This window comes from Artemia franciscana, chromosome 11 (genome assembly GCF_032884065.1).
Source record: "Artemia franciscana chromosome 11, ASM3288406v1, whole genome shotgun sequence".
Classification (NCBI taxonomy): Eukaryota; Metazoa; Arthropoda; class Branchiopoda; order Anostraca; family Artemiidae; genus Artemia; species Artemia franciscana.
The window spans coordinates 39,428,062-39,572,240 of NC_088873.1; the positions used below are offsets into that span (position 1 = coordinate 39,428,062).

General features: G+C 35.7%; 5 protein-coding genes across 5 annotated transcripts in view; 2 read left to right on the forward strand and 3 right to left on the reverse strand.

The window, feature by feature from the left end:
* Nucleotides 1-14,716: 14,716 nt before the first annotated feature.
* On the reverse strand, nt 14,717-15,550 carry LOC136032618 (piggyBac transposable element-derived protein 3-like). Its single transcript, XM_065712891.1, has one exon. It carries the CDS (start codon nt 15,548-15,550, stop codon nt 14,717-14,719), a length of 834 nt encoding a protein of 277 aa, XP_065568963.1.
* Nucleotides 15,551-15,738: 188 nt separating this feature from the next.
* On the reverse strand, nt 15,739-23,257 carry LOC136032619 (piggyBac transposable element-derived protein 1-like). The gene is made up of 3 exons (XM_065712892.1): nt 23,243-23,257; nt 16,449-16,610; nt 15,739-16,386 (listed from the first exon to the last, which is right to left on the reverse strand). Exons 1-3 carry the CDS (start codon nt 23,255-23,257, stop codon nt 15,739-15,741), a joined length of 825 nt encoding a protein of 274 aa, XP_065568964.1.
* A 175-nt stretch (nt 23,258-23,432) lies between these two features.
* LOC136033389 (neuropeptide-like protein 29) lies at nt 23,433-24,973 on the forward strand. Its single transcript, XM_065714171.1, has 2 exons — nt 23,433-23,520; nt 24,689-24,973. Exons 1-2 carry the CDS (start codon nt 23,506-23,508, stop codon nt 24,914-24,916), a joined length of 243 nt encoding a protein of 80 aa, XP_065570243.1. The 5' UTR covers nt 23,433-23,505; the 3' UTR covers nt 24,917-24,973.
* Nucleotides 24,974-39,761: 14,788 nt separating this feature from the next.
* LOC136033214 (fatty acid amide hydrolase 1-like) lies at nt 39,762-102,312 on the reverse strand. Its single transcript, XM_065713922.1, has 10 exons — nt 102,153-102,312; nt 87,087-87,278; nt 81,102-81,385; nt 76,234-76,481; nt 72,987-73,114; nt 70,941-71,080; nt 66,926-67,134; nt 63,109-63,282; nt 53,957-54,096; nt 39,762-40,194 (listed from the first exon to the last, which is right to left on the reverse strand). The coding sequence occupies exons 1-10, from the start codon at nt 102,237-102,239 to the stop codon at nt 40,072-40,074; spliced, it is 1,725 nt and encodes a 574-aa protein (XP_065569994.1). The 5' UTR covers nt 102,240-102,312; the 3' UTR covers nt 39,762-40,071.
* Nucleotides 102,313-131,640: 29,328 nt separating this feature from the next.
* LOC136032620 (proto-oncogene serine/threonine-protein kinase mos-like) overlaps nt 131,641-144,179 on the forward strand; it is a 99,778-nt gene continuing 87,239 nt past the window's right edge. Inside the window, exon 1 of the mRNA XM_065712893.1 lies at nt 131,641-131,778. Coding sequence (XP_065568965.1) covers nt 131,684-131,778 — 95 coding nt within the window. The 5' untranslated portion in view covers nt 131,641-131,683. The remainder of the gene's footprint in view (nt 131,779-144,179) is intronic.

The following is a 144,179-nucleotide window of genomic DNA, read 5'->3' on the forward strand; positions in this document are numbered from 1 at the left end:
GGTAAAATCACTAAAAAGTTTCTATCCTGATTTATATGCCCTTGGATCCAAAAGTTAGCTTGCTGCTACCCCGAATTCGCACCCCAAAAAGCATTGGCTCTGCACTGAAGACTCAATTTTAGTAAGAGCTGGGTTCGGCTATTAGATATTCCTAGGTCTATTTTCTGTTTTACGTTGCGAAAAAGACAGTGCCACATCATAATTCTCAACACAAAATCATTTTGGTTTAGAAATAACCAAATTGAAGTCACGGAAAGCTCATGAACAGCCAATCAATAAGAAATATAGAGGCCATAACGTCTGCTAAAGGTCAGGTCGTTATCAGCCCACCTTTAGATCTAAAGCCAGATCTGTCCTTTTATTCTCAATAAGACAATTGCTGACAAAATAAAACACTTGCCATTGTCAACTTATAAATACCACCATTTATGTGATTTATTTCCCACTTAAAATTTATCTGTTTGAGATATTTTCTAATAATATTTACTTGGAAAGCCTACAGGTTTATTTTATTTACTATGCTTCCCACTGCAATAAGACTATGAAAAATTGAGAGACAAACAATGAAAGCAAAATATAATGAATCTGTGAATGCAAAAATGGTTAAATAATTTATTTATTGTAAAAAATGTGGTAAAATCTATATCATTTCTAATCAATCTCTCTTTTTTAGGTTATCCTTGCCCTTTTTGCAATTGCTTTCTGCGCACCAACTGAAGAGAAAAAAGAGGCAACAGACATTGAAGGGAGTGAATCATTCCTTCCAAGCTATGGTTTTGGCTATGGCACCGGACTTGGCTTTGGTTACGGTGGACTCTACGGAGCCTACGGGGCTGTTGTGTTGTGTTGTCCAGGAATGGAATGGCAGTTGTGTTGTCCAGGAATATATATATATATATATATATATATATATATATATAATATATATATATATATATATATATATATATATATATATATATATATATATATATATATATATATATATATATATATATATATATATATATATATATATATATATACAAACACACACACACTTGTATATATATATATATATATATATATATATATATATATATATATATATATATATATATATATATATATATATATATATATATTCCTGGACAACACAACTGCAATGATTTCTTTGATGTAATATTCAGTTAATACGTATATTGACCCAAGCACCTGTAACAAAAGCATAATAAGGTAACTGCATGCAAGCACACAAGCATTAGCATTAATATATAAGCAAAAGCAAACAATTTATTTATTTATTTGAAAACCCGTCAATCATACGAAATGAAAAAGACGGAGCACGAACATATAAATATAAGAAAATATATAAGAACATATCAGAAGAGACATAACTAGAAAGAGACTCAACTAATAAAAGGGCAAACAAAATAGCACTAAAATGAATAAAACGAAAACAGATCTATTGTAAAAGGAGATTATATCAATCGTGATCTACTATTTTAATATTGTGTCTTTTGATTAAATTTTCAACTGCAACATGAGGGTCGGATATGTGATACTTTTTAATGAGGATTGAGTTTCTGTACCAGGGAGGAAAACGTAGGAGGTATTTAGCAAAACGGAAGAAAAGCGCACGGATTTTAGACAGTTCAGCCTTCGAGAATAGTTTCCAAAATGGTGCCATGTACAGAATATGAGGTAAAACAGTAGCGTTGTATAGGCTGGCAAGGAGGGGGCGGCTAAAACGGAATTTAGCAGAAACTATGGAAGCATACGAGCCGGAGATTCGTCGATTGAGGTGTTTGATCAGTAGAAGACGTGTATGCCTTAGAGACGATCCAATAGGGACTCCGAGGTAATTTATGTGGTCAGCAGTATTCACGAGATTTTCACCAAAAAGCAGTGAAGGTACGTGTGGTGTTTTTTGCCAATTGAAGAGAACTATCTCGGTTTCTCAGTGTTAAAACTGAGGCTAAGTTTTAGATGTTCGGTTTTAAGCGTTTCAAAAATATCAGAAGCTTTTTGCAATGTTCTACTTAAGTTCAAGACGTCGTCGGCGTAGCATACTAAGGAGGTGTCTATAGAGGAAAGAATGCATGAGGTTGGGCATTTATTTTGTGCTTGAAGAACATAATTATTGAACAAATGAGGGGAGGAGATAGCTCCCTGGCGGGCACCTTTCAAAACGGGGATCAATTTTTCATGAGGCCGGGGAGGCAAATTTTTGTCGGGAGGAAGCTTTAGGCGAATGGACAGCCTCGAGTACATATCACGTAGGGATCGAACTATGCAGGGATTCAGACCTCGTTGTGAAGCTTTTAATAACATTGCAGCGTGTATGAGTGAATCGAATGCACGGCTGATGTCATGACTAGCTAAGGCTATGCTCTCTCCAGAAAAATCCCCATCGAGTAGCACACTCACTACAGCCGTCAAGGCATCGGCACAACCAGTGCGGCGCTTAAATCCGAATTGACGTGGCGGGGTGTAGCATTTAGTTTCCAGTTCATTAATGAATAGATGCTCGAATAGTTTACATAAAGATGTGGCGACTGTAATGGGGCGGAAAGACGAGCATTTGATGTCATTTTTCCCTTTCTTCGGAATGGGGTTAAGATCCCCTACGCAGAAGGAGGAGGGAACAACACCTTGCGTGAAGACCATCTGCATAAAAAGCGAAAGATGCATAGCGAGAACCGAACCACCATGTTTAATATGGATAGCGCTAACCAGGTCAATTCCGCAAGAAGACTTATTTTTCAACCGACGAATTGCTTGAATAACCGACTCTAAACTGACAACAAAATCACCTTGCGGAAGCTTATCAAGGAACTCATCCAATTCTCTCTCGTACATGTCTTCAAGTTGGGGGTTAGGAGCAGCAAATTCACTCGCATAATAAGAATACCAGTCCTCGACAGGGATTTCAGGCGGCGACAACAGAGGGGTAGGCTTTGCCAAAGATACAGACTTGAAAAGAAAATTTCGATCCTGTTTTGCACGGGCGGAATAGCTATCAACGAGAGATTTGCGGTGGAGGGAGAGCTTCTTCGAGAATCTACGCTTCGTAGTCAGTCTGATGCTATTAATGATACCAGATCTTGGGCGCCCACAGTCTTTCCATACCGAAAACCAGAATTTTGCTCGATGACAAGCGGCTACCAGCAAATGATTTTCGGGCCATTTTTGCACCATCCCTTTACGAACTTTTACTTTAGGTACCGCTAACCTCTCAGCATGAAGGAGAGCGTGACAAATTTCAGTACAATAAATATTGAGACAAATTCGGACTTCGGTTTTTGGAGGAGATTAAAGGGAATACGGATTTTATTAAGAATTTCTTCTGTCGCCAGAGCAAATAGTTGCTTATCAGCCTTAAGCCAATCAAGACGAAATTTAGGCTGTTGAGTTTCCTGGCGGGTTTGGTGACAATTCGAAGAGACAATATGTACATTTTAGTTGACACAACAAGTTCATTTCATCTTCCTTCTTTTCTTCATGGGATTCAACAATGGTTTTTTGTATATGCTCAACTTCAACTTCGCCGGGGGTTTCACCTGACGACCAGAACGACTTGCCGTGTTTTTTTTTTTTTTTTTTTTTTTTTTTTTTTTTTTTTTTTTTTTTTTTTTATTATTATAATAATCTTCCCTTTTTTTCATTACAATAACTTCATTTCATCATCCTTTTTAGTTAAGTTTTTTTTTTTAGTTGTATCGCTTGAACTCTCTTCTCCCTTATCATGTCTCAAATTAGGTATTTTTCCCTCATTTACTTGTATCTTACTTTTTTTCCCCTTGCAACTGGGACTAATACTGCTACTACTCTTACTACTGCGACAGTGAGTGTGACTGCTACTTCTTCTACTGCGACTACTGTTACTGCTACTGCTCCAACCTCTGCTACTACAACTAATATTATTTAAATAAAAGTTGTCGTCATTTTTGCTATGACGGTGACGTCATTAAAGATATTTAATCATGAAGTTAGTTGTCGTCATTTTTGCTATGACGGTGACGTCATTAAAGATATTTAAGACATATATGTTCACGTAGAAATCTATTAATGTTTTTAAGTTTAAAATGACTGATGAACTTACAATGGCAAAAGCCGATGAAGATGCTCAAAGAGTCTATGCCAAAAAACTTGCTGCTGATAGAGAAAGTCAGAAAAGAAAGCGTGCCGAGGAATCAAAAGAACAGCAAGGAAACAGGCTTGAGGCTGATAGAGAAAGAAAGAACAGAAAGCGTGCCGAGGAATCAAAAGAACAGCAAGGAAACAGGCTTGAGGCTGATAGAGAAAGAAAGAACAGAAAGCGTGCCGAGGAACTACCAGAGCAACGCGAAAGCAGACTTGCTGCTAAAAGAGAAAGTGAAAAAAGAAGGAGTGCCGAGGAATCACAAGAACAGCAAGAAATCAGGCTTGCTGCTGATAGAGAAAGTAAGAAAAGAAAGCGTGCCGAGGAATCACAAGAACAGCAAGAAATCAGGCTTGCTGCTGATAGAGAAAGTAAGAAAAGAAAGCGTGCCGAGGAATCAGAGCAACCTGAATGTTATCGCCTGGCATTCAGGTACAGCCCAGTCGATGATTATAGCTTGAGTAGACGTGTTCAAATCGGGACAATGTCTAAAATTTGTCCCTATTGCAAGGCCTTGAAATTCAATGGTGAAACAATGGGAATGTGTTGCGCCTCAGGAAAAGTTAAACTTCCTCTATTGGCTGCACCACCAGAGCCATTGAAGACTTTCCTTACTGGAACTACGTCAGAATCTAAGCGTTTTTTGTCAAAAATCCGAAAATCCAGATCAATTTATGTCTACTTTCAAAGTAAAAGGGCAAATTTATCATAGAGCAGGGTCCCTTCTACCATTCTCAGGCGAGAATCATAAATTTTTACAATTGTACTTCATCAGTGATAGAAATTCTGAATTGAATGCACGTTGCGAAATTTCTCCCAACGTTGAAAGGACAATCGTTTCCCAATTGCAACATCTTTTCCACGAAAATAATAATTTAGTGCGTCTGTTCAAAACATCCATCGATTTGATGCCTACTGATACGCATAAAATTGTTATTTTCGCTGACAAAACGCCTCCTGGCCAACATGTGCGTAGATACAATGCTCCAACTATCGACGAAGTGGCAATCGTTATGGTCGGTGATCAGTTTTTACCTCGAGATTTTATTCTTCATAAGCGAAACGCTCAGTTGTTAAGAATTGCTGAAACTCATCGATGCTACGATGCCCTACAATATCCTATCATTTTTTGGGATGGAGCCGACGGCTATCACTTTAATATTAAATTGATGAATCCAGCCACTAACAAAGAAATGAATAAGAAATGCAGTGCAATGCATTATTATTCCTATAGACTAATGATTCGGCAGGATGAAGAAAATTATATTTTAAAATGCCGTGAATTGTTTCACCAATTTGTCGTTGATATGTATGCTAAAATTGAATCAGAACGTTTGCTATATATCCGCCTGAATCAGACCAAGCTCCGCTCTGAACATTACATTCATTTGCGAGATGCAGTTATAAATGACGGTAATACCACAAACGTTGGAAGATTAACAATTTTACCTTCGTCATATGCTGGCAGTCCCCGTCATATGCATGAATATGCTCAAGATGCTATTGCGTATGTTCGTCTCTATGGTCGTCCAGATTTATTTATTACATTTACATGTAATCAATCTTGGGACGAGATACTGCAGCTTTTACTTCAAGGACAATCGGCGGTTCATAGGCATGACATTACGGCCCGTGTCTTCCGGCAAAAGTTGAAATCACTGATAAACTACATAGTAAAACTTGAAGTGTTTGGGTCAGTGCGATGCTGGATGTACTCAGTTGAATGGCAAAAACGAGGTTTGCCACACGCACATATACTAATCTGGCTACATAAAAAAATTACTTCGAACGAAATTGATGATGTGATTTCCGCTGAAATACCTGATAAAAATGTCGATAAGGGGTTACATGATATTATTATAAAAAATATGATACATGGACCTTGAGGTGCACTGAACGAAAATTCACCATGCATGGCCAAAGGAAGGTGCACAAAGCAATATCCTCGACTTTTAGTATCAAACACAATTACTGGCAATGATGGTTACCCACAATATAGAAGAACATCTACTGAAGATGGCGGTAAAACAGCAATAATAAAGAATCGTAACGGTACCACCATCGAAGTAGATAACCAGTGGGTTGTTCCATATTCCCCATTATTATCAAAAACATTTAATGCACACATAAACGTTGAATACTGTAACTTCGTAAAGGCAATCAAATACATATGTAAATACGTCAACAAAGGCAGTGACATGGCAGTTTTTGGCTTGCAGCCCGAAATCAAAGATTTCGACGAAATCGTACAATATCAGGCTGGAAGATACATAAGCAGTAATGAAGCTGTTTGGCGAATTCTTTCATTTCCGATACATGAACGTAGTCCAGCTGTTGTTCACTTAGCGTACATTTACAGAATGGTCAACGTGTTTATTTCACGGAAACCAACGTGCAACAAAGAGCCCTGAATCCACCGGATACAACATTAACAGCTTTTTTTTCGCTTTGCAAAAATGATTCTTTTGCAAAAAAACTGCTGTATACTGAAGTGCCTTCGTATTACACGTGGAATACTAAAAATAAAGTATTTGAACGTCGAAAACAGGGTAAGTCAGTCGACGGCCAACCTACCATCTTCAAAGATACCACGATAGGAAGACTCTACACCGTTCACCCCAATCAACATGAATGCTTCTTTCTACGCCTGCTTTTGGTGAATGTACCCGGTCCGACATCCTTTGAGTATTTGAGAACTGTAAACGGTACTATACATGACACTTACCGTAGTGCATGCCAAGCTCTGAATTTATTGGAGAATGATCAACACTGGGATAACTGCATCAATGACGCGTGCGAAACGTCAACCCCAAGTCAAATTCGTGCATTGTTTGGCATCATTTTAACAACTTGCTCTCCATCAGCTCCTACAGAGTTATGGGAAAAATATAAGTCAAAAATGTCCGAAGATATACTCCATCGAAAACAGTTAGAGACGTCAGATATGACTTTTGATTTTACATCAGAAATTTATAACTACACTTTAGTTATGATAGAAGATTTGTGCGTACGTATGGCAAACAAACCTCTTCAGGATTTGGGAATGCCTTCACCTAACCGTATCGCTGCTGTTTCGACATGTGTAGAATTGGATCGTGAACAAAGTTACAGTACGAGTGATCTATTGTCGTATGTACAAAATAACATTTCCAAGTTAACGTCGGAACAAAAAGACATTTATGATACGATAATGCATTGTGTCGATAACAACGTTGGAGAAATTTTCTTTTTGGATGCGCCAGGAGGTACTGGTAAAACGTTTGTGATAAAACTGATTCTGGCATCAATTCGATCAAAAAATGATATAGCGTTGGCAATTGCGTCGTCTGGAATAGCCGCAACATTGCTGCCTGGTGGAAGAACTGCTCATTCCGCTTTGAAATTGCCTCTGAATTTGTATTCTACAGAAACTCCCACGTGCAATATTTCCAAATCATCTGGGATGGGTAAAGTATTGCAGCAATGCAAACTTATTATTTGGGATGAGTGCACAATGGCAGACAAAAAATCGCTCGAGGCTCTGGATCAATGCTTGAAAGATTTGAGAGGGAAGTCGAAACCCTTTGGCAGCACATTAATATTGCTTGCGGGAGATTTCAGGCAAACATTACCTATAATACCTAGATCAACTCCTGCAGACGAAATGAATGCTTGCCTGAAAAATTCTAATTTATGGGCACACGTAAAAATATTAAAATTAACTACAAATATGCGTGTCCGATTGCAAAACGATGACTCTGGTCAAACATTTTCAGATCAATTGCTGGCAATTGGAAACGGAAAGCTCCCAGTAGACTCAATTTCAGGACGTATACAACTACCTGCTGATTTCTGTAATTTAGTGACGTCCAAAAATGAATTGATTGAAAAAGTATTTCCGAATATTCTAAAAAATTATAAAAATAATAAATGGCTAAGTGAAAGAGCGATTCTCGCACCCAAAAATATAGACGTCCACGAAATCAACAATATTGTTTTGACCAAGATTCGAGACCAGGCAGTCCTTTACAAGTCAGTCGACACAGTTTTGGAACCAAATGAAGCGGTTAATTATCCATCTGAATTTTTAAATTCCATAGATCTTTCAGGGTTTCCACCACACGTGCTACAACTAAAAATAGGTGTACCAATAATACTTTTAAGAAATATCAACCCACCAAAGCTTTGCAATGGCACGCGACTTGCCGTAAAAAAAAACAATGGAAAACCTAATAGAGGCCACAATCTTGACAGGGCCTTTTGAGGGTGAGGCTGTTCTTATTCCTCGTATTCCCATGATTCCAACGGATCTGCCTTTTCAATTTAAAAGATTGCAATTCCCAATTCGATTAGCATTTGCAATCACCATTAACAAAGCTCAAGGTCAATCATTAGAAAAATGTGGTATAGATCTTAATACTGATTGTTTTTCCCATGGACAATTGTACGTTGCATGTTCGAGGGTCGGTAAACCTGACAATCTATTTATATGCAGCGACAATTGGACAGCGAAGAATGTTGTATATTCGCAAGTTTTACGCAGTTAATTTCTATTGTATCTATCTATCTATCTATCTATATAAAAACGAGTTGTGTGTATGCATGTTTGTTTGTTTGTAAAAAGAGCGTTTGCATATGACGTCATTATTAGTACATACGGCTTTGTATATGCACAGACAATGGGAAAGCCAAGAATGTTGTATATTCGCAATTTTTACGTAGTTTGAAACACATATATAAATCTATCTATATTCACAGGTGGGACACAGGGACACAACTACAATGGCGCGTAACTAATATGGCGCGTTACGACTTACGCGTGCGGGGGGGCTTGGGGGGGCGCGAAGCGTCCCACCAAACGTCATTTACACTTTCCTAAAGCAAATTTTCTGAAAGGTCACTTGCACCATAGCTGAAAACAAGATATAAGTTAAGGGTTTTCCCTTTTATAACCTTAATGACTACAAAATTGCTGATACTTTCAGGAATTGCTAAGTGTTAAACTGTAAATCTGCATTAAATATTTTCAGTTTATTAATTGCATGAATATTTTCTTTCGGTTTTTTGTTGTTGATGTTGAGCCCTTAACCAGAGTGAACTTTTTTCTGGATGTTTTTAGATCAATCATAAACTTTAAACATATGTTTACTTTAAACCTCAGCCAATTCGCAAAGTATAAAATTTATCTTCAATTCTCTCCCAATTTCAAACCTACACCAATTTTAAATATATATTAAGCTAAATCTTGCGACATGACAACAAGCAGCTCTTGGTGTTTATTAAGTAGAGTTTTTTAAGTAATTAATTTGTATTGTTCTTTACGTAGATTCTATTCCTTTGTTTCAAGTTTGAGAAGGGGGTTGGGGATAAACCTATCCTTCAATGTGTTTGTTTCTTATAGCTGTGTTGTTCCCAAGCAACTAACCCTGCGTCTATTCTTCGATCTTATAATTATTAAATACTAGCTGTTGGGATGGCGCTTCGCGCCACCCAAACACCTAGTTGGTGGGAGCACTTTGCGCCCCCACCAAAGCCCCCCCTCGCGCGTAAGTCTTTAAGCGCCATATTAGTTACGCACCATTGTAGTTGTGTCCCTGTGTCCCACCTATGAATATAGATAGATATGTTTTTAACTACGTAAAACTTGCGAACATTCAACATTCTTCGCTGTCCCATTGTCTGTGCATATAAATAGATTGTTAGGTTTACCGACTCTTGAGCATGCAACATATAATTGTCCATGGGAAAAACAATCCGTATTCAGATCTATACCTCATTATTCTAATGATTGCCCTTGAGCTTTGTTGATGGTGATTGCTAATCGAACATTCCCTGTGTCCCGGTCGTCATTTATATATCCCCCCTGTGCCCCCCGGCGTCCCCGTTGTAGTTGTGTCCCTGTGTCCCGGTCGTCATTTATATTCCCTGTGTCCCGGTCGATATTTGTGTCCCGGTGTCCCAGTCTGTAATTTCTCTTTGAGTGTCCCGGTCGTCATTTGTGTCCCGGTCTGTAATTTCGTCAGTCGACAAACATGACGTCAGTCGACAAACAACTTCATGACGGAATAATGCTCAATCCTTATAATGACGTCAGTCGACAAACATGACGTCAGTCGACACACAAACATGACGTCAGTCAACAGACAAACAACTTATTTTTATATATATACTAGCTGTTGGGGTGGTGCTTCGCGCCACCCCAACACCTAGTTGGTGGGGGCGCTTCGCCCCCCCCCAAGCCCCCCCGCGCGCGTAAGTCGTTACGCGCCATAATAGTTACGCGCCATTGTAGTTGTGTCCCTATGTCCCACCTGTGAATATAGATATATATATATATATATATATATATATATATATATATATATATATATATATATATATATATATATATATATATATATATATATATATATATATATGGTTTTAACTACGTAAAACTTGCGAATATACAACATTCTTTGCTGTCCCATTGTCTTTGCATATAAATAGATTGTCAGGTTTACCGACTCTTGAACATGCAACATATAATGGTCCATGGGAAAACAATCTGTATTCAGATCTATACCTCATGATTCTAATGATTGCCCTTGAGCTTTGTTGATGGTGATTGCTAATCGACCATTCCCTGTCCCGGTGTCCCAGTCGTCATTTATATCCCCCTGTTTCCCCCGGTGTCCCCGTTGTAGTTGTGTCCCTGTGTCCCGGTCGTCATTTATATTCCCTGTGTCCCGGTCGTCATTTGTGTCCCGGTCTGTATATACATTCGTTTTTTAGTTTTGTTTTTCTCCTTTATTTTTTTCCTTTTTTTTTCTTTTTTAGTTTATTTAGATTTTTAGATTTTTTAGTTTTTTTATTAGTTTTTATTTTTTTTTCTTTTTAGTTTTTTTGTAGTTTTTACCTTCTTTTTAGTTTTGTTAGTTTTTTTTTTACTTATGTCCTGGTCGTCATTTATACTCCCTGTGTCCCGGTGCTTTGTTGATTGCTAATCGAACATTCCTTTTGTCCTGGTCGCTTTCTCTTTGAGTGTCGTCATTTATTTTTTTCTTTTTTAGTTCTTTTAGTTTTTACCTTTTTTAGTTTTTTTTAGTTTTTTAGATGAAAATTTTTTTTAGTTTTTTCCTTTTTTTCTTTTTAGTTTTTTATTAGTTTTTACCTTTATTTTAGCTTATTTTTCAGTTTTTTCCTTTTTTTTAGTTTTTTTTTATTTTTTATTTTTTTTAGTTTTTTACCTTTTTTTAGTTTTTTTTAGTTTTTTAGCTTTTTTACTTTTTTTATTAGTTTTTAGTTTTTTTTGTAGTTTTTGCCTTTTTTTAGTTTTTTCAGTTTTTTTTTTAGTTTTTTATTGGTTTTTACCTTTATTTTAGCTTATTTTTCAGTTTTTTCCTTTTTTTAGTTTTTTTTAGTTTTTAGTTTTTTTAGTTTTTTACCTTTTTTTAGTTTTTTTAGTTTTTTTAGTTTTTTAGCTTTTTTATTTTTTTTATTAGTTTTTAGTTTTTTTTGTAGTTTTTGCCTTTTTTTTAGTTTTTTTTAGTTTTTTAGCTTTTTTATTTTTTTTATTAGTTTTTAGTTTTTTTTGTAGTTTTTGCCTTTTTTTAGTTTTTTCAGTTTTGACGTCACCTGATCCAGTTTTTTCAGGTGACGTCACCTGATCCACGATCCACAGATCCACAGACAACTTATTTTTATATATATAGATATATATATATATATATATATATATATATATATATATATATATATATATATATATATATATATAGAAAAGAACAAGTTTTTTTAACTGAAAGTAAGGAAAAAACGAAAAGAAATTACTCCGTATATGAAAAGGGCTTTTCCTCCTCAACGCCCCGCTCTTTACGCTAAAGTTTGACTCTTTCTCTTAACTCCACTTTTTAAAACAGTAAAAAAAAAAATTAGCATAAAGAGCGGGGCGTTGAGGAGGAAAAGCCCCTTTCATTTATGGAGTAATTTCTGTTCGTTTTAAGTTTTAATGTCGCTCCTTACTTTCAGTTGAAAAAACTTGTTTTTTTATTTAATTTCTAGACGTTTTTGAATTAATGCATGTTTTGATCTTGGCTCTCCGCACATAAATAATTAAAACGAAACTTGCATATTAATTTTTTTTTGGATAAATGGCTTTCTGAAAGTTTTAATCGGAAGATTTTGAGAAAAAAGGAACGAGGGAGGAGGCATAGTTGCCCTCCAGTTTTTTGATTACTTAAAAAGGCAACTAGAACTTTTAATTTTTTTAAGAACGTTTTCATTAGTAAAAAAATATACGTAACTTACCAATTAACTTACGTAACGAACTTCTATATTCGTATGTTTTTATTGCGTATATGATGGGGTTCATGCCTCGTCGATACCTCGCTCTTTGCACTAAAGCTTAAATTTTGTCCCAATTCCTTAATAATGACCCCTGAATCACGAAGACCATAGAATTTCCGTTCGTTTTAAGTTTTAATGCTGCTCCTTAGTTTGAGTAGAGAAAACTTTTCATATTTATTTTTTCATTGTTTTTTTTTAAATAATGCTAGAAAATCCTGCACCCCCTTCATTGAAATTCTCTTCCCCCATGAGAAATTCCTCCAAGGAAAGATCTTCTTACATAACCCCCCCCCTCAACTCCCCCACAAACCAAAAAAATCCCCCTGAAAACGCCTGTACACTTCCCAGTAACCATTACTATATTAAACACAGGTCAAAGTTTGTAACTTGCAGCCCCTCCCACGGGGACTGTGGGGGAGTAAGTCGTCCCCAAAGACATAGTTATTAGGTTTTTCGATTAAGGTGAATAAAATGGCTATCTCAGAATTTTGATCCGGTGAATTTGGGGGAAAATGAGTGTGGGAGGGGGCCTAGGTGCCCTCCAATTTTTGGTCCCTTAAAAGGGAACTAGAACTTTTAATTTCCGTTAGAATGAGCCCTCTCGCGACATTCTAGGACCACTGAGTCGATACGATCACCCCTTGGAAAAAAAAAAAACAAATAAACACGCATCCGTGATCTGTCTTCTGGCAACAAATGCGAAATTCCACATTTTTGTATATAGGAGCTTGAACTTCTACAATAAGATTCTCTGATACGCTGAATCTGATGATGTGAATTTTGTTAAGATTGTATGAACTTTAGGATTTGTTTCTCCCTATTTTCTAAAAATGAGGCAAATTTTCTCAGGCTCGTAACTTTGAATGGGTATATTTAATTTTGATGAAATATATATATTTAAAATCAGCGTTAAAATGCAGTCCTTTTGATGTAACTATTGGTATCAAAACTCCATTTTTTAGAGTTTTGGTTACTATTGAGCCGGGTCGCTCCATACTACAGATCGTTACCACGAACTGTTTGATACTTGTTAATATTCAAACCAGTTTCTGGATGGCTATAAATTTATTTTAAAGATAAAAATTACAAAATAAGTTCACCAGTAGCCAAGTCCACGGCCATAGCCATAACCGCCGTAAAAGGGGTTATAAATGCCTCTGTACAATCCAGCCCCGTAAGCTCCATAGAGTCCACCGTAACCAAAGCCAAGTCCGGTGCCATAGCCAAAACCATAGCTTGGAAGGAATGATTCACTTCCTTGAATGTCTGTGGCCTCTTTTTTCTCTTCAGCTGGTGCGCAGAAAGCAATTGCAAAAAGGGCAAGGATAACCTAAAAAAGAGAGATTGATTAGCATTAATATAGATTTTGCCAGATTTTTTACAATAAATAAATAAATTCATCATTTTTGCATACACACACATTCATTATATTTTGTTTTCATTCTGTGTCCCTCAATTTTTCATTGTCTTATTGTAGTGGGCAGCATAGCAAATAAAACAAACCTGTTCGTTTCCCGAGTAAATACTGTTAGAAAATATCTCATACAACGAAATGGTGAAGTGGGAAACAACTCACATAAATTGTGGTGTTTATAAGTTGACAATTGCAAGCGTTTTATTTTGGTAGCAATTGTCTTAATGTGAATAAAAAGGTAGATCAGGCTTTAAATCTAAAGGTGTGCTAATGGCGTCCTGACCTTTAGCAGACGTTATGGTCTCTACATTTCTTTTTGATTGGCTACTCCTCAGTTTTCCCTGATGTCAATTTGGTTATTTCTAAGCCAAAGTGATTTTTGTGTTGAGAATTTTGATGTGACACTGTCTCTTTCGCAACGTAAAAAAGGATTTAGAACTAAGAATATCTAATAGTAGTACCCAGATCTTACTAAAATTCGGTCTTCAGCGCAGAGCCAGTGATGTTTGGGTTGCGAGATCAGGGTAGCAGCTAGCTAATTTTGGGACCCAAAGGAATATAAATCAGCATAGCAACTCGGTAGTTATGTTACCGTTTGGAATCCAGTAAGTTTGATTTGAGTCCTGACATTTTTTAAATTGAGCTCTAAGCCGTGGGACAAAATGTTCTCCAGCACTTTCCTTCGTTTAACCCTTGACAGGCCACTATAAGAACGAATACCAGGAAAAATCTCCAACGTTTCCCATGTGATGTCTAGGTCAGACTATTGACAAAAAAGCTTTTGTTTGCATGATTTATTCAAAATTGTCAATTTTAGACCATGTTGTAAAAATACAACAGTAGCCTCTCAAATATATAAAAAAGGGGCTCTTTCACTTGGTGTGAAAGGCTTTAAAACAATTGCTTTTGGCAGTAAGGCACAGTGGAAGGTCACATTTTTCGCATTCAAAGGTGGTATATCCTGATTTGCACTCTTTGCAGCGGCTCTGCTTGTCAGTCTTTTTTGGCCAGTGATCAAGTCCATCAGCTTGAGCAGATATTGCCGGTCGGATTCGGTTACGACTTCGAATGGGGCTGGGACTTGCTTCGACATCTGCGGATGGTCTACCACGTTTTAGTTGGGGCATCACACGCGCCAAGGCATACAACCCTGCAGCAACTTCAGACCTGAAGGTTCTCAAGTTCATCGGTTCGTCTCTCCTTAATGTCAGCGCTTTGACGTCTGACCTGAAAAGAAGCCAGCTATTGCAGACTGCTGTGTCAATAAGCCACCAGAAGATTCTCATATACCATTTTCGTGTCCGAAGATGAGTTCGGCACATCTCCACCAGCATGTCCGCTAAATCTACGCCACCCATATGACGGTTGTACTCATAAACAATGGCTGGCCTTGAAAATTCAACCCTGGATTTATCCTTGACGCTCCAGCGTCTGCACGTATCCTGTGGTGTTATTCCTGCATACGTCGAAGCCAAGTAAACCATGTTGTTATCTAACCATTTCACTACAATAACGCCGGAATGAATGTCAGTCCTGTAATCTGAAGTTCCTCTCTCTTGTTTCTTCATTTCACCATCTGTGAGGGGCGGGCAGCCCTTCAGTCGTGCTTTGTTCAACATACAAATACAAGGAAATCCTTTGATTTTGAGCAAACTCATTAGTTTCAAGCTTGAAAACCAGTTGTCAAAATAAATCTTGTAGTTCATTTTCTCTGGCAAGGTACTTATCAGACGTAAAACTATGTTGCCTCCAACTCCAAGATCTGGCTCTATGTCATCTTCACCAAGAGTGCCCTTCCCTTGATAAACTTCAAAATCATGTACAAAATCTGACACACCAGCTCTTGTGAAAACTTTTATTCCCCACTTCGTCGGCTTTTTCGGCAGATATTGTCTCAAGCTGCTTCGCCCCTTGAGAGAATCATTTGCTCGTCAATTGAATGGTTTTCTTCGGGAGTGACTTCAAGAAACTTGGAACGGATATGACCCAGGACAGGTCGAATCTTGTATAGCTTGTCAAATCCTTGTTCTCCAGATTTCTTAGCTTTACTGTTGTCGTTGAAGTGAAGAAAACGTTTGATTTTAGCAAATCTTTGTCGGCCCATCTTGTCGGAAATTTTTGGGTATCTGGTAGCTGCTTCCCAGTGCATTCGATAATAGGGAACTTTTATCACCCCCAATAATAGAATAATGCTCATGAAAACTTTTAGCTCTTCGACAGTGAGGCAGAGGTTGCATCCCTCAGTTTGAAGTGCAAAGAGGTTACTTTGTTCAACTATCAGCTCAAGAAGTTCATCGTCAAAGAATTTTTGGAAGTATTTCAGTGGAGTCTCCAAGATGCCTGGAACTTGGCGAGGCTCTCCTTTCCAAGACAGATCGACTTTTTTTATTTCTACTTTTCTCCAGCCGAATTTTTCTTGGACTTTCAATTTCTTCTTTGATTTTCCAGTACTTGCTGTTGGTTCTGGTTGCTGCTGGTGACTGGAGGGTGGAGTTTCCACCGAGTAATCGTCGCTGGGTTCAGTGTTAGCGTCCACGTCATCCTGTTCCAAAAAGAAGTGGGGATTGTCCAGTAGAGGCAATAAGTCTTCATCAGAATCATCGCAAGATCTTCTGGAGACAGGAAATCTGGATCATTGTCATCATCATCGTCGGACAAGTCCGACAACATGTCTTCTGGAATGTCAAAAATATACTTGGCGGCCTCTTCTGCATCACTTCGGCGATTTTGAGCTCGTTTTTTCAGTCTGTCGTAAGATTCCGCCATCTAGAAAGAAAACAAAAATTATTTAACTTCTAAAATATAACATAGATTATTCCTATGGATTCGCTGGTCTATAATAGTAACAACCACAAGCCTAAGAAAAACAATATGTTTTGTTTATTATCGCATAAGCATTTTTGGTACGCGTTATTCGTTTCACAATTTTGAGCTACGATCGTCCGATGTTGTAGTTTTACAACATGAGGAAATGTATCTTGCTACTCATCCAAATTCTTGCACACTTTGTGAATTTCAACTACAGTAATTTTAAATTGTATATATTTTATACACATATGACATACAAGGAATTTCCCACCTTTTCATTTTATTTCCAGTTTCTGGCTTTAAAAATTGCTCACCTTTTCATTCGTTTTTCTTATCCTTTGGTTTAGTGACTAACTGCGTAGGCCAGGCGTCACACAGCAGCTCCCCGAAGGCATCAATCGACTGCCATCTTTCAGCAAAATCGAAAGATGTTCCTAAAAACAATATTTTTTTACGGCAAGATGTCAGTCTAAGCTCAAAGAGTATAGTTTTGTTTTTCTACAACAATTGTCTCTATAGGGTTAAAGAAACCATAGGTAAATTTTATTTTTATGATCTTATATTTTGGGTTCTTGGATTTAATGGTATGATGGAGCTTCATTAACGTTGGTGTTCCCAGTTTTATTTCATCATTTTAAACATGCTACTCGATTCCTAGCATGTTTGTTTTAGCATATAATGATCTCATTTGTGAATATACTGTAATATTACCAATATCACTTTATCGATTTTTTATTGATTTTCCCGAAGACTGTAATGATAAAAATTTTATTGGGATTACCCTTATTTCTCGGGACGATACCTTCCTTTTAATATATATTATAAGTTTTCTTAATTTCTTAACCTATCGCGGAGAAAAATATTGTCACCGTTTGAATCAGAGAATGAAGCGTTTTAATAATAAGATTTAGGACGGGAATCAAATCCTTTGTCTTTATTTCAGGACTGACTTGGTTTGCTGTCTATATCCTCAGCCTTAATCAGTTGTGCAATGTAAAAAGCTTTCAGTCCTCTGAGTAAGAATTCATCAAGAAAGACATAAATTCCTATAGACATAACTCATCATTATATAAAATTTCTATCGACTTAAATTCATCAAGAAAGACATAAGATAGAACCAAGAAGGTATATAGATAGGAGACATATAGACACGTAATAGAGGAGATGTTATCAGGGGCAGTGGCGTCGATTGAGGCAGGGGCCCAGGGTATATACCCTCAGTAATTTATTCTCTCCCTCGGGCTATTGAAAATCTCTCTTTGTTTGTAGTTTTGTAAAAAAAAAAAACCTTTTCATGGTATCTCACTGAAAAAATATAGAATACGCCACCCCTTTAGTTTTGGAAGAATACTTACCACTCCTAAATTCTCTTAAATTGACTTTATTAGTCAAGGGTACCAATTCCCGGAAAGGAGGCAGGGCAGGGGCAAAGATTTGTTTCGTTTTTTAATGAAAATAAAAAAAAATCGTATTTGTAAATAGAACTTGAGAAGAAGACAAAATAAAAGCAATTTTATCACTCAGGAATTCATATTCAATGTTTTATTCGTCGAGACCTTGAAGTGCACTCAGATTTTGCATCTAATGGTCAAAGGACTTGAAACACAAAATGTTTTTATCGTGTCCAATAGTTTCATTAAAAATGTAGAAAATGTTCTTCCGGATTGCTCAATATGCCTATTGTATTCATTAACAATTCTGGATTGTCTCGGGATTCAAGACGAAACGATTGACAGTTAGTTAATTTGAAAGAGGATGATGTTCATTCGGAATATTTGAAAAAAAGGAACAACTTAAGGGAAATTAACTAGTAACTTCAATTATCGAACAAGCTTCCCTCCCCTCGCCCTCTAATTTAAGAATGTCGGCAAAGATTCTGTCCAATGAAACCAAACATAAATGGTGACCATGTAAGTACAGGCAGAAGACTCGAGGCTTGATCACTTTAACAGTAATGTCAATTAATGGTGGGAAAAATTTTTGTCCATCCCCTAGATTTTGAAAAATACCTTTTTATTTTGGTATATTCACTTAAAAATGGCTTTGCCTGCTCTTTTCATAGAATATTTTGTACTTTCTCTGTGGCTGCTCAATTCTGAATGTAGGAGAATTTTCCGTGGGATGAGTTTTTCGGGTGGAATTTATTCGGGGGGAATATTTTCGAGGGGGGATTTCTCGGAAGAATTTTCTGAGGGGAACGCTGGCTCCCAGATTGATGTGCGAAAGCTTGTCGACGGCAATGTTTTCATCGTTTCCTTGTTTCCGCCGGTTGTTTATTAATAAATAACACTTAAGGCTCTTGGCTTTTAGGAAGTTGATATTTTAATCATTGGCTTTTAATCATTGGCCAATTTAATCATTGGCCAGTACTTTGACAAATTTATTTTGCCTTAATTCTACCATATCTTTGTTCTGTGTGTTCACATGCAGATCACATAATTTTGATTGCTCAAATCTATTTTGGTCTTATACTGTGAATATTGTGTGTCTTACCATTGATATATATTTGTATTTGTTTGTGTTCCTATCACCTTCATGTATGCTATTTTCTATCACACTTTTATCATGTCAGCACACTTACAGCTCACATAAATTTTACTGGTCCCATATTGTAAATTTAGCCTATTCTTCAAATATTATGAGCCATCTTACTAATGTCTCTTTATATTTGTTTGAGATCCTATTGCCTTTATGTAGCCTAATTTCTGTCATTGTTTGTCATGCCTTAACACTCACAGCTCATCTTTTCCTGATTGGTGCCACATTATTTGACCCCTTTCTTTGGTTAATATCTGCCATCCCACTGATATTTCTTTTTCTTTGTTTATGATTCCATTACCTTCAAGTGTACTATGGATAGTGTGTCATTTGTGAAGGTTTTATATGTCTGAGATAAATATGGGTGATTTCTCTTTCCTTATGAATTCTTCTATTCTTAATTCAGTTATATTTGATCAACCAAGTAGTGCTGGTAAACAAGAGGCACACATTTTTGACCCTCTCCTTGAATCTATGGTTAGTTCTAGCTGTAATTATCACACCACCATTGATTATTGTGATAATATTATGCCCTCACTCTCTTCAAACAGTTGCTTTAATGTTTTTTGTTTGAATGTGCGTGGGATAAGAGATAAGTGGGACACTCTTAAATCGTATCTGTGGTCTGATAATTCTTGCCCTTTTGATGTCATAGGCTTGACGGAAACATGGTTATCTGACAGTGATAATTTTACAGCTTATGACATGCATGGTTATATTGCTATTCATGTCCCTAGAATGGTAACAAAGTGTTCTGGGGGTATTTCTTTGTTCATAAAATCTAGTATTGAATTTTGTAGAAGATCTGATCTTGAATCCTTGTTTACATCGGTGGTGTCTAATAGTAGGACAGTTTATTCTCTTGTTATTGATCTGAAAAGCCAGGTTGCATGTGATACTGTTTGTTTGTTTTATAAGCCCCCTCCTTTTCCAACACATCTGTTCTGTGATTTGCTTGATCAGCTTTCTGGTGTGGGGACTTTCTCTAAAAAACGGATTTGTGTTTTGGGAGACTTTAATTGTAATATGTTAAATGTTGGATCAAATGATGAATGTGACCATCTTTTTGATGTATTTTCTTCTTCTGGGCTACTTCCTTCAATTTTTTTTCCTTCACGCGTTGACCCTTCAAGAAATTCTGCCACTTTAATAGATAATATTTTCACTTCTCTTTCTCCTAATTTGAAGTTCTCGTCTGGTCTTGTTTTCACTGATCTTTCTGATCACTTCCCTATTTATCTATCACTATCTGTGCCTAAAACAGAGATTACTGTGGATGAGAAAGGCAAGTCTTCTTTTAGAACTTTTACAGATAGAGAAATTTCTAATTTAATACATAGTCTTCAGAGTAATGATTGGTCTAGTGTTCTTGAAGCTAATGATGCTGATTGTGCAACTAGATTATTTTTGTGTCGTATGGGCACTCTGTTGGATAAGCATTTTCCTCTTAGAAAGAGGCCAAGGAATTTTACACCTAAATGCCCATGGATGTCTAGAGGTCTGATCAATGCAACCCATATGAAGGCGTCTTTGTTCAAGGCTGCATGTAAAAGTAAGACACAGGAAGATCTTCTGAAGTATAAACATTACAAAAATGTGCTCACTTCTTCAGTTCGCTTAGCAAAAAAGCTGTATTTTTCACGTCGAATTAATGAGTGTAAAGGGAATTTGCGCAAGGTTTGGACTGTAATTAATGAAGCTCTCTCCCGTAAGAAACTCAAACAATCTTCCCCATCTCTTTATAGGAAAGCTGATGGATCTGTTGTGGATAAAAAATCCTTAGCAAGTGCCTTCAATTCGTATTTCACCACACTTCCCTCAGTTCTCATTCCACCCCTGAGTAGAGTAAGTTGTTTTCCTATGACAGAGAAGTCTTTTTTCCTTTCCCCATGTAGTACTACTGAGATTTCTATTATTATTTCTCAACTTCCAAGTAGTTGTTCAGTTGATAGTTTTGGTTTGAGTAATAATGTCCTTAAAAAAATCAGTCAGTTTGTTTCTCATCCCATCTCACATATAACTAACCTCTCTCTTTCTTCTGGTATTTTTCCTCATTTATTTAAAGTTGCTACCGTTGTACCCTTGCATAAAAAAGGTGATTCTTCTCTAATTTCAAATTACAGACCTATTTCTCTTCTTCCCGTCATCTCAAAGGTTGTTGAAAAAGTAGTGTATCGTCGACTCTCTTCATTTGTATTTAGTACTAATTCGACTGCTGGAAATCCTCTCATCACTAACCATCAGTATGGTTTTTGTCCCTCATTCTCTACCTTGCACGCACTTTCTGATGCAACTGAGTTTGTGCGTGTTAATCTGGACAAGGGCTTGTGTGTTTTGGGTCTATTTCTCGACTTTTCTAAGGCCTTTGATATGGTTGACCACAATGTTCTTCTGTCTAAACTATCTTTATTTGGAGTGCATGGAGTCCCACTAGAATGGTTTAGGTCCTACCTCTCAGAGAGATCTCAGTATGTTTTGGTTAACTGTACTTCTTCCTCTACTTTGCCTGTATTGAAAGGTGTCCCACAAGGCTCTGTGCTTGGTCCACTTTTATTTCTAATTTACATCAATGATCTTGTTGATGGTCTTCATCCCCATGTTCACCCTGTTCTTTTTGCTGATGACAGTAACTTTTTCATTGCTGCGGTGGACCTGCCATCTGCCACTTCTATGGCTCAAGGTCTTCTTGATAAAATAAAGGATTGGTGCTGGTCAAATGGTATGGCTCTTAACAGCCGAAAGAGTGCCATTGTCAACTTCAGGACCCCTTACCGTATGCGAGACGTACAGGAGCCAATCACCCTGACTTTTGGGAATGATATTATACCACAAGCTACTGTGGTGAAATTTCTTGGTGTGTATCTTGACTGTTTTCTTTCTTTCAAACCGCATATAACTCACACCCGTTCCTTAATCCTCCGCCAGTCTTCAATGTTGCACCGGATTAACTCATTTCTTCCTCCTGATATTATGGTTTCTCTTTATTATGCTTTTATTTATCCTTACCTTTCTTATTGCTGCTCTGTCTGGGGTAATAATAATAAATCTCTTCTCTGCTCACTTCAAAGAGCCCAAAATAGGGCAGTGAAGGCTACTTTTCTTCTCCCTCGGCTTTACCCTTCCTCTGATCTTTATAATGATACTGGAATAGCTCCGCTGGATCATATTATAGGTAAAAGTACCCTTTATTTTGCGCATTCTGCTTTTCTAGGTACTCTCCCACCGCCCCTACAGCAGTTTTTCTCACGGACAGGCTCAGGTAGGTACTTTTCTTCTTTACGTAATTCTCCTCGACGATTTATTTTACCAAAACGATCTTCTACAGCAAGCCAGAGGTCTCCAGTATATCAATCAATTCTATTATGGAACTCCATCCCTTCGGATGTCCCTCTTTTTCTTTCTGCAAAGGCATTATTTCGTCGGGTATTTCCAATTCAATAATTTTTCTCTCTTTATTAATCCTTTCCTAATTTGTATGTCTATTCTCTTCTTTTAAAATCATTTTCAGCTATATGTTAATCTCCTTCTAAATCTTCTATCTGTTAAATATCCTATCTATTCAATGTCCTTGTCTTGTTCCAGTATTTTTTTTTTCTTGTTTTTTTTTTTGTTTTTTTTTTGTTTTTTTTTGTATATATTTTATAGTAGTGTTTTATTCTTGTTCTCTGTGGTCCATTACAAGCAAAGCTTCTTGGGCCTAGTAACCACTTTACTTTTGTAATAGTTTTTTCTTTTAGTATCAATAAATTGATTGATTGATTGAACTGCCAATTCAAAATATAATTGCCTAAAAGTCTTTAAAAGCCAATGCGGCAAAGTCAATACTAGAATGTACGTTAAATTTATTGCTATTGGTTTATAGGCTAAGACATTAATTAACATTAAATTAGTTTCTAAATTGTTTTGTCTACATGGACAAGTAAGGACTCGAACTAGATTCTAAAACAAGGAAGACCCTGAAAAGCCAATTCTTTTTGTTCCGTATAATCATTCGGTATTTCATCATTACTAATCTCACGGTTAATTAATTAACTGTTCTTATATTTAATTACCAAGACAATCCACATTTTTATTTAAAACAAAAGACTGATTAAGCAATCCTGAAGATTTTCCAAATCCTGAAAATACAATTGAATGCAATAATGGACATTTTTTTCTCAAGTTCTTTAACCCTTTTGGTAAACAAATTAACGTTGCGTATGCCTCAAGGTCTCAAAGAATTAGCATTTTTGAATATAAGCACCTGCGAAATACTATTTCTTCATCAAAACTAAATAAGTTTACTAAGAAGCTCGGTCATCTAAAACAGCCCAAAATGATGAAAATTTTTGTAAGTCTTTCTTTTTTCGATCCTACTGCGAATGCAATTTTGAATTCCTGACTTTGAAAGTTGCTTCAGTTTCCTTTTTCTTCTCTGAATATATCAAATTCATACGTTGAATGTTTTCCTTTCCAAAATTTTTCACAGAAGGACTAAGTGCTTTTCAAATTGCTGCTTTGATTAAACCAAAGGATGTAGACAACGGGCAAAGGCAATTGATGAAAAAGCTACATTTCATTGCCATCTGTCGTCTTACAGCTAACATTGTTCATGCTCCGGTTCAAACTATCAAAAGGTATATACTCAAACAATGGTTGATGCAACGAAACTTGAATGACTCTACTGAAGCTGAGAAATTTTTTCTAAAATTGGGGCAACGGCAACGAAACCCATTTCCCGAAATTTAATATACCTAATTTAGATTAAACGCAAACGAATGCAACTATCCTTAGAAACATAATAATTGGGATTGGGGCTTTGTAGGGCAGGGATGACTATATTTAGCTTATGGTGACAAGAAGCGGTAGAAGGGTAATAATACCAGAAATTCCGAGTTTTAGTGTCCCCTTAAAATGATGAAGGAGTGCCACCTTAGAATGATCTGAATTTTTTTCTCAAAAACGATCAAATGACATTGGAAAAACCTCCAAGATTGTCAATCACTAAAAAAGTTTAAATAAAATGTCGTACTTAAAGTGTTACTGATATCACTTTGTACACTTCTGTCTGGTTTTTGTTTGAAGCTGCTCTTCATTATGAATTAGAAAATTTAGACAGCTATTTAAAAATTTGCAAAAAAATTTATTCCTCAGAAATCTTCCATTGCTTCGACTGATGAAATTGGAAGTTCAAACGTGTTCTACTGAACTAGATGAGATAATCGCTACCAAATGAAGCCCTTTTTATATCAATCTACAGTAGCACATGTGGACTATTTCCCACATAACCATGTATTTTTACGTGATTAATTTAATTAATATTTATTTAGAAAACATAAAACTTTCTTTTGTCTAGGGGTTATTTTCGAATTTTTTTTTTAGAAACAATGGAACAAACAGTAGGACTGTTTCCAGTTAAACGGTGTTAATTTATACATGAAAAGATAATTATGTTAGTAATTTATTGCAAAAAAACTTGTAATATTTAAGTCTTTATTAATTTATTTTTGTTTTTTTAGGTTTTCCTTGCCCTTTTAGCAGTTGCTTTCTGCGCACAAGCAGAAGAAAAAAAGGAGGCCACAGACATCCAAGGAAGTGAATCATTCCTTCCAAGCTATGGTTTTGGCTATGGCGCTGGACTTGGCTTTGGTGGACTCTATGGATCTTACGGGGTTGGATTATATAGAGGCATTTATAGTCCATTTTACGGTGGCTACGGCTATGGCCGTGGACTTGGCTACTGGTGAACTTTTTAAAGCACTTTGTAATTTTTATCTTTAAAATAAATATCGATATCCGAAGTATCTGAATTCTAGTTGATAGGGAACGAGACAGATATAAAAACCATACCTTGAAAGCAACTCTACCCCCCTAACCTTCTCAAAAAGGAACAGAAGCATTATGAAACACAAGTTGCATCCTATTAAAGAGTGAGCCCCAGCCCATAGTAACAAAAAGTTAAAAGTTACGATTTATCTTAAAAGCAAAAGTTTATTACGAAAAGAAATGTATGTTAATTTTAAAAAAGCCTGAAACTTCTTAAAAATTGCGTCAGATTGAAACAAAAACTGCACCATTACAATCAAAATTGTTGATAACCTTTAATAGGGAAATTGCAGTCTTTTACCATGGACAACAAGGAATATCACTTGTTTGCATCGGTAGCGCTGAGGTGTCTCTTTTATTTAGGGCTAGCAGGTTACCAAAACATCATATAGAGATGTTTAACAACTTATTTCAAGGCTATTTCCCATATCTACGGGTTAACTTTATAAATTCCACTATCTGCAAGTTCCATATGGCACTTAACATGGCAATTTTAGCGCCATGTCTTAAGTGGAAAAGCTAGCGGTAGTGACCTACCAAGACTTCTTAGAAAGATGTTCAGTGGCTTATTTGAAAGCTATCCCATTAATCTAGGAGCTTTTTGTCAATTCTACCTTTCTTGAGTGCAATAGAGCCCCAAAAACAACATTTTTGGTGCCATTTCCTAACTAGAAAAGCTTAGAAGTATAAAACAGTACCATTGTAATAATAATGGTCCAAAACCCTTTACTGGAGGATACTGTACCAGCAGGCTACAGCAACATTAGCAGGACTAGCAGGCTACCAGAACATCAAAGAGAGATGTCTAATGGCTCATTCGAGTGGAAATTAAAATTGCTAGTGCCCTTTTTAAGTGACCAAAAAGATCGTAAGGCAGCTAGCCCCCCTCTCTCTGTGTCCCCTCCTCCGAAGTCGTTCAAACAAAATTTTGAGACGGCCCGATTGCTCGAGATAGTTCAAAAGTCAATAAATATGCTTTTAGTGATGAGATGACCCTCCATAGCTCCTGGAGAAAGACCTGTATGAGGTATCGAGCGCATCGGTGTTGGTCGTATCGGTATCGTGCGTGTCGGTATCGGGCATATTTGGTATCGCTGGTATCGGTATCAAGTGTTGTATTTTTTCAATCATGAATTTGTACCTTCTTTGTAATTTTTGTTCAAAACCGGCAAAGATTTATTTAAAAAAAAAGATTTTCCTTAGGGAAGTACGTAGCAAAGTTGAAACTTAAAACGAAAAAAATTACTTCCCAGCTTATCTAACATATATCGATAAAACTGGTGCAAATAAACCAACTATATACGAAATAATTTGAAATTATTTCTGTTTTTTATTAGTTTTTCATGTTACTCCTTACTTTCAGTTGAATTTTTTTTAATTTAATTTCTGATCGTTTTTTAAATAATATCAGTAAATCCCTCTTTTTGAAAAATTCCCTCCCGTCACGAGAAACTCCTCCGTAGAAAGTTACTCCCACGCAAGAAACCTCTCCTTCCCTATAGAATCCCTTTCTGACAATTCCATCGTCGCAAAAATTTTATACTTAAACAATGAGTAAATTTTTTGGCGTACAACTCTTTCCCCAGGGCCTGTGAGGGTCAAATGTTTCCCAAAGAGACGGCTGCTGAATTTTTAAACTATGCTGAGCGAAATGGCCACCCCAAAATTTTGACCAGTCGTCTTTGAACAAAAAAGGGACGTAGGAGCTGCCATGAGGCTACCTGCCCTCCAGTTTCTTGGTCACTTAATAAGTACACAAGAAAGTTTGATTTCTGATCAAATGATGCCTCTCCTGATCTTCTAGGAGTTGATTTGATATGATTATCAATGGGGAAAAACAAACGAAAAAAAGACAATAGACACGCATCCGGGATCTTTCTTCGGGTAAAAAATGCAAAATTCCTCGTATTTGTATATAGGAGCTTGAAACATTTACAGTAGAATTCTCTGATAAGCTGATCTGATGGTGTAATTTTCATGAAGGAATTCTTGAGCTTTAGAGGATGATTCTCCCCTTTCTCGAAAATCAGGCAATTTTTTTTAGGCTCGTAGCTTTTGATGGGTAACACTAAACTTGATGAATCTAATATATTTGAAATCAGCATAATAAGTTGATTCTTTCGTTTTGTCTATTGACATCAAAATAGTGCTTTTTTTTAGTTTCAGCTACTTCTGAGTCGCGTCACTCCTTACTTACAGCTCAGTACGACGGACTGTTTGAAACGAGTTATATTACAAATAATCGCTTTTGCATTTATCACAACATTGAAAATAAATGAAAATTAAAGCAAAATAAATTCTTGAAGTGGTGAGGTTTCAGCAACAAATATCTTAATACATCAAATATTCAGTTTAATTTTATTAGTTCTTTCCAAGGCAGTTCAAAACACATATAATTTTCATTAAAGCGCCAATGACGCAGTAGGCCTTAGAGTTTCAAACAGTTCGTGGTAACGAACTGTAGTAAGGAGCGACCCGGCTCAATAGTAACCAAAACTCTAAAAAATAGAATTTCGGTACCAATGGCTACATCAAAAGAATCGCATTTTAATGCTGATTTTAAATATATAGTTTCATCACGTTTAGTCTTACCCATCAAAAGTTAAGAGCCTGAGAAAATTTGCGTTATTTTAGAAAATAGGGTCCCTGTATTTTGTATACATAATACATAATTTTGTATAATAATTGTAGTAGTGTCCCTGTGAATATATATATATATATATATATATATATATATATATATATATATATATATATATATATATATATATATATATATATATATATATATATATATATATCACAGGTGGGACACAGGGACACTACTACAATTGCGCGTAACTAATATGGCGCGTAATGACTTACGCGCGCGGGAAACACCCCCTACAAGTCATAGAATCTTAACGAAAATCACACCATCAGATTCAGCGTATCAGAGAACCCTACTGTAGAAGTTTCAAGATCCTATCTACAAAAATGTGGAATTTTATATTTTTTGCCAGAAGGCAGATCACGGATGCGTGTTTATTTGTTTGTTTGTTTTTTTTTGTTGTTTTTTTTCCCCAGGGGTGATCGTATCGACCCAGTTGTCCTAGAATGTTGCAAGAGGGCTCATTCTAACGGAATGAAAAGTTCTACTTCCCTTTTTAAGTGACCGAAAAATTGGAGGGCACCTAGGCCCCCTCCCACGCTAATTATTTTCCCAAAGTCAACGGATCAATTCTGAATTCAAAGTCAAAGTGAACGGATTCAAAGTCAAATTCTGAGATAGCCATTTTATTCAGCGTAATCGAAAAACCTTATAACTATGTCTTTGGGGACGACTTACTCCCCCACAGTCCCCGTGAGATGGGTTACAAGTTCAAAACTTTGACCAGTGCTTACATATAGTAATGGTTATTGGGAAGTGTACAGGCGTTTTCAGGAGGGTTTTTTGGTTGGAGGCAGGGTTGAGAAGAGGGGAATATGCTGGGAGAACTTTCCATCGAGGAATTTGTCATGGGGGAAGAAGATTTCCATGAAGAGAGCGCAGGATTTACTAGCATTACTTAAAAAAAAATCAATGAAAAAATAAATATGAAAAAGCTTTTTTTCAGCTGGAAGTAAGCAGCAGCATTAAAACTTAAAGCGAACAGAAATTATTATCCATATAAGAGGCTCACCTCCTCCTAATACCTCGCTCTTTACGCTAAAGTATTTTTAGTAATTTCAACTATTTATTCTGCAGCTTTTGTGATTCAGGGGTCATTCTTAATGAATTGGGACAAAATTTAAGCTTTAGTGTAAAGAGTGAGGTACTGACGAGGGGGCGAACCCCCTCATATATGTAATAAAAACATGAGAATACAAAAGTTCTTTACGTAAGCTAATTTATAAGTTACGTATATCTTTTGCTTATAAAAAGATTCGTAAAAATTAAAAGTTCTAGTTGCCTTTTTAATTAACCGAAAATCGGAGGGCAACTAGGCTTCCTCCCCCGCTCTTTTTTTCTCAAAATCATTCGAGCAAAGTTATGAGAAAGCCATATAGCCAAAAAAAATAAATATACAAATTTCGTTTTAATTATTCCTCTGCGGATAGCCAAAATCAAAACATGCATTGATTCAAAAACGTTCAGAAATTAAATAAAAAAAAACAAGTTTTTTAAATGAAAGTAAGGAGCGACATTAAAACTTAAAACGAACAGAAATTACTCCGTATATGAAAGGGGCTTTTCCTTCTCAACGCCCCGCTCTTTACGCTAAAGTATTTTACTGTTTTAAAATGTAGAGTTAAGAGAAAGAGTCAAACTTTAGCGTAAAGAGCGGGGCGTTGAGAAGGAAAAGCCCCTTTCATATACGGAGTAATTTCTGTTCGTTTTAATGTCGCTCCTTACTTTCATTTAATAAACTTGTTTTTTTTTATTTAACTACAGTTAGGGAAGGGGGCAGTAGTCAAACTCTTGTCTGCAATGATTTTTGTTTGTCTTCATCTTGAGTTGCATATTTAATTCAAGTTTTACTCGTTTTAAGATTTATTTATTCATTTATATTAGTATCCGTTCTATGTTTGTTTGCTATAATTGCTTATTTAATTTCTGTTCGTTCTGGGTTTCATTTGTTTTTTAATAGTAATTTCTGGTCCTATCGAGTTGTAACTGTTACAGGAATTTCCTCTGCTGTTCTTAATTCTAATGTGACCTTTGCTTTTCTTTGCAAATTTCTTTTTCGGAAAATTAATTTCTGTTCGATTTGATTGCAAAAGTTTCAAGTTTTTCAAAATACCCCATTTTAAAATCAATTTTATTTTCGACATCGAAGTTTCATCAAAGTATCAAAACTAGTATCAAAGTAACAATATCGAAGTAACAAGGTATCAAAATAAAGAAAGTATCAACGTAAACAAAGCATCAAAGTAAAGGAAGTATCAAAGTATTAATAAGCAGCTTGCATAACTTACAGACCTTGCCCCGTAAATCAACGCGTTGCAAGTCAGTAAATCAAATTATCAAAGTAGAGACAGTATCAAAGTAACAGTAAGTTCACACAGTTCTCTTTTGGTATTTGACCAGTGAACAACTAATTGAATTTAAGCCGGATTAACTCTGTACCTGTTCGGAATAAATAACGAGTGAAATACTTTTGAACTTGTAATTGAAACTTGTTAGACAAATTTATAAACCTATATGTGATTATTGCTTAAGGATTATTTATGGATTGTGGCTCTGAGTTAGTATTCAGCACTACTGTCATCTGAGTCGTGCATTGAAATACTTGGATTACTTGCAAATTACTGGATTACTTGCCCCACACAAAGATAAGTTATTATTTCTTCCCATTTTATTCATTCAGCCAGTGCGGATCATTTCATAATTGTGTTTATCGAGAACTTCTCTGTGGATATACCTTTTTTTCTTAGTTGTTTTTGGACTGATGCCCAGTCGTGAGTGAAATTTGCTTATCATGGACAATTGGAATACCAGTACTGTTTATTATTGCCCAGTTTTGAACTTTGTTCAGCACAATCTCGATGAGGGGCTAGACCATCAGTTGATTGTGAAATACGCTAGTGATTTTTTCCCTTATGATGACGTTCTTGGCGCTAAGAAACTTTTATATAGCAATTGCTTCCCAAATGAGCCTATACCTCGTCGTTCGGGACCCAGTGCTAAGAATAGTTCATTCGGACGTTGTCGCCACTCTTTCTCGCTGTTCTGCAGAAAATATCGGTATTCCAAAGTTCGTGATTAAATATCCCTATGAAGTCCCCAGTATTCCGGCGTCAGTTTATTCTATCCTTACCGACAAAGTCAGCCAGTGCCTTGATCAGCTAAAATCCCTTGCTCACCTCAATAGTCTAGCAACGTCTATAAATAGTTCTTTGGTCTCAGATAGTAAGGCTACCAATCGCAAACCCTCGTGCGCCATCCTTCTTAAACATCCGTCTCCAGAACTAAGAGACCCCGTTTCTCACAAGGAAAAGCTTGATTCTGTCGCCGGTCATGACGGAATTATGTCGGTAAAGTCCGATACGATAAGGAAAAAATGGGTTGTTGTCATGCGGGATAAAGCTTCCGCCAATTCTCTTGCCACATCTGCTGTTGCGAGCAGACAAATATTCTTGCTAAAGTGATCGATCGTAAACCTCTTGGAGTAATTAGAGGAATTCCCGATAGTGTTTCCAGCAGTATACTCATCTCCGCTATTCATGGTCTTGTTGAAGCCACGCAGGTCGGCTCTTCTCATACATTCCGTTTAGAGTTCCTTGATTCCGCTGGACTAAAACCTGCCATCGCTACAAGTCTGCGCATTGGTTACGAGTCATTTAAAATATCGGAATACAAAGAACTGCCCAGACGGTGTCTTAGATGCCAAAGTATCCATCATTCGTTAGCTCACTGCCCATGTGCCCCAAATGAGATGAAGTGCTCTAAATGTTCTGGATGCCATTCCAATACTAAAAACAATCCTTGCCTAGAGGCTCCGAAATGTGCCAACTGCGGCGAAGCTCATGTTTCCTAGAGTATGAATTGCCTAGTGATCAAACGCGCTCTGAACTCTGCTCCAAAATGCCACTATTTTAAGTTTTCCTTCCCTCAACATTAACGGCACAAAAGACAAAGACTTGTTAATTCATGAATTATTAGTCCATGACATAGTGTTCCTGCAAGAACATCTTTTGCCTAAAGCGATCTTCTGTCCACCATTTTGTTTTGCAAGAGGCCAAGAAAACTAGAGGCCGCCCTTCCGGTGGTCTAGCAATTTTCTTCCGTTCCCAATCAAAGCCCTCTGTGATTCATTGTAATCATAACATCTTAGCGATTCAATGTGACAGTACTGCCTTTATAAACGCTTACTTACCTTGCGATCGACGTTCTATATCATCGTTCACATCTTTCGCTAAATGTTGCTCCAGCTTAAAGTCTCTATTTAAAAGTCTACGTTTAAAGAAAACCTAAATTGGGTTTTAGCTGGCGACCTTAACTGTGACATTCTTGGTACCTCCGACAGGTCAACCATCTTGCTAGAGTCACTTCCAAGCAGATTTCACATTGCAGATAAGAGCCTCCCATTCACGTATATTCATAACAGAGGCTGTTAAAAATCGAATCGGGATCACTTCCAGTTCCAACTTATTACCATCGACTGTCAGAGCGGACGAAGAGTAGATTGATGACGATCACCTTATTCTTAGCTGTAATTTGTCCTGGGAGCTATCTGGCAAAACACTTTCGGCTCAGCCGAAGGGGCATACGAAATTGAACTGGAATCGTGCTAATGTTCCCCTATACCTTGCTACGCTAACTGCTTTACTGTCGACCATAAAAGTGCCATATCACCTGCTGCAAACTTCGGTTTCCTCGCCTTCAAGTGGAGTTGACCTAAATTGCTATTATTATCAAATTGTCCATCGCCTTAAATCAGCTTCCAAAGCTGCAGTGCCTGTGGATAAAGTTCGGATTGGTACTAGGAAGCCTAATTGGAACGTTGATCCTGAAGTAAAACGTGCTAAGCAAAAAGCCAAATTTTGGCTACGTATGTAGATATCATGTGACCGACCATCGTCCGGAGCTGTGTTCTCTGTAAAAATAAAAGTGTAAACTTGAATATAAGGCCAGTCTGAAGAGAGCACGCTTAAATGTATGGCCCGGCCCCACCGATAAGGGCTCCTGGAATAAGGTTATTAATAGTGAGAAATATTCCCCCTCTGCCTTATCTTGTCTCCAGCTAGCTAATTTTGTTGATCATTATAAGCGTGTCTTTTTAATATAAGTATCATTCTTTTTAGAATAGAATCATTCTTTTAAAACTTTGACCTCGTGACTACCAAACGAAGCAACAACACGGTCTAAGTTAGAAGTTGAGGAAAGCGGCTCAATGTATGAAAAGTTGTCAATCTTAGGCCCTTCATTGCTAACAATTATAAGCTGATTGATAAAATTCTGTTTGATCCATCCCAAAAATCTCAACTAAATTTAAAAAAGCAAATATTAAAGATTGTTTGCTAAAATTTTGATTATTCGCCATTGATGATGGAAATTTAGATTATTTGATCTTCTTATTTGTGTGTTTTGTTTTCGTGTCCCTGTGTCTGGGATGGCCTCCCACGCCCCTTCTGCCCGATATTTATTTATTTACCTATCCTTGTTACTTCTCTTTTATGAGTTTTTTCTATTTTGTTTGTCTTTTGCCGTGTTAAATTTTCGAATCATTATTACGATGAGATGTTGATGTTTTTGCACTGTCCCAGCCTTACGAGCTCTGCTCTCTGTTGGGGCATAATATTGTTTTTGTCTTTTTAAATTGAATAAAGAAAAGTTGAAGTTGAAGGTCATACACAATAGTCGGGAGGAACGCAGCTCCAAAAGATTTGTGGTCAGGGAGACACTGTGTTAATTATATCTACATTAAAATCTCCACTGATGATAACAGGTTTAGGGACAAACTTTTTGAGAAAACTGCCTAGATGCTTGCAAGTGGACGCAAACCGTGAATCAGACTGTTCGTTGCTATAATTTGTAGGCAGATAAACATTTCTTACTACATGATGTTCAAGCTTAGCGACAATAAAGTAATCAGTCTCTGTTAACACCTTGCAGCGGAATCGGGATAGCTTGGCGAGACCACCAGATGGTCTTTCCCTCTCGGTCTCACAATTGCACTCCGAAAGAGAAGATAAAAATAGTGGTAACCGGTCTTGGCAGTCTTCTGAAAAGAAATGCTCCTTAATCAGAACTTGCTCATGGGACTGCCAGAACTGCGAAACAATTTGGATTCGATCGAACTTTTCCATTAGTGTTCCACGACAAAATTCGGCATCTGAATCTCATTTTGAATTAGATTTACCTTTCAGCAGAGCCTGTGCAATACGGCATTTGTAACTGTAACATGGAAGGCTGTCTGATTTGCAAAGAGCAGATTTTGGCGGTTTCTGGCAGGGGGCTTTTTTAGAGCTTCCGTGACCTTTTTCTCCAAAGACGGAACAACAAATTTCGTTTATGTATGTACTTGAAATATGTCCGTAAGATTGGCCATTATAGCATCGAAGGGGTAGAAACGAAAACTGTTGAATGGGGAATCGTTCGACACCGATCACTAATAAGAACTCCATTGCTCGTAATAAATATCCTTTCGTTTCAAATTTCAGCCTCAAAGATCTGGTTGAGACACTTTACTTTGCTTCACTATAATTTGGCACAAGAAACTCGGCGTCATCAGAAGCCATATCATTTGAAACACGTTTAATTATTCCAAAGTGAGACGGACTTTTAACCTTAGCGCTAATGGAGCTGTTAGAGCTACGAAGCGCATTCTCTAGTGCGTGAGCATCATATTTGGATGCAGTGAAAACTTTCCAGTCACCTCGGGTGCAATTTAGCTCAACAATTTTTGAGCTAAAACGAAGTGGTTCAAACAGTATTGTGTATTTTTTTTTCTATAAATACTGAATGGTGTTTAAACTGAAGGACTTCAACAATCTTTCTGAGAAGCAGACACCGTGTTAAAGATTAGAATTAGTATAATATCAAGATTACTAAAACGTATTGGTTGAAACAGTATTAATGTATTTTTTCTAGAAAGACTAAACGGTGTTTAAATTATATGGCTTCTATAATCTTTCTGAGAAGCAGCCATGGTCCTAAAAAGAGTAAAATCAACATAATATCAAGTTTATTCAAACCATTAAATGCTGAAAATTTTCTACGATTTTTTCGAGAATTAGCCACTACTAGTGGATCCAGGGAAGGGGGGCCCCGGGCCCTAAGATTTTTCAGGCGCCGTTCTTTTTCTGTGTTTTCACTTTTTTATATACTTGTCAATTTCGTCAATTATTGGCGCCCTTGTCATATTCCCCCCCCCGCAAGATTTTGCTTTAGATCCGCCCTTGGCAGTTATGGTCTTAAAAAAAAATTAGCATTATATCAAGTTTAGTAAAACATCTTGGTTGGAACAGCATTTATGCTAACTTTCTATAAGGATGAGCTTTGTATATGTAATCAAGAGTTGGATAGAGACTGTTTACCTTTTGTTAACAATGAAGGTATAGGGGATGGGTGGGAGTTTATATGTGAATTTCTGGGCTCAAGAAAAAGGCCTGAGCTATTGAAAATGTGAGAATTTTATCTGCTATAGTATACAACCGAAAAATTTAATCACAGAGAAGGGGCAGGAGAATATAGATTGCAGTTTACAGCTTCAATACACATAGCCACGGCAATAACCTATTATATTTATAACTATTGGTACTGTACTGCTTAAGATAAAAACTGAAAAAGAGAGCGAGGGAGGATAGGAAGAAATCTAGCCCTTGGTCCAATCTTGGCTCTCATTAGCCCTGCATATGCCCAAGGTAACTACCGTGTAAATCGATTTGCCACCCCCTGTAATGCTGGCAGCCAAGGAAGAAATTAAGTTAATAAACCGTTTTTTTTTTTTTTTTTTTTTACTAAACATAGGGTTCTGGTCTCAAAATCATCCATTCGTGGGGAAGCAATTTTGCATCACATGACAACAAAAGTATCAATTCTATTTGATCAGTACAATTATTGTGTATGACATTGAAATATATACGGTAATGTACGAACACATTTATAAAACATTTAATTTTGTATTATTCAATTTCAATATAGCCTACATAACAATTAACGGAATGCGAATATTCAAAAACAAAGCTGCACTGGAAAAAGCTCAAACTGGCAATACTTTAAAATTGCATAAAGAACTAGACAATTTCCTTTCCTTTTTGACCCAAAAATATCAATAAGTAAAATAGTAGAATCAATCTGTATAATGTATTCACGTCGAAATGCTTGGCTACTGAGCAAACACCTACCAAAATTAACCATGAATAAAATTAATCAAATAATGGTTATTGGAAGACTTCTTGACAATTTTTCTTCTAATAAAGCAGGGCAAAATAACTTAACGGTTAAAAGTGGAAAACAGGGGAATGTGAATGTTTTCATAAAGTAAATTGTCTAAAAATGTGCATATGTCAAACTTTTTTTTTGAATCTAAACAAAGTAGACTCTAGGAATATACTATTGCCAAGGGGGGTTACGGAGTTTGAACCTCCACTTGAAATTTAGATGACTCGTAAAAATGTAATAAATGCATAAAAACAATTTTCTGATTTTTTTTGGAACCCCCTCCCCCCAGAACAAAAATCCTGGATACACCCTTGACTATTAGTTAGAGAAAAGATCTAAAAACAGTAAACGTTCTATAAAAAAAGCAAATTCAAACTTGCCGTTTCTTAAACAATTGAGAAACTCCTTACTCTGTTCGCAAAGTAGGCACGAGCGGATTGATAAATGACTAAACTTGTAAATGGCTGAATTTCCTGAATTGAAAGCCATACATTCGATATATCAACACAAAAGGAATATTTATTTTCAGTTGCACCTATTTGCATCTTCCGTTCCAAATTTTAATTAAACCTAGGTTATATATGATTATTTCCTAACAAAAGGAAAGTGTGCACATATGCACATAACAGACAAAATCTTTCCATGAAAAAAAAAATGTTTAAAAAAAACATTCAGCAATAAAATCCCTTACTATTAATCAGCCAGTAGATAACAATTGAAATCTATAAAGGTGTTTACAACCGACATATTTTTCAATTATTATTTCTAATCTAAGAAATTTCAAAAGAAGAAATTTCAAAAGAATAAATACAGCTGAAAGAATGAACTATTATGTCTGCAATGTTAGTGAGATAAATCAATAGGTATATTACTTGAAAAATCTCGAAAGATCAGAAAACTAAGTAATGACGGTGCACAACTAATTGTTCTCAAGACTTCTGTTAATATCAATAATTCCTTTGATTTTCATCAAATATTTAAAAGCGTAAATAGAGTAGGGATGATAGTATACAATCAATTCTTACTCTAAGGTAAATACCAAAGGCGACAATCCCTAGATTTTGAATAACGCCCTTTTTTAGTTTTTTCCTTTTAAGAATAAAAAAAGAAGAGAAAATCGCTCAGCAAACATTTCCTTGGATTGGCACCCCAAGTAAATAGCCGCCAAGTTAAATGCTAAGCTTAACGAGTAGTTTTTACTTTACGATTCCTGACCCCCCACCCCCACCGGATTATGAAAAAGAAAAGTGTGTATCTTCATTAAAAAGTTGAAATCCCCCCCACATTTTCCTGGGTCGGTGACCCCTGGTAAATAGCTGCCCAATTAGTAAATGAGCAAAAATTGTTACACAGCATATATAGCATAGGCACTTTAAACCGCCAAAAAATATAAGGGATGTGTTTGAAAAATAACAATTTTAACTAAGAGTTTTCACTTCAGGATTCCTAACCAAAAATGGAAAAAATCATAAATATCCCCCTCCCCCATCAGATTCTGAAAAACAATCATTGTTTATCTTCATTAAAAACTGAATATTCCCACACCATTTCCTTAAATTGGCACCCAGGATAAATAGCTGTCCAATAAGCAAATACACTAGAAACATTGCACAGCGTATATAAGACAGGCACTTTAAAACAACACAAAAAAAATTAAAGAATGTGCTTGAAAGATACTAATATTTTTCATTTTAGGATTCCTATACAAAAATGGAAAAAAAAATAATAAATATCCCCTCCCTCCATCAGATTCTGAAAAACAAAATTTTTTTATCTTCATTAAAAACTGAATATTCCCACACCATTTTCTTAGATTGGCACCCCTGATAAATAGCTGTCCAATAAGCAAATACACAAGGAACATTGCACAGCCTATATAAGACAGACACCTTAACACAACCAAAAAAATTCAAAGAATGTGCTCGAAAAATGCTAATATTTTTCATTTCAGGATTCCTGAAGAAAAAATGAAAAGGTCAATCTGAATAATTTTTATAAATGCAACCATCACTTCTGTCATATTTGCAGTCAACCCCCCCCCACCCCCCTAAGTCCAGAGATCACCCTATGCTAAATAAAAACGTTTAGTGATATGTTATCTAAGACTGCACATAAATCAGAATCAATTACTGAACTCAATGTGAAAACAGTATTGAATTTTACGACATAAAAAAGGAAACGTCAGTGACATCAGTATTGCAAATTTATTATAATTCAAAAGAAAAAGGCTTCTGTTAACCCTTTCTGTTTCTCTAGAGTAAGTTATTTTTCGCAACACCATCAAAGCATCATTGCCCTTTTCTTCTCCTTTCTATTCTCCTATGAAATCTGAAAAGCCACATATTTCCTCTTCTTTTAGATATCTGAATTTTTAACAGCAAACTACATTTTCAAATAAAAAATCTGCTATTCCAAGATGATACCGTTGAAAACACAAATTTTCACTACTCCTTTCCTTTTTTAGATTAGAAAATTTATTTGGCAGAAACTAAAATGCTTCATGGACAATGTTAAAAATCCAAATATGATTTTAACTATTAAACCGAGAAAGTATAAACAAAAGAATTTCAAAATAATCTCAAAATAGCATTTAATGACGTTCATCTCACAAAAATTGCTAACAAATAAGATTATTTTATCAGCACATCTTTTTTTTTTACCGAAAAATATCTTTCAATTACCATTAAAAATATTAAAAAGCGACACATTTGCTTCTCCTTTGGATTTATATATACATTTTACCCCTCCCCCATACAATTATGTGAGTTGACGCCACTGACGAACTGAAAAAGAATGAAAAAACTGTATTGCAAAAAATAAAGAATGAATAGAAATTCGGATCAAAATAATCCATTCAAATATTTAACTGAAAGAATACTTTTCCATCAATTGCGTTGCGGATGGAAAGGAGTAGCTCAATCACATATTTGGATTGCCATCATTGTTGCTGTTATTTTTAGATTTCCCTTCTTTTTATTATTCTTATTAGATTAAGGAAGTCTTGAGCTATGTACCAGCAACATACGCATTTTCTCTCAACTTAACCAGTCTAAATTCCCATTTTCCAGGTATATTTTTTATTTTGTCATGTTCGGCACAAGACCTTGAAATAAACCTGAAAGCTTACTCACAGTTCTTAGCTTGACGGATGTTTCATACAGATTAATAAATTTCAAGGTATTTAATAAATACTTTCAACAAAGGAATTCAGCAAAAAACGTCTTTTTAATCCTTGACGACATACTTGCATCCACTGGGACTCCTCCTTCCCTCCTTTCCCCTAAATCCTTCTGGAGTATCTACAGAAGATTAAAAAACGTAGATATAAAGCTTATTTGATTTCGTACTTTAACACCCCTACCAAAAACAATTCTTTAACCCAACATTTACGCACCTATGTGTTATACGTTGCATTTTCGTGCATCACCGAGCACTTTCGTATATCTGATGCATCCGACACCCAGCCATGATTAAATTGAGTCAACATCAAAATTTTGATTTTTAGCTAACCAGAGCAACAGGATTGAATTTATTGTTATGTCAAGGAAGGTAGTCTGTACTGTAATATATAAAGGTGCTCGGTCTTATTTCTCAATGCTATCTGGAAGTAAAAACAGCGTTTGTCGCGTTTAAACAGAAAATCAAAATTATTTTAAGTGATCCCGGAGCAATAGGTATCGATACACTTTTTTTCCCAGTTATGAGCGGTCTTCCCTACATCCTGCGGATGCAAATGTGACTATTTGCTAAAAACTGAAAAAAAAAATCCTCAATAAAGTGAACCGAAACAAGCCTATACATAAAAGTACCAACATAGCATTTACTAATTCACTAAAGCTAATAGTCTTATTTAAACGTACACTTGTTGTTACTCTGTCAGGCCCAGCACAACAGTACAAAATTTCAAAATTTTCTTAAAAAAATAAATATCCCACTGAACGTATGTCTTTTCTGTCACTTCGTAAACTCCTCACAAATACCTTTTCATTCCAACCAAGATGAGATGTGGCCACTAATATGCAAAATTGCAATCAGCAGATAAAGCCTCATTCATAATCCGGAATCAAGTGCAAAAGCTTATTTCCCCCAAAAGTGAAACCGAACAATTTCATGCATAACTACATGAACGTAGCATTAATCAGTACAATATAGACAATAACCCTATCATTAATATGAACCAATACAAATAAGCCCTTTATCATATAACTCTCATTCCAGTGACTTTCATTAAGACTGTAGATTTTTAACTCGATTTTCTATCTCTTTCATTCCTCTGAGGACTAGCTCCTCTTGCCAAGGCAGTCCGACTACTTGAACGCACAGGGGAAGTCCAATTGCACCCTCCGTTGTCTACAATTAAAAAGTAGGGTTACTGTTGCAATTCAATATAAATAAAACAGGAGACGAACTGGCTTTTAGATTGTTTGCTCAACTAATATTAGTGGTAATTTCTTTTCGTTTCGAAATTCATTTGTTTATCTACAGCATAGTATTTTATCTTTTTGTTTGGTGTAATAATTATTTTGATTTTGATTTCAGAGAAAAATTGAAAATTCAGTTCAAAATTTTCGATCAGTAGTAGTTTATTTGGATAATTTTTTAATTTACAGTTTCACTATAGAATTTTGGGTTGAGACACAGGGGAATTATCATTAATTTAAATTGAAAATTCGCGTTTTTTCTCGTCTTCTATACGGCTTGACCCATTCTGACTACCAGCCCCTAGTTACCCTTAAACATACGTATATGTTAATTCACCATTTTATTAAAAGAATGTTTTCATTTTATTTTATTATAGCTCTTTCTTTGTTTAAATAAACGCGGGTCAAGGTCATTTATTTAAAAAAGGTCATATTTTGCTGTCCAGGAAAAAAATAAGGTTACAAATTGATACAACCAAATTTCTTTAATTTTTTGTCTTACTTGAGGTTTTCTTGCTACTAGAATTTTGATCGATGTGTTTACATCACTTGAAATGTTAAAGCAGATCAGCGTAAACTAATTTTTTTTATCCTAAGAATCAATATAATTACATTAATTGTTAAAAACTATAAAGAAAAAGGAAGCATGTCTGGAAATGCTAATTTTATAATAGGACAAAGAAACATTATGACCAAAAATCTCATTAAAACATAAATAGAACACCATTCTGGACCCTATAACATTAGTGCTGTTCACCTATTCCCGTCTCTAAACAGAGCATAGCGCCAAAGATGTTGAGGTGGGTGATTACTAAAAATGTCTCAGAAATGCTTTATCTACGCATCAAAAATATATCGAATTTTTCAATGAAAATGCTAAAAAAAGACATTTTTCAATGAGAATACCCCAAAAACGTTATGATAAATATAAACTCGATTCCAGTCATAGCTGACATAGGAACAAGGTGAACAAACTAATCGATTCTAACTTTTTATAGTTTATCCAAATTTAATAATAAATTCACTCGCGAATGCACCAAACATCCCAACTCCCCTCCTGATGGTTCTTATAATGTATTCCTCCATTACTTCAATCTAGTCCTACGTTATGGCTCCCATATTAAACCGGTTATATTCTTAGTCTGGAATTTAAATCCTTGAGGGATTGAGTGAGCAATCTATCAAAATATTATTGGAAATGATTTCAGAAAATGGATAATAATGAAGAAAAAAACTTGATAAAATGATTAATAGAAACATCCCGCATATAATAAAAATAAGAAACTCTTTTTTTCGGGTTTTCTTTTAGTTCGTATATATCCTATGGGCTATATACGGGACCATTAGGGGGGGGGGGAGTCCAATTGTGTGATCATTATATTTGGAAATGGCATTAAAAAGGAAATGAATAGTGTGCTCATCTTGTCCCTATGTCAGTTATGGAATTTCATAGATATCTAACAAAAGGCTTTTTTTTAATCTGGTGGGAAGAGGAAAATGGCGCATTTAATCAGCACTATATAAAGGCAGTGCAGCTTCACACTTGCGCAGATTGTGCTGAAGTTGTGATAACTTCAAAATTGAAGTTATAATTAAAACAACCACAATTTTCCGCGACTACTTGATAGACCATGAAAAAATTTTATGACAAAATGCTGAAATTTCCGCAACTGCTTGATAATATTTGTACCATGATTCTTTAGCCCTTGGCTATATTTCGTTATCTTTTGGAGTTTTCTAGACTAATTATGGAAAGACAGTTTGGTCTTAGAAGTGATTTATGACTGTAAGTAAGAACTTTCTTGAAGGCCGACACTAGCTAAACAGGCAATAATTTAGTTAAAACACTTAGCTAAACCTGATTACTGATTTACCAAAACATAACTACTGCAACACATCAAATATTTTTATGCTACAAGACGAAGAAGAAGATAATTTTTATGTGTCTCTGAAGAGCCCATTTCTACAAGAAGAGTAAAGTATAAATGAGAATACAACAAATAAAAATGAAAAATGCGACGCATACAAAATTGAAAATTTGGACATTTTGTATAGATACAAAATATTTAGCTTTAGTTTTCCTATAGATACACACTAAAACATAATTTTTTCATAAATTAATTGTCGTAAATGTCACACTGATGTCATCAAAGCAATGAATGGTTTCAATCACTGAATGAACAAACCCTGGAAGATTATGTGGTTTACAAGGGAATCTATAAGGTTTTTAAATGCAAATTTCATCAATAAAAATATCATATACTACTACTACTACTGACAACTCACTACCGAACCAAACCGCCTGAGGCCAACACAGCTACACAAACTACTCCTCCATCCCAATTTATTTAAAGCCTTCCTCTTTATACCTCCCCAGGAATTTCCCATCTCCCTTAAATCAATCCTTGCAACATTTTCCCGTCCCATTCAGGACTGACTAACGGTTGGAGCTGTGACATGGTTTGGGGTCTCCGCTCTGTCATACGTTCATACATCCGTCCCCATCCCCGACAGGGAAATTCTGCTTGCGTGGTCTCATAGTGGCATCAGGATGGACCATTCATGAGTTTTCCTAACCAAAACTGTAACTGCTAACAGTGCTAAGTCGCTAAGACTAAGTCGCTAAGATCGGAAATAAGTGAAGGTGAAAAAGTGGCCCATGGCCCATGGTATTTTTTCAAGGTCAAAAAAGTTTGAAAGATTAGGAAGATAAGTCTATGCACCAAGTAAGAATATGCTGCAGGATGACCTTGAGGAGTAGCGGCTCTAGAGGAAATTATAGCCTAGTAAATAAAATTATTTCTAAGAAAACTAAGTCGCTAAGATCGGAAATAAGTGAAGGTGAAAAAGTGGCCCATGGCCCATGGTATTTTTCCACGGTCAAAAAAGTTTGAAAGATTAGGAAGATAAGTCTATGCACCAAGTAAGTATATGCTGCAGGATGACCTTGAGGAGTAGCGGCTCTAGAGGAAATTTTAGCCTAGTAAAGTTACGATAAATTTGAAAATTATTTCTAAGAAAACTAAGTCGCTAAGATCGGAAATAAGTGAAGGTGAAAAAGTGGCCCATGGCCCATGGTATTTTTTCAAGGTCAAAAAAGTTTGAAAGATTAGGAAGATAAGTCTATGCACCAAGTAAGTATATGCTGCAGGATGACCTTGAGGAGTAGCGGCTCTAGAGGAAATTATAGCCTAGTAAAGTTACGATAAATTTGAAAATTATTTCTAAGAAAACTAAGTCGCTAAGATCGGAAATAAGTGAAGGTGAAAAAGTGGCCCATGGCCCATGGTATTTTTTCAAGGTCAACAAAGTTTGAAAGATTAGGAAGATAAGTCTATGCACCAAGTAAGTATATGCTGCAGGGTGACCTTGAGGAGTAGCGGCTCTAGAGGAAATTATAGCCTAGTAAAGTTATGATAACTTTGAAAATTATTTCTAAGAAGACTAAGTCGCTAAGATCGGAAATAAGTGAAGGTGAAAAAGTGGCCCATGGCCCATGGTATTTTTTCACGGTCAAAAAAGTTTGAAAGATTAGGAAGATAAGTCTTTGCACCAAGTAAGTATATGCTGCAGGATGACCTTGAGGAGTAGCGGCTCTAGAGGAAATTGTAGCCTAGTAAAGTTACGATAAGTATGAAAATTATTTTTAAGAAGACTAAGTCGCTAAGATCGGAAATAAGTGAAGGTGAAAAAGTGGCCCATGGCCCATGGTATGTTTTCACGGTCAAAAAAGTTTGAAAGATTAGGAAGATAAGTCTATGCACCAAGTAAGTATATGCTGCAGGATGACCTTGAGGAGTAGCCGCTCTAGAGGAAATTATAGCCTAATAAAGTTACGATAAGTTTGAAAATTATTTCTAAGAAGACTAAGTCGCTAAGATCGGAAATAAGTGAAGGTGAAAAAGTGACCCATGGCCCATGGTATTTTTTCACGATCAAAAAAGTTTGAAAGATTAGGAAGATAAGTCTATGCACCAAGTAAGTATATGCTGCAGGATGACCTTGAGGAGTAGCGGCTCTAGAGGAAATTGTAGCCTAGTAAAGTTACGATAAGTATGAAAATTATTTTTAAGAAAACTAAGTCGCTAAGATCGGAAATAAGTGAAGGTGAAAAAGTGGCCCATGGCCCATGGTATTTTTTCAAGGTCAAAAAAGTTTGAAAGATTAGGAAGATAAGTCTATGCACCAAGTAAGTATATGCTGCAGGATGACCTTGAGGAGTAGCGGCTCTAGAGGAAATTATAGCCTAGTAAAGTTACAATAAGTTTGAAAATTATTTCTAAGAAGACTAAGTCGCTAAGATCGGAAATAAGTGAAGGTGAAAAAGTGGCCCATGGCCCATGGTATTTTTTCACGATCAAAAAAGGTTGAAAGATTAGGAAGATAAGTCTATGCACCAAGTAAGTATATGCTGCAGGATGACCTTGAGGAGTAGCGGCTCTAGAGGAAATTGTAGCCTAGTAAAGTTACGATAAGTATGAAAATTATTTTTAAGAAAACTAAGTCGCTAAGATCGGAAATAAGTGAAGGTGAAAAGGTGGCCCATGGCCCATGGTATTTTTTCAAGGTCAAAAAAGTTTGAAAGATTAGGAAGATAAGTCTATGCACCAAGTAAGTATATGCTGCAGGATAACCTTGAGGAGTAGCGGCTCTAGAGGAAATTATAGCCTAGTAAAGTTACGATAAATTTGAAAATTATTTCTAAGAAAACTAAGTCGCTAAGATCGGAAATAAGTGAAGGTGAAAAAGTGGCCCATGGCCCATGGTATTTTTCCACGGTCAAAAAAGTTTGAAAGATTAGGAAGATAAGTCTATGAACCAAGTAAGTATATGCTGCAGGATGACCTTGAGGAGTAGCGGCTCTAGAGGAAATTATAGCCTAGTAAAGTTACGATAAATTTGAAAATTATTTCTAAGAAAACTAAGTCGCTAAGATCGGAAATAAGTGAAGGTGAAAAAGTGGCCCATGGCCCATGGTAATTTTTCAAGGTCAAAAAAGTTTGAAAGATTAGGAAGATAAGTCTATGCACCAAGTAAGTATATGCTGCAGGATGACCTTGAGGAGTAGCGGCTCGAGAGGAAATTATAGCCTAGTAAAGTTACGATAAATTTGAAAATTATTTCTAAGAAAACTAAGTCGCTAAGATCGGAAATAAGTGACGGTGAAAAAGTGGCCCATGGCCCATGGTATTTTTTCAAGGTCAAAAAAGTTTGAAAGATTAGGAAGATAAGTCTATGCACCAAGTAAGTATATGCTGCAGGATGACCTTGAGGAGTAGCGGCTCTAGAGGAAATTATAGCCTAGTAAAGTTACGATAAGTTTGAAAATTATTTCTAAGAAGACTAAGTCGCTAAGATCGGAAATAAGTGAAGGTGAAAAAGTGGCCCATGGCCCATGGTATGTTTTCACGGTCAAAAAAGTTTGAAAGATTAGGAAGATAAGTCTATGCACCAAGTAAGTATATGCTGCAGGATGACCTTGAGGAGTAGCCGCTCTAGAGGAAATTATAGCCTAGTAAAGTTACGACAAATTTGAAAATTATTTCTAAGAAAACTAAGTCGCTAAGATCGGAAATAAGTGAAGGTGAAAAAGTGACCCATGGCCCATGGTATTTTTTCATAGTTAAAAAGTTTGGAAGAATAGGAAGATAAATCTATGCACCAAGTAAGTATATGCTGCAGGATGATCTTGAGGAGTAGCGGCTCTAGAGGAAATTATAGCCTAGTAAAGTTACGATAAATTTGAAAATTATTTCGAAGAAAACTAAGCCGCTAAGATCGGAAATAAGTGAAGGTGAAAAAGTGGCCCATGGCCCATGGTATTTTTCCACGGTAAAAAAAGTTTGAAAGATTAGGAAGATAAGTCTATGCACCAAGTAAGTATATGCTGCAGGATGACCTTGAGGAGTAGCGGCTCTAGAGGAAATTATAGCCTAGTAAAGTTACGATAAATTTGAAAATTATTTCTAAGAAAACTAAGTCGCTAAGATCGGAAATAAGTGAAGGTGAAAAAGTGGCCCATGGCCCATGGTATTTTTTCAAGGTCAAAAAAGTTTGAAAGATTAGGAAGATAAGTCTATGCACCAAGTAAGTATATGCTGCAGGATGACCTTGAGGAGTAGGGGCTCTAGAGGAAATTAGGAAATTATAGCCTAGTAAAGTTACGATAAGTTTGAAAATTATTTCTAAGAAGACTAAGTCGCTAAGATCGGAAATAAGTGAAGGTGAAAAAGTGGCCCATGGCCCATGGTATTTTTTCACGATCAAAAAAGTTTGAAAGATTAGGAAGATAAGTCTATGCACCAAGTAAGTATATGCTGCAGGATGACCTTGAGGAGTAGCGGCTCTAGAGGAAATTGTAGCCTAGTAAAGTTACGATAAGTATGAAAATTATTTTTAAGAAAACTAAGTCGCTAAGATCGGAAATAAGTGAAGGTGAAAAAGTGGCCCATGGCCCATGGTATTTTTTCAAGGTCAAAAAAGTTTGAAAGATTAGGAAGATAAGTCTATGCACCAAGTAAGTATATGCTGCAGGATAACCTTGAGGAGTAGCGGCTCTAGAGGAAATTATAGCCTAGTAAAGTTACGATAAATTTGAAAATTATTTCTAAGAAAACTAAGTCGCTAAGATCGGAAATAAGTGAAGGTGAAAAAGTGGCCCATGGCCCATGGTATTTTTCCACGGTCAAAAAAGTTTGAAAGATTAGGAAGATAAGTCTATGAACCAAGTAAGTATATGCTGCAGGATGACCTTGAGGAGTAGCGGCTCTAGAGGAAATTATAGCCTAGTAAAGTTACGATAAATTTGAAAATTATTTCTAAGAAAACTAAGTCGCTAAGATCGGAAATAAGTGAAGGTGAAAAAGTGGCCCATGGCCCATGGTAATTTTTCAAGGTCAAAAAATTTGAAAGATTAGGAAGATAAGTCTATGCACCAAGTAAGTATATGCTGCAGGATGACCTTGAGGAGTAGCGGCTCGAGAGGAAATTATAGCCTAGTAAAGTTACGATAAATTTGAAAATTATTTCTAAGAAAACTAAGTCGCTAAGATCGGAAATAAGTGAAGGTGAAAAAGTGGCCCATGGCCCATGGTATTTTTTCAAGGTCAAAAAAGTTTGAAAGATTAGGAAGATAAGTCTATGCACCAAGTAAGTATATGCTGCAGGATGACCTTGAGGAGTAGCGGCTCTAGAGGAAATTATAGCCTAGTAAAGTTACGATAAGTTTGAAAATTATTTCTAAGAAGACTAAGTCGCTAAGATCGGAAATAAGTGAAGGTGAAAAAGTGGCCCATGGCCCATGGTATTTTTTCACGGTCAAAAAAGTTTGAAAGATTAGGAAGATAAGTCTATGCACCAAGTAAGTATATGCTGCAGAATGACCTTGAGGAGTAGCGGCTCTAGAGGAAATTGTAGCCTAGTAAAGTTACGATAAGTATGAAAATTATTTTAAGAAGACCAAGTCGCTAAGATCGGAAATAAGTGAAGGTGAAAAAGTGGCCCATGGCCCATGGTATGTTTTCACGGTCAAAAAAGTTTGAAAGATTATGAAGATAAGTCTATGCACCAAGTAAGTATATGCTGCACGATGACCTTGAGGAGTAGCCGCTCTAGAGGAAATTATAGCCTAGTAAAGTTACGATAAATTTGAAAATTATTTCTAAGAAAACTAAGTCGCTAAGATCGGAAATAAGTGAAGGTGAAAAAGTGACCCATGGCCCATGGTATTTTTTCATAGTTAAAAAAGTTTGGAAGAATAGGAAGATAAGTCTATGCACCAAGTAAGTATATGCTGCAGGATGATCTTGAGGAGTAGCGGCTCTAGAGGAAATTATAGCCTAGTAAAGTTACGATAAATTTGAAAATTATTTCGAAGAAAACTAAGTCGCTAAGATCGGAAATAAGTGAAGGTGAAAAAGTGGCCCATGGCCCATGGTATTTTTCCACGGTCAAAAAAGTTTGAAAGATTAGGAAGATAAGTCTATGCACCAAGTAAGTATATGCTGCAGGATGACCTTGAGGAGTAGCGGCTCTAGAGGAAATTATAGCCTAGTAAAGTTACGATAAATTTGAAAATTATTTCTAAGAAAACTAAGTCGCTAAGATCGGAAATAAGTGAAGGTGAAAAAGTGGCCCATGGCCCATGGTATTTTTTCAAGGTCAAAAAAGTTTGAAAGATTAGGAAGATAAGTCTATGCACCAAGTAAGTATATGCTGCAGGATGACCTTGAGGAGTAGGGACTCTAGAGGAAATTATAGCCTAGTAAAGTTACGATAAGTTTGAAAATTATTTCTAAGAAGACTAAGTCGCTAAGATCGGAAATAAGTGAAGGTGAAAAAGTGGCCCATGGCCCATGGTATTTTTTCACGATCAAAAAAGTTTGAAAGATTAGGAAGATAAGTCTATGCACCAAGTAAGTATATGCTGCAGGATGACCTTGAGGAGTAGCGGCTCTAGAGGAAATTGTAGCCTAGTAAAGTTACGATAAGTATGAAAATTATTTTTAAGAAAACTAAGTCGCTAGGATCGGAAATAAGTGAAGGTGAAAAAGTGGCCCATGGCCCATGGTATTTTTTCAAGGTCAAAAAAGTTTGAAAGATTAGGAAGATAAGTCTATGCACCAAGTAAGTATATGCTGCAGGATAACCTTGAGGAGTAGCGGCTCTAGAGGAAATTATAGCCTAGTAAAGTTACGATAAATTTGAAAATTATTTCTAAGAAAACTAAGTCGCTAAGATCGGAAATAAGTGAAGGTGAAAAAGTGGCCCATGGCCCATGGTATTTTTTCAAGGTCAAAAAAGTTTGAAAGATTAGGAAGATAAGTCTATGCACCAAGTAAGAATATGCAGCAGGATGACCTTGAGGAGTAGCGGCTCTAGAGGAAATTATAGCCTAGTAAAGTTACAATAAATTTGAAAATTATTTCTAAGAAAACTAAGTCGCTAAGATCGGAAATAAGTGAAGGTGAAAAAGTGGCCCATGGCCCATGGTATTTTTCCACGGTCAAAAAAGTTTGAAAGATTAGGAAGATAAGTCTATGTACCAAGTAAGTATATGCTGCAGGATGACCTTGAGGAGTAGCGGCTCTAGAGGAAATTATAGCCTAGTAAAGTTACGATAAATTTGAAAATTATTTCTAAGAAAACTAAGTCGCTAAGATCGGAAATAAGTGAAGGTGAAAAAGTGGCCCATGGCCCATGGTATTTTTTCAAGGTCAAAAAAGTTTGAAAGATTAGGAAGATAAGTCTATGCACCAAGTAAGTATATGCTGCAGGATGACCTTGAGGAGTAGCGGCTCTAGAGGAAATTATAGCCTAGTAAAGTTACGATAAATTTGAAAATTATTTCTAAGAAAACTAAGTCGCTAAGATCGGAAATAAGTGAAGGTGAAAAAGTGGCCCATGGCCCATGGTATTTTTTCTAGGTCAATAAAGTTTGAAAGATTAGGAAGATAAGTCTATGCACCAAGTAAGTATATGCTGCAGGATGACCTTGAGGAGTAGCGGCTCTAGAGAAAATTATAGCCTAGTAAAGTTATGATAACTTTGAAAATTATTTCTAAGAAGACTAAGTCGCTAAGATCGGAAATAAGTGAAGGTGAAAAAGTGGCCCATGGCCCATGGTATTTTTTCACGGTCAAAAAAGTTTGAAAGATTAGGAAGATAAGTCTATGCACCAAGTAAGTATATGCTGCAGGATGACCTTGAGGAGTAGCGGCTCTAGAGGAAATTGTAGCCTAGTAAAGTTACGATAAGTATGAAAATTATTTTAAGAAGACTAAGTCGCTAAGATCGGAAATAAGTGAAGGTGAAAAAGTGGCCCATGGCCCATGGTATTTTTCACGGTCAAAAAAGTTTGAAAGATTAGGAAGATAAGCCTATGCACCAAGTAAGTATATGCTGCAGGATGACCTTGAGGAGTAGCGGCTCTAGAGGAAATTATAGCCTAGTAAAGTTACGATAAGTTTGAAAATTATTTCTAAGAAGACTAAGTCGCTAAGATCGGAAATAAGTGAAGGTGAAAAAGTGGCCCATGGCCCATGGTATTTTTTCAAGGTCAAAAAAGTTTGAAAGATTAGGAAGATAAGTCTATGCACCAAGTAAGTATATGCTGCAGGATGACCTTGAGGAGTAGCGGCTCTAGAGGAAATTATAGCCTAGTAAAGTTACGATAAATTTGAAAATTATTTCTAAGAAAACTAAGTCGCTAAGATCGGAAATAAGTGAAGGTGAAAAAGTGGCCCATGGCCCATGGTATTTTTTCAAGGTCAAAAAAGTTTGAAAGATTAGGAAGATAAGTCTATGCACCAAGTAAGTATATGCTGCAGGATGACCTTGAGGAGTAGCGGCTCTAGAGGAAATTATAGCCTAGTAAAGTTACGATAAATTTGAAAATTATTTCTAAGAAACTAAGTCGCTAAGATCGGAAATAAGTGAAGGTGAAAAAGTGGCCCATGGCCCATGGTATTTTTTCACGGTCAAAAAAGTTTGAAAGATTAGGAAGATAAGTCTATGCACCAAGTAAGTATATGCTGCAGGAATGACCTTGAGGAGTAGCGGCTCTAGAGGAAATTATAGCCTAGTAAAGTTACGATAAGTATGAAAATTATTTCTAAGAAGACTAAGTCGCTAAGATCGGAAATAAGTGAAGGTGAAAAAGTGGCCCATGGCCCATGGTATTTTTCACGGTCAAAAAAGTTTGAAAGATTAGGAAGATAAGTCTATGCACCAAGTAAGTATATGCTGCAGGATGACCTTGAGGAGTAGCGGCTCTAGAGGAAATTATAGCCTAGTAAAGTTACGATAAGTATGAAAATTATTTCTAAGAAAACTAAGTCGCTAAGATCGGAAATAAGTGAAGGTGAAAAAGTGGCCCATGGCCCATGGTATTTTTTCAAGGTCAAAAAAGTTTGAAAGATTAGGAAGATAAGTCTATGCACCAAGTAAGTATATGCTGCAGGATGACCTTGAGGAGTAGCGGCTCTAGAGGAAATTATAGCCTAGTAAAGTTACGATAAGTTTGAAAATTATTTCTAAGAAGACTAAGTCGCTAAGATCGGAAATAAGTGAAGGTGAAAAAGTGGCCCATGGCCCATGGTATTTTTCCACGGTCAAAAAAGTTTGAAAGATTAGGAAGATAAGTCTATGCACCAAGTAAGTATATGCTGCAGGATGACCTTGAGGAGTAGCGGCTCTAGAGGAAATTATAGCCTAGTAAAGTTACGATAAATTTGAAAATTATTTCTAAGAAAACTAAGTCGCTAAGATCGGAAATAAGTGAAGGTGAAAAAGTGGCCCATGGCCCATGGTATTTTTTCAAGGTCAAAAAAGTTTGAAAGATTAGGAAGATAAGTCTATGCACCAAGTAAGTATATGCTGCAGGATGACCTTGAGGAGTAGCGGCTCTAGAGGAAATTATAGCCTAGTAAAGTTACGATAAGTATTGAAAATTATTTCTAAGAAGACTAAGTCGCTAAGATCGGAAATAAGTGAAGGTGAAAAAGTGGCCCATGGCCCATGGTATTTTTCACGGTCAAAAAAGTTTGAAAGATTAGGAAGATAAGTCTATGCACCAAGTAAGTATATGCTGCAGGATGACCTTGAGGAGTAGCGGCTCTAGAGGAAATTATAGCCTAGTAAAGTTACGATAAGTTTGAAAATTATTTCTAAGAAGACTAAGTCGCTAAGATCGGAAATAAGTGAAGGTGAAAAAGTGGCCCATGGCCCATGGTATTTTTCCACGGTCAAAAAAGTTTGAAAGATTAGGAAGATAAGTCTATGCACCAAGTAAGTATATGCTGCAGGATGACCTTGAGGAGTAGCGGCTCTAGAGGAAATTATAGCCTAGTAAAGTTACGATAAGTTTGAAAATTATTTCTAAGAAGACTAAGTCGCTAAGATCGGAAATAAGTGAAGGTGAAAAAGTGGCCCATGGCCCATGGTATTTTTCACGGTCAAAAAAGTTTGAAAGATTAGGAAGATAAGCCTATGCACCAAGTAAGTATATGCTGCAGGATGACCTTGAGGAGTAGCGGCTCTAGAGGAAATTATAGCCTAGTAAAGTTACGATAAGTTTGAAAATTATTTCTAAGAAGACTAAGTCGCTAAGATCGGAAATAAGTGAAGGTGAAAAAGTGGCCCATGGCCCATGGTATTTTTCACGGTCAAAAAAGTTTGAAAGATTAGGAAGATAAGCCTATGCACCAAGTAAGTATATGCTGCAGGATGACCTTGAGGAGTAGCGGCTCTAGAGGAAATTATAGCCTAGTAAAGTTACGATAAGTTTGAAAATTATTTCTAAGAAGACTAAGTCGCTAAGATCGGAAATAAGTGAAGGTGAAAAAGTGGCCATGGCCCATGTATTTTTCCGCGGTCAAAAAAGTTTGAAAGATTAGGAAGATAAGTCTATGCACCAAGTAAGTATATGCTGCAGGATGACCTTGAGGAGTAGCGGCTCTAGAGGAAATTATAGCCTAGTAAAGTTACGATAGGTTTGAAAATTATAGTTAAGAAGACTAAGTCGCAAAGATTGGAAATAAGTGAAGGTGAAAGTGATATTGGGTGACGAGAAGATTGATGCTGTGGACAGCTTCACCAACCTAGGTAGAATTATTAGTAAAAACGGTGGGTGCAGTGAAGATGTTGAAAGTAGAATAGCTAAGGCCCAGGGTGTTTTTTTCTAAGTTAAAAGTTTGAAAGTTAAAAAAATATATATTCAAGAGAAATTGCTTACGGATTATTTTGGGTACCCGACTGACGGACCGTATATCCAAAATATCATATGATAGAGAAAAAAAAGAAGAAAACCAATCTAAGGGAAGTAAAGAAGGATTTAAAGTGTACATTAAGGAAATGTCAGACAAAGGATAAAATTGCAAGATCTTGAAAATGCTACTGTCTTGGGATGCTGAGAAATTGTGAGAAAATTATCAGTCTTGACTTGTACCAGCTAAAAATAGGAACAGGGCCACTTTTAGTGATAAAGGGAGCGTTTAAGAGAGATATATAGAACATTTTGAGAATGTCTTAAAAAGAAACAAAGTTACAGGAAATGATATAGAAAATTTTTGGCAATTTGGAGGCAAAGGAAGATTTATTTTGGGAAAAAGAATTAGAGATAGTTCTAAAAAGTATTAAAAAATAACTAGATCCCAGACACTAATAGCGTGGTAAGTAAATTTTTAAATATACTGGTTGTAAAATTAGAGATAAATTACTACGGGATAAAAGGACTTAAACAATTAGAACTTCATGGAAGAAGGTAAAGATTCATGGAAAGCTTTGAAGAGGCTGGAGTTGAGGAGCTTAGCTGTATTGGCTTCTGACAGAAGTTATTAGGAGTAGCAGCATATACTTTAGCCAATCAAAACTAAGGTCACATCATCCGAATCTTTACATTTATTTGATCATGCTTATAAAACCAGTTAAATTCAAACACAAGGCTATAGAATTGCGCCTCTGGTGGCACAATGAGTTAATCTCTGCTTGGCAGTATGAGACGAAGGGTTCAATCTCACCAGTCATAGGGTTGACGCAAGGAACTTTATGGTCAAGAAGAAACTTATAGACTAGTCTAGACAATATTTGAGAATCTAAATGAAGTTCCAGGATTCGGCTCACATACCAGAATTTGCCACGAAATGGAAGGTAAGAACTACTTTATGTGCTGCTTATTTATTAGTATTTCCTACCTTGGCAATTTCGCTGAGAAGCTTGTCATCCCTAGGGTATTGTTTCAATTCCTCCTGATCTTCTTGTGATTCTTTGGAGACTGGCAAAATGCCACAGGGGAAATTTAAAATGTTGTACGTGAGAGTGTAGCTGACACAAGCTAGAAGAACAAAAATGACAGCAATACATACAAATAAATAAAGAAAACACTATCAAGTTTCTAAAAATAATAATTTCATATTGCATAAAAAGGAAATAAAAAGCATATAACACATTATTTATTTTAAAATGATTGCCAAGAATTGAAAAAAAAGTGCAATATACACAAAATAAAAACCAAACATAGCCGGAGAACCAACCAAATATTAGACCTAACCTGAAGTATGAAACCTAACCTGGGAACTAACGGAAAAAGGGTCAGACATTTTTAACAGAAGGACATGAATCTGAAAAAGAAAAGAACTAATTCCTTTATTGGTACTTACAATGAGGACTTACATGAGGGTGTACACTTACTCGATTGCAGAGAATCACTGAAAAGCATACATGATAAAAAAGCAACCAATTCCTTTATTTGTACTGCAATGAGGACTTGAATGAGAGTGTAAACTTACACGATTGCTCAAAATCAAGCAAAAACAGCCAAAAGCCAATATTATGCCCATAGAATCGGCGCAGAAAAGACCGATCGTGATTAACAAGTGAAAATATCGAAACAATAATATAGCAGACATATACAAGAAAATTTTTTATTTATTAGAATATTAATAGACAATGAGAAAATTTATAATTCCATATTTCTATATGATAAAAAATATACATTAATTCTTTCTGCTGTCTAACTGGTCATTAAATTGTTAAGGCCGGACACGAACTTTTTTCCCACCTTTTGACACTGGTAGGTCAATTATGTTAGGTACGACATAGCTATCCAAAAAAAGAAGTCATTTACTGCTCCATGTTGAACAGAGGATCCCTTGCCAACAATCTCAATGACGATTTTAAAACAGCTCTTGTGTCGCCTCTCTTTGCTGCTTCCTCTGCCTCGACTGTCTTCCACTCAAAAAAGTTTCTCCGGTTTTTTTCTGGCGTTCTTCCTTATCGCCTTATCTGCAGCTCTGTATTCTCCGTTATTGAGCATCTGGCAACCGGAAACTTGCCTTCGAATAGTGATGCTTTTAAATTTTTTTTCTTTTCTCAATGAGATCTCATGTTTGGCCAGACAACCAACTGGTCCTATGGGGTCTTACCATATTATCTAAACTTTTTCATTGTCTAAATTATCCTTCTAATTATCATTCTGGATTCAGATCTATTTGGCCTAAAGTCAAGCACGCCAGTTAGGGGAGGGGCCAATTCCTCCCCTCCCCCCTAGTCTTTGAAAAATGCATTCTTGTTTCTATTTTCATTACTATTTTCTATTTTAGCTATGTGCTATATTAAAACAGAGAGATTGGTTAACTGGTCGTTTTTGTTTGTCACCCCTGTGCTTCGTTTTTCACAGAAATTAAGTAGCACCGTAAACATAAAACTCCTAAAAATGGTATCAGATCAAAGCACAAAGTACACCATTAGAACTGCCTTGTCTGAAAATCCTAAAAACGGAACTTACAGTCCCTTGACTTGAACAACAAGAAAATCCATAGGCTTGAAAAACAAGGGAAGTGGCTGTAACCACGATATTCTGCATCAAAAGCATCTTTTTTCCCATTTCCCCTTCTCCTAAGCTAACTGGGCTCAGAAACATCATTGAGAGCTGTTTAATGACTTATTTTAAAGCAAATAGCTACATTTAGTTCCTTTTACAAAAACTTTTTTTTAGAAAGACTTTTCTTTTTTTTTTAGACTTTTTTTCAGTATGAGTTTAGTATCTGAACAGTATGAGTTTAGTATCTGAACTAAAAGGAACTAGCTTATGAACCTAATCGGATTACTTTTTGTGCTGTATTGTGTTAGATTGCGCAATTAACTTGCGGACATAATTGTGAGGGATTGCTCACTTCATGCAAAGTGAGTTATTATTAGTGTATAATTGAATATATTGGTGTTATCACTGATTAAAAACTGTGATTAAGACTGATTAACAGTTTGTGAATCTGCAGTATCTCGTCGGAATAAATGACGGGAAAAAAGCCCCTAAGGCTACCACCCGAGAAGGATACTCCCACTGAAACCCTTAGCCGGTCGCCATTCCAACCAACCTATAAAACTCTTCCTAGAACCCCCCCCCCCCCAACTACGCGATCCAAAACTGTTAGCCACTTGTCAGGAATTCAGGCCTTAGCCGAAACTAACTCTAATGAAAGAGGTGAGACGCCTGGCAAAAAGAGGAAAAAGGATGAAACTCGTTCACCAACGATAGTGCAACCCCTCTCTTCAAGTGTCCCAGAAACAAGTGCTAACGATCACCCCAATTATTATACTGTCTCAATCAAGAAAACCAATGGCCAACCCTTTTCGAAAGATCGAATAATGCAAATTAGGAAAGCTGTCTTTCTGATCACCAAGGTGAATTTTGAACTTGTTTTCAAGCAGGACGAGTCTATTGATATTTACTTTACGTCTTCTCAGGCGGCAGACCATGTCCTGTCAAAATCCAAAGAAATAACTCTTGATGGCTCAAAAATTTTAACCACAAAAAAAGATGTGGAAAAGTTACACAAGTATGTGCTGTATGGTGTTGATACCAGTGTAAAAGTGGAGGAAATACAGACTGAACTAATAGATTCTTATTGTCCTGACTGCCACATCAAAAGTGTAAGTCGTCTGATCAATCCTTCAACTGCTATAAGGCTAAGTTTAAACAAAGAAGGTTTTCTTCACCCTAGCCGTTCAATCCTCATTTCCTGCAAAGTTGAGCTAAGTGGAGAAATATTCTTGTACGGTATGTCTCTTTTTTTACAAGATGTATAAGCCTAAGCCCCTACAATGCTCCACTTGTCTGGCCCACGGCCACAGCAAAAAACACTGCAAACAGTCCCATCCGTCTTGCCTTAAGTGTGGGAAAACAGGCCACGCAATTAGTGAATGCCCTGAGTCAGACCCTTTCTGCAGAAATTGTAACCGTAAGGGACACACAGCCCTCCAAAAACAATCTTGCCCAGCTCACCAAAAGCGAGTTGTAATCCTTAGAACATCTGATAAAATGAACCTACCCTACTCAGTTGTAGCTGCAAGAATCCCTTGGCAACCCACACCCCATCGACCCAGTAGAAGCCAAGCAACAGTTGCTGTAGCAGATGCAAAGACAGTATCATTTCCAAAAGAGGCAAATAATGTTCATACTCAAGGTTCTAGTCATTCCCCCCATCCCTTACCTGAGTTTACTTCAACATCCTGCCCTCCAAAAGATTCATCTAAAAATAGCCAAGAATGGCAAAGGCTTGCAACTTATTTCACAGTCAGTCACTTAATTGAGGTTAGTAATGAAGCTGAGGAAACCAAAAATATTCTCAAGAAGAAAGCTATCACTAAACTCCTAGGTGATGACATATTAGAAACAGCTATGGCTCAATTATCCTCCATGAAAAAGGACATAGATTCCACATCAAAGCTAGTTAGGCCTGTAGACTCAACTGCAAATCAAATCAAAGGCTCTGAAATTGCCACAACCCCCAAGACGGTAGTCGATGCCACTGCCCTAGTCAAAGGCAAGAAATCTAAGAAAAAAACGGCAAACTTTCCATCCCAGTCCAAAATTACCACCAATGATATTTCGTCGGCTGAAGAAGATTTCCAATATTCTAATCAAGGAGATGATGAAACTCAGACCACAATGGATGTTTAAATGTACACCGTACAAGATTTTACGTTTCTCACGAATTTATCACTGTGTAATAATGTTGTTTTTAACTATTACGATGACCAAAATAATTTGCCCACCAGCCCCTTAGCTACCCCGATAGCCCTTTAAACCAAATTAACTGTGAATATGTCGATACTTTTGATTTTGTGAAAAATGTTAAACCACACCCGTTCCTTAATCCTCCGCCAGTCTTCAAGTTGCACCGGATTAATTCATTTCTTCCTCCTGATATTATGGTTTCTCTTTATCATGCTTTTATTCATCCTTACCTTTCTTATTGCTGCTCTGTCTGGGGCAATACTAATAAATCTCTTCTCTGCTCACTTCAAAGAGCCCAAAATAGGGCAGTGAAGGCTACTTTTCTTCTCCCTCGGCTTTACCCTTCCTCTGATCTTTATAATGATACTGGAATAGCTCCGCTGGATCATATTATAGGTAAAAGTACTCTTTATTTAGCGCATTCTGCTTTTCTAGGTACTCTTCCACCGACCCTGCAGCAGTTTTTCTCAAGGACAGGCTCAGGTAGGTACTTTTCTTCTTTGCGTAATTCTTCTCGACGATTTATTTTACCAAAACGATCCTCTACAGCAGCTCAGAGGTCTCCTGTATATCAATCAATTCTATTATGGAACTCCATCCCTTTGGATGTCCCTCTTTTTCTTTCTGCAAAGGCATTATTTCGTCGGGTCTTTCCAGTTAAATAATTTTTGTCTCTCTTTTAATTCTATCCCAATTTGTATGTCACTTCTCTTCTTTTAAAATCTTGTCTTGTTCCAGTGTTTTTTTTTTTTTTTTTTTTTTTTTTTTTTTTTTTTTTTTTTTTTTTTTTTTTGTATATATTTTATAAGTGTTTTATTTTTGTTCTCTGTGGCCCATTACAAGCATAGCTTCTTGGGCCTATTAATTGATTTCTTTTGTAATAGTTTTCTTTAGTATTAATAAATTGATTGATTGATTAAGCTAATGGAAGAGACCAAACTTAATATAATTTGCTTTAATATCAGAAGTATGCGGGACAAGTGGGCTAATTTTAAAGACTTAATTTTAATTAATGGTTACTGCCTTTTCGACGTAATCGGAATAACGGAAACGTGGCTTTCAGAAATTGATGATAAGAATGAATTTTCCCTCCCTGGTTTTCAAGCTATTCATATTAAAAGAAAATTAACCAAGTCCTCTGGCGGCATTTCTCTTTACATCCGGTCAAGTCTGAAATTCACCAGGCTATTAGACTGTGAATCCTTATTCTCGCAACCTATAAATAATAGATGCATTTATTCAATAATCGTAGACATAAGTGTTGACGAGAATTCTTTTATTTTTTCATTATTTTATAAGCCCCCCTCATTTCCGACCCCTTTCTTTTGTAACCTGTTTGATGATTTTTCTAGTTTTATTAATTTACCACAGAAGAAGGCAATAGTTATTGGGGACTTCAATTGTAATTTACTAAATGTTAGCAATAATAATGATTGTGACAGCTTTTTTGAAACATTCACCTCAAGTGGTCTTCTTCCCACAATCCTTTTTCCTACTAGAGTTGATCCTGTGAGGTCTACAGCTACTGTAATTGACAACATTTTTGTATCCACTTCCCTGGGAAACCACCTGTCCTCCAAAATAATATTTTCTGACCTGTCAGATCACTTTCCAATCTATCTCTCGCTACCCTCCCTACCAACTACTCAGCCCTCTAGAACTAAAACCCCTACGTATAATAGAATATATAATACTGTGAATATGAACAGGTTCACGGATCGTTTGAAATCCTTCGACTGGTCCAAGGTTTTGGATACTCAGGATGTTAATTCAGCCACAAATGGTTTTACACAGGAATTGAGTGATCTTATCAGTTCAACCTTTCCAGTTCGTAAATCAAACCGAAAAACTACCCATATACGCCCCTGGATGTCTAATAGCCTGATAATCTCTTCATACCGAAAAAATGACCTATATAAGTTATCTTGCAAAACCAGTAACGTTATTGACCTGACTAATTATAAAAAATACAAAAATTTATATACCAAACTTGTCCGGGAAGCAAAAAAAAATTATTATTATTCAAAAATCTCTCATTGCAAAGGGAACTTGCAAAAAATTTGGTCAACAATAAATGAAATTCTTTCAAAAAAAAGAAATTCAAGATCTGTACCTCTTAACCTTAAGGACATCAGTGGTAGATTAATTGACCCAAGTTCAGTACCGGATGCTTTTAATAATTATTTCACTAATATTCCAAATGCTAACTCCTGTTCCTTCTCCCAGTCAGTACAACCTAGAGAGAATCCTGGATCCATGTTTTTCTCTCCAACTGATCGTAAAGAGGTGCTTCAAGTTATCAAATGTCTCTCTAATAGTAGTACACCTGACTGCTTTGGCATAAGTAATAAGCTTCTTAGGACCGTATCTTCCTATGTTTGTGAACCCATTGTGCACATAGCAAACCTGTCTATGACCAATGGAGTCTTTCCAGAAATATTTAAATCAGCAATTGTTGTCCCGATTCATAAAAAAGGCGATCCGTCTGAGATAAGTAATTATCGTCCAATCTCACTTCTCCCAGTTATATCTAAAGTGCTCGAGATAATTATATTCCGACGTCTTTCTCCCTTTTTATTTGGGATTCATTCTTCAGATTCGTTGATTTCTCCTCATCAATATGGCTTCCGTTCCAAATTTTCAACTGCTCATGCACTAATAGACGCCACACAGTTTATACGTTCCCAAAAAATACTGTATTGGGCTTAATTCTGGACTTTTCTAAGGCCTTTGATATGGTTGATCACAGTGTTCTATTAAGTAAACTCAACAACTTAGGGATTCGTGGAGTTTCTTTCTCATGGTTTGGCTCTTATCTCTCTGGTAGAGTACAGAGTGTGAGTCTGGGCGGGTTGACTTCAAATCCCCTACCTGTCCGAAGGGGCGTCCCACAAGGCTCTGTTCTTGGTCCAATACTTTTTCTCCTTTATATTAATGATTTGGTTACGGACCTGGGTCCATCAGTGCACCCAGTACTTTTTGCTGACGATAGCAACTTTTTCATCACCGGTCCTAATTTACCATCCGTCGTCGCCTCTACTCAAACCCTTCTGAATAGAGTACAGGAGTGGTGTCTAGTTAACTGCATGACCATTAACATCAAGAAAAGTCAGGTTGTATTATTTCGAACCCCTTACAAGAAAAATGAAGCTCAGCAAGCACTTGGCCTAAAATATTCTACCAATCTCCTCCCACAGGTCGAAGTTGCCAAGTTTCTTGGTGTCCACATAGACTCCTCCCTATCATTTGCAACACACGTGTCCTACATCAGAGCCATAATTTTGCGACAGGTAAGTATGATTAATCGTGCGAATTATTTTCTTCCTCCCGATATCCTTGTCACCCTTTATTACTCTTGTATTTACCCATATATCTCATACTGTGGATCTGTTTGGGGCAAAACTTTTCCTTCAGTTACCAATAAATTGAAATCTGCCCAAAACCGTGCCATCAAAGCAGTTTTTCGGCTGCCCCGACTATATCCCACCCAGGACTTGTACTCCGATTTTGGTATTACCCCTTTTGAACAAATCATCAAAAAATTAAATCTATACATTGCATACTCCGCTTACCATAAAAATCTTCCTCCTCAATTATTATCTTATTTTAATATTAATAATTCTGAAGGCCTCTGTCTCCGTTCATCCAACCGTTCCTTAATTGTCCCCAAATGTGTCTCTAGTTCCGCCCAGCGATCCCCCATTTATAAATCTATACTCCAATGGAATATAATACCCTCCAGTGTCGAGCTATCCACAAGTTTTCGCACGCTGTATAACAATGTACTAAAATTTTGATATTATAACTCTCTAAATTCTTATTCAATTTGCTTTAGTTACCCATGTTTTCTCTTTTCTTTTTTTTTCTCTCTTCTTCATTTTCAATTTTTTGTGGTTATGGTCCTCAACAAGTTCGCTTCCAGGATCTTTATTGTTATTGGTGTTATATTCTAGTTTTAGTTGAATAAATTGAATTGAATTGAATTGAAACAATTATAATCTTTGTTGCAGCGGAAGGTGAAACCTAGTAAATCATGGTTGTCGCGGAGGCTGCTAATTAAGAGAAATAGGCTTTATGGTTACCGTATGTTTTAGGTATACTTGCTCAAGGATGTTTAGTTTTTATATCTTTATTAAAAAAATACCGAAAAATTCTTGCCCCTCTCCCTTCATTTTCGTAAATCAGCGCTACTGTTTAACGTCTTGGTTAGATTATCTCCGCCGAAATTTCTTCACCTCGAAGACCGGGTCAGCACCCGGTCTTCCAGGTTTTTTGTTTTACTTAGCAGCCTGATGTCATTCACAGCTCCATTCTTCCTAGTTTGTTAACAAGAGCATTCATAGATGATTTGAATTCTTAGGATATTAATTTTAACATTCATTCATGTCTTTGTTCGGGACGTTTAATCTGCAATAAATCTTACAGTGATTCTGTGAGATTGGAACATGGAAGGCAAAATATTTTACTAGCTGCTGGCTAACGATATTTTTATCACCTCTTATTTATTTTTAAGTATAATAATAATAATTTACCTTTATGCTTCTCGGACATGTTTCAGGTTAGGTCTGATTGCGACAATTACTATACTTGAACAAGCAAGGCGCTGTCTGACCTAATTATCATCACTGCAAGGTCTAATTATTACTAAACAGAAAGATATAATATATATATATATATATATATATATATATATATATATATATATATATATATATATATATATATATATATATATATATATATATATATATGCAGAATCGATTGATGCGCTGGATTCAAGATCCTTTCTCTGAGAGGACGCGGGTTCGAGTCCCAGTGTACTCGATTGTTTAGTTTGGGACGAGGGCCAGTGGCATGACTCTGTAAGCTTAGCCAGAGTCGACCCAGCTCTAAATGGGTACCTGGAGAAATCTGGGGGAGGTAAAGGTAAACAGGAAGGGTGTGCGAAAGCAAAGGTGGTTGATCCCCAGCCCCCGTTGCAGTTCCTGGCTGAAGGGCCAAGAAACGGAGATCAGTGCCGCCAGTAAGGACTGTAAAGTCTAATGTCGCATCCTTTACCTTTTTTTATATACATATTTCGATAGTATTAATTTCTTTTTCTATTCCTGGTACGCCCCTAGGACGATTTTTCTTTGCAAGTTCATGGGCAGTCTAGAAGATTCAGTTAAAAGACCTCGTTTTTCCATGAATCATATATGCATATGTAAAAAATTATTACTTTTGATCAAAATTTAAGGATTGAGATTAAGAATAAAATAATAATTAAGAGGACTTAATGATAGGGTTAAAGAAGAATTTATGAAAGTTAATTACAAAGAGAGAACTTACGAGTAAAGCGACCTTCCAGTCCAATTTCCGGTGCTGGACAAGCAAAAGCTGGACAAATGAGAAGATCTAAACCTTCTCTCTTCCAAGCATCAGAGACTATTCTAACGTAGTCGTCTTTGAGATGAACCGCTGCCCATAACTCTCTTGAGGAATTGGTGCAAGTTCCACCAGAAGCTGTAAAAAAAGAAAAGAAATATAAAGATGCCAATAATTGGGAGCTGCTCTTTCAGCAGCTCTTTGCTTCTCAGAAACAGCTCTTTAAGCGAGTCAGAAGCATCGTTCATTGCTGCCATCTCCTTATACAAAGCGCCTGCCTACCCAAAGCAAGAACAAAATCAAACTGTGAAAAACTTTGAGGTGCCTGCACCAATCGTTTTATGAACTCTTTTGTTCCCTTTCTTGTCAGTACATTTAATAATTCATAATAAATTGACCTGATGTTTAAAAAAAGCGTAGACTTTTGCTACAGGTAAAAAGAAATCATTTGCCTTTAACCCTCTCAGCACAAGGGTAAACCAGTGTTGTTCTATTATTAGTTGTTTCTTCAAGGTACTTAAATGACCCATAACTGAATGGCCGAGGTATACATCTGCTGTCAAATATCTCTTTTTTCTCGGGGTCAATGGTTTGAAGCATGGAAAAGGTAAGAAATGAAAATTCTAATTCGATATAAAGATCAAGAGATGGAGAAGAAACGTTACAAAAGATTCACAAATGTTTAAAAGATCTTTTTTTTCTAACCTAGCATTTCCTATAAAGACACAAACAAAAGGAAACTCCTATTTTGAAAGCTAAACTTCTTAGGACTCAAGCAATCTCCGACTCATTTCTAGTATGGAATTATTTCTTCAAGAACCCAATATTGAAATTATGAGCCTCTTCAAGATTTTTAATAGAGATTTCAATCCTGAAATTCTAATTTAAAATTTCCCGGACTTCGAAAAAAAATTTTGAATTCAATTGCATATAGAGTTTGGGATCAGAACCTGAACTGAATGATCTAAAATCTGGGAAAACATAAAACAAATAAACTCGCATCCGTGATCTTTCTTCTGGAAATTTGCATAATTCCATAGTTTTGTAGTTAAGATCATGAAACCTATACAGTAGGGTTCTCTAATATGCTGAATCTGACGGTGATTTTTATAATGATCACTTGCCTTTTTAGTGTGTTTCCCCCCTTTATCAAAAATGGATGAGTATTCTCAGGCTCGTAACTTTTATCATTCAGTCAATTAAACTGAATGATATTATATATTTGGAAACTTACAAATTTATATATTTGTACGTATATATACATATATATTTTCTGAAACTTCATGTACATTAAGAAATTGGGAATAGAGCTTTGGCTTTTGGACTTTCGGACGCTTGGACCATAATCAAAGGATCTAAGATCTGAAATGAGAATGTTAGATGATATTATGTTAGATAAGTCTTTTCATTGCTATAGATTCATACATTATAGACTCATAGATTAGTCCATTCACATGTTATGTTAGATATGTGAGAATGTTAGATAAGTTCTTTCATTCTCGAAGCTTAGTAACAAAATATCTGGAATTTTGGACTTCGAACGTTCAGATTTTGGACAATAATCAAAGGATCTAAGATAGCCCTTTCATTCTCGAAGCTTAGTAATAAAATAGTAGGACTTTTGGACTTTCAGCTGTTGGACTTTCAACGTTTGGACTTTAGCCCAGAACCAAAGGACCCAAGATAGCTCTTTCATTCTCAAAGTTTAGTAATAAAATAGGTAAATTGATTACCGCAGTTCTCTTTGTGAGATTCAGTTTTTTTGCCCATTCATTCTTAAGAAAATTGAGATTAAGGGGCTGGAAATCTCAGCGAAATAAATCTTTTAATGGTACTGCTGGTATCAGAGGATATGAGATTGCTCAGAAAGGTCCGGGAGGAATCAAGATTAGAAAAGACGTTTCTGGTAATATTCTACTGTCTTTTCCAAGGGGATCTTTTGAAAGATTCCCGCTCCCCTCCTGTACGCACGGGCATGTTTACAGATTTCGTTTTATGTTTGAATTTTGTGTGTTTGGTGTGAGCATTATTTTCAAACTTTTTTTGTTTAGAGTTTTATTTATCATTGACAAGGGTTATTCTTTAGTTAGCATTCACTTCCAGGAACAATTTGACAAAATATATTTTAAATCCAGAATTGAATGAGCGATCGTAGGTAATTATAATATGGAACAAATGAAAAATTTCTCATACAAAGTCAGGCAGTCGCGAGAAATGAAAAATCAGTACACTTCAGCAAGAATACAAGAATTTTTAATCGTATATTATTATTTAAAACACAAGATCCCGCTTCGTCGGCTTTTTGTTACTTTTTCTACCCACTTTGGTCTTTGAACTAAGCTGATTTCACCTCGTTTGACTCAAGCCCTTGGTCCTGGAAGCGCCCTCACCAACAACAAGGTTAGGGAGCTTTTAGCTAATAATTGACTTTTTTTATTTCTTCTGTTTAGTAAACATTTTTCTTCTGTAAAAAGAAAACATTTTTCACATCTTCATGCTATTTTATCGAAATTTCAAGTTTTCAACTTGAATGTTTTAGCTGCAAATTAAGAAAAAAAAAAGCTTGAGAACACTCAGTCACATCTAATATTAGGAAATAAAAGGAGAAACATAACCAAATAGAAATATTATAAGCCATCGTTTCTGTAGTAAAACCACCAGGAAAAATACTATTCCAAACTATCAAAAACAATAACAAAACTATGATCATAGAGACAACGCGGCATGGAAAACCTTTCTAAGAGACAACTCGTCGTGGCAGATAAAAGAAAGAATCACCATAAGCAGCAAGAAGATATAGTGGGGTAATATTTAAAGACAACATTTGAAGGTCTTAGATTAAGATGATGAACATAATTATTCTGAAACTTAAGTCATCAATATTTAACGCTGCGACAACGATACACACGGTAACGACAATCATAACGACTGCAACAAATCAGTTGCAATTACCATTGGTAATTTGGTATTATCGTCGTAATTTTCAAAATTGACATCATACCTGACGTAGTCATTTTCTAAAATATCGCCACTATCGCCGCCATTTTGTCATCGTCTTGACCGTTATGATCATTACCATTATTCTCACAGCTTTATCCACCAATAGCACCTTCACACTACAGAAGTCATTATCGTCCATTTGTCATGAGGAATTACCCCGTGAATTTTGCTTAGTTTTAGATTGAACTTTGTGTAGTTTCAACAACTCTCAACCCAATACAAAAATCGCTGATGCACAATTTTGATACCAACAACTCAATACGGGACAGTTGGCCATCGAATAGGCCAATAAGCATGATATAAAGCATGACGTTTTTACTTAGAGGCAGTAGGGTACACGACCTTTATGCTTTTCACCCCCTTCGAAATACAAATTTGCATACTAATCCTTACAAATTTATATTCACTACCATCAATAGTAAAGAATGACCAGTGGTACGTTAATCTTATTTGACAAACCAATAACGCCAATTTGACACTGCCTTCGCGGGAGACTTTCAATCGCCTTTTCTGACCCAACCACTTTGAAACTCCGAGTTCGGGGTAAGACTTTTCGGCCATGTGTCAATTCTTAAACTTGGTGGCCTAGTTTAAGAATTTCAGTTCTTAAATTATGCTTAGGTCACTTGTTCGTCTATGAGTTCAAGAGAATTCAAGGCCCTTGAATTCCCTACAAGTCTAGTGTACATTGTCCGTAATGAGTCAACCTAAAAATCTTGGTACCCCCCTTTCCAACGGTTTGGTACCCAATCCAATACGGAGCATATTGAAAAGTTCTTACCTTGAAATACTTTAGCAATGCGAGGGGAAACAAATGAAATTATGAAACTCAGAAATTTTTTGAAGCAATTTGGAATGTGTACTCCAAGCTTAGTAAGCATCAACACGCTTGCAACTCTTTCACCAAACATAATTTCCTTGAAATAATGTCCACCATCCGCTTGAAGCAGTCTAATGGCTAGGGCTGTTACATTACCAATATCAAATGGCCTAAAAAGGAAACTTATTTGTTACGAGCCATTCCTTCTATTTTCTTATTCTTTTTTTATTGAGTTTTGTTCATTATGCTAGGTTCTTGATTGTTATGATGTTTAATGCTTGACATTCACCGCTTAGTCATTATGGCCAGACATTTCCTAATTAATTCTGTTGATGATTATATTTGTTTCTGGAAAAACAAACTACAGTATGAAATCTTCTTTGTTTCATTTTATCTGTCCTAAATCCTTTGATTTTCGTTTGTGCTTTACATTCAGAAATTTGTAACGTCTTCCTTACTTACCCACGGCAATCACTATCTACCTTATTTTCAGTGGCTCTTTGATGACTATACCAAAGAGAATGGGTAGCAAAAAAAAAAAAAAAATTATCAACGGCATAGAGCGCGGGGCATTTTTTGGGATTTTCCAGCGCAAGAATAAAGTAAAATTAGCGTAATTGACAAAATTAGTACAATAACAAGCGTCTCACCTTAGCTTCTAAAAAATGTAAGTTTTTTCCACAAAACTTGAAAAATGCCACGATGGTGTTGGGGATTTTCTTTGTTGACTAACCCCAGTTTCCACTCTTGTAGACTACCCCTGCTCTTTAGATTATACTAATCGTAGGATTTTCTTTTCTTATATCATTGGTAATCATTTAGTTGAATATAGCTTACAAACACTGATATTATATAATCAGCTGTGCCCCCCCCCACACACAGAAGAACATTTTATGAAAAAAAATGGATTTTGTTTCTTTGTTCACCTTCCATTATTCGTTAGTTTACCCTTCTTAGTAGAATCTAGTTTTAATTTTTGTGTCAACTTATTTCTAAAGTCGTGCGTATAACGTAACAAACAAGTCCACTTCTTCATTTTTTGAATTTGGTACTCAAGTATATAATTGAGTCTAGTCTTCATATGTTTACACAATATTTACATGAATACTAATATGTAAAATAAATACAATAATCTATAATACATAAAAATATATTATATATAGTATATATAAGCATAATATAAATCATGTACAAAGTTACATAATATATAAATACATAATTCATTGATATAATATTCCTTAATAATGACGATTATAACTAAAAACTGAAAAGAACATTTTGGCCACTAAACAATAAATAGTTTTCTTTTTAGGTAATTTAGATAATTATTTCATTGTAAGATGTCCTTAAATGCGTTCATCACAATCAGAGACATTCTTCAACACCCATCTTCAAGCATACAAAATCTCAACATTTTTCAGATCAAAACTATGAAAAAAGCAACTCAAAATATATTTTTGAATAGATTAACTAAAAGCTCCCATCGATTATCAGTGCGGCGCCACCTACTTCGTTCTTCTTTTCGGTTTTATAATATACCCCTTTCCCCTTGTTTTCAAGCCAGCATTCAGACATTAGATCCAGTCTTGCACCAAATCTCAAATTCTCCAAGTCTTGAATCTGATGTAAATAAACATTCAACAGTGTTGAACCTTCAGACTCTACAAGATTTACTCCAGCGTCTGAACGCTGTCTGGGTAACATATTAACCAAAATAGGCTCCAATATTAAGTTAAGACGCATAGGATTTTGACAAAATCCATCACTATTTTCAACTTAGAAATTTTTCAAGATATCTTAAAAGCTTTTTTGGCTAAAAAAAAGGAATAAAAACAGGATTTCCATACTATATTATAGGTGTTCCATTTTTGTCAAACTCTCGTTTAACTGAACCTCGTGCCACTGGCCTCATTTAATCGAACCCTTGTGCAACTCAGCACCCGTTTAATTAAAACCCCGTTCACCTCAACTCTTATTGAATTCAGCTCCCGTTCAACTCAAATTTTGTGCAACTCAACCCTCATTCAATCGAATCCCCATGTAACTCAGCCCGTTCATAAGCTCAGGCCGCAGAAGATCTCAGTTTTTTTAAGATAGACTCCAATACTATGTTCAGATGCACAGAATTTTCACAAAATCCTTTAAAGATTTTGTCATTATTTTTAACTTGGAAATTTTTCAAAACATATTGAAAGTTTTTTTTTGGAAAAAAAAGCAATAAAACTTTAGTCATCCTTACTACCTTATAGGATAAAACTCATAAGACCCTCAAAGGATCTTGTCAAAATCTTAAACGTATTACCTCTTCTCATCCCATTCTAAAATTTGGACATGAAGACAGACATTTTACAATCTAGCTTATAAAACATAAAATTCAAAAATGTACACGTCTTCACTATCTTTGGTATGCCTTACCTCCCTTTTTTTGTTTACTAAAAATGAGTAGTGATTTTGGTGAGAAGCTTCAACATAAGCGAGGTTTCTGAAACAATGTATAACCTTTTTTCTCTGACGTTAATTCTTTTCTTGGTCTCAAACAAAGAATCTGATGAAAAAAAAATTCGGTTAAATTTACCATTTGGATAGGAAGAAACTCTAGTTTACATTATCTCTGTTTTTTTATTTCTTTTTTTTTTAATGAGGATCAAAGAGAGTTAAACTTATCTGCACCTATTAATGTATAAACAGAAATATTTGACTTAAGGAACAACAAACAATTTTAAAGTCACACTATAAGGCTTACTTAAGTATAGGTGATGCACTGTATAGTGTGTATGTGGCACATAATGTAGTTATTAGCTTTGGAAAGTAAAGAAGTTAGCGCCATTTAGAGGAGAAGAGGTGGGATTGAAAGAAAAACAGATACCATTTTGGAAACCTCTTTAAAAAGAGAAAAAATAATAAAAAAAATAACGAAAAAAGATGAACTCATTAGGTCTAAAGATTGTAGTTTGATGAAAAATAGACAATGCTTTAAATAAGGAAAAACTTATAAAATGAACAATTTTAAGTGGTCATTTGCAGTTAAATCAGCAAAAAAACTTATATTTGAACCAGGGGCATAATTTCCTATGGGACAGGGAGGCAACTGTCCCTTCCAGACCTCGGTTTCGAACCCCATTCCCCCCATCACAGTTTGGCACCCCCAGCTGAAATTTAGTTTCTTCAAAAATCTTGTCAAAACTAAGATAAAACTGAATAATTCAAGCATCAACAGAAACAGATCAGTAATTTAGTACATATTTACCTTTATAGTACTAAAAGTTATCTTTATACAGGACTAAGTAGTACCTTTATAGCATCAAACGGCTTACTTTTTAGTTTTTACTGTCATTTTCACTCGATTTGGGAATATCGGCTCCAACTTCCCCCCCCCCACCAGAATTTTGACGAAATTACACCTTTGTCTTCAACTGGCATTTTAACTATTGGTAAATATATTTTTATCTCAGCTCGATTTAATTTTTTCACTAAAAAGTTTTTTTTAGCAACTTTTTAAATTTCCAGTATTATGAACCGTGGTTCGGTCTTTACTAAGTTGCTCCAACTGGGACAACCTACCCGAAAAACAAAAAACAGAAAAAAAAGGTTTTCCTGTAGGGAAACCTACTGAAAAACCTATTTTTCTTCTCTGTTACTTCTTCTTTAATACAGAAAATGTGTTTATTTAGCTGATTCTTCAGGAACTAAATTAAACCATCCTGCATCATATGAATACGAGGAACAATCAAGTATTAGGTAAAAAGCACCAACAGACATTACATTATGATATACCCGTTTTGACCAGAATTTTTAATATTTTCAAGTACCCACTCAAGATTTTCAAAGTCGTACATATGTCTGCGTTTGCGATTAGGAAACATAAAAAGAAGTTGAGAGAAGGTGCGTTCAGTAGTAATTCTTGCCCTCGTTTTTCAGCATATAAATCCTCCTGGCTATAACTACTATTACCAAATAAATGTGTTTTTAATCTTACCTAAAAGGAACAAGCTCGTGACCACTTTTTTCAAGGGCAGCCATCGCTTCTTTGACAGCTCGTTTCATTCCAGGGGTTGCTGGAACAAAGTCATCTTCCAAGTAGTAGCCTATCTTCAATTTCTTCTGAGATGTGAACGCCTTGAAGTAAGTTTTATTTATTTATATTTATTTTATTTCAATTAATGTGTTAATTAATTGATCGTATTCTTTTATATATTTATATTATCCAACCTATAACCTACAAGCACAATCAGGGGAGAGGACTTAAACTCATAGTGCGCAAAACCGATAATTGACGGAAGGGCTGCGTAATTAAAATATTTGTCAAGGTAGTAGCAGCCACGGTAGGGATAGAAAGCAAAGACACGAGGTATGTTTGAATCGAAAGAGAAACTACAGAAAACACAAGAAAACGAAGCGATTGTCCCTTACAGCTTTGATCTCAACACAAAACCATAAGTGAAGGACAAACTTAGGAAAACCCACGTTCGGGAAGAACCTAGTTCCCCCCTCCCCAATAATTATGACGTTTACAATTATTTTTACGTTTTTCCTTTTATTTTCATTTTATTCACCAGCTTTTCGTTTGATCAAGTCTTGATCAAGTTTCAACAGTCCTAAAGATTCCCCCTTAAACTGATAATTAATGCCAAAATATGAAAAAAATTGTGGGGGGTATACATTAAGCACCAGCAATAAAAAATGCGTCTTGGTTATTTCTTTCAAACAGAATTTGGAGTGGCAAGTTTTTGGTATCAATCCCCATCCCTATAAGCACATTTTGAAAGATAAATATTTTAAATTCTACTGATTTCTAAGTTTTTTAACTTTTTTAATATTTTTTTTTTTTTAGGTTAGACCATTTTTCTGAAGCAAAATAGACTTTTCTTCTAAATAAGTTGACACTGTCACTGTCAAGAAATGTCAACTGGGATTTATTTGGACTAAGAGCTTCGGACAAGAACTTTGTTCGAGCTATATCTATGGCACCACGAACATAAGCAGCACCGTATGGCACCACGAACCTGGTCTCAGCACCGTAGAAAAGACACGATGGAAATACCTCACTGATCTCGACTCGAGATCATAATAATGATCTGATAATAAAGCAGCAAGCGGCCTGGTCTCAGCACCGTAGAGATGGCACGATAGAAATACCTCACTGATCTCGACTCGAGATCATAATAATGATCTGATAATAAAGCAGCAAGCGGCCTGGTTTCAGCACCGTAGAGAAGGCACGATAGAAATACCTCACTGATCTCGACTCGAGAATGGAAGGGCTTGTTATTTTACAATTGGTTTTGCAGCTCCAATTAGTTCATTATCAGCAAATACAAAAGGATTTATAATTCTTGCGTTCGCTTACGCACGTTAATCTTTATTCTCCTTTATCTGTATTCATACTAGTCCCTTGTTTTTCTTTCTATGATCCTCATTGCACTAGTCCAACGCAATTATCAAGTATTTTTATATGATCAGACATTATGTTATTACTAGAAGAGTAAATAAATGTTCCGCAATTGCTGATTCAAAAGTTGCTATCTGCTTGCTCTAATAATTGAAGAACTGAATCCCTAGTGTATTATCTAATTCGTTTAATTACTTTTTATTTACAATTTAAATATTTAGTTAATATTTCTCGAAATAAATGTAATCAAAGCAAAGAAAACAAGAGGAATATAAACGGCCATGGGTCACCCAGGTGCATAACCCCCCCCCCCCCCCAATAGCGTATAAAGAAAAAATACTCGTATGTATTAATTTGCCTGTCATTTTCAGTTAAAACGTCTTGGAACATAAGACAAAAGACTATCTTTTCCTCCCAATAAAATTATTTCGCTTCCAGATTTAGTTAAAACCCTCAACAGATACAATTTGAGTGTTTTTTTTTTTTTTTTTTTTTTTTTTTTTTTAAGAGGAAAAACACCCGGTGCTTTAATAGATTGGAGAGGGCCAAAAGCCTATAAACACTGCAATTAACCCCTTGCCGAAGTGTCTCTAATACTTGTAAGTTTAATCTAGGATTTTAAAAAGCACTTACTTTTTCATTCCAATCGATTACGGGTAATAACGGATCAAGTTCTGATTGAAGTCTATTCCCAAACAAATGACGCGACACACCGATTACTGCATCAACGTCTTTCGCCAGAATACCCGGAACTGAATCAACTGAAGGAAGAAGAAGATGTAATATAAGAATACAGCAAATATAACAGATAAGTTATATAAACCTTTTTTATTTGACCTCTTTCCAGGTGAATTTTAAAATGAAAAAAATTATGTGAGTTCAATGGATGAATAAGTAGAACAATTATGTTAAAAGCACCAAAAAGACGTAAGGTGTCTAATTTATTCTAACAAAACATAAAACTACACTAAATTCTTCAAATTGTTTCATTACAAAATAAATTTTACAATGAACCAATATAAGATTTTAATTCTATAACGAAACAATCTACGTCCCAGTTTATATTTCGCTTGCAAAAAATCTAAATTAATAAAAAAAAAACTCTTTATCAAATTTCGATGGTTCCGAAGGGGTCGATATACGGAACAGATTAAAATACAACTTTTTCCTACTGGAGAAATATCCGGGTCGGTTTTCAAATGAAACAAGTTGCTATATCAACGTTGTTAAATGAACGCATTGATAGAAGATTATAATCGAACTGGTCAACACACGGATTTTAAAGTAAAAATATTCAAGGAAAAAAAACGGTTTCACTTTCATCAAATATCACCTTTTTTCAGTGTTTACAGCTAAACATATTATGATCGAATGCGTTAGATTTATTGAATGTGAATGAGAACAAATAAAACAAAGGTTCTTTTTATTTAAAAGAAAAAATTTCGACAAATTAAGTAAAATAAAACAAATAGTTTTACTTCAAGTACATAACACATAATAGGATCAATAGTTCGGATCAGGCGAGCTTCAATTTTTATTCCGCCTTTCAATAACGACGGTGGGAGGATCAGTAGCTCCGTGATTTACTGTTACTCTGGAAGTTTTGGCCCGAAGTGGGTTAAAAAGGTACTCATGCCTAAACAACGCATAAACTTAGACTTAAGTTTATTTACAAATGTACTCTAACACAAGACCAATTTACGTAGTCTTACAATAGAAACCCATATACATATATTAAATCACTACGACTTGTTATACACCTCCACAAAATAGGGGATGAACGAGTTTCGATGTCAATTTGTCTTGAATTTCACGGGGTCTAGTCTTAGCTTTGACCTGGTTCTGGCGTTCACTGTAGCATCTTGTGGTACGATGTGGCAGCGTTGAGATGAAGCGAGCAACATTTTCCCAAAGAAAATAAGAATTTAGACCCCTACCACCTTTCCATTTCCCACAGATTTGGCCAGATTTTGCTTTAGGTTATGGTCACCAAGTTTTGGTCAAGAAACGACACTTCATTCTGGTGAATCTCCAGATGACAATAATTTAGATATCAACCTCCCCCTCTTCCGCCAGATTGCCCATATACATATATTACCCATATACATATATTAAATCACTACGACTTGTTATACACCTCCACAAAATAGGGGATGAACGAGTTTCGATGTCAATTTGTCTTGAATTTCGCGGGGTCTAGTCTTAGCTTTGACCTGGTTCTGGCGTTCACTGTAGCATCTTGTGGTACGATGTGGCAGCGTTGAGATGAAGCGAGCAACATTTTCCCAAAGAAAATAAGAATTTAGACCCCTACCACCTTTCCATTTCCCACAGATTTGGCCAGATTTTCTTTAGGTTATGGTCACCAAGTTTTGGTCAAGAAACGACACTTCATTCTGGTGAATCTCCAGATGACAATAATTTAGATATCAACCTCCCCCTCTTCCGCCAGATTGCCAGACACAAGAAAATCATGGTTAGGCTACTGACTTTTACCTTCTATTACGTTTGGCTGAGATGTGACAGGCTTTTCTGACAGAAGTAAATAAAAATAAAAAAAAATCCCGAAAACTCCCTCTCTTCCACCATGTACGAGTCAGATTAGAGCAGAAATTGCACGCATATGAACTATCAGAAATATCAGTAAAAATCAGAAATTTCAAGGAATACTTTAAAAGCAAGAATCTAAGACTTCCAGATTGACATTTCTAGAATTATATCCTAGAAAGCTAGAAGAGAAGCAATGCTTTCAACCCTAGGTATCTAAAAGAAAAATTCCATGTTCCACAGCAGTCCGACATTATACGATCCCTAAGAAGTCTGTTTTTGGAGCTAGAAGCTTATTTCACATACATTTTTCTCCTCCTTTCACAATCTCACGCTGTTACGGAGCAACAAACTGCTGATCACGACTGGGGAACAAAAATAAAAGCAACATTATTGCTCCGCAACAAAGTTCTTGAGTGTAAATAAGTAATTCAGTAATGTGTTCTGACCTCTAGGGGTATGATTTTATTAGTATTGTTAAATTTGTTTGTTGAAAGGCTTGTGGTGCCGATTAGGTTGTACTATTGGTTTTATTCATATTTTTTTTCTTTGTCTTGTATTATTTTCTAATTTATTTTTGCCACCCCCCTCGGACAAGTTTTTTACTTCTCGGGGTGGCTGTTATTACTGTTTTTGTTTTGGTTTAATAATAAATATTTTCTCTCTCTCTCTTGGTTATCATAGGGATATAGTTTCAGCCTTGTCAGTAGGAAGCTCTGAGATTTAGGCAGTTAGTCATAAAGACTACACCTTAGAAACAGTTAACAGCCCCCACGAAACCATTTCCAAGGAATGTAAATAAGACTAATTCGCCTCATAATTATTTTTGATTTTTCCATTACTGATAATGCATATACTATAAACACTATAAAATAACACTTATCAAGATAAGGAAAATGGTATAAAATTAACAAATTGTATGGTTATTAAAAAATTACACAATAAATTAATAACTCTATTACTGAAACTCCTGGTATCAGTTACTAATTGTAGAAAGCAATTAAAATCTAATATTTAAGCTAAAAATATATCAACGTCACATAATTTTTGTGAATCATGTACAGCACTCAGATCAAGAACAACTAAGCAAAAGAGAAAAAGGATAAAGAAAGAAGAGGAGATATTGCATGGGGATAGTGACTTAACAATATTGAAAATGTGCAATATTTGACGAGAAATTATAGATTTTCGTTTAATAACAGGTCTGGTCAGATCCTCCCTAGATAGCGTTTGAAGATACAAAAATCAAATTAACCAAATTACGTTTAACAAACATGATCACGTTTTTAGCAAACATTACACAGTGTTTATTAGAATATTTAACAGAACTCACCTCCTAAGATGCCTTTAATTGACTTCTTGAAACCATGGTAGCTTATTCTTCCAGCAGTAGGTTTAATTGATGCCAAACCACAAAAGGCAGCAGGAATTCTCGCACTGCCACCAATATCACTACCTATACCCACGATTGATCCTCCACCACCGATAAGTGACCCCTCACCGCCTGACGAACCACCTGGTGAGCGAGATGGATTGTGCGGGTTACGAGTTTGACCCCATACGGGATTATCACATCCAAAACTAAAATAAGTGAATATGAAAGACACACGTGAGATGAATCATAAGCTGTTGTTTTTGTGTTGTTGTTGTTGTTATTATTTATCATTTTTAACTATAATAACAGAGTCCTAAGTTGATTTTTACTGATAAACTTTACACTTCGGTAACCGGTGTAAAAACCAAGTTTTTGGACGAAATTGTAAAAACAGACTGGATAAGGTTTACTCGTTGTTTACTTAAGTTTTAAAACAGTAAGGAACGGCAACCACAGAGTTTTGGGATTGGGGTAAACGGGAAGGACTGGATGGTCGGAATTTTAAAAAGTAAGTGTAAAGCGGATATTAAGAATTTGGGGAGGTACGCACGTGTAGCCATGCAGCACAGAGAGATTTTTGGAGGGTGGACCACATGCGGGACAGGAGACTAATGTTGAAAGTTATTTTATATGGTTTGCTTTAAGCATTTTCTTTTTTCTTTTTTGTAGCCACGATCCATGTAGCTATAAAGCATTTATAGTATATTGATCATGTCCATGACATTTTGTGTAATTATGTTAGTTTTATGGTATTATGTGCCTTATTATGTTTGTTTTCTTGTTGCATTTGTTGTGTTTTTTCATTGTTATTATTATATACCCTGTTATTTGTGTTAGTAGCATGTGGTATTATTTTGTGGTATTCGTTGTTTTTTGTCACGGTCCAAAGTGGATTTTGTTGCAATAAATATCTATATATCTATCTATTTATCATTCAAAACAGGGAGGATGCACTATCGTCTGATACGCGGCTTAGTTCATTTACGAACTGTCCAGTAAATTGTGATAGTTCTAGTATAAAAAAAACGTCAACTTTCAACAGCGGTCAAATATTAACATATGGGAGGGAGGGGGATCTCAACCAAAAATGAGATATAGTAGCAACAAGATACTTATTCCCCCCCACACCCCTCCCGCCCTAAAAATAGGCCATTGTGAAAGCATGAGTAAACACTATGATTTACATTATAATAACAAGACCTAGTTTGGGTCAAGTTTTCAGGAAAATATCAATCATATGAAATATGATAAAAACATACAAATATATTTCGAATTTAGAGATCATAGAAAACAAAAATTCAGCTTAAAATCTCAGAAAACTACAAAGGTACTTTCCTTGGCCAATATTGGTCACGTTACATAAAGGTTAGCAACAACCCTATTTGGTTATATTCGGCGACCGTTGTTCTAACAGGACTATAGAATGCTAGTAGTCCTAAGATCAGTTTGTGTAGCCCAGAGGAGGGGGGGGAGGTCATACTCGTTTTCTAGTTGGGACTAGGGAAGATATAAATTTGCCTAAAACCAATTTTTTGGAAAGATAGCAAACTTTCCAATAAAAACCCTACTTCTTTTGGTTCTAATAATATTTTAAAGGGGATTTTGTTGGTCAGAATAATACCCTGCACCCTAAACAGGAGCTTAAGTCCCCAATTTGTCAAGGAGATGGATAATTTTTGATTGACCTTATTCACTTGTGGAGGTTGCCTTTGTAAAACACAAATGCTGAAGTTCACAACTTACTTTAAATTTAAAAGTGGCTACTTGGACATTTTAACAGGAACTGGAATTATCTGATAATAATAAAATGATTTTCCAATATCTAATGTTCAAAATAGCACCAATCTGAGAAAAAAAAAACTCCATCGAATTCATCGAACTTTTACTTATAGCCCAGAGCTATATCCCCATATTAGATTATTGGTATTTTTGGTTTATTATTTATTTGGGTATTATTTATTATCCAAAAATTCAATTATTGGAATTTCGAATATAATAATTTTATAGCATTAACAATAATAATAATTTTATGATATCGTAATTCAGACTATTGGAATTATCGAAATTACATTTCAAACCACTAACTGTCATGAACTATTTTATAAATGTGCCTTATCAATTACTATCAAAGACTTGGGTTTATTTCAAGATATGTACAGGCGTCAAGAAACAATTAGTTTCTTATTTACCTGCGTTGATACTAGAAGAAAAGACATCACTTTTTGTTCTACATTTAAATATCTTCTTTTTGGTGTATATCAAACATTTTTCTTTTGCTTAGTTGACACTACCAGCCAATAATAAATAGCTTAAGTATACCTTATTTAATGTTCAATGTAAGGCGTATATATTGACTTACCCGGCGTATTTATTGACTTATCCGGCGTATTTATTGACTTAGCCGGCGTATTCATTGACTTAGCCGGTGTATTTATTGACTTAGGGGGCGTATTTATTGACTTAGCCGGCGTATGTATTGACTTAGCCGGCGTATGTATTGACTTAGCCGGCGTATTTATTGACTTAGTCCATGAGAGCTTAATCCATTGATCCCCAAAGTAGGTACAACCTAGAGGACATTTTAGACACACTAAAAGGACAATGACAATTCTTAAAAAGCACTAATCTTAAAAAAAAAATGGTTAAAAAATACAAAAACTTATAGGGCAGGAGCCAAGTATTTAAACCAAACTCTTATCTATTCATTTGAAAATAAGCATAAAAACTAAAAATCAAGCAATCTTCATTTCTTAATAAACGGATACAATTAATATTTGGAAAATCTGAAACTCTTTCAATCTTGACTTTTCTTCCTTGTTCCTCCTTAAATCTTCTTCTCTAGCCCCCCCCCCCTCTTCCCCGTATAATTATTTCTATTAACACTTTCAGAATCCTTTTCCATACCAAATTAAAGGAATACTGTTTGATTGGATTTCTAAAGAGTGAGCATTTATTTTTACCTACCAAATCTCATTCAAAGTTATATTAATTGCTTTATAAGTAATTAAATAAAAAAAAGTTTTTTAAATGAAAGTAAGGAGCAACATTAAAACTTAAAATGAACAAAAATTACTCCGTATATGAAAGGGGCTTTTCCTCCTCAACGCCTCGCTCTTTACGCTAAAGTTTGACTCTTTCTCTTAACTCTACTTTTTAAAACAGTAAGAAACTTTAGCGAAAAGAGCGGGGCGTTTAGGAGGAAAAGCCCCTTTCATATACGGAGTAATTTTTGTTCGTTTTAAGTTTTAATGTTGCTCCTTACTTTCATTTAATTTTTTTTTGTCGTTTAATTTCTGGACGTTTTTGAATTAATGAATGTAATTACAATTAATCGGAAGATCTTGAGAAAAAAGGAGCGAGGTAGGAGGCCTAGTTGCCCTCCAATTTTTTGACTACTTAAAAAGGCAACTAGAACTTCTAATTTTCTACGAACGTTTTCATTGGTAAAGAATATACGTAACTTATGAGTTAACTTACGAAACGAATTTCTATATTCGTATGTTCTTATTGCGTATATGAGGGGGTTCAACCCCCGTCGATACCTCGCTCTTTGCAATAAAGCTTAAAGTTTGTCCCAATTCCCTAAGAATGACCTCTGAATCACAAAAGCAGTAGAATAAATAGTTGAAATTACTAAAATACTTTAGCGTAAAGAGTGAGGTATTAGGAGGAGGTGAACCCGTCATATGCGTAAAAGTTTTAATGCTGATCCTTACTTTCAGTAGAAAAAACTCTTCATAGTTATTTTTTCATTGTTTTTTCAAATAATGCTAGAAAATCCTGCGCCCCCTTCATTGAAATTTTCTTCTCCCATGAGAAGTTCCTCCATGGGAATATCCTCCCACGTACCCCCCCCCCAAACCAAAGAAAAATCCCCTGGAAACGTCTTTAAACTTCCCAGTAACCATTACTATATGTAAACACAGGTCAAAGTTTGTAACTGCGGGGGAGTAAGTCGTCCCCAAAGACATAGTTATTAGGTTTTTTCGACTATGGTGAATAAAATGGCTATCTCAGAATTTTGATCCGGTGACTTTTGGGAAAAAATGAGCGTCGGAAAATGAACCCCTGAAAAAAAAAACACAAACAAAAAAACAAATAAACACGAATCCGTGATCTGTCTTCTGGCAAAAAATGCGAAATTCCACATTTTTGTAGATAGGAGCTTGAAACTTCTGCAATATGGTTCTCTGATACGCTGAATCTGATGCTATTTTTTCGGTTACTATTGAGCCGGGTCGCTCCTTACTACAGTTCGTTACCACGAACTGTTTGATATTATAGTAGTTTGATATTATAATTTCTTTGAGGTTGCCTCAAAGAAAACACAGGAATTCAATGTACTATAAATCGAATTTACCGCGAATTTACATCACAAACATTAACCAGGAAAACAAAAGCACAGTATCAAAAAATAATCTCAATGATCAGCAACAGCGTTGTGAATAACAATAAATAACAGGCTTTTCAAATACGGCGTTGTTTTTTAGACACATTTTATTATTACTTCATTTCGTTCTTTGTTGGGTTTTTAGCACAGATGCTTCACCATATAATAGACTAGAGAGACATGCTCTTTTTCCCCCATGCTAGCAGTCAAGATTTTCAAAATTAATGTTGTTCTAGGTTTCATCAAAAAATTCAGAATTTTATCAGTCACATGGTGGCTCTTTAAGAGCTCAGTTATTGCCATGATCTTTTAATTTTATCTAAATCAATTCAAATGAATCTATGGATTGTCGTTTATTTTTAGACTAACTATTAGGATTTATACATTTTATATGCAAAATGTAAAATTTATTTAATATCAAGAGTAGAATACACACCTGAGCATGGTTTGAGGTATATTTGTTTTGCAAAACGGCACAGCCCCGAGAGACTTCAAAACAGATACAATGACAGCATCGGCACGACACGGACTATCCAAAAATTTGGCAATGCCGACAGTTGCGTCGTAGCCTGTGACGCCAACATTGTCCTTAAGACTAATAGGCAGTCCATGAAGTGGCTTGCGATCCTCTTTTGGAACGGTATCTAGTTGATTGGCCAATTCATCTGCTTCGTCGATAAATTCAGTAACACAATTCAATGTGGCAGTGACTTCCAAAGCCTAAATAAAGCAAGTATTACGGAGGAAGTTTAGGTGGACACTTTGCGAGTGCTTTCTATAAAACAAAGCAGATGTGCTTAGACTCAGAACAAAGATAGATAGATAGATATTTTTTTTATTTGCAACAATTACATAGATATATATGACAAACCAGTGCACATGCCTGGTGGCATACTTTAGCACTGACAATGTTACAATGTTACACTACGAAAATAAAAACTAGTACTGACAATATTACATACTTCAGCACTTAGAATATTACACTACGAAAATAAAAACTAAGAGGAGGTCACAAAAAAAAAAAAAAAAAAAAAAAGCTGGAGCACTGACAAAATAAAAATAAAACAAAAAATCCCCGCAACACAGTAAACACAAATCACCTAATTATTTTTTATTTATTTAAATATTTGAAAACCCGTCATAGCTTAAATATAAACCCGTCATAGCTCTAATACTCGTACCAATAATTTTGACAAACTTCAACTTTGCGATTATGTTTTGCAATTTTTTAATAAATAGTAAGTTCTTTATTTTTGAAAAGAATATTTTCATCACTGCGTCATTAAATTTTTTTTTAATAATTTTAACAAAAGCTAAGAGCTCATATGGCACTTGTGACAAGGTCGGAAGAGCCAAGAGCTCATTTGGCATGAGCTCTAGCAAAATTCCATGAATCAACAAATTAATTTAAAAGGAAAATCAGAGGCTTAATGCCCGTCGGGATTTAAAATAAGAGCTCTGAGAAACGAGGTCCTTCTAAATATCAAAATTCATCAAGATCCTATCACCCACTTGTAAGTTTAAAACACCTCATTTTCTCTAATTTTTCCACTCCCTTCAGCCCCCCAGAGGGTCGAATCAGGGAAAACTACTTTATCAAGTCAATTTGTACAGGTCCCTGACATTCCAACCAATTTTCATCGTCCTAGCACGTCCAGAAGCACCGAACTTACCAAAGCACTGGACTCCCCCTAACTCCCCCAAAGAGAGCAGATCCAGTACGGTTACGTCAATCACGTATCTACGACATTTGCTTATTCTACCCAACAAGTTTCATCCCGATCTATCCACTCTAAGCGTTTTCCAAGATTTCCGGTTTCCCCCTTCAACTCCACCCAATGTCACCAGATCTGATCGGGATTGAATCTAAGAGCTCTGAGACATGAGTTCCTTCTAAATATCAAATTTGATTAAGATCCGGTCAACAGTTCTTAAGTTAAAAATTTTTCATTTTTTCTAATTTTTCCGAATTAACACACCCTCCAACTATCCCAAAGAGAGCGGATTCAGTCCCGTTATATCAATCACGTATCTAGGACTTGTGCTTATTTTTCCCACCAAGTTTCATCCTGATCTCTCCACTCTAAGCGTTTTCCAAGATTTCCGGTTCCCCTCCCCCCAACTCCCCAATTGACAATGGATCTGGTCGGGATTTAAAAAAGTAGATGTGAGCTATGAGGCCCTTCTAAATATGATATTTATCAAGATCCGGTCACCTGTTTGTAAGTTAAAAATACGTCGATATTTCAAATTTTTCCGAATTAACATCCCCAACTCCCCGAAAAAAAGCGAAATTCAGTCTCGTTATGTCGATGACGTATCTAGGACTTGTTCTTATGTGATCACAATCTTTGTGATTGTGATCACGTATCTAGGACTTGTGCCACCCAAACTTTTCCCATATGGTCGAATCGGGGAAAAGATTATTCTATTTTAACCTGGTCTGGTCCCTGATATGCCCGCCAAATTTCATCGTCCTAGCTTATCTGGAAGTGCCTAAACTAGCAAAACCGGGACCAACACACCGACTGAATTTGCGATCGCTATATGTCACTTGGTAAATACCAAGGGCCATAAAAACTGTCGCTTGTCGCTATATCATCGCACTGATACTAGAACTGAGTTCCAAATTTTTGACCCAGTATGACGGATGCTGAAACCCGCTCTTGACGTAGGACGAAATTCGCACGAAAAATCTGAACGATGAGTGGTTGGATACTTATGAAATTGGGAATTGATTGAAAGAATTCCAGAGAAATTTGAAGGCAAACTAATGTATAAATAATCATGAGAAATATTAGAAATAGAAATTGTATGAATTTGATCCAAAGAATATATTCCTGAAGTCCCATATAAGTGTAGAACTGAAGATCTCTGCTCAACATTAAAAGAATTTTCATTGCTTTATTCTGGAGTATTTAGAGAGATTTAAATACAGATGGAAAAGTAGAAGCCCAAACAGAAATACAGTAAAGAAAATATGGGTGGACAAAAGAATAATAAATCGATTTTAGAATTTTTTTAGGAAAAAAATAAAGAAGACGTGATGGATACCAATATTTCGGTAAATTTTTAACGATAGTTTTTTCACATGCTTATGAAACGACAAATTTTCATCTAAAATAACACCAAGGTATTTAAAATGGTCAACCCTTTTTATTTCAAGACCATTCAACAAAAGAGAGAATATATTTGAAATTACTGGTCGAGTTCGCGAAAACAATACATATTAGCATTTTTTTCTCGTTATGAGGTAGTAAATTCCTTGAGTACCAAAAAGATACAGCTTGTAACGTGCATTCAAGGTTATGGAAAAGAACTACTAGGTCCCGACGAGAGAAATAAATTACGACATCATCAGCAAACATAATAATTTTACACAGAGGCAATACATTCGGCATATCATTTATAAAAAGAAGAAACATAACAGGCCCAATAACAGAGCCCTGAAGTGCTCCGTAATTAATCTGGAAAGTATCTGAACGAAGATCATGGAATTTATCGATACATTCTAGTCGCCTTCCAGAAAGATAAGAAGTAAAAAATTTTAACAGTTTGGGTTGAAAATCCGTAAGACTTAAGTTTTGTAAGAAGCAAAGAATGATTTATAGGGTCAAACGCCTTAGCGACATCAAGGAAAATTGCCAAAGTATGATGATCACCATCTAATGAATCATTTATCTTCAATAGAAGTTCATGAATTGATAGTTCAGTTGGCTTTCCCTTTATAAATCCATATTGAGTCCATATAATATATAATCCATATAAACAATATCATATAATCCATATAATATCTTATTATCAAATAAATATTTTTGTAGTTGACTATTCGCAATTTTTTCCAAAATTTTACTATAAACTGAAAGCAAAGAAATACCTCTATAATCTGAATAATCAGTTGAATTACCGGCTTTAGGTAATGCTATAACATTTGCTTTTTTTTCTAAAGCTCAGGAAAAATCCCATGTGTAAGTGATATATTAAAAATATGCACCAATAAAGGGGAAACGCTCGACGCTACCTGTTTAACAATTTGAGCTGAAAATCTCCGAAGAAAAACAGTGTTTAAGCTTCATAATAATTTATTTTGTCTCCTGAGGCGCAATCACAAAAAAATTAAAAATTCTTTCCTCATGTTGCTCATTACCTGGAATAATAGGAATAATAAATTCGAAAAATGGGAGAAGTGTAATCATTTGAAAAATGTTTTCCAGTCCACTAAATACTACCTTCTACATACTCTAACACCCATCTTATTTATCCAATCTCAAAATCTTTCTTGGAATGCATATTCACTTCATAGACGAACAATTCCCCCACTCTACGCCTCTCCTCCGTGCAGGTATGAAGTAATAGATTGATAAACTATAAAGTTTGCTTTTAGCAAAACCACGGATCTAACCTATACTAGTCCAAGATCGCTGTTATAGCATTTGACTTTCTGATCCGGGTTTATATTTGGAAGTTTGGTGAATTTGAAGAGTTTGCTGGTTATTGGAACACAAAAAAAAAAAATTCGAAAAAAATATTTCCAGACGCTCTATGAGTCAGTACAGATCAATTCTATTATATTCAGTATCAATCAGGTCTATACTATTCTAGTAAAATTACAAAGATAATTAAAGAGAAACAGAAAGGGAGAGAAAGAGGGGGGGTATAAGCAGAGATAAATAGAAGAGGAGAACAGGCACAAAACTTTTCTATAAGAACGGTCCTTAGCCGATTCTAATACTTTGGATATACGCTTCTAGAAGAAGGATGATCCAAATACATCCAAATAGAAATTGCCTGACAGTTTCAACTTAATGCTCTTCTGTGTTCCTTAGATATATTGTAGGTACGCCCTTTTAACAACTGGGATATATATTATGTCTTTTAATAAGGTAGAAACGTCGTAGAACTTTAGACAGGACTCATTCGATTGGAAACTGAAAGTTCTAGTGCACTTTTTAAAAGTCTAAGGTGATCGGAGGAAACTAACCCCCTATCACACTATTTTTAGCTGACTTTCCAAAAAAATCTAATCAAGATTTGTAGATGACCGTTTTGTTCAAAATAGTTTAGGCGTCAAATAGCCTACCTATGCTTCTGGGGACGACACGACACCCAGTCTTTGGGGCAAGGGCTGTAAATTATGCAAGTTGCCCATTGTTTAAATATAGATCTTATTATTTTGAAAGGAGGAAATGTTTGATCCTGGATGCTAAAAAAGGTTTAGGGTATTAAGATGAAACCTTCCGGAAATGTTAAGGGGATATTGAAAAAAGAGGCCAGCGAGCAGCAGCCCCTGTCCCCTTGCCCTTCGTAGATGTTCCCTCCTCACTGAACACTGATCAAAGCTTTGAGAAAATCCTTTTGTTTATAATAGGTCAAAAGTCCAACAACTACAACTAAAAGTCAATAATGATCACATGAGCCCCATACAGTCCCTGGAGCAAGGGATCTAAATTCATCAAAGCACTAAAAACAAGTTATCTAAATGGAAATGATACAATTTTCAAATACAGAGAATGAGAAAACCATGTGATTTTAGAAAGAAGCTTCCCACCCCCTCCAGGATATGTACTAAACAAGTAAAGAAATTTTTGTAAATCTTATTCAAGTTATTAGTTCTCTTGAAACAGAATCAACAGTACTTCAGGGATTAGTTAGCTATATATCGAAATTACACATACAATTAACAATGCACAAGCCAAGTAATAGCGCCAATACAGAGACTGTAGAACCAAGGACCACAGGCAGGGGAGAGTAATAAGTAACCTTCCCCTCTTTTGGAAAAGAAGTTAAGTTCAAGGAAAAAATTGAGCACTATTCAAAACCAATATGATGCTTTTTATGAGCAAAAGGGGCCTTTTAAATATTTTCCGAAAACTATCAATATCAAAATTTATCCCCCTCCAACAGATTTGTGCAGATGAGACAGAACATTCATAACATTGCCCCTCCCTTTTTTAAACTTTTGCTTTTTATGATATTCCTTAGTCTTGTATTGTTCAATAGTTTACCGTTTTTATTCAAACTTTTGCCCACCCCCCAAAAAACAATAACATAGAACTATCCTTTAGGTGTGCTCAAAGTCCTCCCCTGAAGATTGTGCACCCACTCTTGATAGCAAGGTAAAGTCAATATATATAGGTTTTCATATGCAACCACCGTATCAACAACTTTGTGTGCGTTGTAATAGTTACATCAACAAACATAGGAAAAAAATTATTTTAATATCGGAGTTATTGCTTTTATCTTTATTTTCCCTGTCATAATTGACATTCTCGTTCTATTTCGTCTTGAAATACTTGACCCACTTAATTTTTCATTATTTTGCCATCTGTAATCATTCCTAACTTAAAACACGATTTGAACCAGTCCTACCTATATAAATTACTTTGCAGCATGGAACTTAATTAGCATATTAACAACTCACCTTGTTTCTATAGGCATTCAATACTTGTATAGCTTTTAGGTCGTCATTCTTCAATTTATGTAATAAATCCTCAAAAGATAATGACAAGATTGCAACATATTCTTCAGACTTTCCTGATAATTTTTCGGATAATTCATCTTTCTGTTTTCTGACTCTGATACGTTTTTTCTGAATTTTTTCATCATTGGCAGGCTAATGAAAAGAAATATAAATCACAGTCTATTTATTGATAATAATAATAACGAAAACGAAGACAAATGGAAAAGAAGAGTAAAAGAATTGGAATAATCACACCTGGATATCAGAGACGGTAGGAATAAAACAACGTAGATTGTTCTAAAGGACCTTTCCTCAAATATGCATTCAACTAAACTGTCTAGTGAGGAAATTCTCTTGCTTAACACAATTCATGAAATGGCAACCTAGGTAGCCATGGCAAAGGCTTTTATCTCATTTCGACGAAGCAGCTACTTACTTATAGTTCCTTACCACAAACTGTTTGACTAAAAAAAAAAAAAAAAAAAAAAAAAAAAAAAAAAAAAAAAAAAAAAAAAAAAAAAAAAAAAAAAAAAAAAACTGCTGCTATATGCTGCTAAAACTGCTCCAATATGCATTCAACTAAACTGTCTAGTGAGGAAATTCTCTTGCTTAACACAATTCATGAAATGGCAACCTAGGTAGCCATGGCAAAGGCTTTTATCTCATTTCGCCGAAGCAGCTACTTACTTATAGTTCCTTACCACAAACTGTTTGACTAAAAAAAAAAAAAAAAAAAAACTGCTGCTACCTTGCTGTCAGCCACCTAACAAAGAATTTGGTTTGAGGATGACCATCTTTTTTGGAAACTTGGTCAACAACCCTTAAGATTTTGAAGAAGGTGGATGTGACTCAAACCAAATGACTCCAAAAGACAGAGGAACTTCACTGGTGTGATTTTATCAGCAATGCCAACCTCCTGACCCCTAAGAAGCAGATTCCATTTTCTTGGCAAGCAGCACAACATATATCTAGATAGTACAGCCATCTTCTCCAAATACCAAAAGATATCCCATGTCAAAAAACCTATGATTTCAACCTTGTGGTTTCTGGGTGGAAACGAACATAGGGGTCCAGGAAAGAGATGGTCCAATAGTCTACACTAGTTTCTAACCAGAAACTAGCCACGGCTTTAATACGCCACTGTCATCTGGTCGCCATATCTCAAAAAGGATATTGACAGAATAGAACGAGTCCAGAAACGCTTTGTAAAAGGATTTCAAGGATTCAGAAACCTTCCGTATGACGAAGCTCTAAGAAGGCTCACTCTCCATAAACTTGAGACAAGAAGAACGATCTTAGACTTAAAAACCCTCTTCAAGATAGTTCATGAGAATTTTGGGAACGTAAAAGACAAGCTTGTTCAAATAACTCCCAAAAGCAACACAATATCGCACAGTCTGCAATTGGAGCCCGTGAAGATGACGATTGCAAGATCTAATTCTTACCATCATTCGTTCATACCCTGGGTCATCACGATCTGGAGCAAACTACCATTCCCAGTCGAAAAGATGAAATCACTGGAAGCCTTCTCCAATAGCCTAAACATAAACATACCATATCTCGAGACTTTTAACGTAGGACGACTTTAAATGGCAATCGTGCCGTAGTCGATCCGCTCTTCGCCCTGCCATAACATTTTTCTTTTAAAAAGGTGTCAGTTGTATAGAAATTTTGTATTGAGAGGCGTGAGGAATAAAGTTATTTATTTATTTAACCAAGGGAGGAATGAGATTTGGTGGTGAAACCATGGCTGCTCAAGATCAGGTGCCCTGGAGGAGGATGGTGCCTGCTTTCTCAACACGGGTGCCAAGTCAGAAGGTGAATTAACTCAAGTAAGTAGTTCAATCTGATTAGAATCAGGATTTAAATGAAGAACATTAAAAGATCAACATACATATGCTCTGTTGCAGACAACCAGACAACCAGTCTGCAATTGTCATCATAGCAGTCACTACTTTTTTTGGAAAAAGAAGAATATCCAATGGTAGGCTTACTGTAATTACATCATTAATTCAGAAGAAGCCACAGATAAGACTATCTACTGAAAAGAGTGCTGGTAAGTATTTAATGATTCCAATATCCATTCAGAAACACAATAAGATTCTAGAAACTACTTTCAAACATTCTAAAATACTTATTATCATCTTTTCTTCTAATTAATTTAACAATAAACAGTAGGCTAAACAAGAAGCAGGAAGAAGAGTCACACTATTTGAAATACAAGGAGTAGGGTGAACTTGGGTAAGTCTGACCCCTTATCTAGTTTTTTCGGCTTAATTTAGTCCCAAAATTGACCCCTTATCTAGTTTTTTCGGCTTAATTTAGTCCCAAAATTATTTTGGAGTTGCTGGTACAATAAAAACTGTTTGACATCACTCTTGGTCATGCTAGTAATACTCTTCACAATCCAGAAAGTTTGCAAGTTTTGTTGTTTTCATAAGTCACAGCACCAAAGTAACCATCTTGGGAGATCAAACTTACCCCTAGTCTGGGGTAAATCTGACACCCCTATATAAATCCTATGCTTGCAGAGATAAAAATTATGTCACAGTAAGACATGATAGACGATACTTCTACGCACAGAACTACCATGCAAAACAAAAACTCTCGTTAATAGTTTTCATGTACCACAGCAGAACACAGGTTTCCTGCTTACCATGGGGTAATTCCAACAGTGTTAGTCTTACCCTGTACATAGAAGAAGTATCTGAGAATGGCATTTTTCCTAATTTTTGTCGTAAATATGACAAAAGTAGCATCATACTGCAAATAATAAGGGAAAAATCGTGATTTCAATTGGTATCAGAGAAAAAGTTTTTTTGTTTTTTTTTAGTTGAAACAAGAGCTAACAGCTCATATGGTACTTGTGACGAGGTCGGATGAGCCAAGAGCTCATATGGTATGAGCTCTAGCACAATTCTAAGAATCAATAGATTGCTTTAAAAGGAAAATCAGAGGCTTAATGCCGGTCGGGATTTAAAATAAGAGCTCTGAGTCACGAGTCCTTCTAAATATCAAAATTCATAAAGATATGATCACCCACTCGGTGATCATATAATACCTCAATTTCGTAATATTTCAGAATTAACCCTCCTCCCCCACCTCCCCCAAAGAGAGCGGATCCGTTCCTGTTATTTCAATCCCGTATCTAGGACTTATGATTATTCGTACCACCAAGTTTCATACCGATCCCTCCACTCTAAGCATTTTCCAAGATTTTAAGTCCCCCCCCAACTCCCACCAATGTCACGAGATCCGGTCGAGATTTAAAATAAGAGCTCTGAGACACGATATTCTTCCAAAAATCAAATTTCATTAAGATCCGATCACTCCTTCATAAGTTACAAATACCTCATTTTTTCTAACTTTTTAGAACTAACCCCCCCCCCCCCAACTCCCCCAAAGAGAGCGGATCCGTTCCGGGTATTTCAATAACGTATCTAAGACTTGTGCTTATTTTTTCCCACCAAGTTTCATCCCGATCTCTCAACTCTAAGCGTTTTCCAAGATTTTAGGCTCCCCCCCTCAATTCCCCCCAATGTCACCGGATCCAGTCGGGATTTAAAATAAGAGCTCTGAGACACGATATTCTTCCAAACTTCAAATTCCATTAAGATCCAATCACTCCTTTGTAAGTTAAAAAAACCTAATTTTTTCTAATTTTCAGAATTATCCCCCCCCCCAACTCCCCCAAACAGAGCAGATCCACTCCGGTTATGTTAATCCTGTATCTAGGACTTCTGCTTATTTTTCCCACCAAGTTTCATCCCAATCCCTCCATTCTAAGCGTTTCCCAAGATTTTAAATTCCCCCCCCCCATGTCACCAAATCTGGTCGAGATTTAAAATAAGAGCTCTGTTACACGATGTCCTTCCAAACATCAAATTTCACTAAGATCCCATCACCCATTCATAAGTTAAAAATACTTCTTTTTTTTAATTAACCAGACCCCCCCCCCCCCAGATCGTCAAATCGCGAAAACGACTATTTCTAATTTAATCTGGCCCGGTCCCAGATACGCCTGCCAAATTTCGTCATCCTAGCTTACCTGGAAGTGCCTAAAGTAGCAAAACCAGGACAGACAGACCAACAGAATTTGTGATTGCTATATGTCTACTTGGTTAATACCAAGCGCCATAAAAAGAGATTTAAAAAAGGTAATTTCAATTAGTATAAGAGGGAGTCGAGAAAGCCAACTGATCACTTGCAGGCTCAAGCATGCTTCTTGGACAGGTTGATGACATGCCAAATGTGGAATAATAGTATAGTGAAGGGACCAGCTCCAGAATGCTCTAATGATCTGGCAAAGATATATTCTTGAATTTCTTCAATTTCATCTTTTTGGGGCTAGTCATATGAATATGACTAGGCTCAGACAGTAAAGATATTTTATGCAAACAAGGTTTTTTTCAGGAAAATCAAGCACCCTTCCAATATACAACCCTTGTTGATCATGTTTGCTATCCCATGCTACAGCATAGTACTTATTTAGCTGTATGTTTAGCTTCTTTTACTCCTCTTCTTCATTCTCACTGCCAACAGTGTAACAGATGTCCATTTGGTCAGTTTTGGAACCCAGTGAGATGTCAGAGTCTTGACTAGAGATCATCTTCCTTTTTAATTTTAGGCTTGAGCATACTCTCTTTTACTTTTTTGTTCTCAAGCTTTTCTTTTTTCTTTCTCTATTTGTTCAAGCCCTGTCAGAGCCTCTATAGATGTGATTACTTTGGCTTCCTGAGCAATTCTCTGCCTACCGGACGTCCCGGGTGCTGAGGCATCAAGAGAAGGACACATGGCTGGTTCCAAGAGAAATTCTTCAAATGTTTTTTCATGCAAATGAATCTTTTTTGGTCTAACCAACATTGAACTGATTAGTTGCAGCATTCACTGTGGTTGTTGGTCTTGTCAAATTTCAAGTATCTGTCTCAACATATTGTTTTAAATTGGTTGGAGCAAACTTCGCCTTGTCAATCATGTTGCAGTTGACCCATGCTGGAATAGCAGAATCATAAATTCCTGTTATTTAAAATGAGTTTTGAATCTGTAAAGGGATAAGGTAAGTCTCCCAGATCTGAATAAAATTTTCACAAGTCCTTCTTTTGGTAAGACGTCACCTGGGAAAAACATGCCTCTGGAAGGTCTTAAATGGATAGCCATGAACTCAAGCGTTTTTCCCCAAGAAGATTACCAGTATACTGGCATTTTCTCATCTGATGAACTTGTACATGCAGGACCAGGTGTGTTATCACGCCCATTGCCATCAGTATGCTGCTTTGCTGGTGATCCTTTTGCACCAGCAATTTTAAGGCTATGAGGATCACAACAAAACATAGTTTTGCCAATATTATGGTTTGTCAAGATGTCAAGCTCTTCTGCTGTTGTTTGCAGCCAGTCATAATATCCTAGAATGGCGAAAGGGTCTGTTTATTGCACAGCTTTCGGGATTTTCAAATTGATCAGGTTCCTTAAGCAAGATGTTGTTTCTTTTCTTAAACCCAAATCACCAGTCTTCACCTGCCCAATTCTTTGTGAAATGAGTACTGATTTTGTTCTCAGTGGAATATTTTTTACTTCATCTACAAACTGTTGTTTGGTAAGCGCCATTTTCCCATGACCTTCAGCGAATTTGCCATAATCTTACAAAGATAATTGAGTTCCAGAGGTGTTCCAAGAGTAACAGCAGGCAATGCAAAAAAAAACTCTTTGCTTCTTTGTCTGATCAATTAGTATGTTGTAAATTATGTATAGTATGTATTGTTAACATTGTAGGTAGTTGATAAATAAACTGAAATTTAGACTGGAATTGAAAAAACCTAGACACTTGTATACACAAGGTAATCCCAACCCCCCCCCATGTCAGAATTTACCCTGTATGGGGTAAGTCCAACATGTTGGGTTTATCCCAAAGTGGGGTTTTCTTGGGCAAGTCCAATACCCCTTTTATTTCCAGACTAGTTTGAGAAAAAAAATACTAAGAAATAACTATAATTACTTAAACTAATTAATAAACTTATCAGCTATTTAGAATCATTTTATCATCTCTATTTTTCTGCACTATCACTGAAAATTTGCTACTTATCTTGTGGCCAACAAAAATGCCTTCCTTGAAATTTTGAAAATGCTTTATTACAAAAGAAACTGAAAATGACAGAAATACTGAACACTGTTGTCAAGTACCCAAGCTAAAGCAAGAAGATGACACATGGAACCAAAGACATCTGTCATCACAGAGCCAAATAAGACAGGAGTGTTGGAGTTATCCCTGTTGGATTTACCCAAGTCCACCCAATATATAATTTGGGCCTTATATTTGTCTATTAAGGAGGGGAGAGGATAACTGAAGCCAGGGACATTTAAAAACGATATAAGTAAGTGAGGTAAAACACCCAGTACTCACAACAGCTAGCTCACTAAAAATCTCTATTATACCAACTAGAAAGTGGATCGTTTCATCTTTGAAGTGCCCTAGATTTTCTTTATAAGAATGTGATTTAGCTATAGTATTTGACTATAAAAAAAGCTGAACATTTTAAATCCACTGATAGTCAAAAGTGGAGACAAACCACTGGCGGGTGTACGTGTCAGAAGTCGATGAAACAAATTTACGACATATATCCGTGTATTGTCGCTTGGTATAATATTGAAGGGGAGACAAAATTGGGATGTAGGTAGGAATTTCGGTATATGTGTATCATTCAGAACACACTCAATAAGTGAAGTTAGGTTCTTTCGTGAAACAAACTACGATGAAAAGTGGAGTGAAATCTTAGACAAACATTTAAAGCTTAAGCCTAATCTTGGAAAATGCAGTCTTGAATGCAGAATAATTATACTTAAATTGGCTAGGCATTAAGGTTAGCTTTTGTCAGAATTTTAATGTTGAATAACAGAATTTTCCAAGATTGCAGTAAGACAATCCCAACTAGCCTAGTCTTAGTTATAAGCCAACCTTAAACACCTACATTCATCATGTCAAAGATTAGAAGCATATTAAACATGTTTAATAGATACATTTTAATAGGTGGCAGGCATTCACCACTTGGAAAATACCCCTCATAGAAAATAGCCTCCATCCCCCACGAAAAATACCCCTCCCATGGAAAATAAGGCTTTCCAAATTTGAGAATTTTATTTGAGTTTTTTTTTTCTGTAGGGGGAAGGAATTTTGGTACTTGTGTATTATACACCACTCACTCAAGTTTACACTGTGTAAAACTCCAGAGCAAGCTGGTTTCTTTGTTAGTTTATTTCAGCTTAGCATAAGACAAGATAAAAACAAGTGACGAAATGGATGTGAAATATGTAATGTGGGCTATATATTTGCACATACATTGGCACATACATTCATACTTCATAATGTGCAGATTAATTGTACCTAACACATTTTGCATGCAGACCAGCTATACTTTAACCCCCCCCCCTAATGTGCAAATATATAGCCCAGATTTGTTTCTAAAGTCCCAAATGATATAGCAGCTGAATTGAGTAGACAATTTAAGTCAGTGTTCACGCCTCCAGACAATGCCCCCTTACCAGAAGCACCAGAATATTCTATTGAGGAACCTATGCAAAAGATAACTGTGGTTGCCTCTGATGTGGAGAGGCGGCTGAAGCTGCTTAATCCTAACAAATCAGTTGGCCCTGATGAAGTTCACCCACGAGTATTGAAAGAAGCTCATGCGGAAATAGCCCTTCCCCTTACGAACATGCTTCAGAAGTCTCTTGATACTAAGCAGATTCCTCAAGACTGGCGGAATGCTAATGTTATACCTGTACACAAAGGGCTTAGCCGCAACAGCGTTTCCAATTATCGACCCATTAGTCTTTCATCTGTAGCTGGTAAAATCTTAGAAGGAATCGTGGATATTCACATTGTCAAACACCTGACAACCAATGAGCTGCTCAATGATAGTCGGCATGGCTTTAGACATGGATGCTCGGTTGAAACTAATTTGATTGATGCGTATGATTATGTTACTGAGCATCTAGATCAAGAAATCGCTGTCGACTTGGTTCTATTGGATTTTGCGAAAGCCTTCAATAAAGTATGTCACCGATGACTAAGGACCAAGTTATTTGCAATTGGAATACATAATGAAATTGTAGAGTGGGTGCTCCAGTTTCTTTCCAGGAGAAAGCAAAGGGTGAAAATATTTGGAAAAAATGGACAGGTATTCTTTTCAGAAGAGGTGGAAGTATTAAGTGGAGTGCCCCAGGGAACCATCTTGGGACCAACTTTATTCAACATTTATATTAACAATGCACCAACCACAGTCAAAAATAAAATAAGTCTTTATGCTGAGGACTCCAAACTCATTAGACCTATTTGATACACCCAATAAGAGAGCCCCTATGCAGAATGGCCTGTGGGTACTTTCCCATTGGGCAACTTTGTGGAGGCTTGAATTCAATGTAAATGAATGTCGAACAATCCCCTTTGGAAAGAAAAATGAGAAATGCCCTTATCATATGTTAGGGATGGATGGATCAAGACAGACTATTATCTCGTCTGAAGCAGAGAGAGACATGGGGGTCATAGTTGATAAAGAATCAAAATTCACTATAAACACACAGACAGCTGTAGCCAAAGCACTCCAAACCCTGGGCATTATAAAAGAACAATCACTAGTAGGTCACCTATCCTGATGACTAAATTATATAAGATATTGGTCAGGCCTAATTTGGAGTTTAGCATGTGTGTTGCTAGCCCCCTCAACAAAGGTGACCAGCAGAAGTTAGAAACAGTTCAGAGACAGGCCACAAAAGCAATTGAGTGATGCAAATCAACTACTCATCCCGTCTGAAGATGCTGAAACTCCCCACTCTTGTCTACAGACATAAAAGGGGTGATATTATTATGACACATAAGCTCCTGAATTATAACTCTCCATTAAATAAGCTATTTCAACTTGACCAGTCTGCCAGAACTAGGGGGCATAGTCGAAAACTGTATCAGAAGAGAGCTGCCACTAGACTACGCAATAACTTCTTCACTTACAGAATAGTGAGTTTGTGGAATTCTCTCACCAAAAAAGCAGCCACTACCCCCAACACTACTGCCTTTAAAAGAGCCATTGATGGAGAATGGTCATCAAAGCCATGGCGAACTGAGTGGGATGCCGTTGAGATGTCCAACCATCATCATCACTAACCAGCAATTCTACAGGATTTAATCCTTATTTTGCTGGACAATGCAATTTAAGGTAAGTAACAAATAACTAACAAAGAAATCAGTTTGTTCTAGGGTTTTACATATTGTTAACTTGAGTAAGTGGCATACAGTACATAAGTACCAGAATTTCTCATGGAGAGAGAGAGCCAGGTTTCCCAGTATTATTTAAAAACAATCAAGAAATTAAATAAAAAAAAACAAGTTTTTCAACTGAAAGTAAGGAGCAGCATCAAAGCTTAAAACATACAGAAATTATTAAGTATATGAAAGGTGTTGCCCCTTATATAAGATATTGCTTTTGATGCTAAAGTTTTGATGTAAATTATAGTAGGTCTGCATGCAAGTGTGTTAGGAACAATTATTCTGCATATCATGAAGTACCATTTTAATGCCTAGAACCTTTTTAATAAAGGTGTATGTCTGAGATTAGGTACATTCTGGGTACTGAGGGTCTTACCCTATTTTAGAATGTTTTAATTTAGTTTCCAGAATTAGTAAAGTTAAGGGTTAAGGGCTTCTTGCTATTTTGGAAAGTAGTTGAGATAGGCAAAAGAAACTTTCAGGGATGAATCCAGGGTCAAAACTATAACATAGGAAGGTTATCTTGACCTTTTTCTTATTATCTCTACCTTTTCTTTTTTTCAGCATTATCTCTACCCTTTTCTTATTTCCAGAGCTTAAAAGATTATAGACCACACATATCTATAGCCCTCTAAATTGTAACAAAAAGCTTTTGCTTAATTTCGATTTTTTACCTTTTTTTCATTGGCTTAAGTTTTTGAAAAAGCAAATCCTATTATTTCAGTGGAATTTTTAGGCATATCAAGGGTATTTTCCTAAATCTAAGAGATAATCTTTAAAACCTTACAAATTGGGATTAGGCAAAGATCCAAGGTCTAAAATGCATTTCTTTTGTCTCATTTGAGCAAAAGATCTATTTTCAAAGGTATAACTTTTGTAATGCAAAGAATTTTAAGGTCATCAAAGGCTTTCGCCATCTGGAGAGGAAAGGAGTAGAGGTAAATACTTCAAAAGATTTTTCCAAGACATCAATATGACCCTGGATGCACTCCTCAGAATTGCTTGACCAAATAGAATCCCAAAAAGAATTCAGATAGGTTTAGACCTGTGATGTAGCCTATGCATTCTTCTAAACCCTAGAACTAAGAAAAGGATTGACAATAATAGATTGGCAATATCTTCTCCCAATTATTTAGCTTGGGAAGGGGTCAGTGGTGTGACTCTGTAAGATCAGCCAGAGTCAACCCAGCTATAAATGGGTACCTGGAGAAATCTGGGGAAGGTAAACAGGAAGGGTGTGCAAAAGAACAGGATGGTTGGCCCCCAACCTCCCATTGTACTTCTTGGCTGAAGAGCCAAGAAACAGAGATCAGCACCACCAGTAGGGACTGTAAAGTCCAATGCTGTATTCTTTACCTTTACCTAATACCTTCCCAAGAATTTTTTGGTTGAGAATTCATTCCTGAAAGTTTCATTTGCCTAAATCAAATATTTTCCAAGATAGCAAGCCCCTAAACTAGAATTTTGAAGTGTTTGCTTATAGGGAGTTGAACAGGTAAAATTCTAGTTTAGCTGCCTTTTGCTATCTTGGAAAGGGGTTAGGTTAGGAAAATGAAACTATCAGTGATGAATACAGGGCCAAAACCTACTCTGGGAGGATATTGCCAAGCTTTAATGTTAACCCTCTCCTGATTTCTAAGTCTCTGAAATTTGCCTAGGTACTTGGCAGGTCTATACCTTAAATTACCTTAAATCGCATTGTCCAGCGAAATAAGGATTAAATCCTGTAGAATCGCTGGTTAGTGATGACGATGGTTGGACGTCTCAACAGCATCCCACTCAGTTCGCCATGGCTTTGATGACCATTCTCCATCAACGGCTCTTTTAAAGGCAGCTGTGCTGGGGGTAGTAACCGCTTTTTCGGTGAGAGAATTCCACAAACTCACTATTCTATAAGTGAAGAAGTTATTGCGTAGTCTAGTGGCAGCTCTCTTCTGATACAGTTTTCGACTATGCCCCCTAGTTCTGGCAGACTGGTCAAGTTGAAATAGCTTATTTAATGGAGAGTTGTAATTCAGGAGCTTATGCATCATGATAATATCACCTCTTTTACGTCTGTAGACAAGAGTGGGGAGTTTCAGGCTCTTCAGACGGGATGAGTAGTTTAAGTATTTGCATCCCTCAATTGCTTTCGTAGCCCGTCTCTGAACTGTTTCTAATTTCTGCTGGTCACCTTTGTTGAGGGGGCTAGCAACACACATGCCAAACTCCAAATTAGGCCTGACAAATGCCTTATATAATTTAGTCATCACCATGGGTGGCCTGCTAGTGATTGTTCTTTTTATAATGTCCAGGGTTTGGAGTGCTTTGGCTACGGCTGTCTGTGTGTGTATAGTGAATTTTAATTCATTATCAACTATGACACCCAAGTCTCTCTCCACTTCAGATGACATAATAGTCTGTCTTGATCCATCCATCCCTAACATATGATAAGGGCATTTCTCATTTTTCTTTCCAAAGTGGATTGTTTGACATTTGTTTACATTGAATTCAAGCCTCCACAAAGTTGCCCAATGGGAAAGTGCCCACAGGTCATTCTGCATAGAGGCTCTCTTATCAGGTGTATCGACAGTTCCAATGAGTTTGGAGTCATCAGCATAAAGACTTATTTTATTTTTGACTGTGGTTGGTGCATCATTAATATAAATGTTGAATAAAGTTGGTCCCAAGATGGTTCCCTGGGGCACTCCACTTAATACTTCCACCTCTTCTGAAAAGAATACCTGTCCATTTTTTCCAAATATTTTCACCCTTTGCTTTCTCCCGGAAAGAAACTGGAACACCCACTCTACAATTTCATTATGTATTCCAATTGCAAACAACTTGGTCCTTAGTCGACGGTGACATACTTTATCAAAGGCTTTTGCAAAATCCAATAGAACTAAGTCGACAGGGATTGCTTGATCTAGATGCTCAGTAACAAAATCATATGTATCAATCAAATTAGTTTCAACCAAGCATCCATGTCTAAAGCCATGCTGACTATCATTGAGCAGCTCATTGGTGGTCAGGTGTTTGACAATGTGAGTATTCACGATTCCTTCTAAGATTTTACCAGCTACAGATGTAAGACTAATGGGTCAATAATTGGAAACGTTGTTGCGGCTACCTCCTTTGTGTACAGGTGTAATGTTTGCATCCCGCCAGTCTTGAGGAATCTGCTTAGTATCAAGAGACTTCTGAAGCATGTTTGTAAGGGGAAGGGCTATTTCCGCATGAGCTTCTTTCAATACTCTTGGGTGAACTTCATCAGGGCCAATTGATTTGTTAGGATTAAGCAGCTTCAGCTGCCTCTCCACATCAGAGGCAACCACAGTTATCTTTTGCATAGGTTCCCCAATAGAATATTCTGGTGCTTCTGGTAATGGGGCATTGTCAGGAGGCGTGAACACTGACTTAAATTGTCTACTCAATTCAGCTGCTATATTATTTGGGGTACTAACTATATTGCCATTCACAAGTAGTTCTGTAACTGAATGTCTCCCCGGATTCCGAGCCAAAGCATACTTCCAAAATCTCTTAGGATTAGATTTTGAATCCAATGCCAATCCCTCTTCATATTCTGTCGTAAGCTTTCTCGTGAGATACCTAACTTTATTCCAGGTTTGTTTAAATTTCTCATAGTTTTCATGGGAGGGGCTACTTTTATATTTGCTCCAATACTTCTTCTTTTTCTGTACAGCTTGCTTGACATCATGAGTGATAAATGGTAGGATTTTGGGTCTTCTTTTCCAGGAAATTACTGTATGTTTTTCTGTTGTTTTAATTAAAACCCTTTTCATTTCAAGCCAAGCCTCCTCCATATTCTTATCATCAATGAATGACCAATCCTGGTTTTCTAACTCATGTCTGACCTGGTTGTAATTTGTGTACATATGCTTAATCCAATTATTCTTCTGTAAATTTTGACAGAACACTGTCCATTGTTTTTTTTTCTAAATTTAGGAAATGTGTTTGCAGAGTTTTGAAACCTCATAAATTGAAACTGAGCAAAGCTGTGAAGCTGAAAACAGATTTGTTGTAGTTCATTTAAGCAGAAGATTGAATTTGCAAGGTTTCACTTTTATAAAACAAAACTTTTTTAAAGGTCATCATGGGTCACTGCCCTCTAGAGGGAGAAGGAGTGGAGGTAAGTACTTCAAAATACCTTCTAAGGACATACTTTAGTCTGCAGACACATTCCTTAATGTTTCATTTTTCCTAACTTACCCCTTTTCAAGATAGCAAAAGTAGCTAACCCAGAATTTTACCAGTTGAACCAATTAACATTTACTGAGTTTTGGCTGTTTTTTTTTCTGAATTCTATCATAGCATAACTATAAATTTATGGGTAAGGTTTATACTTATTAACAGACTATTTAGGTAGCTTAGAAATAAACATACCTTGGGAAATATATGACTGTTCATAATATTGACTTACCAATAAAGTGAACATACCACTCAATACTCTTTTTTATGCTCTTTACAAATAAAATAATTGCTTCTGTTGCAAAATGCAAATTTAAACACTTTTTGAGCTCTTAAAAATGACAAATTTTCAATTAAAGTATGAGTTATCAGTTGTTTTCTGACAAAATAATACCATATTTTCTCAGCACTGGGTAAATGTTTAGTTTTGTTCCAAGTGCTCTAAAAGTGCATATTAATGCATTTAGCAAGATTCTGATGATTATATTGTTTCTTTGTCATTCATTAGAGAAGCACATCCATTTTTTAGTTTTCTAAAGTCCCACTCAAACTAGAGTAAAAATGCATAAAGTGGGCTTGCTTATAGGTAACATTAACTTTAGTCCATGAGCCCTGCAGGCAGCAGGGCAAGGTCTGTATTCTATATTTATTTAATAAACCTTGTTTGAGGTTTTTTTTTTTTTTAGTTTTATCACTCTTTGTTGAATAAATATTGAAAACTGACCTTGCCCTACTGCCTGCAGGGCTTATGGACTAATATGCTTTGCTCTATAGGTAATGTTACCTGTAAGCAAGCCCACTTTATGCATTTTTAGTTTGCCCCATGGAGGATGAGGGTCAACCAGAAATGGATGCACTTCTTTAATAATGACAAGCAAACAATGTGTGATTGTCACAATCTTGCTATATGCAGTAATACACACTTTAGAGCACTTGGAACAAAAGTAAACATTTACTCTACATTTTCTTAGTGCCAAAATTATTTATAATAAGGTTAGTTTATGTCAAAAAGTGCTTAAATTTGAATTTGCAATAAAAGCAATTATTATATTCATAAAGAGTGTAAAAAAGGCATCAAGTGGTAGGTTCACTTTATTGGTAAGTCAATAATATGAACAGTCATATAATTACCCATACCTCTATAGCCTAGTCAGAATTGTATCAAGAATCAAAATTTGATATCCATTTGTGTTGGAGTGAACATTAACCCCACCCCTATATATATAAATTCAGGATGTATTACAATTCAGGATATATTTTTGCACATTAGGGGGGGGGGGTCAAATTCATTTCTGATGCAAGTGAATGTTAAATTTCAATTCAGGATGCAATTCTGACTATAAATGTAATTTCAAACTTCACTCTTTCCCCACCTAATCTTCAAATATATAGCCTACCCAGAATTGTTATATATAGGGGTGGGGGTAAAGGTCATTTCTCACACAAATACATGTTAAATTTGGATTGAGGATACAATTCTTACTATAGAGGTAAGTTCATTTCTTAGCTACCTAAATAATCCATTAATATAAAAATTACCCCAATTTATCCTTGTCTAGATTATTAGAACAGCGTATGATACCAACATTTCCTGTCCAGTTGTTGATTATCCAATATCTAATATAAATGAACACCAACGAAAATATGAAAACTCCTAAAGAAACAAGTAACATCTTTAAAATAAGGTAGAAATAAGTAAGGCCACAAGCACTGGAAGAAGTTCAAACTTAGGTAGTTGATTGCCATCTATAACAAAACTTCATAGAGTTCAGTGACGCAGGGAAAGCTTGGGTTGCCCCCTGGGATTTGTTAAAATTTCTAGTTATTGTTTTATCACCTAGCGATTTTTTGGCTAGACATTTTTGGTGAATTTTTCTAACACTAGATATTTGATGTTAATTTCTTAATATTTTATACAGGGTGCATAAATTCAAGTGAATATATCAAACAAGAAGCTAATTATTTTCAAAGCAAAGGAATGCTTTAAAGAAAGCTTTACTGACGGTCAAGAATAGCCAAAAACTACTCTCTTATGTATAAAAAACTATAGATAACCGAAAGTAGGTTAATCAAATTTAACAGAGATAAAGCTGATAAAATTTGTGCACACCGATTTGCATAAGGCGGTACTACATAAGTACGAATTGTTAAGGAGGTAAGCCTACACAGCATGACAGATATTTAGTCGCCATTGTTATCGAACATTTCAATTGGATCCATATTCCTCACATCAGTGGCATCTGCTGAATAGATGCTTGCACTTCATCAAATCAAAAATAAACAGTCAGAAGGAACCGACGGATATTCTAAGAATTGGCTTAAATCGATTATGCCTAGTGAGATAAATTTTTTTTTGTTCATATAATTAATCTTTGCTTTAAGACTGGAGTATTCCCTTCTTCTACTAAGTCTACCCTTGTCATTGTAGTGCATAAAGGGGAAGGGTTTAAGCGACCCGTCGATCTATAGGTCTGGTTCTATCCTATCTGCTTTTAGAAAGATTAATTATTGAATACTGTTTCTACGGAAAAATTGTTAATTTTCTTGACAAAAATAGTTTTTTTTAGTAAGTCCCAATTCAGGTTTCACAAAGGTCATTTTTCAAAGCAAGCTGTGTCGACAGTAGTCCAGTTTATACATGAAACCTTGGATTAGAATGATATTCCAGCTTCTTCATTTGTGGATATATAGAAAGCGTTTGATACTATAAGTCATATAATTCTTGATGAAAAATTGTAAAATTACGGTATATATGGTCAGGCTAAATATATGGTCAGTTCAGTGTATTTACGGGCGCGTTGTTAAATCAATGTCTTCGACCCAGTCAAATTATGTTGCAGTACCCCAAGGTTCAAGTCTAGGAACTCTGTTGTTTTTAGTTTATGTTAACGATATTAAAAATTCAATTGTAGACCAAGGGCTGACCGTACTCTTTCCTGATGACGCAGCCCATATTATTTCTGGAATTGATGAAGATAGTGTCAAACATAATTTGATTCTTACAGTTGATAGACTAGTCGTATGGTTTACAGCAAACATACTAGCTCTGAATACTGTAAAAGCTAAATTTATAGTATATTCACGTGCATCACCGGCACTTCCAGTAATGAAGTTGATTAGGTCTTCTGTTTCAAGTACAGAGATAAAATGAGTTAATGTTATTCGTTACTTAGGTATGCTAGTTGACTCGAATTTAAGTTAGAAGTCACATACTAATAGTATAAACTTGAAGCTTGGAAAAAACGTCATTATTTTGCACCATGGGAAATTCTTTTTGTCTCTGGAAGCAATATACACAAACTGGGCAAACCATTGATAATTTCACATAGGTACATTTTTTCTCTAAAAATAGTAAGGTAGCTGCATCAGACTAATATGAGTCTGCTGTCGATTTTGATTTGTCATTTGGAATTCCAAAAAAATAAGTTAAAATTATTCCTTGGGATATAGATATATATTAGCTATTTTGTTTATTTTGTTCATTTTTATTTTTAATTTTTGTTTTGTTTTAGGGTCTTTTTCTTGGGTAATGATTTCAGTTCCGTTGTTCCATTGCTGTTTGAGATTTTTTTCTTTAATTTTGTGACGTCGGGTGGGGTGTCTGCTGTGACGTGGTGAGTAAATAATATTTTTTGTTTCTTCTTTGCCATGTCTTTTTACGATTCGTTTATTTCTTTATTTATATATGTAAAACGAGCCTGTCTCTCTCCCACATATTCGCATATTTAGTATGCTATAAATATATGACTGAAAAAGATTTGAACCTAATTTTTATATTCAGCTTTTGTGATAACATGTTCTTTGCAGAATTAATTTTTTCTCGTTCCTCGTAATAATGTTTGACATTCTTTGATATAGATAAGATGAAACATTTGATGAAAAATTTCAGAAATCGCCATACCATAGAGGCCAATTCCCTGAAACTTCTCCTTCACATGTGTCTGATTAATGATTAAACCAAAGTTATTTTTTGTTTGCATTCCCTAAGTTTTTTGTTTTATATTTTAATGTTGCTTCTTACTTTCAGTTGAAAAAATATGTTTTTTTAGTTTCTGATCGTTTTTTAAATAATGCTGGGAAACCTGGCTCCCCCTCCGTGGAAAATTCTCTTTCCCCATGAGAAATTACTCCAAGGAAATATCCTCCAGCTTAACCTTCAAATTTGTATAATTATTTTTTTAGGATTTCACAAAGTAGACCGCAATGCACAAGAATAAATCTAAAAATCGGAAAAACTATGCAGGTCTCATAGAAAATAGCAAGTGACCTTCCAGGAAAGACAAATAGTCGTCTTAAAAACATAAAATGCTAAATAAATGCTAAATAAAAAACATAAAATGATATATAGGCACTGGATTTGTCACGAGAAATAGCCAACAAATTTCACTATTAAAAATTACATAACAATAATAACATAGTAACTATTAATTTTTCAGTAGCTTTTTTACTAATTTTATACTTAAATGAGCTGTTATACCTTGTCCCTATTGGAACAGATGCTCAAACTAACACAAATCCTGAAGTTATTTTTATCCCGTCATTTGGTTCATCAAGATTGATATAATAATGTCTCTTATTCTTTTATTTTCTGAGTCGCTTTGTTCAAATCACTTTGGCCTCTGAACATTTCAAGGGACAAAAATATTTAAATCTGAAACTTTAAAAATTAAAGGATCATCACATCTACTTCAAACACGTGTATTCATTGATTGACTCGTTTATTGGGCAAAGTAAACTTTGCAGTTTTCCAAGGGCCAAGATTGGCTCTTTTTTAATTGAACACCTCCCGTTTGAATGTATATATAGGTGTTATTCCAAAAGCAAAGAACTCGATTCCTTGAAATCTTTATTAAAACATGCTTTCATTCTAGTATTAAATGTTTGGTATGGACAAAGACACATTTCTAAATGAATTTAAAATAAAATGCATTCAAAGATTATACACTACTGTCCTATTGGAACAATCGTACTAGAAACTTACTTGGTGATTTTAGTATAAAAATAGCGTGTCTTTGATATATAATACAATTCTCTTAAATAATCTGTCTTTTTGGTCTGGTTGTTATTTGAAATACAAGTTGTATTGTAATGATGATAATTCATATCTAACCCATATCATATGCGAAAATGACTCTTGCAAAGTATAACAAAATAAGAAGAGAATACACTGCAATTCATTTTTACATGAAAACTTAAAACTTCAAAACTCAAAACTAAAACACAGGGTTATGTGTGTAGGTACGCGTGTGTGGATTAACTGGTTACAAGTTCCTCTTTTTGTCTCTCTTATTCATTTACGTGTGCAATTTTCCGCCCGTCCGACATCAAATGATTAACCTTTTTTTCTGTAGCTACACTTGCTTTTTATGCCACTTGGTATTTACCAAGTGACGTATAGCGATTGCAATTTCTGTCCATCGATCTATCTGCATGTCTGTCTGTCTGTCTGGTGGGCGTCTGTCGGTCCCGGTTTTGCTAGTTTGTGCCCTTCCAGATAATCTAGGACGATGAAAGCTGGCAGACGTATCAGGGACCAGACCAGATTAAATCAGAAATGGTCGGTCCACCGAGTCAACCACCTGGGGGGGGGGCAGCAAACGAGATAATTGAGAAGAATTTTATTTGCCGATAAAAAATGATTGTTGTTCTTAAGTGTGGCTTGCTGGTCTAATGGTATGAATCTCGCTTAGGGTGCGAGAGGTCTCGGGCTCGAATCCTGGACCACCTCAATTTTTACATGAAGAAGATTCGAAACTAGATACGTGATCAATATAGCGATCGCTGAAAGCTGGTAGGCGTATCAGGGACCGGACCAATTAAATTAGAAATAGTCGCTTCCCTGATTCGGCCATCTGGGGGGGGGGAGTGGAAGGACGGTTAATTCGGAAACGTTAGAAAAAATGAGGCATTTTGAACTTATGAACGGGTGATCGGATCTTGATGAAATTTAATATACAGTAAAACTTGGTGGGAAGAATAAGCACAAGTCCTAGGTACGTGATTGACATAACCGGAACGGATCTGCTCTTTTTGGGGAGCTGGGGGGATTTCCAATGCTTTGGCGATTTCGGTGCTTCTGGAGGAGCTAGGACGATGAAAATTAATTGGCGTATTAGGGACCTGCAGAAATTGCCTTGATAATAGTTGTTTCCCCGATTCGACCATCTGGGGGAGGCTGTTGGGAGGGATAAATTGTGAAAATTGAGGTATGTTTATCTCATTAATGGGTGATCAGATCTTAATGAAACTTGATATATAGAAAGATGTTATGTCTCAGATGTTCTATTTTCAATTCGAATCGGATCCAGAGACATTGGAGGGGTGAAGGGGGGAAACGGAAATCTTGGAAAACGCATAGAGTGGAGAGATCGGGATAAAACTTGATGGAAAGAATAAGCACAAGTTCTAGATACGTGATTGACATAACCGGACCAGATCCGACCTCTTTGGGGGACTTGGGGAGATTTCTAGTGCTTTGGCGAGTTCGAGAATAAGCATAAGTTCTAGATGCGTGATTGACATAACCGGACCGGATCCGATCTCTCGTCACAAGTGCCATATGATCTCTTGGCTTTCGTTACCTCTTCGTTATATTATCTGCATTAATACGTAGGTATGCGCTATTGAATGATTTTTTTTACGAAAAAGCTTTTTGTTTTACTCCTAACGCTTATTTTACTCCTAGTTATCTGGGACCTGAGATACTTCTAAATTTGTAATTCTCTCTGTTTTTATTTTTGCTTGAGAGTGAAACCATTTATGTCAAGAACAGTTTTTTTGTGTATTTCTATTTGTGCATGTATAAAGGTGGCTATATTCCTCAATGGTATTTCAAGGGTAGAGGTATATCACAAGCTGTCATATCGAACTTGGGAATAGTCATATTTCAAGATCAGTCGATATGTCTTAAAGCTACTGTTTCAGTGGCTTTCAGTATAGAGTTTCAGTATATGTTTCAGTATAGAGTTGCTGTGTTTCTAATTAATTGTGTATTGTTTTAGAATAGCGGCCGTTACCATGAGGTTATTTTTGGTATTACTGTTGGTGCACGGAAAACTCACTTGGAATATAAAAGAAAAGCTCGTTTAATTAAGGATAATGCAGTCTGATTCAACTGTTAGTTAAATGTGCTCAAACATTTGTTTGATTTAAATTAGTTTGACTGTTGAAAGTGCTGCTGTTCACAAACATTTGGAATTTATTGGTTTTAACTGCATTATAAATCTTTAACCTTAATAAACATATAAGACTTCTCATAAGTGTTCCGACTATTCGTGTATTTTTCTTACGCGTTGGTGATTCAACAGATTAAATCTGATTTCGCTTTGCCAAAAATGCTATAGATGTTAGATGGGATTTAGATGAGTGCCTTCCGTTATTTAATAATAACTATTGTCTGGCCATAGCCTGTTTTAGATATCTGTTGATGCACCATTCTGGTAACTTAAATTTGCTGTTACCATTTAAAATTTAGTTTCGCTATTGGATCTTTTACATTTTTTAAGCAGAGTAAATGCGTACAAGGTGTTCCATTCTGTAGCTCTTGCATTAAACTTTGATTTTGTTTCGGATAAACGCTGCAGCCTTTTTTTTCAGTTCTGTGGTCTGTAGCAGTTCATGTCAACCTTGTACTTCCAGCTGACTTTCAGAAAGCATTTGACCTCATAACTAATTTTCTTGCGGCCGCGATCATGAGTTTTTTTTTTCTTTAAAGCGAATGCAGTGCATACACCCATTGATTAAAGGGGACATTACCTCCCTCAGAATGACTAACATAACCTGCTGATCCCTTAAAGGAGCCTAGCTTGGCAGTTCTATCTTTGTTGCTGATTAATGACTTCCTAACAGGTGGAAGTATCCTACAACTGTAGCTATATATCAGGTTTTTTTTTAAACTTTGCAAACAGATGAGTAAACCCTATTCCCAATGTCAAAACAATCGGTAACTTTGTCTGTATTAAAGACAGAGCTTAATCAGGTAGATCATTATGATTCGCAAACTGGAAAATGAAAAGGGTCTTAGTTGAGAGATTGCATCATCATAAAAAACTAAGACCTCGGCACCATTGTTGTTCCGATTCCAAACATGATGGGAAAATCTGAAACAGGACGAGGGAGTATGGGACACAAAGTTCAAGACCAGCAGACACTTTTCCTGATTGAAATACTTAATGCCATCCTAATGATTGACCAAAATAACTTAGAAAATCTTTCTGAATTCTAGTCACCCGCAGGGAAATTTAGCATAGACAAAGTGTTTGAAGCACTGAATAAATTAATGCTCAGTGCATTCGGGTTTAGCTCATTCAAGTTCCAAGGTCAAATGAAAATTCTCAGAACTAAACAATCTGAAAATTCATAAGAGAAACAGATTGCATGCTAAAATTCTGCAAGATTCGATGTGACCAAACCAACATCTGCAGGACAAGCAATCAGCTATTCTTTGCAAAATGCACCGGGAAAACTATGCAGGTCTAATAGAAAATAGCAAATGACCATCCAGAAAAGCACAGAGAGTAGTGTTAAAGGCACAGTGAAAGAGTAGAAATTATATCTTACATTTAGGTCCTATTTCTATTTGCAAGGAGTTTGTTGAATTAAGGTATGAAAATTTGAGTTATGTGCACAGAATGTGTTTGCATCAGGAGGCTTGGTGCTGTGGTGATTTGTTAATAGCAGTAGTAGTTGGAACTGCGAAAAGGGGGAAATCATTGAAAAATTTCTGAAAATTAAATGCTTTGAGCTGTCAAATTATGAAAGTTAAATCTATAAATTGTGTCAAACAGTTCGTGGTAGCGAACTGTGGTAAGGAGCAACCCCGCTCAATAGTAACCAAAACTCTAAAAAATGGAATTTTGATGCCAATAGTTACATCAAAAGAATCGAATTTAATTTTGATTCTAAATGTATAAGATTCATCAGGTTTGGTCTTACCCATCGAAAGTTACGAGCCTGAAAAATTTGCCTTATTTAGAAAATTGTTAAAAAAGTCTTAGGATCTTAACGAAAATCACACCATCAAATTCAGCGTATCAGAGAACCCTACTGTAGAAGTTTCAAGCTCCTATCTACAAAAATGTGGAATATCGTATTTTTTTGCTAGAAGACAGATCATGGATGCGTGTTTATTTCTTTGTTTGTTTTTTTTCCCAGGGGTGTTGGTATCGATCCAGTGGTCCTAGAATGTTCCGAGAGGGCTCATTCTAACGGAAACTAAAAGTTTTAGTGCCCTTTTTAAGTGACCTAAAAATTGGAGGGCACCTAGGCCCCCTCCCACGCAAATTTTTTCCCTAAAGTCACCGGATCAAGATTTTGTGAGAGCCATTATGTTCAACTTAATCGAAAACCTAATAACTATGTCCTTGGGAACTACTTAATCCCGCACAGTCCCCGGGGTAGGGGCAGCAAGTTACAAACTTTGACCATTGTTTACTTATAGTAATGGTTATTATTAAATGTACAGACATTTTCAAGGTGACTTTTTAGCGTTGGGGTGGGGGTGGGTTGGAGGAGGAGGTTACGTGGGAGTATCTTTCCATGGAGGAAAATATCATGAGAAAGAGAATTTCCATGAAGGGGGTGCAGGAATATCTACTATTATTTAAAAAATAAGAAAATAAATATTTTTTTCAACTGGAAGTAATGAGCAGCATTAAAACCTAAAACGAACATAATATATTACGTACACAAGGGGTTCGTTTCCTCCACAATACCTTGCTCTTTACGCTAAACTATTTTTAGTAATTTCAACTATTTATTCTTCGGCCTTTATGACTCAGGGGTCTTTCTTAAAGATTTGGGACAAAATTCAAGCTTTAGTGTATAGAGCGAGGTAATGACGAGGGGACGAACCCCCTCATATACGTAATAATAATACACAAATATAGAAGTTCGTTACGTAAGTTAATTCGTAAGGTACGTATGTTTATTACCAACAAAAACGTTCGTAAAAAAAATCTAATTGCATTTTTAAGCAACCAAAAATTTGCAACTAGGCCTCCTCCCCCACCCCTTTTTTTTATCAAAATCGTCCGATCAAAACTATGAGAAAGCCATTTAGCAAAAAAAAAAAAAAAAAAAAAAAATAAGATGCAAACTTCTCACCATGTGCGGTAAGCCAAAATCAAACATTCATTAATTCAAAAACGTTCAGAAATTGAATATAAAAAAAAACAAGTGTTTTTAACTGCAAGTAGGGAGCGACATTAAAACTTAAAATGAACAGGAATTACTCCGTATATGAAAGGGGTTGTCCCCTCTTCAGCACCTCGCTCTTTACGCTAAAGTTTTTTTTATTGTTTCAAAAAGCAGAGTTGTGACAGTCAAACTTTAGCGCAAAGAGCGGATCGTTGGGGTGGGGACAACTTCTTTCATATACGGAATAATTTCTGTTCGTTTTAACTATTAATGTCGCTCCTTACTTGCAGTTAAAAAAACTTGTTTTTTATTTATTTAATAATTTAAAAAGATTGGTGAGAATCTTGGAATAGAAAGATGAGTCAAAATTTAAAATTCAAAAAATAATTAGAAAAAAATAGAAAAAACAAGAATTCAAATAATTCGTAAATGATTAAGAAACCCTGAAAATGTGAGCACGTTGTGTTTTCTCAATATAAGGATTGTAGGTCTTTTATGTCAACATGTGAAAATTGTAAAGATTTTTGAAGTTTGTAAAGCATTGTGTTATCCAAAGATTCTTGAAACTATAATGCTTTGGGATTTTAGATTATGAAAGTTAAGTGACTTGTGTTTTTTTTTTTTTTTGAAAAAAAGTAGTTGACGTTCTTGACCTGAGAAACTTTGAGTTGTCAAATTTTTGGAATTAAGTCTAAAAACTAAATAATTTCCAAAAAAGATATGAGACTCGAAAAGGTGAAGATATTGTTTTGTCCGAATATAAAAATTGTAGCTCTTAGAAGTTTGAAAATGTCAAAATATATGTCAAAATATAAAAACCAAAAGCCTTGGAAGAATCTGTTAAGGTCCTTTAGAATTGAAGGTTTTCAGTTGTGAAATAGTGAAAATCACGAGATAAATTGTGGAATTTAAAAAGACATTGAGATTTTTGAAAGTGTGAGGGCATAGCGTAGTAAAGATTAAAAAAAATATGTGTCAAAAGTGTGAAAACGTAAACTTTCTTCAATTTCTCAAAATGTCAACCTATGAGTTGACATCAAAATATGAATAATATTTTTATATTATTCAAAATATGAATAATAAGTCTACGATTTTTGGAGCTGGGTTCTCCTAAACTGTGAGCGTGTTATGTTATCGAAATATAAAGAATAAAAGGGTAAAGTGTAAAACGTGTGAAAATAAATGATATTGTTGAGATTCTTGAAATTTGGTTAAATGAAAAAATGTTTTTCAACAGAAAGTAAGGAGCAGCATTAAACTCAAAATGAACAGAAATTATAACGTATATGAGGGGGATCGCCCCTGTTCAATGCTGCGGTCTTTACGCTATTAAATAAAAAAAAAAACTAATTTTTTTAGCTGAAAGTAAGTAGCGACATTAAAACTTGAAACGAACAGAAATTACTCCGTATATGAAATGAGTTGTCACCTTCGCAATCCCTCGCTCTTTACGCTAAAGCTTTTAATTGTTTTAAAAAGTAGAATTGTGGCAAAGAGTCAAACTTTAGCGTAAAGAGGGAGGGATTGCGGAGGGGACAACTCATTTCATATACGGAGTAATTTCTGTTCGTTTTAAGTTTTAATGTCGCTACTTACTTTCAGCTAAAAAAAATTAGTTTTTTTTATTTAATTTCTGAACGTTTTTGAATTAATGCATGTTTGGTTTTGGCTCTCCGCACATAAATTATTAAAATGAAATTTGTATATTAATTCTTTTTTTGGCTAAACGGCTTTCTCTTAGTTTTGATCAGACGATTTTGAGAAATAAGGGGTGGAGAAGGAGGCCTAGTTGCCCTCCAATTTTTTGGCTACTTAAAAAGGCAACTAGAACTTTTAATTTTTAACGAACGTTTTTATTAGTAAAAAATATACGTAACTTAAGAATTAACTTACGTAACAAACTTTCATAACCTTATATTTTTATTATGTATACGAGGGGGTTTGTACCCTCGTTAATACCTTGCTCTTTACACTAAATCGTAAGTTTTGTCCCAATTCTTTAAGAATGACACCTGAATCAGAAAAACCGTAGAATAAATAGTTGAAATTGCTAAAAATACTTTAGCATAAAGAGCAAGGTATTTATCTCCTCCTAAATACCTCGCTCTTTATGCTAAAGTATTTTTAGAACCCTTCATATGCGTAATAATCTCTGTTCGTTTTAAGTTTCAATGCTAATTCTTCCTTTCATTTGAAAAAAAACGTTTTCATGTTTATTTTTCAGAGAATCCTGCGCCCTTGTCATTGAATTTTTCTTCCCCCATGACAGATTCCTCCAAGGAAAGATCCTCCAACATAGCCCCCTCTCCTCAGACCCACCCCCAAACAAAATAAAATCCCCCTGAAAACGTTTGTACACTTCCTAATAACCATTACTATATGTAAACATTGGTCAAAGTTTGTAACTTGCAGCCCCTCCCCCAGAGATTGAGGGGGAGTAAGTCATTCCCAAAGACATAGTTATTATGGTTTTCGACTATGCTGAACAAAATGGCTATCTCAGAATTTTCATCCGTTGACTTTGGGAAAAAAGGAGCGTGGGAGGGGGCCTAGATGCCCTCCAATTTTTTTTGGTCACTTAAAAAGGGCACTAGAACTTTTCATTTCCGTTAGAATGAGTCCTCTTGCGACATTCTAAGACCACTTGGTCGATACGATGACCCCAGGGGAAAAGAAAAAACAAACAAAACAAACAAACAAATAAACACGCACCCGTGATTTGTCTTCTGGCAAAAAATACAAAATTCCACATTTTTGTAGATAGGAGCTTCAAACTTCTACAGTAGGGTTCTCTGATACGCTGAATCTGATGGTGTCATTTTCGTTAAGATCCTAAGACTTTTAGGGGGTGTTTCCACCTATTTTCCTAAATAAGGCAAATTTTCTCAGGCTCGTAACTTTTGATGGGTAAGACTAAACTTGATGAAACCTATATATTTAAAATCAGCATTAAAATGCGATTCTTTTGATGTAGCTATTGATATCAAAATTCAATTTTTTAGAGTTTTGGTTACTATTGAGCCGGGTCACTCCTTACTACAGTTCGTTACCACGAACTGTTTGAAAGGCCATAGAATAAATAGTTGAAATTACTAAAAATACTTTAGCGTAAAGAGCAAGGTATTTATCTCCCCCTAAATACCTCGCTCTTTATGCTAAAGTATTTTTAGAACCCCTCATATGCGTAATAATCTCTGTTCGTTTTAAGTTTCAATGCTACTTCTTCCTTTCATTTGAAAAAATGTTTTCATGTTTATTTTTCATTGTTTTCTTATAGTAATGCTAGAGAATCCTGCGCCCTTGTCATTGAATTTTTCTTCCCCCATGACAGATTACTCCAAGGAAAGATCCTCCAACATAGCCCCCTCTCCTCAACCCCCTGAATAAAATCCCCCTGAAAACGTCTGTACACTTCCCATTAACCATTACTATATGTAAACACTGGTCAAAGTTTGTAACTTGCAGCCCCTCCCCCAAGGATTGTGGGGGAGTAAGTCATCCCCAAAGACATAGTTATTATGGTTTTCGACTATGCTGAACAAAATGGCTATCTCAAAATTTTGATTCGTTGACTTTGGGAAAAACATGAGCGTGGGAGGGGGCCTAGATGCCCTCCAATTTTTTTGGTCACTTAAAAAGGGCACTAGGACTTTTCATTTCCGTTAGAATGAGCCCTCTTGCGACATTCTAGGACCACTTGATCGATACGATGACCCCTGGGGTATAAATTTATGGGTAAGGTTTATACTTATTAACAGACTATTTAGGTAGCTTAGAAATAAACATACCTTGGGAAATATATGACTGTTCATAATATTGACTTACCAATAAAGTGAACATACCACTCAATACTCTTTTTTATGCTCTTTACAAATAAAATAATTGCTTCTGTTGCAAAATGCAAATTTAAACACTTTTTGAGCTCTTAAAAATGAGAAATTTTCAATTAAAGTATGAGTTATCAGTTGTTTTCTGACAAAATAATACCATATTTTCTCAGCACTGGGTAAATGTTTAGTTTTGTTCCAAGTGCTGTAAAAGTGCATATTACTGCATATAGCAAGATTCTGATAATTGCATATTGTTCCTTTGTCATTCATTAGAGAAGCACATCCATTTTTTAGTTTTCTAAAATCCCACTCAAACTAGAGTAAAAATGCATAAAGTGGGCTTGCTTATAGGTAACATTAACTATAGTCCATGAACCCTGCAGGCAGCAGGGCAAGGTCTGTATTCTATATTTATTTAATAAACCTTGTTTGAGGTTTTTTTTTTTTAGTTTTATCACTCTTTGTTGAATAAATATTGAAAACTGACCTTGCCCTACTGCCTGCAGGGCTCATGGACTAATATGCTTTGCTCTATAGGTAATGTTGCCTGTAAGTAAGCCCACTTTATGCATTTTTAGTTTGCCCCATGGAGGATGAGGGTCAACCAGAAATGGATGCACTTCTTTAATAATGACAAGCAAACAATGTGTGATTGTCACAATCTTGCTATATGCAGTAATACACACTTTAGAGCACTTGGAACAAAAGTAAACATTTACCCTACATTTTGTCAGCACCAAAATTATTTATAACAAGGTTAGTTTATGTCAAAAAGTGCTTAAATTTGAATTTGCAATAAAAGCAATTATTATATTCATAAAGAGTGTAAAAAAGGCATCAAGTGGTAGGTTCACTTTATTGGTAAGTCAATAATATGAACAGTCATATAATTACCCATACCTCTATAGCCTAGTCAGAATTGTATCAAGAATCAAAATTTGATATCCATTTGTGTTGGAGTGAACATTAACCCCACCCCTATATATATAAATTCAGGATGTAGGCTATTACAATTCAGGATATATTTTTGCACATTAGGGGGGGGGGTCAAATTCATTTCTGATGCAAGTGAATGTTAAATTTCAATTCAGGATGCAATTCTGACTATAGATGTTATTTCAAACTTCACTCTCTCCCCACCTAATCTTCAAATATATAGCCTACCCAGATTTGTTATTTATAGGGGTGGGGGTGAAGGTCATTTCACCCCCACCACAGGGGTGGGGGGCGAACTGAGAGGGTTCGCCCCCTCGTCAGTACCTTTCTCTTTACACTAAATCTTAAATTTTGTCCCAATTCACTAAGAATGACCCCTGAATCACAAAAGCCGTAGAATAAATAGTTGACATTGCTAAAAACACTTTAGCGTAAAGAGCGAGGTATTAGGAGGAGGTGAGCCCCTCATATGGATAATAATTTCTGTTAGTTTTAAGTTTTAATGCTGCTCCTTACTTCCAGCTGAAATAAACTTTTTCATATTTATTTTTTCATTGTTTTTTTTAAATAATGCTAGTAAATCCTGCGCTCCCTTCATGGAAATTTTCTTCCCCCATGACAAATTCCTCGATGGAAAGTTCCCCCAGTATCCCCCTCTTCTCAACCCCTCCCCCAACCAAAAAATCCTCATGAAAACACCTGTACACTTCCCAATAACCATTACTATATGTAAGCACTGGTCAAAGTTTGTAAATTGTAACCCCTCCCACGGGGACTGTGGAGGAGTAAGTCGTTTCCAAAGAAATAGTTTTAAGGTTTTTCAAATACGTTGAATAAAATGGCTATCTCAGAATTTTGATCCATTGACTTTGGGAAAATAATTAGCGTGGGAGGGGGCCTAGGTGCCCTCCAATTTTTTCGGTCACTTAAAAAGGATACTAGAACTTTTCATTTCCGTTAGAATGAACCCTCTCGCAACGTTCTAGGACAACTGGGTCGATACGATCACCCCTGGGAAAAAGAAAAAAGAAAGAAAAAAAACAAAAAAACAAACAAATAAACACGCATCCGTGATCTGCCTTCTGGCAAAAAATATAAAATCCCACATTTTTGTAGATAGGAGCTTGAAACTTCTACAGTAGGGTTCTCTGATACGCTGAATCTGATGGTGTCATTTTCGTTAAGATCTTATGACTTTTAGGGGGTGTTTCCCCCTATTTTCCTAAATAAGGCAAATTTTCTCAGGCTTTTGTGGGCTGATCTCAAATCAGCTCCGTAACTTTTGATGGGTAAGACTAAACTTGATGAAACTTATATATTTAAAATCAGCATTAAAATGCGATTCTTTTGATGTAGCTATTGATATCAAAATTCAATTTTTTAGAGTTTTGGTTACTATTGAGCCGGGTCGCTCCTTACAGTTCGTTACCACGAACTGTTTGAAGGATTGAACTTAGTCCCAATTCTCTAAAAATGACTCCTGAATCACAAAAGCACTTTAACTGGAATAAATAGCTGTATTAAAATTACGAAAAAAAGCCTAGCGTAAAGAGCGAGGTGCTGAAAAAGGGTTGACCGCCCTCGTATACGTAATATCTCTGTTCATTTTAAGTTTTAAAGCTGCTTCTTACTTTAAGTTAAAAACATATTTTTTTTCAATTTCTGATCATTTTTTAAAATAAAGCTGGGAAATTTACCCTCCCCCACTCATGGAAAAATCCCTTCCCCCATGAGAACTTCCTCCACGGAAATATCCTGCAACTTAGCCTCCGAATTTGTATAATCATTTTCTTGGGACTTTACAAAGTAGACCAAAATGCACAAGAATAAATTCAAAAATTTAGTATTCCCAAAAACCGAATGTAAAAAGGAATCCAAGTAAGCTCATTTTTTCCAAATAGCTTGAAACTTTTATCCTTAAACCAAGATGATCTAAGTTAAAAAAAAAAAAAAAATAAAATCCATGGTCTTGAAATGGGGCACAAAAACGGGTGAATTTTTCTTTCAAACGTCTTATAAACCAAATACTTAATACCTGAGCCAAGAAAATCCTAGTGTAGTGGCAAATTCTTAGGTTGGGACTAGGACCTCTGAAATGGGGCTGAAAATAAACTAATCAATGATATTACATGACCTTAAAAATGCTTAAAAAATGCTTATGATGATGCTTAAAAATTTTTGTGGTCGTTTCCCTTCAAGTGGACTTCAAGTCTTGGTTAGAGAAGAAGAGGTTGTTATGGGCCTGAAAATAGGTCAGAAAACCGGTTTCCTCTATCGATTTGAATCTTGTATTTGCAATTTCATGGGATAAAGGAAATTTTATTTACAAAATAAAAAGGTTACAAACCCAGATCCAATAAAATGATACCAAAGGGTCTAACGCTTTTTTTTAGGATAAATGTGAGACTTGTATCCGGAATAAGGTTAACATGAGACTTAAATCTATTCGATTTTGCCAATAGGATAATAATCAAGATGGTTTCTGGCTCATATATAAGCAAACAAAAATTGTTCAAACCTAGGGAATGATTGCACAGTGTACTTTTTAGAGAATTTTTAAGAAGTATTGATCACTTTTTTGAGAGGTTTTTTTGAGAGTGTACTTTTTCTTTACGAAATATCCATGTTTTCAAAAAATTTAGATTCTGGTTCAAAGTTTTAGTTTTTAACCAGGAAAGCAAAAAAGACATATAAACGTGTGCTGCACTTAACCTGAATCAGAACTATGTTTAATAAGACAAAAAAAGATTTTGAAAAGGTTTGTTGGAAGGTTTTTGTCAAAGAAAGACATAGAGCAATATCACGAGCGAAAATGAGCAGAAAATGATGCAGCATAACCCCATTAAAATCGAAACAAATGCAAGAAATGCCCGAGTCAATAATTATAGTGTCTTAGGAGGAATTTACGCTATTAGAATATGTGGTACATTAAATCAAACTAAAAAGAAAAAAAAATTAAATGACACTTTAGGCTTAAGGGGTTTTACGGGGTGTTGCTGAATCACTTTTATTTGTGATTTTATATTCGTCTTTAGTTGACTTGTAGAGTATCCTTTTGATGGAGGGTGTATATAGGAAGAAAGGTTCAAGACTCTAACATTCGAAAACTTATTGGATTGCCAGGTATTTCTTTCTCAAGTTATAATTTTTAATTATTGCATTCTCAAAAAGATCAAGATCCTGATCAAAATAACAACAAATAAACACGCATCCGTGATGGGTCGTAGCTTTTTCTCATAGACTCGTAGTTTTTGATTGATAACATTAACATTAATTAATATTATGTATTTGAAATCAGTATAAAAATACAATTCCTTATCAATTCTTATTAAAATTCCGTTTTTGCGTTTCGCTTACTTTTGGGCCAAGTTGCTCCTTACTTACAGTTCGTAACCAATAAATATTCGATAGTTTGCTGGTGTTCCATCAAACTTAGAACAAATTCACCTTTAAATATTTGTAGATAACCGTAAAGGATAAACTAGAGCCGGCACGTACACATAACTTTTTGTGAGGGGGAAAGCAAAAAAAAATACAATTTGAGTAAGAAGTGTCCAGAGAGCATGTTGAGGGTCCCAGCCCCGAGGCCCTGCTTCTTACGTAAATTCCTCGTCCAAGGTATCAACCTTTTCTTACACTCAACTTGTAATTATATACAGTCACATATTGATTCAAGTATTGATTAAATTAAAAAAAACAAGTTTTTTTATAAATAAAAGTAAGGAGCAACACCCAAACTCAAAACCAAAGGAAATTATTCTGTATATGATGGGTTGATCCCTCCTCAATACCTTACTCAATACGCTAAAGTTTGATTCGATACCTTAAACATCATTTCGTAAGCCTTGCGTCAACAGATCGTCTCAAAGCCGAGACGTGCATTATGAAATTCTCTGGGGCACTAGTTATCATTGAAAGATAATTAAATAAAAATAAAACAACAATTTTTTCGACTTTAAGCATCAAGCAACATTAAAACCTAATATGTACAGAAAGCATTTCGCATATAAAGGAGGTTACCCTGTCCTTAACGTCTCGCTCTCTAGGCTAACGTTTTTTAAAGCTTAAAAAAGCTTCTTATTGTTCTAATTAAACGTCCCTTGTATTTCAGGAGTTATTCTTAAAGAATTGGGACAAAATTGCACTTTAGTGTAAAGACCAAGGTGTTGAGGAGAGGCAACTCCACTCTTATACCTAATAATTTCTGTTCGTTTTATATTTCGATCTCACTTCTTACTTTCAATTAAAAGGTGTTTTTTTATTTAATTTACGTTTTTTTAAACAATACAGGGAAGCCTGGCTCTACCTCAACGGAGAAATCCCCTTATCCACAGCAATATTCTCTAGAAAAATTAATTCCGTTGGAAATTTACCCTGGAGAACTACCTGTAACATCCCCATGCGTAAAATGGAGACGGAAAGAGAAAGCAAGACTCGTGAAGACTTTCACATAGTAATTCTGGCAAATTCCCCACTGTAAATTTCTTCTGAAAAGTTCATTCCCTGGAAACATCCATCCCCATGGAAAATTCCCCCCGTGAAAAATCAACCAGCAGAAAATTCACCCCCAACTGAAAATATATGCATACTTCCAAATAACAAACACTCTGCATAAACAATATTCAATTTATAAATTAAAAACCTTTCCCCTGGGGCTCTGGGGAGGGAGGGGCGTCATACTATATCCGAAGGATAGCGATTGGGCCTCAACTATGCTGAATGAAATTGGATGTCTCAAAATTTATCAATTTGGGAATAAACGGGAGATTGGAAGGGGCCTAGTTGGCCTCCAGTCTTTTTTATCACTTAAAAAGTGCACTAGATTTTTTTTTCTCGTTCCAATGAGCTCACTCTCGAAATTGTAGGATCATTGGGTCAAAACTATCACCCCCGGGGAAAAAATACGCATCTGTAATCCTTCTTCTGGCAAAATAAAATACAAATTCCACATTTTTGCATATAGAAGGTTGAAACATTTACGATGAGATTCTTTTATACACAGAATCTGATGGCGTGATTTTCATTAAGATAATTTGACTTTTAGAGGGTCTTTTCCCATTTTTTCTAAAATCAGGACCTTTTTTGGTTCATATCCTTTGATGGGTAAAACTAAACTTAATGAAGCTTGTATATTTGGAACCAACAAGAAAAGCCGATCCTTTTGAAATATCTATTAATATCGAAATTTTGTTCTTTAGAGTTTCGGCTACTATTGAGCCGCGTACTCCTTACAGTCTGTTTAGCACGAATTGTTTGATTGAAAATGTAAGGTTTGATTACGAAACTTAATTGAGAAGGCTGTGAAGTTGTGTCGGCGAGGTTATTCAGAGTGTAGGGAACTTCCAGAGCTACCAAATTTAAAAAAGGACATTTTTTAAACTGGTTTTTAAGCACATTTCTAGCAGGTATTCTAGAACATTTTCAGGGACTACCCTTCCTGAGTTTAAAAAAAAAATTGCTCCGTATAATCCGAAAAAATAAATTTTTGCTATCTAATGATATAAGTTTCACTAAAACTGAATATTCCTATCTTCAGCAAAAAATGAAAGAACTTAAATGGTTTTTTCTACCTCTTCCAAGAAAGTAGGCGATGGCTTTTAGTTTTCTATCGTTTGATCGGATCTTTTATCTGCGTTCTAAAAGTTAAGGCAAAACCACCAATAAATTCTAAATATTCATTGATCGAGATAGAGTGATTCCTTAAAGTATTGAATCCCTCTAAAATGTTCTGTTACATTGCAATGATAACAGAGTTGTGCAGTAACTCAAACAACTTATACTGTAATTTTTCAAATATCGTGTGTTGTATTTTGTCAAACAGTCCGTAGTAACGAACTGTAAGTAAGGAGCGACGCGGCTCAAAAGTAACTGGAACTCTAAAAACAGATTTTTATATCCATAGGTATTTAAGAAAAATTAGATTATTATGCTCATCACAAATATATAAGATTTATGAAGTTTAATGTTACCTGTCAAAAGCTATGAGCCTAAGAAAATTTACTTGATTTTTGAAAAAGGGAGAAAACATTCAATAAAAGTCCAGGAATCATAGTGAAAATCACACCAACAGATTTAGTGTATCCGAGAACTTTATTGTAGAAGTTTCTAGATTCCATTTGGAAACATTTCGAATTATGTTCTTTTTGCCGTAGATGCGTGTTTTTTTATATATTTTTTTTTCCAGGGGAGATCGCAGCGAACCAATAGCCTAGAATATCGGAAAAAAGTTCTTTTGAACGGAAACTGAAGCTTCTAGTGCCCTTTTTAAGCGACGAAAAAGATTGAAGGCCCAGTAGACCCCTCTTACCCCTTTATTTTTTCAAAGTCCTTCGCTCCAAATTTTTAGATAGTCATTTTGTTCAGCATAGTTGAAAAGTCAAACTATGCTTTTGGGGATAACATAATCTCTTAAATCCCCTGGGAAGAGGTCTGTAAGTCATTGAATTTCCCATCGTTTACGTGTAGTATTTTCTTTTTGGGAAATATTCATACGTTTTTTTCTTCTGGGGGGGGGTGAATTTTCTGCCGGAGGGATATTGCACACGGAGAATATTCCGCGAGAAGCGAAGTATATGTGGGGGCGTGGGGCTGAACTTTCAAGGGGAAGTTATCCTCTGGGAGAATTTATCAGAATACCTACACAAAATTCTCTTCATTTGCCGACTCTATTTTACATGTGCAGATGTTAAGGAGTATTAATTGGGGGGGGAGGGGTTTACTTGGTTGTAATTGTAAAGAGTATCTTTCCATATAGGGTAATTTTCATGGAAGAAATTCTTCATTGGGGGGGGGGAGGAGGGTTCCAATGCGTGAATCCTCCAGAGTGAATTTTCTGCGGGTTTATACAAAATTGTATACACGATTCTTGAAGGCCATGTGGCAAACTCATCCATCAAGAAGAAATAAGTAAAATAATTTTTCTATGTATTGATAATTCAAATTAACTTTGCTCTTAAAATTCCCAATTTCCTATATGTCTCTGGTTGTCCCCTTCCTTTTGTTTATTGTCAAGGAATATAATATTCTATTACGTGATATATTTTTAATTATCTGCTATAGCAATAGCCATAGGATAAGCATGCCATAGCCATTGATCACGTTTCAAACAAGTTATGATAGATTTTGACGTTTTTTATGGCACTTGGTATTAACCAAGTGACATATAGCGATTGCAAATTCTGTCGGTCTGTCGGTCTGTCTGTCTGTCTGTCCCGGTTTTGCTACTTCAGGCACTTCCAGGCAAGCTAGGACGATGAAACTTGGCATGTGTATCAGGGACCGGACCAGATTAAACTAGAAATACTCTTTTTACCGATTTGACCATTTGGGAGGGAGTGGGGGGCCGGTTAATTCGGAAAAATAGAAAAATGAAGTATTTTTAACTTACGAATGGGTGTTGGGATCTTAATGAAATTTGATGTTTGGAAGGATATTATGTCTCAGAGCTCTTATTTTAAATTCCAACCAGATCCGGTGACATTGGGTAGAGTTGGGGGGGGGGAAACTTAAAATCTTGGAAAACGCTTAGAGTGGAGGGATCGGGATGAAACTTAGTGGAAAAATAGGCAGAAGTCCTAGATAAGTTGTTGAAATAACCGTAACGTATTTGCTCTGTTTAGGGGAATGGGGGGGTAATTCTGAAAAATAGAAAAAATGTGGTATTTTTTTACTTACGAAGGAGTGATCGAATCTTAATGAAATTTGAAGTTTGGAAGGATATTGTGTCTCAAAGCTCTTATTTTAAGTCTCGACTGGATCAGATGATATTGGGGGGAATTGAGGGGGGAACCTAAAATCTTGGTTGAACGTGATTGAAATCTGTTTGTTTTAAGTTTTAATGCCACTCCTTACTTTCAGTTAAAAAAAACTTGTTTTTACATTTAGTTTATGAACACTTTTAAAGTAATGCAGGTCTTGAATTTGGCTCATCGTACATGAATAAATAAAACGAGATTTGCATATTGATTTTGCTTCTTTTTTTTGGCAAAATGGCTTTTTCAAAGTTTTGATCGAACAATTTTGAGAAAAAAGGGGCAGCAGAGGGGTGCTAGGTGCCCTCCAATTTTTCTGTTACTTAAGAAGCTACTAAAATTTTTAATTTTGTTTACGAACGTTTTTATTAGTAATAAGTATACTTACCTTACGAATTAACTTATGTAACGAGCTTCTATATTCGTATACTTTCATTATGTATATGAGGGGGTTAGCCCCCTTGTCAATGCCTCGCTCTTTACACTAAAGTTCCAATTTTGTTTCAATTCTTTAAGAAGAACCCCTGAATCACAAAGGCCGTTTAATGAGAATAAATTGCTCTTTTGAAATTCCTAAAAGTACTTTAGCGTTAACACCGAGGTATTGAGGAGGGGACGAACCCCCTAATATGCGTATTAGTTTCTGTTCCTTTTAAGTTTTAATGTTGCTCCTTACTTTCAGTTGAAAAATCTTTTTTTTATTAAATTTATTATTGTCTTTTTAAATAATTCCGGAAAATCCCGCGCCCCCTTCATCGAAAATCTTTTTCCCCATGATAAATTCCTCCTTGGAAAGATCCTCCCACGTCAATCCCGACCCCCCGTCACCAGAAAAGCCACGTCTGTATACTTTCCAATAACCAATACTATATTTAAACAACGGACAAAGTTCATAACTTGCAGCCCTTCCCCCGGGGACTGTAGGAAATTAAGTCATCCTCAAAGATAAGGTTTTTGCATTTTTGTCTATGCTGAACCAAATGGCTATCTCAAAATTTGATCCGGTGATTTTGGAAAAAAAATGAGCGTGAAGGAGGGCCTGGTTGCCCTCCGATTTTTTGATCACTTAAAAGGGCAGAACTTTTGATTTCCGTTAGAACGACCCCTCTAGCGATATTCTAGGACCACTGGGTCGATACGATCAACCCTAAAAAATAAGAAAACAAAAAAAAAACATCTCAACAAATAAGCACGCACTCGTGATCTTTCTTCTGACAAAAAAAAAAAAAACAAAAAAAAAATCTATATTTTTGCAGTTAGGAGCTTGAAACCCCGACATCAGGGTTCTCTGATACGCTGAATCTGATGGTGTGATTTTCTTTAAGATTCTATGAATTTTAGGGGGTGTCCCCCCTTTTTTCCCACAAATTTTCTCAGGCTTGTAACTTTTGATGAGTAAGCCAAAATTTGATGGAACTCGTATATTTGAAATCACATAAAAATCCAATTCTTTTAATGCATATATTGGTATCAAAATTCTGTTTTTTAGAGTTTCGGCTACAATTGAGCCGGATCGCTCCTTACCACGAACTGTTTGACTAAACAGGTACAGAGTATTTCACCATGTAATTTACAAAAAACAGCACAAAGGAAAAAAAATAAACAATATCCAGTCTCTATGTTCGATGCATTCCATAGCATAACTCGGGACAGACAGTACATTGCTCTGGAACAACCTGAGTTTCAACTTCAGCGAGTATACGTTGGTATACTCATACATATTTAGTATATTCATATATCAGTAAAATATTTTCTTTTACCACAACATATTATTTAAAGAATAAAAGCACATATTAAAGCAAATATTTAATCAGGAAAAAAAAATAAATTGGTGTACGATACTTATTAATTTTAAGTTTTCTGTCAAGTAAATCAGTAAACATTCCATTTTTGGGGTTTTCAGTTACTATTGACACGAGTAGCCTTTACTTAGGTAAATGGTTTGATTCTATGTTTGCTCATAATTGGTTTAATGGAGTTTTACTTTTTTTCAAAACCTTATTTTATCACTAGACAGTGATACAGAAAAGGCGAGAAAGTAAACAGTCCCGAGGGGTAGGAGGGTAAAGGAAATGATTTATTTGGAAAACTAAAATTTTAGTTCTATAAAAATTCTATTAAAATTTTTTAAATCTATTAAAATTTAAAATTCTAGTAAAAAATTAGTGGAAAAATAAGCAGAAGTCCTAGATACGTTATTGACATAACCGTAACGGATCTGCTCTGTTTGAGGGAGTTGGGGCGGGGGGGTTAATTCTGAAAAATAGAAAAATGAGGTATTTTTTACTTACGAAGGAGTGATCAAATCTTAATGAACTTTGAAGTTTGGAAGGATATTGTGTCTCAGAGCTCTTATTTTCAATCCCGACTGGATCCGGTGATAATGGGGGGAATTGAGGGGGGAACCTAAAATCTTGGAAAACGCTTAGAGTGGAGGGATCGGGATGAAACTTGGTGGGAAAAATAAGCACAAGTCCTAGATACGTGATTGAAATAACCTGAACGGATCCGATCTGTTTGGGGGAGTTGAGGGGGGTGGGTTAATTCTGAACAAATTAGAAAAATGAGGTATTTTTAACTTACGAAGGAGTGATCGGATCTTAATGAAATTTGAAGTTTGGAAGGATACCATGTCTCAGAGCTCTTATTTAAATTCCGCTTGGATCCGGTAAAATTGGGGGACTTGAGGAGGGGAACCTAAACTCTTGGAAAATGCTTAGAGTGGAGGGATCGGAAAGAAACTTGGTGGGAAATATAAGCACACGTCCTAGATACGGGATTGGCATAACCGAAACGGATCTGCTCTATTTGGGGGAGTTGGGGGGATTACTCTAAAAAATTAGAAAAAATGAGGCATTTTTAACTTGTGAAAGAGTGATCGTATCTTATTTAAAGAGCGTGACGTTGAGGAGGGAACAGCCCCTTTGATAAACGGAGTAATTTCTGTTCTTTTTAAGTTTTAATGTCGCTCCTTATTTTCAGTTGAAAAACTAGTTTTTTTAATTTAATTTCTGAACGTTTTTGAATTCATGCATGTTTGATTTTGGCTCTCCGCAAATGAATAATTAAAACAAAATTTGCGTATATTTTTTTTTGCTAAATGGATCAGAAGATTTTGAAAAAAAGGGGGGGGGGAGGAGGCCTAGTTGACCTCCAATTTTTCGGTTAAAAACGAACTAAAATTCTTAATTTTTAACGACCATTTTTATTAGTAAAGAGTATGCGTAACTTACAAATTAACTTACGTAACGAACTTCTTATATTCCTATATTTTTATTATGTATATGAGGGGGTTTGCCCCCTCGTGAATACCTCGCTCTTTACACTAAAGCTTTAATTTTGTCCCAATTTTTAAGATTGACCCCTGAATCACAAAGGCTGTAGAACAACTAGTTGAAATTACCAAAAATTAGCGTAAAGAGCGAGGTATTTAAGAAGAGATGAACCCCCCTATGCGTAATAATTTCTGTTCGTTTTAATTTTTAATGCTGGTCATTATTTTCAGTGGAAAAACGTTTCATATTTTTTTTTTTCATTGTTTTTTTTTTAAATAGTGCTAAAACATCCTGCACACTCTTCATGGAATTTCTCTTCTCCCATGACAAATTCCTCCAAGGAATATCCTCCTACGTAGCCCCCTCCCCTCAACCCCATCCCCAACCAAAAAATCACCCTGAAAAGGTCTGTACACTTCCAAATAACCATTACTGAATGCAAACGCTGGTCAAAGTTTGTAACTTTCAGCCCCTCCCTCGGGGACTGTGGGGGAGTTTTTCAGCCCCAAAGACACAATCATTATGTTCTTTGACTATGCTGAACGAAATTGCTATCTCAAAATTTTGATCCGTTGACTTTGGGAAAAAAAGACCGTGGGAGGGGGGCTTAGGTGACCTCAAATTCTTGTGTGTAACTTAAAAAGGGCACTAAAACTTTTAATTTTCGTTAGAATGAGCCCTCCCGCGACACTCTAGGACCACTTGGTCGATACGATCACTCTTGGAAAAAAACAACAACAAACAAACAAACAAATAAACACGCACCCGTGATCGGTCTTCTGGCAAAAAATACTAAGTTCCACATTTCTGTAGATAGGAGCTTTAAACTTCTTCAGTAGAGTTTTCTAATACGCTGAATCCAATGGTGTGATTTTCGTTAAGATTCTATGACTTTTAGGGGTTTTTCCCCCTATTTTCCAAAACAAGGCAAATTTTCTCAGGCTTATATATTTAAAATCAGCATAAAAATTTGATTCTTTTGATATATCTATTAGTATCAAAGTTTCGTTTTTTAGAGTTTCATTTACTATTGAGCCGAGTCGCTCCTTACTACAGTTCGTTACCACGAACTGTTTGATACGTAACTATTCAAGGTTATTGACTGAAGAGTATTTTTTTACCTTTTTTTATAGTAATTGCAAGTGTGTTAGTATGTTTGTAAACTCATTAAAAGTCGATTTTTAAAGAGTTTAATGTAATAACTATGGATAAAATTAAAGAGGATATTAACGAGGAACCGTCTTTCAAGTAAGCTATAGTTTAGTTTTTGCTATTGAGAAAGCGTACTTTATTATTTTAATTCGCTGCAACAAAAGCTATAGAAAAAAGATACTACTTCGAACAAAGTAGGGCAGCTGGTCCTTGATACCTGTTGTAAATAATACTGCATTATTGGTAAAATACTTGATAATTTATTGGTAAATTATTGGGACAGGACAAACGCACTAATCAGCGCACTTTTTTCATATTCTTTCTATATATGATTATAATTTCATTCTCATATTCTATTAAAAGTCATTAAATGGGCCCTAAGTTACTACGTTACAGAAGTGGCCACAGTTACCAGTAAAACTATTACATTGCTTATTTTATGCTTCTTTTCAGTAAAGTCGTTACTATAACAACGAACTCCTTCCCTTCACTGATGGTCCAATATGAACCACTAATAGCACAGCACCAAGCCACCTGAGACCAAAAAAGCTATGCACGCTTCTCTTCCATCTCAATCTACTCAAAGCTTACCTCTTCACACCTTCCCAAAAAGTTCCCACTTCCCTTAAATCTTTCCTTGCGACATCCTCCCACCCCGCTCAGGGGTTAGCTGCTTTTAGTTTGGCCCTAGATAGTTTCCCGAGATGGACGATCTTAGACAATCTGTCACCCTTCATTTGCAGAAGGTGTCCTAGCCATCTCAATCTGTCTCTCATTATAGCCATATAAAGCTGGATTAAACCACATTTTTCATACAGCTTCCTGTTTGAGATATGGTCAGTCAGTCGGGTATCCAAAACAATCCGTAATCATTTATTCTGGAAAGCATATAGCAAATTATCCTCCTTTTTTTCTTTTTTCTTTTGGAGCGTTCACGTTTCAGAACAATACTTGACTACTTTCATTACTGTAATTTCCAATATTCTTTTACCCATTCTTCCAAACTTTTTTTCAACTGAAAAAAAAATACTCTGGCCTTAGCTATTCTATTTTCAACATCTATACCACACCCACCGTCTTTACTAATAATTAAACAAAAGAAACAAGTTTTTTCAACTGAAAGTAAGGAGTAACATTAATAACAGAGAATTTCGCTGAAAAATTCTCCTTAGCCTACTTTCATTTGAAATAAACTTAAATTTCTAACTATTTTTCCAATCACGTAAAGGCTAAGATATACTCAAGAAAACTGACCCGTTTCTGTGGACGCTTGAATTATGCAGGTTTATCTTAGTTTTGACAAGAATTTTGAAGAAATTAAATTTCGGTTGGGGGGACAAACTGGGGTGCCGGGGCAGTTCCACCTCTGCCCCATAGCAAATCGTGTCCCTGCTCAACTGCCCCTCCCCACCGTGCCCTCCTTGCCTCAAGTCATTTTCTTCCTTGTTAACTTATTTTAAACTAGTTCACCTTTTCGTGCAATCAACTGATAAATATATTCGGGGTCACACATAGATTCAAATATTAATACGTAATGATTCAAGGCCATTGACTGAGGGGTATTTTTTGACCTTTTACTACAGTGGTTACTAATATGTTAGTATGTCAGCGAACTCATTAGAAGCGATGTTTTTAAAGTTCTATTTGGTACTTATGGATAAAACTATGGAGGATATTAAAGACGAACCATCTTTCAAGTAAGTTGTAATTTAGTATTTACTATTGAGCAAACATACTTCACTGTTTTAAAACACTTCAGTAAAAGTTACAGAAAAAAGAAATTACTTCTTACAAAAAAGGGCATGGGGGCCCTCAATACTGGTTGTAAATGATACTGCATCATTGGTTAGATATTTCATAATTTATTGGTATATTATGGATTAATTGATTAGTTAGTAAATTATTGGGATAAGAGGAGCGCACAAATCAATGCCTTTCTTATGTTCTTTCTAAATGTGATTATTATTCCACTCGCAAATCCCATTTAAAGGCCCTAAATAAATGCCAAAGTGATGCCTGATTCCTGTCACTATGTTAGGTGGCTAGTGATAATAACAGTGATACTATTTCATCAGTTAATTTATGCTTCTCTTCAATAATAGGGGCTGCTTTAGAAATACACTCCACCCTTCCGCTTATAGTCCTATATATTGTGGTAAACAATATATATATATATATATATATATATATATATATATATATATATATATATATATATATATATATATATATGCATATAAATTTAGTAAAGATACGGTTCCCAAATTCTGATTGAATATTCATATTTTGCAAAAACATTCCAATTTCGACATTTTATATTTTAACCGGAAAAGCTAAAATAAAAAACTGCCAAATAGACCCGGACTAGAACCCTGTCAATTAAGATAAAAATTACTTTTAGAAGTGCTTGAACCAAGAATTAGCAGAACAAATACCATACAAAAATAGTTAGAATCAAAACAAATGAAAGTAAAGGCTGAGTGATAATTACAACTCAGTAGATGGAATTTATGCTATCTGAAAGGTGTGACATTAAATTTTCTAGGGAAGCAGAAATGCGACACAAATCTAAAGGTGCACTTAAGGTGGTTTGGGTTTTCGACCGATCGAGTTCTAAAATATGAAAATAGCATAAAACAGGTAAATTTATGTATACTATAAAAAACAATTAATGGGATATGAAAAGTTTTATAAGGACAGGGGAGGGGTGTTACCCCTTTTAGGCATTGTTTTCGTCTGATTTTTGAAATAGTTTCTCCCAGCTTCACTCCTTTCTAAAATCAAGTTATCGTAGGCAGGGTAACATATTGGTTAACATATCATATATAATGATAACGCGCTATTTACTACTGAAGAATACTTGTCTACCTTTTACTCATAATACCTCGGTGTTTCAGCAAACCTATAGCGAGTTAATTTTTATATAGTTTGAGGTGACAAAATGGATCTTGATCAGTTATTTGTACGCATTTATTTGGGGGACGGGGGCAATAATGAAAAAAAATTATTTGAATAACAATTACCCGGGAATTCATGAGGTTTTAGGATCTTGGGTATCTTGGACACAGCTTCGTATGTATATCCCTCATCCAAATGAGGCTCTACAAGTAAACTAAAAAGGAATATAATATTATAAGTAAAAGTGATTCAGCAACACACCGTAAACCCTAATCAAAGCTAAATTTTCATTTTTTTTAAAGGAAGTTAAATCTTCATTAACGCAACTGGTTACAACAGCTTCATCTTTAATTTTTTTTAACAATGTAAAAACATTGAATAAAATAAACAACACTTTCACACTGAAGAAAAACCAATGAGTGTTTGCGGTCTTACGAAAGTCCCTGTAACTACTTACCTTTCAAATTAATTATTTGATTAAATAAAATCAGAATAATAATAAAAAGCATATATAATAACAATTAACTAAAAATAACAAAAAGAAATTGAATCAAATAAAAATAATAATAGATGAATCAAAACATTAACAAATCCATTCTTCATCAATCATCAATACTTATCTCCAGCGTTGTAATTTCGTCAAAATCATGGGGTTGGTGGAGGGGACAAAATTGGAACTAATTTTCAAAAATCAAGTGAGAACGACAATAAAACTGAAAAATTAGCCAAATTGTACCGTAAAGGCAAAGATATACTAAAGAAAACTGACCCGTTTCTGTGGATGCTTCAGTTACGCAGGCTGATCTTAGTTTTGACAAGAATTTTGAAAAGACTAAATTTCAGTTGGTCTATAAATTAGTTAAAAAACTAGTTTCAACTGGGGTCTAGAGGGCAGTCCCCCTCATCTCAATAGCAAATTACGTGCCTGCTCAGCTACCCATTACCACCCTGCCCTCCCTACCTCGAGTCATACTCTAACTCGTTTATTTATTTTAAACAGGTGCAACTTTCCGTACAATCAACTTAAAAATATATTCGGGGTCGCACATAGATTCAAAAGTTAATGCGTAATGATTCAAGGTTATTGTCTGAAGAGTAATTTTTGACCTTTTACTACAGTGATTACTAGTATGTTAGTATGTCAGCGAACTCATTAGCTGCCGATCTTTTAAAAGGTTATATGGTACATAGGGATGCAATTATGAAGGATATTAAAGACGAACCATCTTTCAAGTAAGCTGTAGTTTAGTATTTACTATTGAGTAAACATGCTTCAGTGTTTAAAATTGCTTTAATAAAAGTTACAGAAAAACGATGTTACTTCTTATAAAAAAGCGCAACTGGCCGTCAATACTAGCTGTAAATGATATTGTAACATCGTTTACATAGTAAATGATACTATATCTTTGTTAAAACATTTCACAATTTATTGGTTCGCTATGGATTAATTACTTAGTAAATTATTGGGACAAGAAGAACGCACTAATCAACGCCTATTGAGATATTCTAAATGAGATTAAAATTCTGATAATCTAAGATTAAACTGATATAAATCTAAAATTATAAATAAGATTATTATTCCATTTCCAAATCCTATTTAAAGCCCCTAAATAGACCTTAAAGTCACAATAAGTTACTGTCACTATGTGAGTTGGCTAATTGTTATTACAGTAATACTATTTCATCACCTTTTTCATGCTTCTCTTGAAAATAAAAGAGGTTACCCTAAAAATACACTCTACACTTCCACTGATAGTCCTATATATAGTGTTAAGCAATATATATATATATATTTGGAACAATATTGCTCCCAAAAATGTTGTGCTAAAGAATCAGCAAGTGTGGCGTTTGAAAAGTTAAAACAGGACTATGAATGAATGATTTTGTTCTTTGATTAAATAAAAACAAAGTTTTTTTTACTGAAAGTAAGGAGCAGCAGTAAAACTTAAAACGGACAGAAATTGTTTCGTATATAAAAGGGGATTTCCCCTCCTCAATGCCCCACTCTTTACGCTAAAGTGTATTATTGTTTAAAAAGTAGAGTCGTGAGAAAGAGTCAAACTTTAGCGTAAAAATCGGGGCACAGAGGAGGGGACCTCCCCTTTAATATATTGGAATAATTTCTATTCGTTTTAAGTTTTAATGTTGCTCCTTACTTTCAGTAAAAAAAAACTTGTTTTATTTTTATTTAATTTTTGAATGTTTTTTAATCAATGCAGGTTATGATTTTGGCTCAACGTACATGAATAAATAAAACAAAAAATGCATGTTAATTTTCCTTTTTTTTGCTAAATGACTTTCACAAAATTTTGATCGGACGGTTTTGAGAAATAAATGCGGGGGGGCCTAATTGCCCACCAATTGTTTTGGTCACTTAGAAAAACCACTAGAGCTTTTCTCTTTATTTACGAACACCTTTATTAGCAATAAAACAAACTTCCGTAACGAATTTCTATGTTCGTATATTTTTATTATGGATTTGAGAGGGTTCATCAATACCTCGATTTCTACATTAAATTTTTATTTAGTTCCAAATCTTTAATTAGAATAAATAGCTCTTTTGAAATTACTAAGAATACTTCAGCGTGAAGAGCGAGGTATTGAGGAGGGGACAAAAGCCCTCATATACGTAAAAATTTCTGTTTTTTTAAGTTTTAATGTTGCCCCTAACTTTCAGTTGAAAAAAACTTGTTTTTTTTTATTTAATTTCTGAATATTTTATATTGATGCAGGTTTTGATTTTGGCTCACAGTACATGAATAATTAAAACGGAATTTGCAAATTAATTCTGCTCTTTTTTGGCTAAATGGCTTTCTCAAAGTTTTGATCCAACGATTTTGACAAAAGAGGGGCGGTGGATGGGGCCTAGTTGCCCTTAAATTTTTGTGGTTACGTAGAAAGTCCACCTGAATTTTTAATTTTATTTTAAAGAAAGTTTTTTATTAGTAAGAAATATACATAACTTACAGATTAACTTACAAAATAAACTTCTATATTTGTGTATTTTTTACTACACATATGAGGGGGTTTGCCCCCTCGTCAATACTTCGCTCTTTATACTAAAGTTAGAATTTTGTTCCACTTCTTTAAGAATAATCCCTGAATCACAAAGGCCGTTTAATTAGAATAAATAGCTCTTTTGAAATTACAAAAAATACTTCAGCGTAAAGAGCGAGGTATGGAGGAGGGGACAAACCCCCGCTCCCATATACATAATAACTTTTCTTCGTTTTAGGTTTTAATGTTACTCCTTACTTTCAGTTGAAAAAATTTGTTTTTATTTAATTTCTCATTTTTCTTTTAAATGATGCTGGAAAATGTAGCACCCCGTTCATGGAAATTCTCTTCCCCATGATCTATTTCTCCTTGGAAATATCCTCTCACGTAACCCCCTCCCCATAATCAGAAAAAAAATCCCCCTGAAAATGTCAGTATGCTTCTCAATAACGAATACTATATGCAAACAATGGGCAAAATCCATAGCTTGCAGCCCTTCCGCTGGTGGCTTTGGGGGATTAAGTCGTCCAAAAAGACATAGTTTTTGACTTTTTAACTATGCTGAGCAAAATAGTTATCTTGAAATTTTGATCCGATGACTTTGGGAAAAAATGAGCGTGGGAGGGGGCCTAGCTGCCCTCCAATTTTATTTCACTTAAAAAGGGAACTAGAACTTTTATTTTCGTTAGAATGAGCCTTCTCACGACATTTTGGGACCACTGAATCGATACGATCACCCCTGGGAAAAACAAATATACAAATAAACACGCATCCGTGATCGTTTTTCCGGCAAACAATACAAAATTCCGTATTTTTACAAATATGAGCTTGAAACTTCTACAATAAAGTTCTCTGATACGCTGAATCTGACGGCGTGATTTTCATTAAGATTCTATGACTTTTAAAGGGTGGTTCCTCCTTTTTTGAAAATAAGGCAAATTTTCTCAGGCTCGTAACTTTCGATGGATAAGACTAAATTTATGAAACTTGTATATTTAAAATCACTGTAAAAATCGGATTCATTTGACGTATATAGTGGTATCAAAATTCCGTTTTTCAGAGTTTCGGTTACTATTGAGCCGGCTCACTCCTTACTCCAGTTTGTTACCAAGAACTGTTTGACCATTCTGTATATGAAAGGGACTGTCCCCTTCTCAACGCCCCACTCTTTACACTAAAGTTTTTTATTGTTTTAAAAAGTAGAGTTGTGAGAAAGAGTCATACTTTAGCGTAAAGAACGGGACGTTAAGGAGGAGAGAGTCTCTTTCATATACAGAATAATTTCTGTTTGTTTTAAGTTTTAATGCCACTCCTTACTTTCAGTTAAAAAAAACTTGTTTTTACATTTAGTTTATGAACACTTTTAAAGTAATACAGGTCTTGAATTTGGCTCATCGTACTTGAATAAATAAAACGAGATTTGCATATTGATTTTGCTTCTTTTTTTGGCAAAATGGCTTTTTCAAAGTTTTGATCGAACAATTTTGAGAAAAAAGGGGCAGCAGAGGGGTGCTAGGTGCCCTCAAATTTTTCTGTTACTTAAGAAGCTACAAGAATTTTTAATTTTGTTTACGAACGTTTTTATTAGTAATAAGTATACTTAACTTACGAATTAACTTATGTAACGAGCTTCTATATTCGTATACTTTCATTATGTATATGAGGGGGTTAGCCCCCTCGTCAATGCCTCGCTCTTTACACTAAAGTTCCAATTTTGTTTCAATTCTTTAAGAAGAACCCCTGAATCACAAAGGCCGTTTAATGAGAATAAATTGCTCTTTTGAAATTCCTAAAAATACTTTAACGTTAACATCGAAGTATTGAGGAGGGGACGAACCCCCTAATATGCATAATAGTATCTGTTCATTTTAAGTATTTAATATGCTCCTTACTTTCAGTTGAAAAATCTTTTTTTTATTAAATTTATTATTGTCTTTTTAAATAATTCCGAAAAATCCAGCGCCCCCTTCATCGAAAATCTTTTTCCCCATGATAAATTCCTCCATGGAAAGATCCTCCCACGTCAACCCCGACCCCCCGTCACCAGAAAAGCCACGTCTGTATACTTTCCAATAACCAATACTATATTTAAACAACGGACAAAGTTCATAACTTGCAGCCCTTCCCCCGGGGACTGTAGGAAATTAAGTCATCCTCAAAGATAAGGTTATTACATTTTTCGTCTATGCTGAACCAAATGGCTATCTCAAAATTTGATCCGGTGATTTTGGAAAAAAAATGAGCGTTGCCTGGTTGCCCTCCGATTTTTTGATCACTTAAAAGGGCAGAACTTTTGATTTCCGTTAGAACGACCCCTCTAGCGATATTCTAGGACCACTGGGTCGATACGATCAACCCTGAAAAAAAGAAAACAAAAAAAACATCTCAAAACAAATAAACACGCACTCGTGATCTTTCTTCTGTCAAAAAAAAAACAAAACAAAAATCTATATTTTTGCAGTTAGGAGCTTGAAACCCCGACAGCAGGGTTCTCTGATACGCTGAATCTGATGGTGTGATTTTTTTTTAAGATTCTATGAATTTTAGGGGATGTCCCCCCTTTTTTCCCAAAGAACAAATTTTCTCAGGCTTGTAACTTTTGATGAGTAAGACAAAATTTGATGAAACTCGTATATTTGAAATCAGCATAAAAATTCGATTCTTTTAATGCATATATTGGTATCAAAATTCTGTTTTTTAGAGTTTCGGCTACAATTGAGCCGGATCGCTCCTTACCACGAACTGTTTGACTAAACGCGTACAGAGTATTTCACCATGTAATTTACAAAAAACAGCACAAAAGAAAAAATTTAAACAATATCCAGTCTCTATGTTCGATGCATTCCATAGCATAACTCGGGACAGACAGTACATTGCTCTGGAACAACCTGAGTTTCAACTTCAGCGAGTATACGTTGGTATACTCATACATATTTAGTATATTCATATATCGGCAAAATATTTTCTTTTACCACAACATATTATATAAAGAATAAAAGCACATATTAACGCAAATATTTAATCAGGAAAAAAAAATACTTTGGTGTACGATACTTATTAATTTTAAGTTTTCTGTCAAGTAAATCAGTAAATATTCCATTTTTGGGGTTTTCAGTTACTATTGACACGAGTAGCCTTTACTTAGGTAAATGGTTTGATTCTATGTTTGCTCATAATTGGTTTAATGGAGTTTTACTTTTTTCAAAACCTTATTTTATCACTAGACAGTGATCCAGAAAAGGCGAGAAAGTAAACAGTCCCGAGGGGTAGGAGGGTAAAGGAAATGATTTATTTGGAAAACTAAAATTTTAGTTCTATAAAAATTCTATTAAAATTTTTTAAATCTATTAAAATTTAAAATTTAGTAAAAAATTAGTGGAAAAATAAGCAGAAGTCCTAGATACGTTATTGACATAACCGTAACGGATCTGCTCTGTTTGGGGGAGTTGGGGGGGGTTAATCCTGAAAAATAGAAAAAATGAGGTATTTTTTACTTACGAAGGAGTGATCGAATCTTAATGAAATTTGAAGTTTGGAAGGATATTGTGTCTCAGAGCTCTTATTTCCAATCCCGACTGGATCCGGTGATAATGGGGGGAATTGAGGGGGGAACCTAAAATCTTGGAAAACGCTTAGAGTGGAGGGATCGGGATGAAACTTGGTGGGAAAAATAAGCACAAGTCCTAGATACGTGATTGAAATAACCGGAACGGATCCGCTCTGTTTGGGGGAGTTGAGGGGGGTGGTTTAATTCTGAACAAATTAGAAAAATGAGGTATTTTTAACTTACGAAGGAGTGATCGGATCTTAATGAAATTTGAAGTTTGGAAGGATACCGTGTCTCAGAGCTCTTATTTAAATTCCGCTTGGATCCGGTGAAATTGGGGGATTTGAGGAGGGGAACCTAAACTCTTGGAAAATGCTTAGAGTGGAGGGATCGGGAAGAAACTTGGTGGGAAATATAAGCACACGTCCTAGATACGGGATTGGCATAACTGGAACGGATCTGCTCTCTTTGGGGGAGTTGGGGGGGATTATTCTAAAAAATTAGAAAAAATGAGGTATTTTTAACTTGCGAAAGAGTGATCGTATCTTAATGAATTTTCATATTTAGAAAGACCTCGAAACTCAGATCTCTTATTTTTATCCCAAGCGGGTCCAGTGTCATTAGGGGGGGGGGGCGAAAATATTGGAAAACGCTTAAAGCGGAGAGATCAGAATGAAACTTTGTGGAATGAATAAGCACAAGTCCAAGATAGGTGACTGACATAACCGCACTGAACCTGCTGTCTTTGGTGGAGTTGGGGGGGGGGAGTAATTCGGAAAAATTAGAAAAAATGAGGTATTTGTAACTTACGAACGGATGATAAGATCTAAATGAAATTTGATATCTAGGAGGATCTTGTGCTTTAAAACTCTCATTTAAATTCCGATCAGATCCCTTGACATTGAAGGGAGTTGGAGGGGGAAGCTGGAATTCTTGGAAAACATGAAATCGAGGTATCTTACGAATGGGTAATGGGATTTCAATGAAACTTGATATATAGAAGAATCTTATGTCTCAGATACTCAATTTTTAATTGGAATCGGAACCGGGGACATAGAGGGTTGGAGGGGGAAACAGAAATCTTGAAAACCGGAAATCCTGGAAAACGCTTAGAGTGGAGATTTCGGAATGAAACTTGATGGGAAGAATAAGAACAAGTTATAGATACGAGAATGACATAATTGGTACGGATCCGTTCTCTTTGGGGGAGCTGGGGGTTGTTAATTTGGAAAAGTTAGAAAAAATTGAGGTATTTTTAACTTAAGAACGGGTGACCGGATCTTAATGAAATTTGATATTTAGAAGGAACTCATATTTCAGATCTCTTGTTTTAAATCCCGACCAGATCTGTTGATATTGGGGGGAGCTGGAGGGGGAAACCAGAAATCATGGAAAATGCTTATAAATGTCGTAGATACGTGACTGACGTAACCGGACAGGATCCGCTCTCTTTGGGGGAGTTAGATATTGGGGTTCAGTGCTTTGGCGAGTTTGGTGCTTCTGGACGTGCTAGGACGATGAAAATTGGTAGGCGTGTCAGGGAGCTGTACAATTTGACTTAATAAAGTCATTTTCCCCGATTTGAACATCTGGGGGGCAGAAAGGAGAGGAAAAATCAGAAAAATTGAGGTATTTTTAACTTGCGAGTGGGTGATCGGATCTCAATGAATTTTGATATTTAGAAGGACCTCGTGACTCAGAGCTCTTATTTTAAATCCCGACCGGCATTAAGCCTCTGATTTTCCTTTTAAAGCAATCTATTGATTCTTAGAATTTTGCTAGAGCTCATACCATGTGAGCTCTTGGCTCTTGGCTCTTCCGACCTCGTCGCAAGTGCCATATGAGCTCTTAACTCTTGTTATTAGTCAAAGACACAATAAGGCTTCTCATTGTTCAAATTAAACGGTCATTCTGTTTCAGGAGTTGTTCTTAAGGAATTAGAATGAAAAGTAAAACTTTAGCACAAAGAGTGAGGGGGAGAAGGGGACACCCCTGTTATATACGCAATATCTGATGTTCATTTACGTTTTGATGTTCCTCCTTACTTTTAGTTGAAAAAGCTTAATTTTTGATCTTTTTTAAATTTTCCTGAGAAACCTGGCTCCCACTTTATGAAAAACTCCTCCCTCCGAAAAAATTCTTCAATCGAAAGTTCCTTTCATGTTAATATGGTAAATTTATCCCAGGACAATTCCATTTTTTTTATTGATTTTCATCATGATTATGCTAACTTGACTTCTTGAGTTTCGTCGGGATAACAGACAAGTACTGTTTGTTTTTGTTTTTCTTCTTTTTTGATTTTTCAAGCAAAACTATTGTTTGTTTAGATTCATGTTCCCTGTTTAAGTTTTAATTTACTTTTTCTTTGAGCTCCATCCCTTTTAAAGTAGTAAGGACAGTAAAAATGGAATCAGATTGTTTGAATGGTCAATCGGAAACACAAACTACTATATACATCTGTAAAAGAGATCTTAATTTAGAATTCATATTGAGTAACTATAAATTAGAACCTTCCAAATTTCCTCACAATTGTGCATGTCTATCAAACAGTTCGTGGTAACGAACTGTAGTAAGGAGCGACCCGGCTCAATAGTAACCAAAACTCTAAAAAATGGAATTTTGATACCAATAGCTACATCAAAAGAATCGCATTTTAATGCTGGTTTTAAATATATAAGTTTCATCAAGTTTAGTCTTACCCATCAAAAGTTACGAGCCTGACAAAATTTGCGTTATTTTAGAAAATAGGGGGAAACGCCCCCTAAAAGTCATAGAATCTTAACGAAAATCACACCATCAGATTCAGCGTATCAGAGAACCCTACTGTAGAACTTTCGAGCTCCTATCTACAAAAATGTGGAATTTTGCATTTTTTGCCAGAAGGCAGATCACGGATGCGTGTTTATTTGTTTTTTTGTTTTTTTGTTTGTTTTTTTCTTTTTCCCAGGGGTGATCGTATCGACCCAGTTGTCCTAGAATGTTGCAAGAGGGCTCATTCTAATGGAAATGAAAAGTTCTAGTGCCCTTTTTAAGTGACCAAAAAAATTGGAGGGCACCTAGGCCCCCTCCCACGCTAATTATTTTCCCAAAGTCAACAGATCAAAATTCTGAGATAGCCATTTTATTCAGCGTAGTCGAAAAACCTTATAACTATGTCTTTGGGGACGACTTACTCCCCCACAGTCCCCGTGGGAGGGGCAACAAGTTACAAACTTTGACCTGTGCTTACATATAGTATTGGTTATTGGGAAGTATACAGGCGTTTTCAGGAGGATTTTTTTGGTTTGGGGGAGGGGTTGAGAAGAGGGGGATATGCTGGGGGAACTTTCCTTCGAGAATTTGTAATGGGAGAAGAAAATTTCCATGAAGGGAGAGCAGGATTTACTAGCATTATTTAAAAAAAAAAACAATTAAAAAATAAAAGTGAAAAAGCTTGTTCAGCTGGAAGTAAGGAACAGCAATAAAACTTAAAACAAACAGAAATTATTACCCATATGAGGGGCTCACCTCCTTCTAATACCTCGCTCTTTACGCTAAAGTATTTTCAGTAATTTCAACTACTTATTCTACGGCTTTTGTGATTCATGGGGTCGTTCTTAATGAATTGGGATAAAATTTAAGCTTTAGTGTAAAGAGCGAGGTACTGACGATGGGGCGAATCCCCTCATATATGTAATAAAAACATGAGAATACAAAAGTTCTTATAGGGACGTGTGGCCGTACCTTATTTTGTAAATAACTCTACTCTAGATAAACTATGGTGGTCATGTCAGTGAACGTGTGGTAAACAGCGATGCAAAAATTTTGAAAATAAGAGCTGGGATTTTTATGGAAACTCCAAATATATACGTTGTCTAGACTGGAGAAACCCGAGAAAAGTTATTCGCACAAAATTCGAAACAAAGCTAATTTATAAGTTACGTAAATCTTTTACCAATAAAAAGATTCGTAAAAAATTAAAAGTTCTAGTTGCCTTTTTAATTAACCAAAAAATCGGGGGGCAACTAGGCTTCGTCCCCCGCTCTTTTTTTCTCAAAATCATTCGATCAAAATTATGAGAAAGCCATTGAGCCAAAAAAAAAAAATATGCAAATTTCGTTTTGATTATTCCTCTGCGGAGAGCCAAAATCAAAACATGCATTGATTCAAAAACGTTCAGAAATTAAATAAAAAAAACAAGTTTTTTTAACTGAAAGTAAGGAGCGACATTAAAACTTAAAACGCACAGAAATAACTTCGTATATGAAAGAGGCTGCTTCCTCATCAACGCCCCGCTCTTTACGCTAAAGTTTTTTACTGTTTTAAAAAGAAGAATTGAGAGAAAGAGTCAAACTTTAGCGTAAAGAGCGGGGCGCTGATGAGGAAGCAGCCTCTTTCATATACGAAGTAATTTCTGTGCGTTTTAAGTTTTAATGTCGCTCCTTACTTTCAGTTAAAAAAACTTGTTTTTTTTTATTTAATATCCCTTATAAGATGTAGTCTACACTTGTGCTCTTTTTCAACCCAAGAAAGCTCTATTGCTGCTGTTTTAATTTTATGCTTATTGGTTTTAAGTATTGGTTTTAGACAGTCTATTGGCCACCCTGAACTTGAGAACTGGTAAGGTATTTAAACTCATTTAAAAATTGTCCCGTATGCTTTCTCAAGTGCCAGGAAAATGAGACCCTCACATAAAGCTTGAAGTCAAGAGCCTAACAGTGGTTTAACACAAGTTAATACAGTGGTTTAAACCCAAAAGTGGATTAACAAAAAAGTATACAAGTTATGGTTATTATGGGTAATTTGTGTATTTCTGATGTAATTTTGAAGTTAGAGATGTAGTAAGGAAAGTGTGTCCATTGTTTTTATTCAGGGGATATTCCATAAATTTTTTTTCTGGAATATCAAGACCATTGACCAGCATGCGAGAAGTATAATCGGTTTCTCTGCCTGCATTCAAAGATAGTTAGCTTTGTCTCAGTAAGAAAAAAAATGCTATACAGTTATATTTTAATTAAATATTTAGAAAATCGAATCTCACATTGGAAAGACTGGGGGTTTTACTTCATTAAGTGTTCTGTCTGTAAGTGTTCGTAAGACCTTTTTAATAATGCTCTGTAGAGTTGGTACGCATCTTGATGTTTCTGGCCAGGTAACTTTATGCGGTAATCCAGTTTAACGAGTTAAGCATCTTGTCTACCTTGGTCTTTATCATGATTAAATAAAAAAAAAACAAGTTTTTCAACTGAAAGTAAGGAGCGATATTAAAACTTAAAAAGAACAGAAATTACTCCGTGTATGAAAGGGGCTGTTCCCTTCTCAACGTCCCGCTCCTTGCGCTAAGATTGACTCTTTCTCTCAATCCTACTTTATAAAACAATCAATAAATTTGGCGTAAAGAGTGTGACGTTGAGGAGGGAACAGCCCCTTTCATACACGGAGTAATTTCTGTTCTTTTTAAGTTTTAATGTCGCTCCTTATTTTCAGTTGAAAAACTAGTTTTTTTTAATTTAATTTCTGAACGTTTTATAATTAATGCATGTTTGATTTTGGCTCTCCGCAAATGAATAATTAAAACGAAATTTGCGTAAATTTTTTTTTTGCTAAATGGATCAGACGATTTTGAGAAAAAGGGTGGGGGAGGAGGCCTAGTTGACCTCCAATTTTTCGGTTAAAAAGGAACTAAAATTCGTAATTTTTAACGACCATTTTTATTAGTAAAGAGTATGCGTAACTCACAAATTAACTTACGTAACGAACTTCTTATATTCCTATATTTTTATTATGTATATGAGGGGATTTGCCCCCTCGTTAATACCTTGCTCTTTACACTAAAGCTTTAATTTTGTCCCAATTTTTTAAGATTGACCCCTGAATCACAAAGGCTGTAGAATAACTAGTTGAAATTACTAAAAATACTTTAGCGTAAAGAGCGAGGTATTTAAGAAGAGATGAACCCCCCTATGCGTAATAATTTCTGTTCGTTTTAATTTTTAATGCTGGTCATTATTTTCAGTGGAAAAAACTTTTCATATTTATTTTTTCATTGTTTTTTTAAATAGTGCTAAAACATCCTGCACACTCTTCATGGAATTTCTCTTCTCCCATGACAAATTCCTCCAAGGGAATATCCTCCTACGTAGCCCCCTCCCCTCAACCCCATCCCCAACCAAAAAATCACCCTGAAAAGGTCTGTACACTTCCAAATAACCATTACTGTATGCAAACGCTGGTCAAAGTTTGTAACTTGCAGCCCCTCCCTCGGGGACTGTGGGGGAGTTTTTCAGCCCCAAAGACACAATTATTATGTTCTTTGACTATGCTGAACGAAATTGCTATATCAAAATTTTGATCCGTTGACTTTGGGAAAAAAAGACCGTGGGAGGGGGGCTTAGGTGCCCTCAAATTTTTTTGGGTCACTTAAAAAGGGCACTAGAACTTTTAATTTCCGTTAGAATGAGCCCTCCCGCGACATTCTAGGACCACTTGGTCGATACGATCACCCTTGGAAAAAAAACAACAAACAAACAAATAAACACGCTCCCGTGATCGGTCTTCTGGCAAAAAATAATAAGTTCCACATTTTTGTAGATAGGAGCTTTAAACTTCTTCAGTAGAGTTTTCTAATACGCTGAATGCAATGGTGTGATTTTCGTTAAGATTCTATGACTTTTAGGGGGTTTTCCCCCTATTTTCCAAAACAAGGCAAATTTTCTCAGGCTTATATATTTAAAATCAGCATAAAAATTTGATTCTTTTGATGTATCTATTAGTATCAAAATTTCGTTTTTTAGAGTTTCATTTACTATTGAGCCGGGTCGCTCCTTACTACAGTTCGCTACCACGAACTGTTTGATACGTAACTATTCAAGGTTATTGACTGAAGAGTATTTTTTGACCTTTTATTACAGTAATTGCAAGTGTGTTAGTAAACTCATTAAAAGTCGATTTTTAAAGAGTTTAATATAATAACTATGGATAAAATTAAAGAGGATATTAACGAGGAACCGTCTTTCAAGTAAGCTATAGTTTAGTTTTTGCTATTGAGAAAGCGTACTTTATTATTTTAATTCGCTGCAACAAAAGCTATAGAAAAAAGATGCTACTTCGA

Excerpts from the sequence above, each read along its gene's own strand:
- LOC136032618 (XM_065712891.1), bottom strand. The coding sequence starts at position 15,550 with ATGAACTACAAGATTTATTTTGACAACTGGTTTTCAAGCTTGAAACTA.
- LOC136032619 (XM_065712892.1), bottom strand. Across the intron at positions 16,387-16,448 it reads TCCTGTCTCCAGAAGATCTT|GATGACGTGGACGCTAACAC; the intron begins GCGATGATTCTG and ends TTTTTGGAACAG.
- LOC136033214 (XM_065713922.1), bottom strand. The coding sequence starts at position 102,239 with ATGTTACTTGTTTCTTTAGGAGTTTTCATATTTTCGTTGGTGTTCATT. Across the intron at positions 73,115-76,233 it reads AATTAAAGGCATCTTAGGAG|TTGATTCAGTTCCGGGTATT; the intron begins GTGAGTTCTGTT and ends TTCTTCCTTCAG. Across the intron at positions 67,135-70,940 it reads CACGAGCTTGTTCCTTTTAG|GCCATTTGATATTGGTAATG; the intron begins GTAAGATTAAAA and ends TTTCCTTTTTAG.